The 102616-nt window shown below is 49.7% G+C and overlaps 1 protein-coding gene across 3 annotated transcripts; it reads left to right on the plus strand.

The window, feature by feature from the left end:
- Window positions 1-19103: 19103 nt before the first annotated feature.
- Window positions 19104-86925, plus strand: spred2 (sprouty related EVH1 domain containing 2). Of its 3 annotated transcripts, none has more exons than XR_004412955.1 (7): window positions 19104-19541; window positions 53710-53881; window positions 57230-57398; window positions 62146-62210; window positions 79644-79793; window positions 83157-84132; window positions 86911-86925. XR_004412955.1 is itself a non-coding variant. In XM_033026328.1 (7 exons), exons 2-7 carry the CDS (start codon window positions 19516-19518, stop codon window positions 83835-83837), a joined length of 1263 nt encoding a protein of 420 aa, XP_032882219.1. In that variant the 5' UTR covers window positions 19349-19403; window positions 19443-19515; the 3' UTR covers window positions 83838-84190. The 3 variants fall into 3 exon arrangements, 2 of the variants coding, with proteins under 2 accessions (XP_032882219.1, XP_032882220.1); XM_033026328.1 differs by lacking the exon at window positions 86911-86925 and having other exon boundaries at window positions 19349-19403; window positions 19443-19541; window positions 83157-84190; XM_033026329.1 differs by lacking the exon at window positions 86911-86925 and having other exon boundaries at window positions 19367-19377; window positions 19457-19541; window positions 83157-84190.
- Window positions 86926-102616: the final 15691 nt, after the last annotated feature.

Genomic DNA, 102616 nt, shown 5'->3' on the forward strand with positions numbered 1-102616 from the left:
CAGGTACGGGATACTGAGTTGGATGATCAGCCATGATCATATCGAATGGCGGTGCAGGCTCGAAGGGCCGAATGGCCTACTCCTGCACCTATTGTCTATGTAAGTATACAAACCTGGCAGGTAAGTGTGAATGTGGTGATTCAAATCAGTTTAGTGTAGGAAGGAATTGCAGCTGCTGGATCACACTGAAGATCGACACAAAATAGGATCCTATTCATAGAGTGATACAGCGTGAAAAAACAGACCCTTCCGCCCAACTTGCCCACACCGGCCAACAATGTCCCAGCTACACCAGTCCCACCTGCCAACGTTTGATCCATACCCCCCCAAACCTGTCCTATCCATGTACCTGTCTAACTGTTTCTTAAACGTTGGGATAGTCCCAGCCTCAGCTACCTCCTCTGGCAGCTCGTTCCATACACCCACCACCCTCTGTGTGAAAATGCTGGAGTTACTCCGCAGGTCAGGCAGCATCTGTAGTTAAGTTTAGTTTAGTTTAGCGACACAGCGTGGAAACAGGCCCTTCGGTCCACCGAGTCCGCGCCGACCAGCGATCCCCGGACACTAATGCCCCTGTCCCACTTAGGAAACCTGAATGGAAACCTCTGGAGACTTTGCGCCCCACCCAAGGTTTCCGTGCGGTTCCCGGAGGTTGCAGGTGGTTGCCGGAGGTTGCAGGTAGTGGAAGCGGGTAGGGAGACTGACAAAAACCTCCGGGAACCGCACGGAAACCTTGGGTGGGGCGCAAAGTCTCCAGAGGCTTCCGTTCAGGTTTCCTAAGTGGAACAGGGGCATTACTTTGAAGACCGAGACCTAAAGGCTGAAACAAAACTGGTGGTCCCCAGAGCCGTTGTCCTCTCCACCCTGTTGTATGGAGCCGAGTCATGGACCACCTACAGCAGGCGCCTGAGAGCCCTGGAACAATACCATCAAAGATGGTATTAGGTAGCAAGGAGAAAAGAATGGTGGCAAGATCGTGGCAAAAACAGGAAAGTAGACTATTATCTGAATGGTGGCCGATTAGGAAAAGGGGAGATGCAACGAGATCTGGGTGTCATGGTACACCAGTCATTGAAAGTAGGCATGCAGGTGCAGCAGGCAGTGAAGAAAGCAAATGGTATGTTAGCATTCATAGCAAAAGGATTTGAGTATAAGAGCAGGGAGGTTCTATTGCAGTTGTACAGGGTCTTGGTGAGACCACACCTGGAGTACTGCGTACAGTTTTGGTCTCCTAATCTGAGGAAGGACATTCTTGCCATAGAGGGAGTACAGAGAAGGTTCACCAGACTGATTCCTGGGATGGCAGGACTTTCATATGAAGAAAGACTGGATAGACTCGGCTTGTACTCGCTAGAATTTAGAAGATTGAGGGGGAATCTTATAGAAACTTACAACATTCTTAAGGGGTTGGACAGGGTAGACGCCGGAAGATTGTTCCCGATGTTGGGGAAGTCCAGAATAAGGGGTCACAGTTTAAGGATAAGGGGGAAGTCTTTTAGGACCAAGATGAGAAAAACATTTTTCACACAGAGAGTGGTGAATCTGTGGAATTCTCTGCCACAGAAGGTAGTTGAGGCCAGTTCATTGGCTATATTTAAGAGGGAGTTAGCAAGATGCGGCCCTTGTGGCTAAAGGGATCAGGGGGTATGGAGAGAAGGCAGGTACAGGATACTGAGTTGGATGATCAGCCATGATCATATTGAAGGGCCGAATGGCCTACTCCTGCACCTATTTTCTATGTTTAAGATCCTTACGAAAGATTCTGAGGATCAGCTGGGAGGACCAACGCACCATCATCAGCATTTTGGAGGAAGCCAACATGACCAGCATCACCACCACAATAATACAGCACCAACTTCGATGGACTGGCCATGTCATCCGCTTGTCCAACACACGTCTCCCCAAACAGATCCTGTACTCTCAATTGAAGGAAGGTCAGCAAGCCCCCAGCGGGCCAAAGAAACACTTCAAGGACAACATCAAGAACAGTCTGAAGAAATTCCACATCACATCGAGCAACTGGGAGCACATTGAACTGGACAGGAGCTCCTGGAGAAAATCTGTGCAGGAAGGAGCTGCACGTCACGAAACGGAACCACGCCGTGTCGCAGAGACAAAGCGACAGCACCGTAAGGAGAGAGAGAGAGAGAAGGGGGCTCGACGTCTACCAACCACCGCCAGTCTCCACTGCCCACGTTGCACCAAGGTGTGTGGATGGCGGATCGGCCTCTACAGACATCTGCAGACCCACAAGTAGACGACCCTACGGAGAGGAGAGGACAGTCGTACTCGTTTCCAGTGACCACCGATGATGATGAACGCTGTCCTACACGCACCAGGGACAATTTACAATTTCACCGAAGCCAATTAACCTACAAACCCGCACGTCTTTGGAGTGTGGGAGGAAACCGGAGCACCCGGAGAAAACCCACGCAGGTCACGGGGAGAACGTGCAAACTCCGTACAGACAGCGCCCATGGTCGGGATCGAACCCGGGTCTCTGGCGCTGTGAGGCAGCAACTCTACCGCTGCGCCGCCGTGATGCGTGCGAGCTGCGCAAGGGGGCTCCCTGATGGTGACAGGGGCAATTACAGGCCACCCATAGCCCAGCAGTCTGCACCACTGACTGGATCTGAAGAAGGGTCTCGACCCGAAACGTCACCCATTCCTTCTCTCCACAGATGCTGCCTGACCCGCTGAGTTATGGTGCAGCAGCATCTGTGGAGCTAAGGAAATAGGCAACGTTTCGGGCCGAAACCCTCCTGGAAATAGGCAACGTTTCGGGCCGAAACCCGGAAGGGTTTCAGCCCGAAACGTTGCCTATTTCCTTAGCTCCATAGATGCTGCTGCACCCGCTGAGTTACTCCAGCACTCTGTGAAACGTCACCTATCCATGTTCCCCACAGATGCTGCCTGACCCGCTGAGTTACTCCAGCACTTTTGCGTTTATCTTCGATTTAAACCAGCATCTGCAGTTCCTTGCTGCACACCCTGTTAGGCTGCTCTGTGCCCACACACACAACCATCTCCTCCAGGCCTTGGAGGAACAGCAGCTCATATTACAAGCCAGCTGTATGAATATTAATGTCTCAAGTAACTTCAAGTAACCCCAGTGTCTATGCCCCTCCCCCCCCCCTCAATAGACATTGTACAGGTTTCCTGCTGGCTTTGACTGTTTGTTATCACCCACCCCACAGCCCACAATGGACCATTGTGGGCTCCAACACATCTCGATCATCGTTACTGCCTTTGATTTGTCCTTCTACATATCTTTCATTCATTTGTTCTACGCACCATTTCTCATCTCGTGTCCCTCTCCCCCGACTCTCAGCCTGCAGAATGGCCTTGAAACGTCACCCAGCACAGAACGCCCCCAGGAGATCCATCATCCCTGTGGCTATCAGGGCTGAACAGCTCCTCCCCCTTCTGTGGTGGGGTAGACTGAGACTGAAGGGTGGAGTTCGGCTGTAGCCGGGACGATTGTGGGAGGGATGTGTGAAGCATCGCGCGCGGGGCACTGCTGCGGGACGTGATGCTCACCATCAAAGCTCTGCTCACCATCAACTCTTTCATCAACCTCACACCTGGGGGTATCAGGGCAACTACGGCCAGAACCCACCCGGGTTCAATCCTGACCTCGGGCTCCGTCTGTGTGGAGTTTGCACGTTCTAACTGTGACCTACGTGGGTTTTTCTCCGGGCGCTCCGGTTTCCTCCCACATCCCAAAGACGTGCGGGTTTGTAGGTTGATCGGCCCCTCTGTAAATCGCCCCCTAGTGTGTGTGTAGGGAGTGGATGGGAGAGTGGGATAACACAAGACTAGTGTGTGAACGGGTGATCGATGGCCAGCACGGACTCGGTGGGCCGAAGGGCCTGTATCCGTGCTGTATCCCTAAACTAAACTAAACTCACTGACCCTGTTAGCTGGTGCTACAGAGATATGTCTGACTGTGGCTATGGGGATGTTTGTATTCAAACTAAATAACAGCTGCAAAGATCAAGCTCAAATAACACCGCCTAATGTCACAAGGCGGGCACGGCAGACAGATTATTAGAGTCACCGAGCGATACAGCGTGGAAACAGGCCCAACTTGCCCACACCGCCCAACATGTCCCAGCTACACTAATCCCACCTGCCTGCACTTGGTCCATATCTCTCCAAACCTGTCCTATCCATGTACCTGTCTAACTGTTTCTTAAACATATAACCATATAACAATTACAGCACGGAAACAGGGCATCTCAGCCCTTCTAGTGCCGAACACTTATTCTCCCCTTGTCCCATCTACCTGCGCTCAGACCATAACCCTCCATTCCTTTCCCGTCCATATACCTATCCAATTTATTTTTAAATGATAAAATCGAACCTGCCTCCACCACTTCCACTGGAAGCTCATTCCACACAGCTACCACTCTCTGAGTAAAGAAGTTCCCCCTCATGTTTCCCCTAAACTTCTGTCCCTTAATTCTCAAATCATGTCCTCTTGTTTGAATCTTCCCTACTCTCAATGGAAAAAGCTTATCCACGTCAACTCTGTCTATCCCTCTCATCATTTTAAAGACCTCTATCAAGTCCCCCCTTAACCTTCTGCGCTCCAAAGAATAAAGACCTAACTTGTTCAACCTTTCTCTGTAACTTAGTTGCTGAAACCCAGGCAACATTGGGATAGTCCCAGCCTCAACTATCTCCTCTGGCAGCTTGTTCCATACACCCACCACCCTCTGTGTGGAAAAGTTACCCCTCAGATTCCTATTAAATCTTTTCCCCTTCACCTTAAACCTATGTCCTCTGGTCCTCGATTCCCCCACTCTGGGCAAGAGACTCTGTGCGTCTACCCAATCTATTCCTCTCGTGATGTTATGCACGTCAATGTGTATCATGGTTTTATACAGGTTAATGATTTGGACGAGGGAATTGAATGCAACATCTCCAAGTTTGCGGATGACACGAAGCTGGGGGGCAGTGTTAGCTGTGAGGAGGATGCTAGGAGGCTACAAGGTGACTTGGATAGGTTGGGCGAGTGGGCAAATGCATGGCAGATGCAGTATAATGTGGATAAATGTGAGGTTATCCTCTTTGGTGGCAAAAACAGGAAAGTAGACTTTTATTTGAATGGTGGCCGATTAGGAAAAGGGGAGATGCAACGAGACCTGGATGTCATGGTACACCAGTCATTGAAAGTAGGCATGCAGGTGCAGCAGGCAGTGAAGAAAGCGAATGGTATGTTAGCATTCATAGCAAAAGGATTTGAGTATAGGAGCAGGGAGGTTCTACTGCAGTTGTACAGGGTCTTGGTGAGACCACACCTGGAGTATTGCGTACAGTTTTGGTCTCCTAATCTGAGGAAGGACATTCTTGCCATAGAGGGAGTACAGAGAAGGTTCACCAGACTGATTCCTGGGATGTCAGGACTTTCATATGAAGTAGACTGGATAGACTCGGCTTGTACTCGCTAGAATTTAGAAGATTGAGGGGGGATCTTATAGAAACTTACAAAATTATTAAGGGGTTGGACAGGCTAGATGCAGGAAGATTGTTCCCGATGTTGGGGAAGTCCAGAACAAGGGGTCACAGTTTAAGGATAAAGGGGAAATCTTTTAGGACTGAGATGAGAAAAACATTTTTCACACAGAGAGTGGTGAATCTGTGGAATTCTCTGCCACAGAAGGTAGTTGAGGCCACAGTTCATTGGCTATATTTAAGAGGGAGTTAGATGTGGCCCTTGTGGCTAAAGGGATCAGGGGGTATGGAGAGAAGGCAGGTACAGGATACTGAGTTGGATGATCAGCCATGATCACATTGAATGGTGGTGTAGGCTCAAAGGGCCGAATGGCCTACTCCTGCACCTATTGTCTATGTTTCTATGTTAATTTTTCTACAGTATACGGTAAAACTGAATGTCAGAGTTAGTGCCCTCTCCTGGTATTAGCTGGGAACTGCGTGTGAAAGTGTAACCACTGGAAAAATCTTAGAGCGGAACTTTGCAACCAACCTTGTCCTGAGAATCCTTGTGGAAGATTTATTTTGTCTATGCCACTAAAACAATTATGAGAGTCAAATTGAAGGCCAGCTTGATTATAGTTTACTCAAAGATGGAAAGTTTGATTTTTGCCAGTGAGCTGCGGAGACGTAACTTATTGTTTAAGAAGGAACTGCAGATGCTGGAAAATCGAAGGTAGATGCTGAAGAAACTCAGCGGGTGCAGCAGCATCTATGGAGCGAAGGAAATAGGCAACAAAGGGTTTCGGCCCGAGACACAACTTATTATGAATATTATGTCAACTCTGCATTTATTGGGTGAAACCTCACACGAATGAATGAATGGATTTGGTTTATTTTGGTTTAAGGGCCTGTCCCACTTACGCAATATTTTTCGGCGACTGCCGGCACCCGTCATAGTCGCAGCAGGTCGGCAAAAATTTTCAGCATGTTGAAAATCCAGCGGTGACCAGAACAAGGTACGACTCTTTGGGCGACCAGTCACGACCAGACAGGCTTCACGGGTCGACATGTCGCGGGGTGAAGCCTGTACGGTCGTGAGTAGTCGCCCAAAGAGTCGTACCTTGTTCTGGTCGCCGCTGGATTCTCAACATGTTGAACATTTTTGGCCGCCTGCTGCGACTATGATGGGTGACTTCAGTCGCCGAAAAAGTTGCGTAAGTGGGACAGGCCTTTTAAAGACACAGCGCGGAAACAGCGGTAGAGTTGCTGCCTCACAGCACAAGAGACCCGGGTTCCACCCTGACTACGGGTGCTGTCTGTACGGAGTTTGCACGTTCTCCCCATCGGTTTTCTCCGGGTGCTCCGGTTTCCTCCCCCACTCCAAAGGCGTACAGATTGGTAGGTTTAATTGGCTTCTGTAAATGGTAAATTGTCCCCTCGCCGGAAGTGTCCCGATGTCGGAGTTTGGATCATCCCGACGAGAGGGCCTGTACATCGGGGACTACGGAGGGTTTATGGCCCCGACCACGGGTGAACAAAGGAGGAGGACTGACTGAACTTTGTTGCCTTCCACCACAGTGAAGAATGCTGTGGTGGATGTTTGTGTTAGATTCTCTTGTGTATTGTGTGTTCTTCTTAAGTGTATCGCTGCTGGCAAATTCATTTCACTGCATGTGATGTGTATGTGACGAATAAAACTGACTTTGATTAGTGTGTAGGATAGTGCCAGCGTGATCGCTGGTCGGCGCGGACTGAGTGGGTCGAAGGGCCAGTTTGCACCGTGTCTCTAAAGTCTAAAGATTGTATCTCTAAAGGCTAAAGTGCTCAAAATGAACAGGTAACATGATAAACACCAACACAAGGGGAATCAAAATATGGGCTGGCGATCCCTGGGATGGCGGGACTGTCATATGAGGAAAGATTGAAAAGACTAGGCTTGTATTCACTGGAGTTTAGAAGGATGAGGGGGTATCTTATAGAAACATATAAAATTATAAAAGGACTGGACAAGCTAGATGCAGGAGAAATGTTCCCAATGTTGGGCGAGTCCAGAACCAGGGGCCACAGTCTTAGAATAAAGGGGAGGTCATTTAAGACTGAGGTGAGAAAAAAACTTTTTCACCCAGAGAGTTGTGAATTTGTGGAATTCCCTGCCACAGAGGGCAGTGGAGGCAAAATCACTGGATGGATTTAAGAGAGAGTTAGATAGAGCTCTAGGGGCTAGTGGAGTCAAGGGATATGGGGAGAAGGCAGGCACGGGTTATTGATAGGGGACGATCAGCCATGATCACAATGAATGGCGGTGCTGGCTCGAAGGGCCGAATGGCCTCCTCCTGCACCTATTTTCTATGTTTCTAAGTTTCTATGTTTCTATGGGCAATAAAGAAATCATTGCCCATTCAAATGACAAAGTCACAAGTGCAACCAGGATTGTTGATAGTTGGCACTTCAGTTAGTGGGATGGGATACATTATTGCCACATGTGACAAGTCAGAGTGAAATTCTTTGTTTGTATCCCCAAGGTATGCAAAGAGTCGCTATATAAAGGGCGGTGACAAAGTTACGCAGCCCCCTTTGTTCTTTGAGTTGACGGTGAATGAGAGACACACACAAACCACAACTGTGGGCCTCTGGAATGTATACTAATTATGTCAGGTGAATGATTGGGAAAGGAGAGTGTAATTGTCGGTGTTGCGGTTACACTGGTGATCAGATTGTACATGCTGAGCAAGTCATGCTTTCCTTGCTGTTTTATGACACAACCTTTCACTTCACAAGCATCGTTTAGTTACAGTTTAGAGATACAACGCGGAAACAGGCCCTTCGGCCCACCAAGTCTGTGCCGACCAGCGATCCCCGCACACTAACACCATCCTATACACACCAGGGACAATTTACATTTATACCAAATTAGCTGAACGTCAGTAAAAGTTCTTCTATGGCTTTAATCTCCTTAAACAAAATTATTTATATATATATTATATATATATATATATATATACAAAACTCAAGGGGGCTTAAAAAAGGAAAACAAAGTGATTACTGATTTTGCCACAAATCAATATAATTCACCTGACGTGCAGAAAGAAAATAAATTTCTGCCAACAATTCTTAAAGAGGCTGTGCATTACTGTCTTAATGTTGCTGCTCTATCTGCCCGACAAACCTGCACATCTTTGGAGTGTGGGAGGAAACTGAAGATCTCGGAGAAAAACGTCGCAGGTCACGGGGAGAACGTGCAAACTCCGTACAGACAGCACCCGTAGTCAGGATGGAACCCGGGTCTCTGGCGCTGTGAGGCAGCAACTCTACTGCTGCGCCACCGTGCAGCCAAGTTCATGATTAACTTTCCAAGGGCTACAGGTGAGTAACTGCACATCTTATTGTTGTACAAAGTGAAAACGTTACAACACTGTAACGTGCTGGAGGAATGGGTGCATTGTTGAACCTGAGAGATTAGATTGTGTAGTTACAATAGCCCAGTGGAACTGCAGCTGCTGGTTTAACCAGAAAAAAGGCAAAGTGCTGGAGTAACTCAGCGGGTCATTCAGCATCTGTGGAGAACATGGATAGGTGACGTTTCACAGAGTGCTGGAGTAACTCAGCGGGTCAGGCAGCATCTGTGGAGAACATGGATAGGTGACGTTTCACAGAGTGCTGGAGTAACTCAGCGGGTCAGGCAGCATCTGTGGAGAACATGGATAGGTGATGTTTCACAGAGCGCTGGTGTAACTCAGCGGGTCAGGCAGCATCTGTGGAGAACATGGATAGGTGACGCTTCACAGAAGACATGAGATTAAAAGATAAAAACTCTGAGGTGAGAACAGAATAACTAGATTAGTTCAGTTATTCTCACATGTACCACATTGAGTTCCTCCATAGTTTTGTGTTTTGTTGAGAATTTATTATATATTTGTCAGTTTAGTTTATTGTCACGTGTACCGAGGTACAGTGAAAAGCTTTTGTTGCGTGCTAACCAGTCATCAGAAAGACAATACATGATTACAATCGAGCCGTTCACAGTGTAACAGATACAGGATAACGGGAATAACGTTTAATGCAAGGTAAAGTTTTGATTAAAGATAGTCCGAGGGTCTCCAATGAGGTAGATGGGAGCTCAGGACTGGGCAGCCTGGTGGCGCAGCGGTAGAGTTACTGCCTCTCAGCTCCAGAGACCAGGTTTCGATCTGGACTACGGGTGCTGTCTGTATGGAGTTTGTACGTTCTCCTCGTGACCTGCGTGGGTTTTCTCCCAGATCTTCGGTTTCCTCCCACACTCCAAAGACGTGCAGGTTTGTAGGTTAATTGGCTTGGTGTAAATGTAAATTGTCCCTAGTGTGTGTAGGATAGTGTTTGTGTGCAGGGATAGCTGGTCGGTAGGCCGAAAGGGCCTGTTTTCACGCTATATCTCTAAACTAATCTAAAACAAACTAACTGTTCTTTAGTTAGTGGTTAAGAAAGAACTGCAGATGCTGGAAAAATCGAAGGTAGACAAAAAATACTGCAGAAACTCAGCAGGTGAGGCAACATCTATGGAGAGAAGGAATTGGCGACGTTTTGGGTCGAGACCCTTCATAACAAAAGGATTTCAGTATAGGTTCTTCTGCAGTTGTATAGGGCTCTGGTGAGACCACATCTGGAGTATTGTGTACAGTTTTGGTCTCCTAATTTGAGGAAGGACATCCTTGTGATTGAGGCAGTGCAGCGTAGGTTCACGAGATTGATCCCTGGGATGGCGGGACTGTCATATGAGGATAGATTGAAAAGACTAGGCTTGTATTCACTGGAGTTTAGTAGGATAAGGGGATATCTTATAGAAACATATAAAATTATAAAAGGACTGGACAAGCTAGATGCAGGAAAAATGTTCCCAATGTTGGGCGAGTCCAGAACCAGCGGCCACAGTCTTAGAATAAATGGGACATCATTTAAGACTGAGGTGAGAAAAAAACTATTTCACCCAGAGAGTTGTGAATGTGTGGAATTCCCTGCCACAGAGGGCAGTGGGGATCAAGTCTGGATGGATTTAAGAGAGAGTTAGATAGAGCTCTAGGGGCTAGTGGAGTCAAGGGGTATGGGGAGAAGGCAGGCACGGGTTATTGATTGGGGATGATCAGCCATGATCACAATGAATGGCGGTGCTGGCTCGAAGGGCCGAATGGCCTCCTCCTGCACCTATTTTCTATGTTTCTGTTTCAGAAACGTCGCAAATTCCTGCTCTCCATAGATGCTGCCTCACTGGCTGAGTTTCTCCAGCATTTTTTGTCTGCTCTCTAGTTGGTGGTGGGGTGGCTCAGTTGTAATAGTGACATGTGAATCCAGAGGAAGGAATGTAAGTGGAAGGGTAGGGGGCAGAGGGAAGAATAATAAATGAGTGGGGAGAAAGGGAGGCTGTTTATGTAAAATTAGAGAATGCAATATTCCTACTGTTGGGCTGCGTTCACTGAAGCAAGGTAGCTTGAGAGGTGAGCATGTAATTGATGAGAGGTATCGATAAAAAGTACAGGTACATCTATACAATGAAAAGTCTCATCTTGACCACTTCCTGTCTGTGCTGTATATTGATTTTAGAAAAAACGCTGCCATATATCGCTATGAATTTTGGCCATCTTACTCACAGTACTCCTCCGCTGAGCAGGCCACGAGGATTTTTCCCATCGTTGAAAAATAAAAAAGTTATGAGTGTTTAAAAAACCATGAGATCCTCTCGCCTGTCAATCACCGCGATGAAGGTAACGCCACTTTCAGGGGGGGGGGGGGTGGGGATGGGCAGGACTATAAAACCCGGATGCCTGGACGTCTCAGTCTCTCTGCAAGATCGCGAGGGAGAGGCCACGATTCTCATTCTGCTGCGAGTCTACAGAACTGTGAGTCTACCGAACTGTGAGTCTGCCCTTTAAGTGCTTTATGTGTTTTATGTGGTTATGTGCTTTATGTGGTTAACCCATTATGTGCTTGCAATAAATGATTTGTTAGCCAGCAATGTGCTTGCAATGAATGATGCTTTGTTAACCCTTTATGTACTTGCAATAAATGATTTGTTAACCCTTAATGACAAAGCCATGAGTTGTTTGGCCTGCTGCCCTGCCTGTGGTTGAAACTGCAATGCTTTATTCGGTCCGACTGTGTTTGGAAGGAATACATGCTTTATTATGTCCGACTGTGTTTGGTTCAAAAGTCCCGCTCATTTCGTGACTTCCACTTCGTGGACAGGTCGCGCTGATTGCGTAATTTCCGGTAAGTGCAGAGGTCACGCTGATTGCGGAAGTGCTGCTGACTGCGGAAGCCCCAAAGTGGAGAGGCCGCGCTCAGCCGTGTTAGTATTCAAGAATGTTTACTGTCATGTGTGTGAGTGTATGTGTGAATGTGTGTGTGAGTGTGTGTGTGAGTGTGTGTGTATGTGTGAGTGTGTGTGTGAGTGTGTATGTGAGTGTGTGTGTTTCTGTGTGTGTGAGTGTGTATGTGAGTTTATATGTGTGAGTTTATATGTGTGTGTATGTGTGTGTGTGTGTGTTTCTGTGTGTGAGTGTGTATGTGTGTGTGAGTTTATATGTGTGTGTATGTGTGTGTGTGTATGTATGTGTGTATGAGTGTGTATGGGTGTGTGTATGTGTGAGTGTATATGTGTGTGTATATGAGTGTGTGTGTGTCTTTGTGTGTGTGTGAGTGTATGTGTGTGTGTGAGTGTTTGTGTGTGTGTGTGTGTATGTGTGTGTGTCTGTGTGAGTGTATGTGCGTCTGTGTGAGTGTATGTGTGTGAGTGTGTGAGTGTATGTGTGTGTGAGTGTGTGTGTATGTGATGTGGAGGGTGTGTGTGTGAATTTGCTGGCCTGCACTCTGCTTGAAATGCTGTGAAATTGGATCTGCTGGCCTGCACTCCGCTTGAAGTGCTGTGAGATTGGATTTGCTGGCCTGCACACCGCTTGAAGTGCTGTGAGATTGGATTTGCTGCCTGCACTCTGCTTGGAGCGCTGTTGGATTTGCTGACCGGCACTGAATGATGACTTTTGAGGTAAATTCTCAGATTTTCTTTGTTAAAATTTGACCGCTCAATCTCTCTATATTAAAATTGTCTTTTTTTTTATCAACAGCAAAGAGACATCAAGAGGCAGTGAGCAGCAGAACAAGAGACACAACACGAAGAACTGAACTTAATAAATCTCATCTTTAACATTTAAATTAATTTTAATTCATTCACATTTTAAACTTTAGTAAATCGTTTTTCTACTTGCCATGCCTGTGTGTTCTTCATCACAATAGGCAGGAATGGCTCTGCTGTCGGAGAGCCACTAAGAGTGCATGGGGGGGGGGGGAAGGTTGAGGGGAAATGGACTGAATGCATGGGGGGAGGGGAATGGCAAGGAGCAGAGTGGTGGGGGGGGGGGGGGTCTGAAGGGAGGAGGAGTGAATGAGTGAACTGCCACTACACCTGCCGTGAATGACAGGACTGCCAGCCCACCAGCCATGAGTAAGTGAACTGCCAGCCCACCAACTGTAAGTGACTGAAGTACCAGTCCACCAGCCATGACTCACTGAAATGCAAGTCCAAGAATCCATTCAGTCCACAATGCCCATACTAGCCCTCTGGAAACCAGTTTCTTCAGCCCACAATACCCATACTAGCGCTCCAGAGATCCACGCAAGGATAGACTTTCCTCCTTCATTGCTGTGAGCTGTAAAAAAAGATGAAAATGTCTAAAATTGATTGGCCACCCTCTCCCCCTCTCTCACAGAGTCTCTCACCTGTTTTCGGCAGAATCTCTGGCAGTTTCTGAGCTGCCAGCCCGCCAGGCCTGAGTGACTGAGCTGCCAGGCCTGAGTGAATGAGCTGCCAGTCCAAGAATCCATTCGGCCCCCAATGTCCATACTAGCACTCCAGAAAGCCCCCCCTTGGCCAGCAATATTGGAATTGGTGGAGAGGTGGAATATTGCGTTGGGGGGCCAGCCCTCCCGTGTGAACATGGGACCCAACGGGTCCCACTTAGTCTTAGTTCATTAAAAGTGGCATCACAGGTAGATAGGATGGTCAAGAAGGCTTTGGCACACTAGTCTTCATCAGTCAGGGTATTGCGTATAGAAGTTATATAAGATGTTGGTGAAGCCACATTTAGAGCATTGTGTTCTGGGCACCATTTTATAGGAGCGATGTTGTCAAGCTGGAAAGGGTACAGCAAAGATTTACAAGGACCACTTGGTACATGTGACATCGATAAATTAAACTAAAGGTGCAGGAGAACCAGAGGACATAGGATCAAGGCGAGAGGGGAAAGATTTAATGGGAGTCTATTTAGGAGCTATATTGAGTTAGATCTAGCTCCTAGGGCTAAGGGAATCAAGGGATATGGGAGGAAAGCGGGAATGGGGTACTGATTTTGGATGATCAGCCATGATCATATTGAATGGCGGTGCTGGCTCGAAAGGCCAAATGGCAATAGACAATAGGTGTAGGCCATTCAGCCCTTTGAGCCAGCACCGCCATTCAATGTGATCATGGCTGATCATCCCCAATCAGTACCCCGTTCCTGCTTTCTCCCCATATCCCCTGACTCTGCTATTTTTAAGAGCCCTATCTGGCTCTCTCTTGAAAGTATCCAGAGAACCGGCCTCCACCACCCTCTGAGGCAGAGAATTCCACAGACTCACAACTCTCTGTGTGAAAAAGTGTTTCCTTGTCTCCGTTCTAAATGGCCGACCCCTTATTCTTAAACTGTGGTCCCTGGTTCTGGACTCCCCCAACATCGGGAACATGTTTCCTGCCTCTAGCATGTCCAAACCCTTAATAATCTTATATGTTTCAATAAGATCACCTCTCATCCTTCTAAATTCCATTCTCTCAGCATATGACTTGTGGATGGGACTAGAGGAGAATACGTGTTCGGCACGGACTAGAAGGGTCGAAATGGCCTGTTTCCGTGCTGTAATTGTTATATGGTTATATGGTTATATGATAGTCCTGCCATCCCGGGAATTAACCTTGTAAACCTTTCACCCAGAGAGTTGTGAGTCTGTGGAATTCTCTGCCTCAGCCCGAGGGATGAGAAGGGGAGGGCACAGCAAAGGCTACCGGAAATTGGAGAAGTCAATGTTTATGCCGCTAGGGTGCAGACTGCCCAAGCGAAATATGAGGTGTTGCTCCTCTAATTTCCGGTGGTGCTCACTCTGGCCATGGAGGAGGCCCAGGACAGAAAGGTCGGATTCGGAATGGGAGTGAGAGTTGAAGTGCTGAGCCACCGGGAGATCAGGTTGGTTAATGTGGACCGAGCGGAGGTGTTTGGCGAAACGATCGCCAAGACTGCGCTTGGTCTCACAGATGTAGATCTGCTGACATCTAGAGCAGCGGATGCAATAGATGAGGTTGGAGGAGATGCAGGTGAACCTCTGTCACACCTGAAACGACTCCTTGGGTCCTTGAATGGAGTCGAGGGGGGAGGTAAAGCGACAAGTGTAGCACCTCTTACGGTTGCAAGGGAAAGTGTCCGGGGAGGGGGTGGTGTGAGAGGGAAGGGAAGAATTGACCAGGGAGTTACGGAGGGAGCGGTCTTTGCGGAAAGCAGACATGGGGGGAGATGGGAAGGTGTGGCGAGTGGTGGGGTCACGTTGGAGGTGGCCATGGGAGTCATTAGGTTTATAGTGGATGTCGGTCAGTAGTCTATCACCTGCGATGGAGATAGTGAGGTCAAGAAATGGTAGGGAAATGGTCCAGGTGTATTTGAGTGCCGGATGGAAGTTAGTGGTGAAGTGGATGAAGTCAGTGAGTTGTGTATGGGTGCAGGAGGTGGCACCAATGCAGTCGTCGATGTAACGGAGGTAGAGGTCGGGGATGGAGCCCTGGTACGTCGCGAACAAGGATTGTTCGACGTACCCGACAAAGAGGCAGGCGTAGCTGGGGCCCATGTGTGTGCCCATAGCTACGCCTTCTATTTGGAGAAAACGTGAAGTTATTGAGGGTAAGGACCAGCTCTGCTAGGCGGAGGAGAGTGTCAGTGGCCGGGTATAGGTTGCTTCTCTGGTCGAGGAAGAAACGAGGGCTTTGCGACCATCCTGGTGGGGGATGGAGGTGTAGAGTGACTGGATGTCCATGGTGAAGATGAGGGGGTGAGGGCCTAGAGAATGGAATGCGCGGAGATGACGGAGAGTGTCTGAGGTGTCTTGAACATAGGTAGGGAGGGATGGGACGTGTGTAGATGGGACGTGTTGGCCAGCATGGACAGGTTGGGCCGAAGGGCCTGTGTGATTCTGTGGCATCGCTGAGGAGAACAAGGGGTTATCACAAACTGGCTCCATCAACGCTGTCGGCTTCAAGGAGTAACGTGTGGATTTAGCGTCTCCGTGTCGGTGACAGGCGGGCTGAGGTCGGTGTGAAAGGCAGCAGCTTTCTTTGCGGGGCTGCCGCGGTTCACATACCTGCCGGCAGGTGGCAGCCGCCGCCCGCTCTCCGGACCCGGGCCCTCGCCAGCTTGCAAACACTCCGTGTAACACACACTCACACACACACACTCACTAACTTACACACTCACACACACACACTCACTAACTCACTCACACACTAACTTACACACTCACACTCACACACTCACTAACTTACACACCCACACACACACACTCACTAACTCACTCACACACTAACTTACACACTCACACGCACTCACACGCATGCACACACACACACACTAACTCACTCACACGCATGCACACACACACTAACACACACTCACTCACTAACTTACACACACACTCACTCACTAACTTACACACACTCACTAACTTACACACACTCACTTACACACACACATACTCACACACATGCACACACACACTCACTAACTTACACTCACTCACTAACTTACACACACACACACACTCACTCACTTACACACACACTCACTAACTTACACACACACTCACTCACTAACTTACACACCACACACTAACACGCATGCACACACACACATGCACACACTAACTCACACACACTCACACGCATACACTCACGCGCATACACACACACTCACACGCATACACACACACTCACACACTTACAGACACAAACACACTTACAGACACACACACACCGACACTCACACCCACACGAGGGGCCGGCGCTGCTCCGTGTGTGTGTGTGTGTTTCTCCTGCTCGTGAGTCAAGGGGCAGAGACTGCGGGCGGGCGGGCGAGGAGCTGCTGTGATCACAGGAGCGGAGACCGTGTCCACGGGGGCCCGGTGGCGGCAGCGCTGCGCTGCGGGGCCCGGCTCTAGACGGGGAGCGGAGTGAGGGAGGGAGCGGGCCGGGTGTGTGTGTGTGTGTGGCCCGGGTGGGGGGGGATCTGTGCGCTGCCGCTGCCTCAACCTGACTGCAATCACATCCGATGTGGCGGCGCCGTATCACTGCGCCCCGCTCGCTTGCAAAGCCCAGTGAAACAAAAATAAATAAATATCAAGCTGGGATGGGGGAGGGGGGAGGAGTGCAAAGCATCCAATGCAGTCGCCGGCCTCTGTGCATGTGTTGCAAAAAGCAACAGCAAAGAAACATTGTTGCCCTGGAATTGGAACTGGAACTGCAACCAACTCAAGTCAAACTGGAGTGTCCCGGTGCGGGCCCAGTGCTACATTGTTGCGGGCCAGTGTAACATTGTTGCGGGCCAGTGTAACATTGCTGCGGGCCAGTGTAACATTGTTGCGGCCAGCGCTACATTGTTGCGGCCAGCGCTACATTGTTGCGGCCAGCGCTACATTGTTGCGAGCCAGTGTAACATTGTTGCGGGCCAGTGTAACATTGTTGCGGGCCAGTGTAACATTGTTGCGGGCCAGTGTAACATTGCTGCGGGCCAGTGTAACATTGTTGCGGCCAGCGCTACATTGTTGCGGCCAGCGCTACATTGTTGCGAGCCAGTGTAACATTGTTGCGGGCCAGTGTAACATTGTTGCGGGCCAGTGTAACATTGTTGCGGGCCAGTGTAACATTGTTGCGGCCGGCGCTACATTGTTGCGGCCGGCGCTACATTGTTGCGGCCAGCGCTACATTGTTGCGAGCCAGTGTAACATTGTTGCGGGCCAGTGTAACATTGTTGCGGGCCAGTGTAACAATGTTGCGGGCCAGTGTAACATTGTTGCGGGCCCGTGTAACATTGTTGCGGGCCAGTGTAACATTGTTGCGGGCCAGTGTAACATTGTTGCGGGCCCGTGTAACATTGTTGCGGGCCAGTGTAACATTGTTGCGGGCCAGTGTAACATTGTTGCGGGCCAGTGTAACATTGTTGCGGGCCAGTGCTACATTGTTGCGGGCCAGTGCTACATTGTTGCGGGCCAGTGCTGCATTGTTGCGGGCCAGTGTAACATTGTTGCGGGCCAGTGTGACATTGTTGCGGGCCAGTGCTACATTGTTGCGGGCCAGTGCTACATTGTTGCGGGCCAGTGCTACATTGTTGCGGGCCAGTGCTACATTGTTGCGGGCCAGTGTAACATTGTTGCGGGCCAGTGTTATTATGTTGTTGCATTAGTGCCCCAGTGTGGGCCACATTGTTACACACACCAGGGGCAATTTACATTTACATCAAGCCGATCACCCTACAAACTGGGCTGTAAATGGATGAGAGGACACCTTATAGAAACATAAAAAATTATTGAGGGATGGGACACGCTAGATGCAGGAAAAATGTTCCCCATGGTGGGGGTGTCCAGAACCAGGGGTCACACACAGTTTAAGAATAAGGGGCCGGTCATTTAGGACTGAGATGAGGAAAAACGTTTTCACCCAGAGAGTTGTGAATCTGTGGAATACTCTGCCACAGAAGGCAGTGGAGGCCGATTGACTGGATGTTTTCAAGAGAGAGTTAGAGTTAGCTCTTAGGGCTAACGGAGTCAGGGGATGTGGGGAGAAGGCATGAATGGGGTATTGATTGTGGATGATCAGCCATGATCGTATTGAATGGCGGTGCTGGCTCGAAGGGTCGAATGGCCTACTGCACCAAATTTTCTATGTTTAAACCCGCACATATTTGGAGTGTGGGAGGAAACCGGAGCTCCCGGAGAAAGCCCACGCGGTCACAGGGAGAACCCGTGGACGGGATCGAACCCGGGACTCCGGCCAGTGCAACAATGTAACCGGCCAGTGCAACAGTGTAACCAGCCAGTGCAACAATGTAACCGGCCAGTGCAACAATGTAACCGGCCAGTGCAACAGTGTAACCGGCCAGTGCAACAATGTAACCGGCCAGTGCAACAATGTAACCGGCCAGTGCAACAATGTAACCGGCCAGTGCAACAGTGTAACCGGCCAGTGCAACAATGTAACCGGCCAGTGCAACAGTGTAACCGGCCAGTGCAACAGTGTAACCGGCCAGTGCAACAATGTAACCGGCCAGTGCAACAGTGTAACCGGCCAGTGCAACAGTGTAACCGGCCAGTGCAACAATGTAACCGGCCAGTGCAACAGTGTAACCGGCCAGTGCAACAGTGTAACCGGCCAGTGCAACAGTGTAACCGGCCAGTGCAACAATGTAACCGGCCAGTGCTACAATGTAACCGGCCAGTGCTACAATGTAACCAGCCAGTGCTGCACCGTGGCAGGCAGGCGGTGGCGGTTTTTTGTGAATGGGAGCGGGCCGCACTCTTTGCCGCGGCGTAGTTAGCGGCTCCGGGCCGCATCGCCGCCGCTGATGTCATTGCTTCCGCCCTGCTTCCTTTTTGGAGAATCCAAAATGGAGTGAGAGAGGGGTTTGTGAAGACAGACAGACTGGGCTGCTGCAAGCTGCAAGGGTGTCCCCGGCCCCGCACGGCTGCTGTTGCACGGTTGCATTGGCAGCTGGGCTGCAGCGGGCAGGATGTGAGCGGCCAGCGGGAGCAGCAGAGCGGCCAGGAGGGGAGAGCAGGGACGGGGAGAGGAGGGAGGGAGGGAGGGAGGGCAGTGGGAGAGGAGGCTGCACTCACTCACTCACTCCCCCCTCCCGCTCCCCGGGCCCGCAGCCCGGCGCCACACTCACACTCACACTCACACTCACACTCACACTCACACTCGCACTCACACTCACACTCAGCAGTGAAGTTTGCAACCATGTCCGCCGCCGCTCCACCAAAATGACCGAGCAATCGCACCCAGACCAGTGAGTAGTGGCCGCGGCCCGCGCCTCCTCTTTCCCCCCCCCCCCCCCCCACTCTCCCTCCTCCCCCCCTTCCCTCCTCTCCCCCCTCTTCCCTCCCCTTCCCTCTTCCCTCTCCCCCCCCTTCCCCTCTCCCCCCCTCTCCCCTCTCCCCTCTCCCCCCCCTCTTCCCCTCTCCCCCCCTCTTCCTCCCCTCTTCCCCTCCCCCCCATCCCCTCTCCCCCCTTCCCCTCTCCCCCCCCTTCCCCTCTCCCCCCCCTCCCCTCCCTCTCCACTCTCCCCCCCCTCTTCCCTCTCTCCTTCCCCTCCCCCTCTTCCTCTTGCTCTTCCCTCTCCCCCCCCCCTCTTTCCCCCTCCCCCCCTCTTCCCTCTCCCCCCCCTCTTCCCTCTCTCTCCCTCTTCCCCGCTTCCTCTTGCTCTTCCCCCTCCCCCCCTCTTCCCCCCCCCCTCTTCCCCCTCCCCCCCTCTTTCCCCCTCCCCCCCTCTTTCCCCCTCCCCCCTCTTCCCTCTCCCCCGCCTCTTCCCTCTCCTTCCCCTCCCCCTCTTCCCCTCCCCCTCTTCCCCTCCCCCTCTTCCCCTCCCCCTCTTCCCCTCTTCCTCTTCCCCTTCCCCCTCCCCCTCTTCCCCCTCCCCTCCCCCCTCTTTCCCCCTCCCCCCCCTCTTCCCTCCCTCTCCCCCTCCATTTCCCCCTCTCCTCCTCCCCCTTCCCCTCCCCCTCCCCCTCCCCTCCGCTTTGAATGACAATGTGTGGGGGAGGGGAGTGGGTTGGTGGTGGGTAAAGGGGTGGGGGAAAGAGTGAGGGCGTGGTTTGTAGGATGAGACAGGAGGGGGTGGGGGGGGGTAATGTGTGGTGGATTTTGTGCTGGGGGGGAGATGGGGGAGTGGGTGTAGGGAGGGAGAGGGAGGAATTTGCGGACAGATGTTGAGAGGAGGAAGGGGAGACGGGTTGAGGACGGGGATGGGGGGGGGGGTAAGTAGTTGGGTGTAATGGGTAGGGGAGGGGGGCTGGTGGAGGGAGAGGTAGAGGAGGTGAGAAGGTTGGGGTAGGGATGGAGAGTGCGGGGAGAGAAGGCGGGAGGGAGGGGGAGAGAGAGCGGGGGAGTGGGCTGGTGATGGGGGAGGGGTAATTGGGGGGTCGGTGAGGGGAGGTTGTCAGATGGGGAGAGGGTCCGAGCGAGGGCTTCATTAGGATGGGGGAAGTTGTGGAGAGGGTTTCTGGGGGTGGGGAGGTGAGTCAGGAAAGGGATAGAGCAGGATTTATTATTGGGGGGTGGGTGGGAGAGGGGATGAGGAGGGGGCATTAGGGCTGGGCTGGATCAGTGGCGGGGAGGGGGCTGTGGATTGAGATGGCGGGGGTGGGGAGAAAGCTGGGGTGCAAGTACAAGCATATGGGGGGGTGGGGGGGGTGAGACATGAAAGGACATGTCAGGAGTGTTTAGTCTGTTTATTATTGTCACGTGTACCAGGGTGATTTTTTTGTTGGGTGCCAACCAGTCAGTGGAGAGACTGTGGGGGGTGGGGTGGGGGGCATCAGGGGGTGGGGGTTAGTGGCTGGGAGCTCGTGGGAAGGGCAGGTGTGTGCAGTTGTGTGTGTCTGTGGGGGTGAGGTTATCTGTGTCTGGTCCTTGTGTAATCGGGTCTGTGTGGGTGCCTATGAGAAGAGTGTGTGTGAGTGTGTGTGTGTAGGGGGGGGGGGTGGTGGTGAGTATGTGGGGTGGGTGTGAGAGTGTGTGTGTGTGTGGGGGCGGGTGGTGGGTGGTGAGTATGTGGGGTGGGTGTGAGAGTGTGTGTGTGGGGGGGGTGGTGGTTAGTGTGGGGGTAGGGTGTGCCGCGTGGGGTGCGAGTGTGTGTGTGTGCGTGCGTGTGTGTGTGGGGGGGGGGGGGCGTTGGTGGGTGGTGAGTGTGAGGTGTGCGTGGGGGGGTGTGAATGTGTGGGTGGGGGTGGTGAGTGAGGTGTGGGTGGTGAGTGTGAGGTGGGGGTGTGCGTGTGTGTGTGTGTGTGGGGGGGGGTTGGTGGGTGGTGAGTGAGGTGTGGATGGGGGGGTGTGAGTGTGTGGGGGGGCGGTTGGTGGGTGGTGAGTGTGAGGTGGGTGGGGGGGGGTGTGAGTGTGTGTGGGGTGGGGGTGGTGAGTGTGTGTGTGTGTCTATGAGGAGGGTGTGTGAATGAGTGTGTGAGTGAGTGTGTGTTTGTGTGAGTCGGGCCCTTGTCCGGTGCTGGTCACATGAGCAGCCATTCATAAATGCTGCGATGTCCAGCCCATTCATGACTACCTGCGGGTGTAACCAATGGCGATGCCATCACTGAGAACAACAGTACACATTCGCTCGTTCACAAGTAACCAGCCTTCTGGCTGTTGTTTTCCAGCTGTGAGCTTTGCTTTCATTGCCGCTGTCAACCAAGATAATACTTGTCTTTATGTTTACCACAGTTTGATAATCTGACCAGAGGATGATATTACACTTGCATTGCCATGTTTTCAATGTTTAATTCTTGCAGAGTAAGATTGCAACTGAAGGGAATGTGGGGGGACTTGTAGCCTTTAATGTTTTTGTCCGAGTCTGGGTGTGGAAATGCTGCTCAGTATTTGGACTTCGGTTCAGTTTGAGTTCAGTTTATTGTCACGTGTACCGAGGTACAATGAAAAGCTTTTGTTGCGCTCTAACCAGTCAGCGGAAAGACAAGACATCGAGCGGTCCTGCGGTGTACAGATATTTTTGTCACACAGTGTTTGATGTTTGTTGGAGCCGAGGTTGTGAGAGTTGATTGATTTACAGTGTAAACGGAGCAAAACTCTGTTGCCAACGCATGTTCTTCAAAGTGATCTCTCATTATTTTTAACACTAAGATCCATGGGTGTGTGTTCAGATTTACTATTGTCACCTGTGCTGAGGTACAGTGAAAAGCTTTGCTCTGCACGCTATCCATTGGGGTCAAACAACACTACACACATTGCAATCGTCAAACTCCACTCCAATAGTTAGAGCACAGGGGAAGATACAGAGTGCATTCACTTCAGTTTTATTTGTCATATGTAGGTTACCACAGGGTTAAAGGTACAATGAAATGTTTTTGACAAGACAACGGGTCACCTCAGCAATGATAAAATAGAGGTAAAAAAAAAATATAGTCAGTAAGTAAGTTTATTGGCCAAGTATTCACATACAAGGAATTTGCCTTGGTGCTCCGCCCACAAGTAACAACATGACATACAGTGACAGTTACGAATGACTCAGAAAACACTAAACATTAATAATAATAAAACATTAATGATAAAACACCATTGATCAAGCATGTGAACCAACAAAATACCAGATCAACGGGAGGCTACAGATTTTTGGCTGTTGAGTAGAGCAACTACTCGTGGATAAAAACTGTTTTTATGTCTGGCTGTGGCAGCTTTGACAGTCCGGAGTCGCCTTCCAGAGGGAAGTGATTCAAAGAGTTTGTGGCCAGGGTGAGAGGGGTCAGAGATGATCTTGCCCGCTCGCTTCCTGGCCCTTGCAGTGTACAGTTCATCAATGGAGGGAAGGTTGCAGCCAATAGTCTTCTCTGCTGATCGGACGATTCGCTGCAGCCTCCAGGTGTCGTGCTTGGTGGCTGAGCCAAACCAGACCATGATGGAGAAGGTGAGAACAGACTCTACGATGGCCGTGTAGAATTGGACCATCATTGCCTGTGACAGATTGTGCTTCCTCAGCTGCCGCAGGAAGTACATCCTCTGTTGTGCCTTTTTGACTCTGGAGTCGATGGTGACCCCCCACTTAAGGTCCTTGGAGATGATGGTTCCCAGAAAGTTCTCGGCATTGTAGCGCATCAGTTCCAGAGACAAAGTCCAATGTCCGCAATGGGGTAGAGGTGAATTGGACAGTACCCTAGCTCATGGAAGGACCGTTCAGAAGCCTGATTACAGAGGGGAAGTTACAGAGTGCAGAATATAGTTCTCAGCATTGTAACCTTACTGCATTGTAATTACTGCATTGAAACATATTGGGATTACAGTGGTTGTCTGACAGTGGGGTGAAGGCAGGAGAATGGGGTTAGGAGGGAGAGATCGATCAGCCATGATTGAATGGCGGTGTAGACTTGATGGGCCGAATGGCCTAATTCTGCTCCTGAAACATGAAATTATAATGAAACTTTTTTTTAAACTTTGACAAATCAGTCTGAGGATGTTAGAAGCTTGTCCCTGAAATTTAGTTTTAAAATTTAATTTTAAGGTACATCGAAGAAACAGGCCCTTCGGCCCACCTAGTTGGTGCCGATCAGCGATCATCCCTATACTATCCTACACACTAGGGGGCAATTTACAGTGAACCGATTAACCTACAAACCCGCACGTCTTTGGAGTGTGGGGAGGAAACCGGAGCACCCGGAGAAAACCCACGCAGGTCACGGGGAGAACGTGCAAACTCCGCACAGACAGCACTCGGGTTCAAATCCGGGTACCTGGTGCTGTGAGGCAGCAACTCAACCGCTGTGTCATCGTGACGCCCTTCTTCAAATAAAAAATAATGTTTTTGTAATTGTACAGGGCCCTAGTGAGACCACACCTGGAGTATTGTGCGCAGGTTTGGTCCCCCTAATTTGAGGAAGGACATTCTTGCTATTGAGGGAGTGCAGCGTAGGTTTACAAGGTTAATTCCCGGGATGGCGGGACTAACATATGCTGAGGGAATGGAGCAGCTGGGCTTGTACACTCTGGAGTTGAGAAGGATGAGAAGGATAATATTGTCTATTATCTAAAATATTTGGACTTTTCAGAATAATCAAAAAAATTGATCAGCGATGAATTTCCGCCCTTAGATTTAGATTTTCATTGGAGAATTGAGAAAATTTAGATTTGCACCTCCAGCTGAAACAAAACCAACTCGGGCAGCATCTCTGGAGAGAAGGATGGGTGACGTTTCGGGTCGAGACCCTTCTTCAGACCATCAAGATCCTTAACTATGTATCTCCTTCTACCCTAACACTCGGTCTGAAGAAGAGTCTCGACCCGAAACATCACCCGTTCCTTCTCTCCAGAGATGTTGCCCGTCCCACTGAGAAAATTCTTAAGGGGTTGGACAGGCTAGATGCAGGATGATTGTTCCCGATGTTGGGGAAGTCCAGAACAAGGGGTCACAGTTTAAGGATAAAGGGGAAATCCTTTGGGACCGAGATGAGAAATGCATTTTTCACACAGAGAGTGGTGAATCTCTGGAATTCTCTGCCACAGAAGGTAGTTGAGGCCAGTTCATTGGCTATATTTAAGAGGGAGTTAGATGTGTCCCTTGTGGCTAAAGGGATCAGGGGGTATGGAGAGAAGGCAGGTACAGGATACTGAGTTGGATGATCAGCCATGATCATATTGAATGGCGGTGCAGGCTCGAAGGGCCGAATGGCCTATTCCTGCACCTATTTTCTATGATTCTATGATTACTCCAGCTTTTAGTGTCTATCTTCGCTTTGAACCAGCATCTGCAGTTCCTTCTTACACAAAGTATAAATGGGAACAGGCCTAAAGGCCCCTAGAGCCCAAGCCAGCGTTTAGTGCAGATCATTGCTGGACTTGCTCTTCATCCTCTTCGAGGGGCAGTGATATAGGTCGCTGGCAACATCTCCATGAGGAACCAGCTCGCAGCATGTCAAATAAAAGTTGTCCTGTCCAATTGGCAGCCTGCTTCTCTATCACCTCTCCTTGACACAATACGACTTTGACCTCAATCAAAATGTTTCATTTCCAAATAAAAATAAAACAAAATTTATCACAATTATGGATGGCGCAGTGGGTAGAGCTGCTGCCTCACAGCGCCAGGGACCCGGGTTCCATCCCGACTACGGGTGCTGTCTGTACGGAGTTTGTACGTTCTCCCCGTGACCTGCGTGGGTTTTCTCCAGGTGCTCCGGTTTCCTCCCACACTCCAAAGACGTACAGGTTTGTAGGTTGATTGGCTTGGTGAATGTAAATTGTCCCCAGTGTGTGTGGGATAGTGTTAAACCCCTGTCTCATGGTACGAGTTGACCCACGAGTGACCCCGAGCTTAAAACAAATTAAACTCGTGGTAATCACGCACAATTAACGTAGCGGGAACATCGGAACTCATGGACGCAACTTAGCGACTCGTGGCGCTAACAGCAGGTACCCGTGAAACTTGTTAACTCTTGGAAAACGTTAAACATGATTAAAGATCTCCACGAGTCAAATTTACTCTTGAAGTTAAAATTTGAAACATTTAAACTCGCTGTAAGAACGTAAGTTTACCGTAGTGATTCGTGAGCCTACCGTGGGCACTCTTTAACTCAGCGGGACAGGCAGCATCTCTGGAGAGAAGGAATGGGTGACGGGATGACGTTTCCAAATTTCTGCTGCATCTTTGTGTTACTCCAGCACTGTGTGTTCACTTTTTGTCAACCAGCATCTGCCCTTTCTTGTGTATGAACTTATTTGTATCCGTGGCAGTTGATTGCCGCTCCCTTCAGTTTCCGCGCGGATCGCTGGTTGGTACGGACTCGGTGCAACAATGTAGCGCTGGACCGCAACAATGTAGCGCGGGGCCTCAACAATGTAGCCCTGGGTCGCAACAATGTAGCCCTGGGTCGCAACACTGTAGCGCTGGGTCGCAACAATGTAGCACTGGGTCGCAACAATGCAGCGCTGGTCCCGCACCCACTGGTTTTGGTCTCCTAATTTGAGGAAGGACGTTCTTGCTATTGAGGGAGTGCAGCGTAAGTTTACAAGGTTAATTCCTGGCATGGCGGGACTGTCATATGCTGAGAGAATGGAGCGGCTGGGCTTGTATACTCTGGAGTTTAGAAGGATGAGTGGGCATCTTTAGGGACAGAAGTTTAAGGGTAACATGAGGGGGAACTTCTTTACTCAGAGTGGTAGCGGTGTGGAATGAGCTTCCAGTGTAAGTGGTAGCGGCAGGTTCGTTGGTATCATTTAAAAATAAATTGGATAGGCACATGGATGAGAAGGGAATGGAGGGTTATGGTATGAGTGCAGGCAGGTGGGACTAAGGGAAAAAAGTTGTTCGGCACGGACTTGTAGGGCCGAGATGGCCTGTTTCCGTGCTGTAATTGTTATATGGTTATATCTTATTGGAACATATACAATTATTAAGGGATTGGACACGCTAGAGGCAGGAAACGTGTTCCCGATGTTGGGGGAGTCCAGAACCAGTGGCCACAGTTTAAGAATAAAGGGTGGGCCATTTGGAACGGAGACGAGGAAAATGTTTTCACACAGATTTGTGATTTTGTGGAATTCTCTGCCTCTGAAGGCAGTGGAGGCCGATTCACTGGATGCTTTGAAAAGAGAGTCAGATAGAGTTCTTAGGGTTAGTGGAGTCAGGGGATATGGGGAGAAGGCAGGAACGGGGTACGGATTGTGGATGATCAGCCATGATCACAGTTAATGGCGGTGCTGGCTTGAAGGGCCGAATGGCCTACTCCTGCACCTATTTTCTATGCATCTAGAACTTTCAAGGGAGCAGTTTAGTTTTAGATTGTGGGAAAAACAGTGGGCAATGTGCAGTTTGTCACAATTGGAGAAACTAGGTTTGGTTTGAGGGTTGACACAAAGTACTGGAGAAACTCAGCGGGTCAGGCAGCATCTTTGGTGAAAGGGGGTGGCGCAGCGGTAGAGTTGCTGCCTCACAGCGCCAGAGACCCGGGTTCCATCCTGACCACGGGCGCTGTCTGTACGGAGTTTGTACGTTCTCCCCGTGGTCGCGTTGGTTTTCTCCGGGTGCTCCGGTTTCCTCCCACAGGTTAATTGGCTTCAGTAAAATTGTAAATTGTCCTTGGTGTGTGTAGGAGAGTGCTGGGCGGCGCAGTCTCGGTCGGCAAAAAGGGGCTGTTTCTGCACTGTATCTCTAAACTAAACTAAACTATAGATAAACTTGTTCCGTTGTTCAAGGTGTGGACTCTTATACATCGGCGAGACCAAACGCAGACAGGGCGATCGTTTCACGGAACACCTTCGCTTATCCCGCCTGAACCAACCTGATCTCCCGGTTGCTGGACACTTTAATTCTCCTTCCCATTCCCACACTGACCTTTCTGTCCTCGGTCTCCTCCATTGTCAGAGTGAGGCTAAACGCAAATTGGAGGAACAGCATCTCATATTTCGCTTGGGCAGCTTACAGCCCAGTGGTATGAATATTGATTTATCTCACTTCAGGCAGCCCCGGCATTCCCTCTCTCTCTATCCCTCCCCCACCCAAGTCGCACCAGCTTCTCGTTTTCACCCAACAAACAGCTAACAATGGCCTGTTTCCTTCATTATCGTTACTGTTTTGCATATCTTTCATTCATTGTTCTTTATCTCTCCACATCAGCGTCTAGATCTCTCGTTTCCCTTCTCCCTATCCAGTCTTAAGCAAAGATCTTTGGTATGAAGAAGGGTCTCGACTCGAAACGTCACCCGTTCCTTCTCTCCAGAGATGCTGCCTGTCCCAATGTGGTGGGGGGGGGGGGGGGGGGGGGGGGGGTGGAGGGACAGATAGATGGACAAAGGCCAGAGATGAAAAGTTTGGTTCTAACTTGGATTGAAGAGTTGCAAATAGTGAGGCTGGAGGAGGGAATGTAGGTAGGTGGGTGGTAAAGGAATAGGTGTGTGTCCAGGTGAGGTGCAGGGTAGAAGAGGGGAGGAGGGCTGAAGGGCCTGTTCCTGTGCTACACTTGTATGTACTCATTACCACTTATTCAGCCAACTATACTGGAATATAGTGAAAGAGTCTGAAGAAGGGTCTCGACCCGAAACGTTGCCCATTCCCTTCGCTCCATAGATGCTGCCGCACCCGCTGAGTTTCTCCAGCATTTTTGTCTACCTTCTATAATGGAATAATCATTGAGTCTAAAGATGGTATTGGAATTGTGAATGGCTACTCAGTAATTAGACAAGTGTACTGCACAGAATCTATTAGAGTAGGGGCAATCAACAACCAGGGGGTATAATTCTTAAAGGATTGGACAGGCTAGGTGCAGGAAAAATGTTCCCCATGTTGGGGGAGTCCAGAACCAGGGGCCACACAGTTTAAGAATAAGGGGTCGGCCATTTAGGACTGAGATGAGGAAAAACGTTTCCACCCAGAGAGTTGTGAATTTATGGAATTCTCTGCCACAGAAGGCAGTGGAGGCCGATTCACTGGATGTTTTCAAGAGAGAGTTAGATTTAGCTCTTAGAGCTAACAGAATTAAGGGATATGGGGAGAAGGCAGGAACAGGGTACTGATTGGGGATGATCAGCCATGATCACATTACATGGCGGTGCTGGCTCGAAGGGTCGAATGGCCTACTCCTGCACCTATGTTTCTATAAGTTTAAGGTGAGAGGGGATAGAATTAATATGAAGCAGAGGTCGTAGTTAAGGCAGGTACAACAACAACATTTATAGACAATAGGTGCAGGAGTAGGCCATTCGGCCCTTCGAGCCAGCACCGCCATTCAATGTGATCATGGCTGATCATCCACAATCAGCACCCCATTCCTGCCTTCTCCCCATATCCCCTGACTCCGCTATCTTTAAGAGCCCTATCTAGCTCTCTCTTGAAAGCATCCAGAGAACCGGCCTCCACCACCCTCTGAGGCAGAGAATTCCACAGACTCACCACCCTCTGTGAGAAAAAGTGTTTCCTCGTCTCCGTTCTAAATGGCTTACCCCTTATTCTTAAACTGTGTGGCCCCTGGTTCTGGACTCCCCCAACATCAGGAACATGTTTCCTGCCTCTAGCATGTCCAAGCCCTTAACAATCTTATATGTTTCAATGAGATCTCCTCTCATCCTTCTAAACTCCAGAGTGTACAACTCCAGATAGGGCACCTTGGTCAGCATGGAAGAGTGGGGCCGAAGGGCCTGTCTCCGTGTTACACGCCTTTATGCCAGATATGAATATCTTTACCAGAGTTAAGGATGGAGGTCATTTGGCACATTACGTGTACGCCCATGCAGTGAATTCAGGATATGGACTAATATTTACCTATGCTGTAAAGTCTACTGCTTTACACTTCATCCCCCAGCTATTTTTCTAAAAGGCCCGTGGAGCTGTACTTTCTTTGGCACGGAGAGGTTACTTTGGCGAACAAGCCACGTTAACACCTTGTCATCCAAGCTTAGTTTAGAGATACAGCGCGGAAACAGGCCTTTCGACCCACCAGGTCCGCGCCAACCAGCGATCCCCGCACATCAACACACTAGGGGACAATTTACATTTACACCAAGCTAATTAACCTACAAACCTGCACGTCTTTGGAGCGTGGGAGGAAACTGAAGATCTCAAAGAAAACCCACGCATGTCACGGGGAGAACGTGCAAACTCCGTACAGACAGCACCCGTGGTCGGGATCGAACCTGGGTGTAGAAACATAGAAACATAGAAAATAGGTGCATGAGGAGGCCATTCGGCCCTTTGAACCAGCACCGCCATTCATTGTGATCATGGCTGATTGTCCCCAATCAATAACCCGTGCCTGCCTTCATCCCATATCCCTTGACTCCACTAGCCCCTAGAGCTCTATCTAACTCTCTCTTAAATCCATCCAGTGACTTGGCCTCCACTGCCCTCTGTGGCAGGGAATTCCATAAATTCACAACTCTCTGGGTGAAAAAGTTTTTTCTCACCTCAGTCTTAAATGACCTCCCCTTTATTCTAAGACTGTGGCCCCTGGTTCTGGACTCACCCAACATTGGGAACATTTTTCCTGCATCTAGCTTGTCCAGTCCTTTTATAATTGTATATGTTTCTATAAGATCCCCCCCCTCATCCTTCTAAACTCCAGTGAATACAAGCCTAGTCTTTTCAATCTTTCCTCATATGACAGTCCCGCCATCCCAGGGATCAATCTCGTGAACCTACGCTGCACTGCCTCAATCACAAGGATGTCCTTCCTCAAATTAGGAGACCAAAACTGTACACAATACTCCAGATGTGGTCTCACCAGAGCCCTATACAACTGCAGAAGAACCTCTTTACTCCTATAGTGAAATCCTCTTGTTATGAAGGCCAACATTCCATTAGCTTTCTTCACTGCCTGCTGTACCTGCACGCCAACTTTCAGTGACCGGTGTACAAGGACACCCTAACCTAACCCCATTGAGATAATAATCTGCCCCCTTGTTTTTGCCACCAAAGTGGATAACCTCACATTTATCTATATTATACTGCATCTGCCACGCATCTGCCCACTCACTCAACCTGTCCAGGTCACCCTGCAACCTCCTAACATCCTCTTCACAGTTCACGCTGCCACCCAGCTTTGTGTCATCTGCAAACTTGCTAGTGTTGCTCCTAATTCCCTCTTCCAAATCATTAATATATATGGTAAACAGTTGCGGCCCCAACACAGAGCCTTGCGGCACTCCACTCGCCACTGCCTGCCATTCTGAAAAGGACCCGTTCACTCCTACTCTTTGCTTCCGGTCTGCCAACCAATTTTCTAACCATGTCAACACCCTACCCCCAATACCATGTGCTCTAATTTTAGTCACCAGTCTCCCGTGCGGGACCTTATCAAAGGCTTTCTGAAAGTCTAGATACACTACATCCACTGCTCCCCTTCATCCATTTTACTTGTCACATCCTCGAAAAATTCCAGAAGATTAGTCGAGCATGATTTCCCTTTCATAAATCCATGTTGACTTGGACTAATCCTTTTACTGCTATCCAAATGCCCCATTATTACCTCTTTAATAATTGACTCCAGCATCTTTCCCACCACCGAAGTCAGGCTAACTGGTCTGTAATTCCCCGTTTTCTCTCTCGCTCCTTTCTTGAAAAGTGGGATAATGTTAGCTATCCTCCAATCCACAGGAACTGATCCTGAATCGATCGAACATTGGAAAATTATCACCAATGCGCCCACTATTTCTAGAGCCACCTCCCTGAGGACCCTGGGATGCAGACCATCATGCCCCGGTGTCTGGTGCTGTAAACCAAATCTAGGAATTTATTTAGTCAGAGGGTGGTGAATCTGTGGAATTCTTTGCCACAGACGGCTGTGGAGGCCACGAGTCAGTGGATATATTTAAGGCAGAGATAGATTCTTGATTAGTACGGGTGTCTGGGGTGATGAGGAGAAGGCAGGAGAATGGGATTAGGAGGGAGAGATAGATCAGCCATGATTGAATGGTGGAGTAGACTTGATGGGCCGAATGGTCTAATTCTGCTCCTATCACTTATTGACTTGTGAACATAATAAAAATTGCTTTCATTCGAGAGGCAGGAAATGGTTGCCCTGGTTTTAATGATCAATATAGAAGCATTGAACAAATTGTAGACGGAATAACAGAAGAGTCATGAAATGTCCGCTGGTCTGAATGGGAATGCAAAGCTAATTCTTATACAATCCCAGATATAGTGCTGGCTTCAACCCTTTAGACAATCGCCCCACGCCCCTTTACAGCAAGTCATTTACAGCTTGTACACTCTGGAGTTTAGAAGGATGAGAGGGATCTTATTGAAACGTATAAGATTATTAAGGGTTTGGACACGCTAGAGGCAGGAAACATGTTCCTGATGTTGGGGGAGTCCAGAACCAGGGGTCACAGTTTAAGAATAATGGGTAAGCCATTTAGAATGGAGATGAGGAAACACTTTTTCACACAGAGAGTTGTGAGTCTGTGGAATTCTCTGCCTCAGAGGGCGGTGGAGGCAGGTTCTCTGGATACTTTCAAGAGAGAGTTAGATAGGGCTCTTAAAGATAGCGGAGTCAGGGGATATGGGGAGAAGGCAGGAACGGGGTACTGATTGTGGATGATCAGCCATGATCACATTGAATGGTGGTGCTGGCTCGAAGGGCCGAATGGCCTACTCCTGCACCTATTGTCACAGCGACAGCACTTCCTCCAAGATGACCATCAACACAGGAGCACCTCAGGGCTGTCGTATGCTCAACAGTGTGTTATTGTCATGTGTCCCAGACAGAACAATACCAATCTTACTGGCAGTTCCCCCGCTCCACACTCTCTCTGCAGCCATGATCATGTACCCAGATACCGTACGTGTGTGTGTGTGTGTGTGTGTAAGGAAAAAAAGTGGGTCAGGCAGCATCTGTGGAGAACATGGATAGGTGACGTTTCACAGAGTGCTGGAGTAACTCAGCGGGTCAGGCAGCATCTGTGGAGAACATGGATAGGTGACGTTTCACAGAGTGCTGGAGTAACTCAGCAGGTCAGGCAGCATCTGTGGAGAACATGGATAGGTGACGTTTCACAGAGTGCTGGAGTAACTCAGCGGGTGCAGCAGCATCTATGGAGCTAAGGAAATAGGCAACGTTTCGGGCTGAAACCCTTCCGGGTTTCGGCCCGAAACGTTGCCTATTTCCAGAAGGGTTTCGGCCCGAAACGTTGCCTATTTCCTTAGCTCCACAGATGCTGCTGCACCATAACTCAGCGGGTCAGGCAGCATCTGTGGAGAACATGGATAGGTGACGTTTCACAGAGTGCTGGAGTAACTCAGCGGGTCAGGCAGCATCTGTGGAGAACATGGATAGGTGACGTTTCACAGAGTGCTGGAGTAACTCAGCGGGTCAGGCAGCATCTGTGGAGAACATGGATAGGTGACGTTTCACAGAGTGCTGGAGTAACTCAGCGGGTCAGGCAGCATCTGTGGAGAACATGTAGATGTGACATTTTGGGTCGAGACCCTTCTTCAGACAGGCTTAAGGGCTTGTTACTGTATCGTAGAGATCTTTAACCCGATGAAACTGTGGCAGCACTTTGTGGTTAAGGTTTGAACGATGTGGCTTTTCAGTTTGTCGTCTGGTTCCTGTGGGGCGAGAGTGTTGCATCCAGCAGTTTAGTTTAGAGATACAGCGCGGAAACAGGCCCTTCGGCCCACCGAGTCCGTGCCGACCAGCGATCCCCGCACACTAACACTATCCTACACACACCAGGGACAATTTACATTCATACCGAAGCCAATTAACCTACAAACCTGCACGTCTTTGGAGTGTGGGTGGAAACCGGAGCACCCGGAGAAAACCCACGCTGGCCACGGGGAGAACGTGCAAACTCCGTACAGGCAGCACCCGTAGTCAGGATGGAACCCGGGTCTCTGGCGCTGTGAGGCAGCAACTCTACCGCTGCGCCACCGTGACGCCTATAATCTTTATCATAGATATTGTGTTGCAGGAGGTGAATGTATGCAAAATGATCGTTGCGTTTCATCAACAGCGTGCACTTTTGTCTTATCTTTGTGACAGAGAGACATAATGCCATACAGTGTGGATGCAGCCCCTTCGGCCCTACTCCTCCATGCTAACCAAGGTGCCCCATCTATGCTAAGCTTGGCCTCTCCATGTTCCTGATCTATGCTATAGTGAGGTCACGCACAAACTAGAGTCGTACAGTGGCCCAACTTGCCCACGCCAGCCAGCAATGTCCCAGCTACATTAGTCCCACCTGCCTGCGCTTGGCCCATATCCCTCCAAACCTCTCCTATCCATGTACCTGTCTAAATGTTTCTTAAACGTTGGGATAGTCCCAGCCTCAACTACCTCCTTTGGCAGTACTCGCTGGAGTTAAGAAGGGGGGGACCTCATTGAAACTTCCCGAATAGTGAAATGCTTGGATAGAGTGGATGTGGAGAGGATGTCTTCGAAAGGAGGTGAGGAGAAAAATTCTTTAGTCACAAGGTAGTTTATCTGTGGAACTCATTGCCACAGACGGCTGTGGAGGCCACAAGTCAGTGGATATATTTAAGGCAGAGATAGATAGATTCTTGATTAGTACGGGTGTCGGGGGTTATGGGGAGAAGGCAGGAGAATGGGGTTAGGAGGAAGAGAGAGATCAGCCATGATTGAATGGCGGAGTAGAGTCGATGGGCCGAATGGCCTAATTCTACTCCTAGAACTTGTGAACCCAGTGGTATGAACATTAAATTGCCCATTCGATACCCAGCCCAATGAGCTGACATTCCCCACCTCCCCCCCCCCCTCACCCTGTTCCTTTCCCCTCCTCCATACATCATCTCCCTTCCTCCCTCACCTGTCTCCACCCACCCACCCACACCCCTCCCCCCCAGCTTCACATTTCACTTCACCTCTTCTGTCCGTATCTAACAATGTTTTGTCTCCAGCCTTTGTCACTGACTCCACCTGTCTGCCAGTCCCCCCCCCCCCTTCCCCTGTACCCACCTATCACTCTCCTGGCTTTGTCCCACCCCCACCTCACTCTTCCAGCTTTCTGCCCTCCACTCCATCAGTCTGAAACATATAAACATAGAAATTAGGTGCAGGAGTAGAGGCCATTCGGCCCTTCGAGCCTGCACCGCCATTCAATATGATCATGGCTGATCATCCAACTCAGTATCCCATCCCTGCCTTCTCTCCATACCCCCTGATCCCTTTAGCCACAAGGGCCACATCCAACTCCCTCTTAAATATAGCCAATGAACTGTGTGGCCTCAACTACCTTCTGTGGCAGAGAATTCCACAGAAAGGTCTTGTCTTCTATTCCCTCCACAGATGCTGCCTGACCCGCTGAGTCCCTCCAGCACTTTGTGTTTTGTTTAGTTTTCCAGCACCTGCAGTTCCTTGTCTCCATTGAATTGCAGGCTGTTTGAGGCCCACATGGACAACTAATTAACATGCAGAATGCAAAGTTAATTAACTAATTGACATGCAGTATGCAAATTTAATTAACTAATTGACATGCAGTATGCAAAGTTTTCTAGTGATGTTACTGCACCGGTCCAGCACTGTGTTCATAACCAGTATTTTCAGTTTTATGGTGAAGTACATGTGTGATTGTTAACTTTCATAATGAGTGTTTAGTTATGCATGTGCGTGTCCCACAGTGCGGGGCTTCTGTGCATTGCGGTCCCAGCTTGGACATGTTGCGTTTGCTCTCCCTACAAGAAGTGGCGGAAACCTTATTTTCTGCACTGTTCCTCTTTGTAGAAACGAAACAGGAAACCTGTAGGATTCTCTGCATGCAACTCAAGCATGTTCCCTTACCCACAGCAAACTTTTTACATCCTGAATTATTTGCAATTCAAAATCTTATTCATTGGCCTCTGTCTTTGTCCTCTTTACTACTGATTCGACTTGCAGGTTCACTTATTGGGGAATCCTGCACCAGCACTCCGAAGATAGAAACATAGAAACATAGAAAATGGGTGCAGGAGTAGGCCATTCGGCCCTTCGAGCCTGCACCGCCATTCAATATGATCATGGCTGATCATCCACAATCAGTACCCCGTTCCTGCTTTCTCCCCCATATCCTTTGACCCTTTAAATCTAACTCTCTTGAAAACGGCCAGTGAATTGGCCTTACACACACTAGGGACAATTTACATTTACACCAAGCCAATTAACCTACAACCCAGCACGTCTTTGGAGTGTGGGAGGAAACCAGAGCGCCCGGAGAAAACCCACGCAGGTCACGGGGAGAACGTACAAACTCGGTACAGACGGCACCCGTAGTCGGGATGGAACCTGGGTCTCCGGCGCCGTGAGGCAGCAACTCTACCCGCTGCGCCACCGTGACGACCGAAGAGCTTCATGATGCTACTCCGCGAGCTATCGGTGAGAACACACTCGGACCCATTCTCGCTCAGGAAGACATTTAGGAAGACATCCCATGTCTGCGCCCCAACAATAGGAGCGGGGTGCCACATCTCCCACACCATTCCCAGCCCCGTTTAACCTACAGGAAGTCTCTGACGCTGGGGTGGAGGTGCTGGCCTCTCCAGCAAGGAGCGCCTGGATATTACAAATTGGAGGAACAGCATCTCATATTTCGCTTGGGCAGCTTACAGCCCAGTGGTATGAATATTGATTTCTCTCACTTCAGGTAGCCCCGGCATTCCCTCTCTCTCTATCCCTCCCCCACCCAAGTCGCACCAGCTTCTCGTTCTCACCCAACAAACAGCTAACAATGGCCTGTTTCCTTCATCATCGTTACTTTTTGCATATCTTTCATTCATTGTTCTTTATCTCTCCACATCATCGTCTACATCTCTCGTTTCCCTTATCCCTAACCAGTCTGAAGCAAAGATCCTATAGCGAGCAAGATCATCCACTCGACAAAAAAGACGTAGTACGGTCATGGGCAGATTCACGGGTAATTTTCGGCCCCATTTCCGTAACCGGCTTCCGTCTCCACACCAAAGATCCCGTAGGATACTAGTGCGGAGACGGAAGCCGGTTACGGAAACATCCTCGTAAAAATAAAAGTTATTTGGTAAAAATCTTCCCCTCATTTACAGAATTTTAATTTATTAACACAAACTGTTCCCCCGCAACGTTGATTACACTGCGAATCGGGTTGGGTCGGGTTACTGAAATATATGAAAAAAAGGCCCACGTCAGCCCATTGCATTTAGCAGGAGTGGTCTATCTTGCTCCGCTATAGGATCTTTGGTCTGAAGAAGGGTCTCGACCTGAAACGTCACCCATTCCTTCTCTCCAGAGATGCTGCCTGTCCCGCTGAGTTACTCCAGCATTTTGTGTCTGTCTTCGGTATAAACCAGCATCTGCAGTTCCTTCTTGCACAAGATGCAACAGTTACTCTGTACACAATCTTGACTTGACCTTGAAGGTCCATGAAACAGGGTCCTAGCCACTGATGCAAGGTGCGAATGTATGCAGTGCCCCGATCCAATGTAAGGTGGTTGCTGAGAAACCGTGGGAGGGTTGAGTGTAGAGCAGGCTTCTGGTGAGGGGGTGGATCAGTTGGATGTGATGCATGGTAACAGACGGCTGTGAGTGAAGGTGTGGGGCAGGATCAGACACTCCATCCTGCACAAGGCGTTTCAGCCGCAAGCTTTTATTAGTCGTAGAATGAAGTGAAGTTGGGGTCCATTACAGACCAGGGTGAGTGAGGCCCGCAGCTGCGGGAGAGTCCGAGTCTGAAGAAGGGTCTCGACCCGAAACGTCATCTATCCCTTCGCTCCAGAGATGCTGCCTGACCCGCTGAGTTACTCCAGCATTTTGTGAAACGTCACCTATCCATGTTCTCCGCAGATGCTGCCTGACCCGCTGACATTTGGACAAATATATGGACGGGAAGGGTTTAGAGTGATATGGGCCAGAGAGTTGTGAATCTGTGGAATTCTCTGCCACAGACGGCAGTGGAGGCCAATTCGATGTTTTCAAGAGAGACCTAGATTTAGCTCTTGGGGCTAACGGAATCAAGGGATATGGGGAAAAATCAGGAACGGGTGTACTGATTGTGGATGATCAGCTATGATCATATTGAATGGTGGTGCTGGCTTGAAGGGCCGAATGGCCTACTCCTGCACCTATTTTCTATGTTTCTATAAATGCAGGCAAATGGGACCATCCCAGTGTGCGAACAGTTGGCGTGGACAAGATGGGCCGAAGGGCCCCGTTTCTATAGTATCTTAGCTCTGTGACTGTGTTTGCTCAAGTTTCGACAGAGTACGTGATAATGGGTGTGGGTAAGAGGTTATCAATGAATAATGTATTTGTGTGGTGATTGAAGTGGACTTTGAGTTGAAAGTTAAGATTCTTTGTGGATGGGAAGTGCTGGCTGGGGGCAAGGACATCGCTGCTTGGGTTTACGGAGCAGGACGGGATCACCGCTCAACGTGACTGCATGCGGTTTCTCAGACACCATGTGTTTGCATTGAATCATTTGCCGCAGATTGTGGCGGTGTTCTGAATGCCGCGTGAGTTGGGTAATGCCGTGGTTACAGCTTCTTGAACAAGACGACTATTTTTACTGGGCGATCTTTGCCTGGATGTGAACATGATGTGGTGCGGGGAGTGAGGGGTGGATCGGGACTATCTCGCGCACACACCCATTGTGTGGAAACTCAATCAAACCAACTGCAAGTGCTTTGCACGACACCTGGAGGCTGCAGCGAATCGTCCGATCAGCAGAGAAGGTTATTGGCTGCAACCTTCCCTCCATTGATGAACTGTACACTGCAAGGGCCAGGAAGCGAGCGGGCAAGATCATCTCTGACCCCTCTCACCCTGACCACAAACTCTTTGAATCACTTCCCTCTGGAAGGCAACTCCGGACTGTCAAAGCTGCCACAGCCAGACATAAAAACAGTTTTTATCCACGAGTAGTTGCTCTACTCAACAGCCAAAAATCTGTAGCCTCCCTTTGATCTGGTATTTTGTTGGTTCACATGCTTGATCAATGGTGTTTTATCATTAATGTTTTATTATTATTAATGTTTAGTGTTTTCTGAGTCATTCGTAACTGTCACTGTTTGTCATGTTGTTACTTGTGGGCGGAGCACCAAGGCAAATTCCTTGTATGTGAATACTTGGCCATAAACGTACTTACTTGACTCACGTACCTAGTGTGGAGCAATAGTTTACTTTAGAGATACAGCGCGGTAACAGGCCCTTCAGCCCACCGAGTCCGTGCCGACCAGTGATCCCCGCACAGTAACACTACCCTACACACACTAGCGACAATTTACACTTATACCAAGTAGCCAATTAACCTACAAACCTGTACGTCTTTTTTTGTAAACCAGCATGTGCAGTTCCTTGCCTCTTCGGATATTCCAGGCATAGATACAATCAGTTGTGCTGGCCAAACAGATCAGATAACAATACACATAAATACAGTCAAGTCAAACTCCAGTCCAATAGGTAGAGCAGAGGGGATGTTTCTGGGTCGAGACCCTTCTTCAGTCTGTCTTTGGTTTAAACCAACATCTGCAGTTCCTTCCTACACATTTATCTAAGCCCAGTCAGGAGTGGGTGGACATGACTTCTCTCCACATCTGCGTCAGCGCGAGGGAACTGGGGCCCATCCTGTTTTCTTTCTGTTATCAGATTTATAAGTGCATTTGAACTCTGGCTGAGTTAAGGGCCTGTCCCACTTACGCGACTTTTTCGGCGACTGCCGGCACCCGTCATAGGTCGCCGAAAATTTTCACCATGTTGAAAATCCAGCGGCGACCAGAAAGACGCTACGACTCTTTGGGCGACTGAGGAGACGACTCACGACCATACAGGCGACATGTCGCGGGGTGAAGCCTGTACGGTCGTGAGTAGTCGCCCAAAGAGTCGTACCTTGTTCTGGTCGCCGCTGGATTCTCAACATGTTGAACATTTTCGGAGACCTGCTACGACTATGACGGGTGCCGGCAGTTGCCGAAAAAGTTGCGTAAGTGGGACAGGCCCTTAAGGCAGTGATTCCCACAAAAAGCTGCCCATTTTCACTGCAAAGTCGCAACCTGCAAAACGGTGCCCTCCAGCAGAGGAAAGAAATCCTGGTGGCGCAGCGGTAGAGTTGCTGCCTCACAGCGCCAGGGACCCGGGTTCCATCCCGACTACGGGTGCTGTCTGTACGGAGTTTGTACCTTCTCCCCGTTACCTGCGAGGGTTTTCTCCGGGTGCTCCGGTTTCCTCCCACACTCCAAAGACGTACAGGTTTGTAGGTTAATTGGCTTGGTGTAAATGTAAATTGTCCCATGTGTGTGTGTGTGTGTGTGTGTGTGTGTAGTACTGGAGTACGGAGATCGCTGGTCGGTGCGGACTCGATGGGCCGAAGGGCCTGTTTCCTGCACTGTATCTCTAAAGTGTAAACCAGGGTGCTTTGAGGGAACAGGTAGAATTACTCGTGAGGAGCTGGTCTGCGTATTCATCTGTTGTAGTTTTTGCAAAGATGTTATCATTTTGTAGAAGCAAGGAACTGCAGCTGTTCATCGTGGATGGGTGACAATTTGTGTTGTGTTCGAGCCTGCACCGCCATTCAATATGATCATGGCTGATCATCCAACTCAGTATCCTGTACCTGCCTTCTCTCCATACCCCCTGATCCCTTTAGCCACAAGGGCCACATCTAACTCCCTCTTAAATATAGCTTAAGACCCTTCTTCAGACTGATTCATCTTATTTTCTCCCCCCTTGACCCTGCTTTCCCCCTCACAACAGGAATTGAAATGTCCAGTGTAGAGCGTTTCTGAAAAAGGGATCGACCTGATTATCCTTGGTCACCTATCCATGTTCTCCACAGATGCTGCCTGACCCGCTGAGTTACTCCAGCACTCTGTGAAACGTCACCTATCCATGTTCCCCACAGATGCTGCCTGACCCGCTGAGTTACTCCAGCACTCTGTGAAACGTCACCTATCCATGTTCCCCACAGATGCTGCCTGACCCGCTGAGTTACTCCAGCACTCTGTGAAACGTCACCTATCCATGTTCTCCACAGATGCTGCCTGACCCGCTGAGTTACTCCAGCACTCTGTGTCTAGCTTTAGTATAAACTAGCATCTGCAGTTTTTTTTGTACCTACTGTTTCCATGTGATCTTTGTTCCTTCACTCCACCAGCAGGAAATGTTGGAAGCATCTGATCTTTCTGGCATTGAGCTCCTTTCCTCTGCCTTCAGTCCTGTCACAGATTGAGAACACGTTTCTGTGCGTGACTCAGTCAATGTTGTAGTTTGTTCTATTTGAGCTCATCCTCTTGCTCCCCATCCCCCACCGTGTATCCCAGCCCACACAGACAGTCAGTCATGTGCAATCTGCATGCCCAGGGCCTTGCAAGCAAAGCATTTCACACACTTCAAAGGCCGTCATTTATTTCTGTGCGAGGTGATTGAAAATACTTTGAAAAAGCGGCAAGTTTATTTTCATGCTAGCATGTCAGAGGGTCGACGACTTGAAGTGGGGGGGGGGGGGGGGTTAGTTAGGGCCGGTGGAAACAGACGCACCAACCTCCCTGTGCACCGTGTCTTAGTGTGGTGAGGTACAGTTAAGGGCCTGTCCCACTGTGTACGAGTTAAGTAAGTAAGTATGTTTATTGGCCAAGTATTCACATACAAGGAATTTGTAAATTGTCCCTGGTGTGTGTAGGGTAGTGTTACTGTGCGGGGATCACTGGTCGGCACGGACCCGGTGGGCTGAAGGGCCTGTTTCCGCGCTGTATCTCTAAAGTAAACTAATGCTCCACACTAGGTACGTGAGCTAAGTAAGTACGTTTATTGGCCAAGTATTCACATACAAGGAATTTGCCTTGGTGCTCCGCCCACAAGTAACAACATGACATACAGTGACAGTTACAAATGACTCAGAAAACACTGAACATTGATAATAATAAAACATTAATGATAAAACACCATTGATCAAGCATGTGAACCAACAAAATACCAGATCAAAGGGAGGCTACAGATTTTTGGCTGTTGAGTAGAGCAACTACTCGTGGATAAAAACTGTTTTTATGTCTGGCTGTGGCAGCTTTGACAGTCCGGAGTCGCCTTCCAGAGGGAAGTGATTCAAAGAGTTTGTGGCCAGGGTGTGAGGGGGGTCAGAGATGATCTTGCCCGCTCGCTTCCTGGCCCTTGCAGTGTACAATTCATCAATGGAGGGAAGGTTGCAGCCAATAATCTTCTCTGCTGATCGGACAATTCGCTGCAGCCTCCAGGTGTAGTAATTCAAGAGTTCTCCCGAGTTTCCCCTGACTCGAACTCGGAGAATTACGGTAATAGCCGCTCAGATGTACTCAGGGCTCTCGTGGACGTTTTTCAAACATGCTGAAAAAACGTCACGAGTCTTCACGAGCTTACCGCGTTTCCCGAGTAATTGCCGTTAGCGTTACGAGATGCTAAGAGACGTCCCCGAGCTCCGACGTACCCGCTACGTACATTCTACGTACTTACCACGAGTTTGATTTTTTTTTAAACTCGGGAGAGCTCTTGGATTAGCTCGTACAGTGGGACAGATCCTTTATTGCAAATCTGAAGGATTCATTGCCTGTATCCTCACCAGTCACCAACTGATCAGAGTGATACAGCATAGAAACGGGCCCTTAGGCCCAACTTGCCCACGCCGCCCAACGTGCCCCATCCACGCCTGGTCCCACCTGCCCACGTTTGGCCCATATCCCTCTAAACCTCTGTGTAGGAAGGAACTGCAGGTGCTGCTTTACACCAAAGACGGACACAAACAGCTGGAGTAACTCGGTGGAGCCGGCAGCATCTCTGTTACCATATCTCCAGCTTCCCAATAGACAATAGAAACATAGAAAATAGGTGCAGGAGGAGGCCATTCGGCCCTTCGAGCCTGCACCGCCATTCAATATGATCATGGCTGATCATCCAACTCAGTATCCTGTACCTGCCTTCTCTCCAGACCCCCTGATCCATTTAGCCACAAGGGCCACTTCTAACTCCCTCTTAAATATAGCCAATGAACTCAAAGGTTAACCCACTCATTCCTGGGATCATTCTCGTAAACCTCCTCTGGACCCTCTCCAGAGCCAGCACATCCTTCCTCAGATATGGGGCCCACAATTGCTCACAATATTCCAAATGCGGCCTGACCTGCACCCTATAGAGCCTCAGCACTACATCCCTGTGTTTGTATTCCAGTCTTCCTGAAATAAATGCTAGCGTTGCGTTTGCCTTCATCACTCTATGACCGTTGTACAATTCCAGACAAATGAATACATATTCTTCTGTCTGGGGTTTAAAATAAGTACACCAAGGCCTTGCGGCAAGCAGGGCTTGGTGTCAAGTTGTGTCTGAAGCTTGTCGCTTGTGAATGAGTTGAGCACAGAGTCTCTGACAGGCATGGAAATCATTCCCTGTCGGTTACTATTTTTAAGTGTTGGTTTTGAGCCAAGGCAAGGCTGGGCTTTGACAGTTTAACATGTTTGGGTCAACCACAGGTAGCGACGATGTCTCCCTCAGAGTGCACAGTGGCCCGATGTTAGGATTTCAACTCCCCCTCCCATTCCCACGCTGACCTTCCTGTCCTGGGCCTCCTCCATTGTGAGAGTGAGGCCCAGCGCAAATTGGAGGAACAGCACCTCATATATCGTTTGGGCAGCTTACACCCCAGCGGTATGAACATTGACTTCTCTAACTTCAAGTAGCTCTGGGAGATGGGGCCAAAGTGGAGACTACTGTCTCAGTGACTCCTACTGTACTGTATTTGTACAGTTTCCGAGATACTTCTCTGAGACGTTGTAGTGAGACCAGGCAGGTTGAGCTGTACTGAACTGTGTACAGACATGTACCTCGGTACACATAATGTACCACACCATCAACTCAGTGAGTTCCTCCCTCATCCTTCTGAACTCCAGCGAGTACAGGCCCAGAGCCATCAAACACTTCTCCTATGTCAACCCACTAATGCTTGGCACCTTTCTCGTACACCTCCTCTGAGCGCTCCAAGCAGCGGCAACACATCCTTCCCTCTGGGAATGCTGCCCCTCCCTGCTCACACTGCCCGAGGATCGCTGCTACAAGGATGCGGCTGTTCAAGGTGGTGGCTCGCCCGTAACAAGAGCAATTAGAAATTGGCAGGATATTGCCGATTACACCCACGTCTCATAAACTAATCAAACGATTACATGAGGTAGACGCATAAAGCAACTAAAGGTGGGAAGGTCTGAAGAAGGGTCCTGACCTGAATGCATGTTGTCCACAGATGCTGTCTGACCCGCTGAGTTACTCCAGCACTCTGTGAAACGTCACCTATCCATGTTGTCCACAGATGCTGTCTGACCCGCTGAGTTACTCCAGCACTCTGTGAAACGTCACCTATCCATGTTCTCCACAGATGCTGCCTGACCCGCTGAGTTATGGTGCAGCAGCATCTGTGGAGCTAAGGGAATAGGCAACGTTTCGGGCCGAAACCCTTCTGGAAATAGGCAACGTTTCGGCCCGAAACGTTGCCTATTTCCTTAGCTCCATAGATGCTGCCTGACCCGCTGAGTTACTCCAGCACTCTGTGAAACGTCACCTATCCATGTTTTCCACAGATGCTGCCTGACCCGCTGAGTTACTCCAGCACTCTGTGTATCAGGGTCATAAGTCATCCAGCATGTAAACAGGCCCTTCGGCCCAACTTGCCCACACCGGCCAACACGTCCCATCTACACTAGTCCTATCTGCCTGCATTTGGCCCATATCCCAACAGACCAGTCCAATCCATGTCTAACTGTTCCTTGAACGTTGGGGTAGTCCCAGCTTCAACTACCTCCTCTGGCAGCTTGTTCAAAACGCCCTTGTGTAAAAAAAAGTTGCCCTTCAGGTTCCTATTAAATCTTTCCCCCTTCACCTTAAACCTACGTTCTCTGGTTCTCGATGTAGGTTCCCCGCAACCCTTGCCACCCTGCATTGTGTACCATAGTTGTTAGTGAGGCTAAAAGGTTTCATGCCTCTTGATAGGGAAACTGTGAAAATAATTTGTTGATGTAGAAGGTAGACAAAAATGCTGGAGAAACTCAGCGGGTGAGGCAGCATCTATGGAGCGAAGGAATGGGTGACGTTTCGGGTCGAGACCCTTCTTCAGGCTGATGTGGGGGTGGGGGGGCGGGAAGAAGAAAGGAAGAGGCAGAGACAGTGGGCTGTGGGAGAGCTGGGAAGGGGAGGGGAAGGAGGGAGAAAGCAGGGACTACCTGAAATTGGAGAAGTCAATGTTCATACCGCTGGGGTGTAAACTGCCCAAGCGAAATATGAGGAGCTGCTCCTCCAATTTACGGTGGGACTCACTCTGGCCATGGAGGAGGCCCAGGACAGAAAGGTCGGATTGGGAATGGGAGGGGGTGTTGAGGTGCTGAGCCACCGGGAGATCGGGTTGGTTATTGCGGACTGTGCGGAGGTGTTGGGCGAAGCGATCGCCGAGCCTGTGCTTGGTCTCACCGATGTAGAGCAGCTGACACCTAGAGCAGCGGATGCAATCGAAGGCTTGCTGTGTTTACTTACATGACTTGGGATGTGAGTCATGTAGGTTTGTGCAGCCCATGTACTGAGTATCAACATCTTTGAAATGAGATAGAGCTCTTCAATCATGTGAATGACAGCAGGTCCTAAAGGTTCTATGTTCAGTTGAGTTTACTGTCACGTGTACCGAGGTACAGTGAAAAGCTTTTGTTGCGTGCTAACCAGTCAGCGGAAAGACAATACATGATTATAATCGAGCCGTCTACAGTGTACAGATACATGATAAGGGAATAACGATTAGTGCAAGATAGAGTTGATTCAAAGATAGTCTGAGGATCTCCAGTGAGGTAGATAGTAGTCCAGCACTGCTCTCTAGTTGGGGAGAAGATGATTCAGTTGCCTGATAACAGCTGGGAAGATACTGTCCTTGAATCTGGAGGTGTGTGTTTTCACACTGCTATAGAAACATAGAAACATAGAAATTAGGTGCAGGAGTAGGCCATTCGGCCCTTCGAGCCTGCACCGCCATTCAATATGATCATGGCTGATCATCCAACTCAGTATCCCGTACCTGCCTTCTCTCCATACCCTCTGATCCCCTTAGCCACAAGGGCCACATCTAACTCCCTCTTAAATATACCTTTTGCCTGATGGGAGAAGAGGGGGGGGGGGGGGGAGGGGGAGGGGGAGGAAACTGGAGCCCCCGTAGAAAACCCACGCAGGTCATGGGGAGAACATGCAAACTCCGTACAGACAGCACCCACAGCCAGGATCGAATTCGTGATGGCGTGGGTTTTCTCCGGGTGCTCCGGTTTCCTCCCACACTCCCAAAACATCAGGTTTGTAGGTTAATTGGCTTCGGTAAAATTGTAAATTGTCCCTGGCGTGTTTGGGATAGTACTAGTGTGTGGGGATTGCTGGTCGGCACGGACTCGCTGGGCCGAAGGGCCTGTTTCTGCACTGTATCTCTAACCTAACGTATAACTGCTGTGTTAATGTGTCTTTAAACCGTGCTATTTTTTTAAATAAGTTGTTATTTTTGAAATTCTCAGTAATGTCATCTGCAAGGCTGACGAACCCAATAGTCTGATCGCCTCCTCTACAATTCTGCAACACAAACTTTCCCTTTGGGGTTCCTGGCCCGTTACTAGGAACTGGATTGTAACATGAAATGTATGAACTTGGATTCACAACTACACAGGAAATGCTTCAAGTATTTCAGTTCTTGCCTCAGTTCCAAGTTTAAACATTCAATCCCCGATGAGCAGAACAAGAGGCCTGCTCAATAGAAAAAGGAATGCAACTCTCTGGTCACCTGCTCTGTCCCATAGTTTGTTTAGACAGCTACTGATTCAAAAATGTACGATCAGGTATTTGTTTAAGAAAGCTGGCTTATTCAACGTCTGCTTGTGTTTATCTTACACTAAACGTTATCCCCTTATGTGTAGGAAGGAACTACAGGTGCTGGTTTAAATCCAAGATGGACACAAAAAGCTGGAGTAACTCAGCGGGTCAGGCAGCATCTGTGGAGAACATGGATAGGTGACGTTTTGGGTCGGGACGCTTCTTCAGACGGTCTTTTCATGGTTGCTCACATCTTGTACTGTGAGGAACATCTCAGTCTTTGTTTGGTCACTCATCGGGATACCCTGTTTAAGATGCAACAAAATAAACGGATACAATCCATGGTTGCCTCAACTATCTCCTCTGGCAGCTCCATTCCTACACCCTCCATCTGAGTGAAAACTGAGCGAAATGCATTTCGTTGTCTCTGTACTGTACACTGACAATGACAATTAAAATTGAATCTGAATCTGAATCTGAAAACATTGCCCTTTGGGTTCCTATTAAATCTTTCCCCCTTCACCTTAAACCTCTGCACCCGTGTTTTCAACATAGAAACATAGACAATAGGTGCACGATTAGGCCATTTGGCCCTTTGAGCCAGCATGATCATGGCTGATCATCCAGAATCAGTACCACGTTCCTGCCTTCTCCCCATATCCCTTGATTCTGTTAGCCTGTCCCGCTGAGTTACTCCAGCATTTTGTGTCGATCTACCATTCAGATAATAACCTGCCCTCCTGTTCTTGCCAACAAAGTGGATAACCTCACATTTATCCACATTATGCTACATCTGCCATGCATCTGCCCACTCACCCAATCTGTCCAAGTCATCCTGCAGCCTCATAGCATCCTCCTCACAGCTCACACTGCCACCCAGCTTTGTGTCATCCGCAAACTTGGAGATGTCACATTTAATTCCCTCGTCTAAATCGTTAGTATATAGTGTAAATAACTGGGATCCCAGCACTGAGCCTTGCGGCACCCCACTAGTCACTGACTGCCATTCTGAAAATGACCCATTAATCCCTACTCTTTGCTTCCTGTATGCCAACCAGTTCTCTATCCATGTCAATGCCCTACCCCCAATACCATGTGCTCTAATTCTGCCCACTCATTCTTGATTGTCCACCTTGGTAACAAGACTCTGTGTACTCACTCTAACTATCTCCTTGATGAGTTTATCCATCTCTGTAAAAATCACCCCTCATCCTCCTGCGCTCCAAGGAATATTCCAAATCTTAGAATAAAGGGGAGGTCATTTAAGACTGACGTGAGAAAAAACTTTTTCACCCAGAGAGTTGTGACTTTATGGAATTCCCTGCCACAGAGGGCAGTGGAGGCCAAATCACTGGATGGATTTAAGAGAGAGTTAGATAGAGCTTTAGGGGCTAGTGGAGTCAAGGGATATGGGGAGAAGGCAGGCACGGGTTATTGATAGGGGACGATCAGCCATGATCACAATGAATGGCGGTGCTGGCTCGAAGGGCCGAATGGCCTCTTCCTGCACCTATTTTCTATGTTTCTATGAATAAAGTCCTGGCCTGCTCAACCTCTCCCTGTAGCTCGGGCCCTCAAGTCCCAGAACATCACCAAATTAGGTTTTTATTTTAGAACCAATGTTTTTATCCAAAGTGCGGATGACATGTATGTCGACTAATTCATTGGAGCATCATAACGCTCTCATGCAAGCGGAGCCAACACCATTTCCAAGAACTTCAAAACAAATCTGGGAACTCCACATTGTCAGGGGAAGAAAAATCAGCTTTTATTTTTTTGCATCTTTCGCAGAGAATTGGATGAAGCCCAACTACAAATTAAAACCCCCAGGATCTTTAAAGTTTCAATCTAATGATCCAACATCCCAAGCATATACACTGGAAAATGAAGCAGTCCGCCATCCAAATTGTTCACATTAATCCAGCTCTCCTCTCCATCTTCAACTCCAAGGACACCTGTAGCTGTTATCAGAAATGTGGATCATCCGACCACAACTAGGGAGCTGTACTGAACTACTATCTACCTCATTGGAGAGAGACCCTCAGACTATTCTTGATCTGACTTTGCTGGCTTTACCGTGCACTGAGTTACTCCAGCACTCTGTGAAACGTCACCTATCCACGTTCTCCACAGATGCTGCCTGACCCGCTGAGTTACTCCAGCACTCTGTGAAACGTCACCTATCCATGTTCTCCACAGATGCTGCCTGACCCGCTGAGTTATGGTGCAGCAGCATCTGTGGAGCTAAGGAAATAGGCAACGTTTCGGGCCGAAACCCTTCTGGAAATAGGCAACGTTTCGGGCCAAAACCCGGAAGGGTTTCGGCCCGAAACGTTGCCCATTTCCTTAGCTCCATAGATGCTGCTGCACCCGCTGAGTTACTCCAGCACTCTGTGAAACGTCACCTATCCATGTTCTCCACAGATGCTGCCTGACCCGCTGAGTTACTCCAGCACTCTGTGAAACGTCACCTACCCATGTTCTCCAGGTTCCATGAACAATCCCTGTATGTGCTCACGATAGGCAGAGTGCTGGAGTAACTCAGCGGGACAGGCAGCATCTCTGGAGAGAAGGAATGGGCGACGTTTCAGGTCGAGACCCTTCAGACTGAGAGTCAGGGGAAAGGGAAACGAGAGATATAGACGGTGATATAAAACAAATGAATGAAAGATATGCAAAAAGCAAAGGAAACAGACTATTGTTAGCTGTAAGCTGGGTGAGAAGGAGTATGTGCTTCTTGGGTGAACTTTATAGACAAGACAATAGGTGCAGGAGCAGACCATTCGGCTTATATATATATTTATATATATAATATATAATATGCACACACACTGAATAGTTTTTGTTGTTTATTCTGGGTTTTACAAAGAACTATGTTGACGTATGTGTTGTGCTGCTGTATGTAAGAATCTTTGAAGAAGGGTCTCGACCCGAAATGTCACCCATTCATTCTCTCCAGAGATGCTGCCCCTCCCGCTGAGTTACTCCAGCATTTTGTGTCTGTCTTCAGTAAGAATCTGATTGTTCTGTTTTGGGACCTGTGGCAATTTAACACTCTTGACTCTTGCCCTGCTTCTAAGGACTACATGTAGAATCATACAGTGTGGAAACAGGTCCATCGGCCCAACTTGCCCACACCGGCCAACATGTCCCAGCTACAATAGTCCCACCTGCCTGCGCTTGGCCCATATCCCTCCAAACCTGCCCTATCCATGTACCTGTCTAATTGTTGCGATAGTACTTACCAGAAGTACCCCCTCTGGCAGCTTGTTCCATACGCCCACCACCCTTTGTGTCAAAACATTACCCCTCAGGTTCCTATTAAATCTTTTCCCCTTCAAGGATGAGGAGGTAGAAGGATGAGGGGGCATCTTATAGAAACATATAACATTATAAAAGGACTGGACAAGCTAGATGCAGGAAAAATGTTCCCAATGTTGGGCGAGTCCAGAACCAGGGGCCACACAGTCTTAGAATAAAGGGGAGGTCATTTAAGACTGAGGTGAGAAAAAACTTTTTCACCCAGAGAGTTGTGAATTTCTGGAATTCCCTGCCACAGAGGGCAGTGGAGGCCAAGTCACTGGATGGATTTAAGAGAGAGTTAGATAGAGGTCTAGGGGCTAGTGGAGTCAAGGGATATGGGGAGAAGGCAGGCACGGGTTATTGATTGGCGACGATCAGCCATGATCACATAGAATGGCGGTGCTGGCTCGAAGGGCCGAATGGCCTCCTCCTGCACCTATTTTCTATGTTTCACCTTGAACCTATGTCCTTTGGCACTCGATTCCCCTACTCTCTACTCTATATCTCTGAGGCACGGTTGCCACGGCAACCACGCTGCACTCTTCCCCACGATTGCAACAACCAGAAACGATGCTTCCCCTTTCTGTTGCGGTCGCAGGCACGGTGGCGCAGCGGGTAGAGTTGCTGCCTCACGGCGCCAGAGACCCGGGTTCGATCCCGACTACGGGCGCTGTCTGTACGGAGTTTGCACGTTCTCCCCGTGACCTGCGTGGGTTTTCTCCGAGATCTTCGGTTTCCTCCCACACTCCAAAGACGTGCAGGGTTTGTAGGTTCATTGGCTACTTGGTGTAAATGTAAATTGTCCCCTAGTGTGTGTAGGATAGTGTTAGTGTGCGGGGATCGCTGGTCGGTGCGGACTCGATGGGCCGAAGGGCCTGTATCCACGCTGTATCTCTAAAGCCTAAAACTAAAGTTGCAGCAGCAGAGATGAGGTCAGCGTTCCATTAGCCTTTCATTACTGTATGTTGTTTGCACTGGCCTCTATAGATGTATACACAGTGACATCAAATCCCTTGGCATCTCCTCAGCTCCTGCTCCCTCATCATTAGCAGCTTTATTTCCAAACGCTCTTATTGATCAAAGTAGTCACCTCTGCAAACAGTTATTAATTTGTTTAACACACAGCACTGGAGTAACTCAGCGGGTCAATAGACAATAGGTGCAGGAGTAGGCCATTCGGCCCTTCGAGCCAGCACCCCCATTTAATGTGATCATGGCTGATCATCCCCAATCAGTACCCCGTTCCTGCCTTCTCCCCATATCTCCTGACTCCGCTATCTTTAAGAGCCCTATCTAATTCTCTCTAGAAAGCATCCAGAGAACCTGCCTCCACCGCACTCTGAGGCAGAGAATTCCACAGACTCACCACTCTCTGTGTGAAAAAGTGTTTCCTCATCTCCATTCTAAATGGCTTACTCCTTATTCTTAAACTGTGGCCCCTGGTTCTGGACTCCCCTAACATCGGGAACATGTTTCCTGCCTCTAGCGTGTCCAAACCCTTAACAATCTTATATGTTTCAATAAGATTCCCTCTCATCCTTCTAAACTCCAGAGTATACAAGCCCAGCCGCTCCATTCTCTCAGCATATGACAGTCCTGCCTTCCCGGGAATTCATCTAGTAAACCTACGCTGCACTCCCTCAATAGCAAGAATGTCCTTCCTCAATTTAGGGGACCATAACTGCACTATTGTGGGCAGTTTTGAGCCCCACCTCTGAGGAAAGATGTGCTGAGAGGGGGGACCTCATTGAAACATACAGAATAGTGAAAGGCCTGGATGGAGTGGATGCGGAGAGGATATTTCCACTAGTGGGAGAGTCTAGGACCAGAGGTCCAAGCCTCAGAATTAAAGGACGTTCTTTTAGGAAGGAGATGAGGAGGGATTTTTTTCATCAGAGGGTGGTGAATCTGTGGAATTCTTTGCCACAGACGGCTGTGGAGGTCAAGTCAGTGGATATATTTAAGGCAGAGATAGATAGATTCTTGATTAGTACGGGTGTCGGGGGTTATGGGGAGAAGGCAGGAGAATGGGGTTAGGAGGGAGAGACAGATCAGCCATGATTGAATGGCGGAGTAGACTTGATGGGCCGAATGGCCTAATTCTGCTCCTATCACTGATGAGCATATGAAAGCAAGTTAGAAGTGAGCATCTGTCACTCTGTGTGGCCTTTATCTTATCTCCTTCCTCATTCACCGTGGCTGGTGGCTTCTGTGCCGGTGAAGAGATGTGTGAATCTTTGCTCAGGGTGGAGATGGCCAACTTTGTACCTGCCTCCGATGCGATAACTGTGTTTGTGTAATTAACCTTTGGTATTGTGAATTGGGCAGACCTTCCGGATGATTCCGCTGGGTGCAGCCCCCGTGTGACTGTCACTCGCTGGACGCCAGCCAAGATTTACACTACTCACTCACTTTACCAGTCCTTGTCTCTCAGTCCTGCTGACACAACCTGGCCCTTTCACAAAGAATGCTCCCTGATGGTTTGAACTTGCAACAACTTCTCTCACAACATAATAGACAATAGGTGCAGGAGTAGAGGCCATTTGGCCCTTCGAGCCAGCACCGCCATTCATTGTGATCATGGCTGATCATCCCCAATCAGTACCTCGTTCCTGCCTTCTCCCCATATCCCCTGACTCCACTATTTTTAAAAGCCCTATCTAGCTCTCTCTTGAAAGCATCCAGAGAACCGGCCTCCACCGCCCTCTGAGGCAGAGAATTCCACAGACTCACCACTCTCTGTGAGAAAAAGTGTTTCCTCGTCTCCGTTCTAAATGGCTTACCCCTTATTCTTAAACTGTGGCCCCTGGTTCTGGACTCCCCCAACATCGGGAACATGTTTCCTGCCTCTAGCGTGTCCAAGCCCTTAACAATCTTATATGTTTCGATCGAGACCCTCGTTCAGACTGAGATTCAGTGGGGGAGGGAAACTAGACGAACAAATCAGAGCCGGCACCGATGGCCCAGGAGCCCACAATGGTGTACAATTCCATGTTCTATGTTGGGTTTGGACATGGTGGGCCGAATGGCCTGTTGCCGTGCTGTACTGTCTTATATTGAGTACAGACATGGTGGGCCGAATGGCCTGTTCCATTCTGTACCATCCAATGTTGGGCACGGGCATGGTGGGATGAATGGCCTGTCGCCCTGCTGTACTATTCCATGTTCTATATTGGGCCCAGGCATGGTGGGCCGAATGGCCTGTTGCCCTGTTGTACTATTCCATGTTCTATATTGGGTATGGACATGGTGGGATGAATGGCCTGTCCCCGTGCTGTACTATTCCATGTTCTATATTGGCCACAAACATTGTGGGCCGAATGGCCTGTTGCCGTGCTGTACTCTTATATAGAGTACAGACATGGTGGGCCGAATGGCCTGTCCCCGTGCTGTACTATTCCATGTTCTATATTGGCCACAAACATTGTGGGCCGAATGGCCTGTCCCCGTGCTGTACTATTCCATGTTCTATATTGGCCACAAACATTGTGGGCGGAATGGCCTGTTGCCCATGCTGTACTATTCCATGTTCTATATTGGGCCCGGGCATGGTGGGATGAATGGCCAGTCCCCGTGCTGTACTATTCCATGTTCTATATTGGGCCCGGGCATGGTGGGCCGAATGGCCTGTCCCCGTGCTGTACTATTCCATGTTCTATATTGGGTATGGACATGATGGGATGAATGGCCTGTCCCCGTGCTGTACTATTCCATGTTCTATATTGGGTATGGACATGATGGGATGAATGGCCTGTTGCCCTGCTGAACTATTCTATGTTCTATATTGGCCACAAACATTGTGGGCCGAATGGCCAGTCCCCGTGCTGTACTATTCCATGTTCTATATTGGCCACAGACATGGTGGGCCGAATGGCCTGTCCCCGTGCTATCCCGCTGCATGTACTGACCGCCCTGTACTTTGCCTTGCAGTGACACCTACATTGTGAGAGTCAATGCTGTGGTGATGAGCAGAGATGACTCGGGCTGGCTCCCTCAGGAAGGAGGTGGGCTCAGTCGGGTCGGTGTCTGCAAGGCCATTCAGCCCGACTCCACGGGCAGAAGTGACTTCCTCATCCTCGGGGAGCGACTTAAAGACAAACTGGTAGGTGCTGTAGTCCTTGCAAGAAAAGCCAACCTCTGGGTTAGTTCAGTCTCTGTTGCACCAGCTACATAGTGTTATACGGGCAGTGTTCATACGTTCATGTATGATAGGGCCAGTATTAGGCCATTCATCACTCTCTGACTAAAGAAATTCCTCCTCATTTCCTTTCTAAAAGAGCGCCCTTTAATTCTGAGGCTGTGGCCTCTAGTCCTAGACTCTCCCACTAGTGGAAACATCCTCCCCACATCCACTCTATCCAAGCCTTTCACTATTCCCGATTCCCGATGTTGGGGAAGTCCAGGACAAGAGGTCACAGTTTAAGGATAAGGGGGAAGTCTTTTAGGACCGAGATGAGAAAATCATTTTTTACACAGAGAGTGGTGAATCTGTGGAATTCTCTGCTACAGAAGGTAGTTGAGGCCAGTTCATTGGCTATATTTAAGAGGGAGTTAGATGTGGCCCTTGTGGCTAAAGGGATCAGGGGGTATGGAGAGAAGGCAGGTACAGGATACTGAGTTGGATGATCATCCATGATCATATTGAATGGCGGTGCAGGCTCGAAGGGCCGAATGGCCTACTCCTGCACCTATTTTCTATGTTTCTATTCTGTTCGTTTCAATGAGGTTCCCCCTCATTCTTCTAAACTCCAGTGAGTACAGGCCCAGTGCCGACAAACACTCATCATATGTTAACCCACTCATTCCTGGGATCATTCTTGTGAACCTCCTCTGGACCCTCTCCAGAGCCAGCACATCCTTCCTCAGATACGGGGCCCAGATTTGTTCACAAGACTCCAAGTGTGGCCTGACCAGCGCCTTATAGAGCCTCAGCGTTACATCCGTGTTCTATTGTGTGGCAGCCACGCTAGGGGGGAAATGGACCAAGACGCAAGATGATGTCTCTGGTACAGCCCAACTAAAACTAATGGGACGACGTTGTATCATTGGCTTCAAGACTTTACCTTGCACTGAACCTCATTCCCATATTATGGGTGACGTTTTGGGTCGAGACCCCTCTTCAGACTGTTCAGACATTTCTTGACACGAAACGTCACCTATCCATGTTCTCCACAGATGCTGCCTGACCCGCTGAGTTATGGTGCAGCAGCATCTGTGGAGCTAAGGAAATAGGCAACGTTTCGGGCCGAAACCCTTCTGGAAATAGGCAACGTTTCGGGCCGAAACCCGGAAGTTTCGGCCCAAAACGTTGCCTATTTCCTTAGCTCCATAGATACCGCTGCACCCGCTGAGTTTACTCCAGCACTCTGTGAAACGTCACCTATCCATGTTCTCCACAGATGCTGCCTGACCCGCTGAGTTACTCCAGCACTCTGTGAAACGTCACCTATCCATGTTCTCCACAGATGCTGCCTGACCCGCTGAGTTACTCCAGCACTCTGTGAAACGTCACCTATCCATGTTCTCCACAGATGCTGCCTGACCCGCTGAGTTACTCCAGCACTCTGTGAAACGTCTGTGACTGATGTACAAGCACACTCGGGTCTCGTTGCACCTCCCCTTTTCTTAATCTGACACCATTCAGATAATAATCTGCCTTCTTGTTCTTGCCACCAAAGTGGACAGCCTCGCATTTATCCACATTAAACTGCATCTGCCCACTCACCCAACCTATCCAACTCCAGATCTGAAAGTCCAGATACACCACATCCACTGGCTCTCCCTTATCCATTCTACTTGTTACATCCTCAACATATTCATGATTTCTCCTTCATAAATCCATGCTGACTTTAACCGATCCTGTCACTGCTATCCAAATGTGCGGCTATCTCATTTTTATAATTGACTCCAGCACCTTCCCCACCACCGTTGTCAGGCTAACTGGTCTATAATTCCCCGTTTTCTCTCTCCCTCCTTTTTAAAAAAGTGGAGTTATACCGGCTACCCTCCAGTCCACAGGAACTGATCCAGAGTCGAGGGAATATTGGAGAACGTTCACCAATGCATCCACGATTTCTAGGGCCACCTCCTTGAGTACTCTGGGATGCAGACTATCAGTCCCTGGGGATTTATCTTCCTTCAGTCATCTTGACTGTGAGCTGCTGACTTCACCCTGGTTGGCACGGTGGCGCAGCGGTAGAGTTGCTGCCTCACAGCGCCAGAGACCCCGGGTTCAATCCCGACCTCGGGTGCTGTCTGTACGGAGTTTGCACGTTCTCCCCGTGACCTGCGTGGGTTTTCCCCGGGTGCTCTGGTTTCCTCCCACAGTCCAAAGACGTGCAGGTTTGTAGGTTAATTGGCTTGGTGTAAATGTAAATGGTCTCAAGCCTGTGGCGTAGTGTTAGTGTGCACGGATTGCTGGTTGGTTTTTCACCCAGAGAGTTGTGAATCTGTGGAATTCTCTGCCACAGAAGGCAGTGGAGGCCGATTCACTGGATGTTTTCAAGAGCGAGTTAGATTTAGCTCTTAGGGCTAACGGAATCACGGGATATGGGGAGAAAGCAGGAACGGGGTACTGATTGGGGACGATCAGCCATGATCATATTAAATGGCAGTGCTGGCTTGAAGGGCCGAATGGCCTACTCGTACATGTCATTTCTCTGTTTGTAACTTATCTAAACACATGGTACATTGCCCCGATATCAGCCTTGTATAAAGGGATGCATTGAACAGCCAGAATGTTGCAGCAGAAGGAACATATATGAGCCAGCACTGCCATTCAATGTGATCATGGCTGATCATCCACAATCAGTACCCCGTTCCTGCCTTCTCCCCATATCCCCTGATTCCGTTTGCCCTAAGAGCTAAATCTAACTCTCTCTTGAGTTCAGTTCAGGAGCGTTCAGTTTGGCAGTGAAATTGGAACATGATCTTTGTTTTGTCTTTGGCCTTTTGGCACCGTGGCTTGTATGGTATTATGAATGTAATTCTCCACTCTTCCCACCCCCCTCTCTCCCTCTCTGTCTCCCCACCCATCTCTCTCTCCCCACCCCCCTCTCCCTCTCTTCACCCCTCTCCCTCTCTCCACCCCTCTCCCCACCGCTCTCTCCCTCCTCACCCCTCTTTCTCTCCCCACCCCTCTCTCTCTCTCTCCCCCCTCTCTCTCTCTCTCTCTCTCCCCCCTCCCTCTCTCTCCCTCTCTCTCTCTCTCTCCCCCACTCTCCCTCTCTCTCTCTCTCCCTCTCTCCCCTCTCTCCCCTCTCTCCCCTCTCTCTCTCTCTCTCTCTCTCTCTCTCTCTCTCTCTCTCTCTCTCTCTCTCTCTCTCTCTCTCTCTCTCTCTTTCCCCCTCTCCCCTATCTCTCCTCCTCTCTCTCTCTCTCCCTCTCTCCCTCTCTCTCTCCCCTCTCTCTCTCTCTCTCTCTCTCCCCCCCTCTCTCTCTCATTTCCCAGATTGTGTTGGAATGTTTTTTGAAGAAGGACCTGGTCTACACTAAAGCAACTCCCACCTTTCACCACTGGATGGTGGGCAACAGGAAGTTTGGGCTGACGTTTCACAGCCCTGCCGATGCTCGTGCCTTCGACAGGGGAGTGAGGAAGGCCATCGAGGATCTGCTGGAAGGTAGGATGGGACCTTCCTCCAATGCTGTGGGCCCAGACAATAGACAATAGGTGCAGGAGTAGGCAATTCGGCCCTTCGAGCCAGCACCGCCATTCAATGTGATCATGGCTGATCATCCCCAATCAGTACCTCGTTCCTGCCTTCTCCCCATATCCCTTGACTCTGCTATCTTTAAGAGCCCTATCTAGCTCTTTCTTGAAAGTATCCGGAGAACCAGAGGCCTCCACCGCCCTCTGAGGCAGAGAATTCCACAGACTCACAACTCTGTGTGTGTGAAAAAGTGTTTCCTCGTCTCCGTTCTAAATGGCCAATCCCTTATTCTTAAGAGCCAAGAGAGTCTTATTGTCCATAAAGAAGATAGGCACAAAATGCTGGAGTAACTCAGCGGGTCAGGCAGCCTCTCTGGAGAGAAGGAATGGGTGATGTTTCGGGTCAAGACCCTTCTTCAGACCCGATCCGAAACGTCACCCATTCTTTTGTGTACAGTTTTGGTCTCCTCATCTGAGGAAAGATATTCTTGCCATAGAGGGAGTACAGAGAAGGTTCACCAGACTGATTCCTGGGATGTCAGGACTTTCATATGAAGAAAGACTGGATAGACTCGGCTTGTACTCGCTAGAATTTAGAAGATTGAGGGGGGATCTTAAAGAAACGTACAAAATTCTTAAGGGGTTGGACAGGCTAGATGCAGGAAGATTATTCCCGGTGTTGGGGAAGTCCAGAACTAGGGGTCACAGTTTAAGGATAAGGGGGAAGTCTTTTAGGACTGAGATGAGAAGATCATTTTTCACACAGAGAGTGGTGAATCTGTGGAATTCTCTGCCACAGAAGGTAGTTGAGGCCAGTTCATTGGCTATATTTAAGAGGGAGTTAGATGTGGCCCTTGTGGCTAAAGGGATCAGGGGGTATGGAGAGAAGGCAGGTACAGGATACTGAGTTGGATGATCAGCCATAATCATATTGGATGGCGGTGCAGGGCCGAATGGCCTACTCCTGCACCTATTTTCTATATTTCCTTCTCTCCAGTGATGCTGCCTGTCCCGCTGAGTTACTCCAGCATTTTGTGTCTGTCTTTGATTTAAACCAGCATCTGTAGTTCCTTCCTACAAGAGTTACATTGTCCAATGTCGCAGATAGAACAAGAACATTCCTACTTGACAAGGGTGGTGAATCTGTGGAATTCTTTGCCACACACTGTAGAGGCCAGGTCAGTGGATATATTTAAGACAGATAGATAATTTTTAAGGCGGAGATTTACAAATTCGTGATTAGTTCGGGTGTCAGGGGCTATGGGGAGAAGGCAGGAGAATGGGGTTTGGAGGGAGAGATAGATCAGCCAAGATTGAACGGTGCAGTATTGATGGGCCAAATGGCCTAATACAGCTCCTATCAATTATCACCTTATGAATACCAGGTCTAGCCGACTGTGGCAATAACTGATTAGACACAAAATGCTGGAGTAACTCAGCGGGGCTGACAGCATCTCTGGTGCAAAGAAGGGTCTCGATCCGAAACGTCACCCATTCAGAAGATGACAAGTGATAGGAGCAGAATTAGGCCGTTCGGCCCATCAAGTCTACTCCGCCATTCAATCATGGCTGATCTATCTCTCCCTCCTAACCCCATTCTCCTGCCTTCTCACCGTAACCCCTGACACCCGTACTAATGAAGAATCTATCTATCTCTGCCTTAAACATATCCACTGACTTGTGGCCTCCACAGCCGTCTGTGGCAAAGAATCCCACGGATTCACCACCCTCTGACTGAAGACATTCCTTCTCGTCTCCTTCCTAAAGGAACATCCTTTAATTCTGAGGCTGTGACCTCTGGTCCTAGACTCTCCCACTAGTGTGGGAATGGGAGGGGGGGTTAAAGCGTTTAGCAACCAAGAGCATTTAGAGCATTTACTTGTCTGGACTGGAGTTCAGTTATTATATTTGCATCTCTGACCCCTCTCACCCTGGCCACAAACTCTTTGAATCACTTCCCTCTGGAAGGCGACTCCGGACTGTCAAAGCTGCCACAGCCAGACATAAAAACAGTTTTTATCCACGAGTAGTTGCTCTACTCAACAGCCAAAAATCTGTAGCCTCCCTTTGATCTGGTATTTTGTTGGTTCACATGCTTGATCAATGGTGTTTTATCATTAATGTTTTACTATTATTAATGTTCAGTGTTTTCTGAGTCATTTGTAACTGTCACCGTATGTCATGTAGTTACTTGTGGGCGGAGCACCAAGGCAAATTCCTTGTATGTGAATACTTGGGCCAATAAACTTACTTACTTATATTACATGTTGTGGTGTCTCCAATGTTGGGCATGCTGATGAAAAATAAAAGATTATAAAGATAGTTTAATTTTTAATTGATATCCGTGCCAACACTTTTTATCTACCAGAAAAAGCAGTGACTAGAGTTACTCACCATCAGCTGTCAGTTATCTAACACGCCATGTCTAGTGCTCTCTCTCCACTGTTTGATTGTCACCTTCTGAATAATTTGCTTTATTCCTGCGTGGGTTTTCTCCGGGTGCTCCGCTTTCCTCCCACACTCCAAAGACGTGCGGGTTTGTAGGTTAATTGGCTTTGGTATGAATGTAAATTGTCCCTAGTGTGTGTAGGATAGTGTTAGTGTGCGGGGATCGCTGGTCAGCGCGGACTCGGTGGGCCGAAGGGCCTGTAGTTTCCGCGCTGTGTCTCTAAACTAAACTAAAAACTAAGGCCCAGCGGTAGAGTTGCTGCCTCACAGCCCCAGAGATCCGGGTTCGATCCCGACTGCGGGCGCTGTCTGTACGGAGTTTGCACGTTCTCCCCGTGACCTGCGTGGGTTTTTCTCCAAGATCGTTGGTTTCCTCCCACACTCCAAATATGTGCAGGTATATTTGGTATAAATGTAAATTGTCCCTAGTGTGTGTGTGTGTGTGTGTGTGTGGGACAGTGTTGGTGTGTGTGTGTGTGTGTGTGTGTGTGGGAGAGTGTTGGTGTGTGTGTGTGTGTGGGACAGTGTTGGTGTGTGTGTGTGTGTGGGACAGTGTTGGTGTGTGTGTGTGTGTGTGTGGGATAGTGTTGGTGTGTGTGTGTGTGTGGGACAGTGTTGGTGTGTGTGTGTGTGTGTGTGTGTGTGGGAGAGTGTTGGTGTGTGTGTGTGTGTGTGTGGGATAGTGTTGGTGTGTGTGTGGGACAGTGTTGGTGTGTGTGTGTGTGTGGGACAGTGTTGGTGTGTGTGTGTGTGTGGGACAGTGTTGGTGTGTGTGTGTGTGTGGGACAGTGTTGGTGTGTGTGTGTGTGTGTGTGGGATAGTGTTGGTGTGTGTGTGGGACAGTGTTGGTGTGTGTGTGTGTGTGGGACAGTGTTGGTGTGTGTGTGTGTGTGTGTGTGTGTGGGAGAGTGTTGGTGTGTGTGTGTGTGTGGGACAGTGTTGGTGTGTGTGTGTGTGTGGGACAGTGTTGGTGTGTGTGTGTGTGTGTGTGGGATAGTGTTGGTGTGTGTGTGTGTGTGTGGGACAGTGTTGGTGTGTGTGTGTGTGTGTGTGTGTGTGTGGGAGAGTGTTGGTGTGTGTGTGTGTGTGTGGGATAGTGTTTGTGTGTGTGTGGGACAGTGTTGGTGTGTGTGTGTGTGTGGGACAGTGTTGGTGTGTGTGTGTGTGTGGGATAGTGTTGGTGTGTGTGTGTGTGTGGGACAGTGTTGGTGTGTGTGTGTGTGTGTGTGTGTGTGTGGGACAGTGTTGGTGTGTGTGTGTGTGTGGGACAGTGTTGGTGTGTGTGTGTGTGTGTGGGACAGTGTTGGTGTGTGTGTGTGTGTGTGGGACAGTGTTGGTGTGTGTGTGTGTGTGTGGGATAGTGTTGGTGTGTGTGTGTGTGTGGGACAGTGTTGGTGTGTGTGTGTGTGTGTGGGACAGTGTTGGTGTGTGTGTGTGTGTGTGTGTGGGACAGTGTTGGTGTGTGTGTGTGTGTGTGTGTGGGACAGTGTTGGTGTGTGTGTGTGTGTGTGTGTGGGACAGTGTTGGTGTGTGTGTGTGTGTGTGGGACAGTGTTGGTGTGTGTGTGTATGTGTGGGATAGTGTTGGTGTGTGTGTGTGTGTGTGTGTGGGACAGTTGGTGTGTGTGTGTGTTTTGTGGGACAGTGTTGTGTGTTTTTGTTGTGTTTGGGACAGTGTGGTGGTGTGTGTGTGTGGGACAGTGTTGGTGTGTGTGTTGTGTGTGTGTGGGACAGTGTTGGTTGTGTGTGTGTGGGGACGGTGTGGTGTGTGTGTGTGTGTGTGGGACAGTGTTGGTGTGTGTGTGTGTGGGATAGTGTTGGTGTGTGTGTGTGTGTGGGACAGTGTTGGTGTGTGTGTGTGTGTGTGGGATAGTGTTGGTGTGTGTGTGTGTGTGTGTGTGTGTGTGTGTGTGTGTGTGTGTGTGTGTGGGACAGTGTTGGTGTGTGTGTGTGTGTGTGTGGGACAGTGTTGGTGTGTGTGTGTGTGTGGGACAGTGTTGGTGTTGGTGTGTGTGTGTGTGTGTGGGACAGTGTTGGTGTGTGTGTGTGTGGGATAGTGTTGGTGTTGGTGTGTGTGTGTGTGTGGGACAGTGTTGGTGTGCGGGGATCGCTGGTCGATGCGGACTCGGTGGGCCGGTTTGCGCGCTGTATCTCTAAACCAGACTCCAGGTGGCGGGGGGAGGTGGGGGGACGACGGTGGGAGATACCACTCTGGGGTTTAATGATGCTTACTTTTCTTTCCTCCTTTCCCACCCGCCCCACCAATATCAGGCTCCACCACCTCGTCGTCAACAATACAGAACGAAGTGGAAGTTGGTGACGATGACGTCTTCACGGTAAGAGAACTATTTCCCTCGCCCACGGACTTGCTGGGTCCACTACAACTGTTTCTATCCATGGATCTGACTGCTTCTTGGAGAGGTTTGGGAAGCCTTGTGATAGCAGTCCCTTGTGGCACAGTCGGTGTTAGTTTGTTTGTAGACACCAGGAACTGCAAATGCAGAGTTTGCACGAAAAGACACACAGTGCTGAAGTCAGTCAGTTCCTGATCCAAAACGTCACCTATCCATGTTCCCCACAGATGCTGCCTGACCCGCTGAGTTACTCCAGCACTCTGTGAAACGTCACCTATCCATGTTCTCCACAGATGCTGCCTGACCCGCTGAGTTATGGTGCAGCAGCATCTGTGGAGCTAAGGAAATAGGCAATGTTTCGGGCCGAAACCCTTCTGGAAATAGGCAACGTTTCGGCCCGAAACCCGGAAGGGTTTCAGCCCGAAACTTTGCCTATTTCCTTAGCTCCATAGATGCTGCTGCACCCGCTGAGTTACTCCAGCATTCTATGAAACGTCACCTATCGATGTTCTCCACAGATGCTGCCTGACCCGCTGAGTTACTCCGGGCCGAAACCCTTCTGGAAATAGGCAACGTTTCGGGCCGAAACCCGGAAGGGTTTCAGCCCGAAACTTTGCCTATTTCCTTAGCTCCATAGATGCTGCTGCACCCGCTGAGTTACTCCAGCACTCTGTGAAACGTCACCTATCCATGTTCTCCATAGATGCTGCTGCACCCGCTGAGTTACTCCAGCACTCTGTGAAACGTCACCTATCCATGTTCTCCAGAGATGCTGCCTGACCTGCTGAGTTACTCCAGCACTCTGTGAAACGTCACCTATCCATGTTCTCCACAGATGCTGCCTGACCCGCTGAGTTACTCCAGCACTCTGTGTCTTTTGTTGAGTTTGTCCGGGATTGGGAATTGTGAAAAGGTATTGTCATGTTTTGGCTGCGGCCACCTCTTGCGAAGAATTGACAAGAGACCGATCCGTTGACTTTGTATGACGTTGGATAACGTCCCAACTCTGAGAAGTTGCTGTTTATTGTTGAACTCACTGGAACTCTTCAGCCTAATGTTGTTGATGAGAGGGAAGCACAAGGCAGCTTCTGTCAGTGTGGAGGAAGGTGTTTGGTTAAAGTCATAGAGTGATACAGTGTGGAAACAGGCCCTTCGGCCCAACTTGCCCACACCGGCCAACCTACCCCAGCTACACTAGTCACAGAGTGATACAGTGTGGAGACAGGCCCTTCAGCCCAACTTGCCCACGCCGGCCAACCTACCCCAGCTACACTAATCCCACCTTTTCCACAAAAAGGGTGGTGGGTGTATGGAACGAGCTGCTGGAGGAGGTAGTCGAGGCAGGTATGATCGCAATGTTTAAGAAATATATTTAGACAGGTACATGGATAGGACGGGTTTAGAGGGAAGATAGACACAAAAAGCTGGAGTAACTCAGCGAGACAGGCAGCATCTCTGAGGAGAAGGAATGGGTGACGTTTCGGGTCGAGGCCCTTCTTCAGAGCGACATGGACCAAAGGTGGGCAGGTGGGACTAGTGTGGATGGGACATGTTGGCCGGTGTGGGCGAGTTGGGCCGAAGGGCCTGTTTCCACGCTGTATCACTCTGACTTGGTTTGATTATTGCAATGTTTGATTGTTGAAGTGAGTTGCGGCTCGTTACTTTTTGAATTGCAACTTATTAGCAGCTGCAATATGTTGTGGCTGTTTGACCAGGTCTGCCGTTACTGTTTGTCTGGCCACCCTTGAAAATTATGGAGACTTTCGCAGTTAGTGAGTGGAAGTACAGATTGCTGTTCATTCATTATTGAGCTGAGGCACTGTACACTATGGCTCATAAACACTAATACTTAGGCACCACCTCCTGGAAGGTTGCCCCATGGCAGAATCTAACTCATTGCCTCCGACTCCGATTAATAGATTTGTAATAAGACAGACTGCTCAAAAATGTTGATGTACATAGTACATGTGCTTCATAGAGAACCATAATCACACAGAACCTTGCGGATGTGTTCCTGATGTTGGGGGAGTCCAGAACCAGGGGCCACGCACAGTTTAAGAATAAGGGGTCGGCCATTTAGAACGGAGACGAGGAAACACTTCTTCACACAGAGAGTGGTGAGTCTGTGGAATTCTCTGCCTCAGAGGGCGGTGGAGGCCAGTTCTCTGGATGCTTTCAAGAGAGAGCTAGATAGGGCTCTTAAAGATAGTGGAGTCAGGGGATATGGGGAGAAGGCAGGAACGGGGTACTGATTGGGTATGATCAGCCATGATCACATTGAATGGTGGTGCTGGCTCGAAGGGGCCGAATGGCCTACTCCTGCATCTATTGTCTATTACTGCTGCACTCTGTGAAACGTCACCTATCCATGTTCTCCACAGATGCTGCCTGACCCGCTGAGTTACTCCAGCACTCTGTGAAACGTCACCTATCCATGTTCTCCACAGATGCTGCCTGACCCGCTGAGTTAAGGTGCAGCAGCATCTGTGGAGCTAAGGAAATAGGCAACGTTTCGGGCCGAAACCCTTCTGGAAATAGGCAACGTTTCGGGCCGAAACCCTTCCGGGTTTCGGCCCGAAACGTTGCCTATTTCCTTAGCTCCATAGATGCTGCTGCACCCGCTGAGTTACTCCAACACTCTGTGAAACGTCACCTATCCATGTTCTCCACAGATGCTGCCTGACCCGCTGAGTTACTCCAGCACTCTGTGAAACGTCACCTATCCATGTTCTCCACAGATGCTGCCTGACCCGCTGAGTTACTCCAGCACTCTGTGGTGTACATCTTCTGTGCTGTACTGCATTGACTCTATGAAATGAATCAGTATAAATATCATTGTTTGCTTGTTGGATTATGGGCTAGAATATCTTGACTGCATGTTGAACGAGAGGAGAGTGGGTTGCCTGAACATGTATTTCATGTGAGAGCAAGAAAAGATAGCGTTAGTTCCCCGTCTGCAGAGACTTGCCCAGCGTGAGGTGGTGTGTAGAAGCCAGCACGCCCGGGCCTCTGCACACGCACGCACTCTCACACACACACACACACACACACACACACACACACACACACACACACACACACACACACACACACACACACACACACACACCCCAGGCAAGGCACGCCACGCTGGAGTAACTCATGGATTCGGGTTCATGCATTGAGTTTGCTTTCTTTACTCCCGATTCGACTTGCAGATTAACTTTTTGGGAATCCCCAATCAGAAAAAAAATCACACGTGGTGAAAGTGCACATTGTATAAAAATGTATAAACCAACAATGTATAAAAATGGCCTTTACTAAAATCTGACAATGTGCACTTTAACCACATGTGATTTTCTCTATTACAAATCTCAAATTGTAGATTCAGAGACAAATAAATAAATGATGGGTCTTTGTCCCAAACATTATGGAGGGCACTGTGAATGGCCTACCCCTTATTCTTACATTGTGACCCCTTGGTTCTGGACTCCTCCTGCATCAGGAACATTTTACCTGTATCTACCCTATCCAATCCACTCAGAATATTAATGTCTCTATAAGATCCCCTCTCTATCTTAATTCCAGCGAATACAAGCCCATTCTCTCAGCGTATGACAGTCCCACCATCCCGGGAATTAACCTGGTGAACCTACGCTGCACTCCCACAATAGCAAGAATGTCCTTCCTCAAATTAGGGGACCAAAATTGCACACAATGCTCCAGGTGCGGTCTCACCAGGGCCCTATCTACGCCTTTATTCCTACTACCAAAACGCACAACTCCACACTTCGCTACACTGTATTCCATCTGCCACTTCTCTGCCCACTCTCCCAACCTGTCCAAGTCCATCTGCAGAGACCCTGCTTTCTCTACACCACCTGCCCCCCCACCTATTTTCATGTCATCCGCAAACTTGTCCACAAAGCCTTCAATCCCCTCGTCCTGCTGCGACACTGTGCTGCCCCCTGATAACAGCCGGGAAGAAACTGTCCCTGAATCTGGAGATGTGCGTGCGTTCGTTTTGACACTTCTGTACCTCTTGGCCGATGGGAGAGGGGAGAAGAGGGAGTGGCCGGGGGTGCGACTGGTCCTTGATGATGCTGCCGGCCTTGCCGAGGCAGCGTGAGGTGTAGATGGAGTCAAGGGGAGGGAGGTTGGTTTGTGCGATGTGGTCTGGGCTGTGTCCACAATTCTCCGCAAACAGCACCTGTTCACCGGTGTGTGTGAGGTTGAATGTAGACAAAAATGCTGGAGAAACTCAGCGGGTGAGGCAGCATCTATGGAGCGAAGGAAATAGGCAACGTTTCGGGCCGAAATGTTGCCTATTTCCTTCCGGGTTTCGGGCTGAAACGTTGCCTATTTCCATCGCTCCATAGATGCTGCCTCACCCGCTGAGTTTCTCCAGCATTTTTGTCTACCTTTAGCAAAAGGATTTGAGTATAGGCTCAGGGAGGTTCTACTGCAGTTGTACAGGGTCTTGGTGAGACCACACCTGGAGTATTGCGTACAGTTTTGGTCTCCTAATCTGAGGAAAGACATTCTTGCCATAGAGGGAGTACAGAGAAGGTTCACCAGACTGATTCCTGGGATGGCAGGACTTTCATATGAAGAAAGACTGGATAGACTCGGTTTGTACTCGCTAGAATTTAGAAGATTGAGGGGGGATCTTATAGAAACTTACAAAATTCTTAAGGGGTTGGACAGGCTAGATGCAGGAAGATTGTTCCCGATGTTGGGGAAGTCCAGAGCAGTGGTCACAGTTTAAGGATAAAGGGGAAATCTTTTAGGACCGAGATGAGAAAAACATTTTTCACACAGAGAGTGGTGAATCTGTGGAATTCTCTGCCACAGAAGGTAGTTGAGGCCAGTTCATTGGCTATATTTAAGAGGGAGTTAGATGTGGCCCTTGTGGCTAAAGGGATCAGGGGGTATGGAGAGAAGGCAGGTACAGGATACTGAGTTGGATGATCAGCCATGATCATATTGAATGGCGGTGCAGGCTGGAAGGGCCGAATGGCCTACTCCTGCACCTATTGTCTATGTTAGCTCCGATTTTCCAGCATCTGCAGTTCCTTCTTAAACATGCGTGGTTGAATGTGTGTTGGAACCGGAGTGGCGGCTGCAGGATATTGTCACTGGGCTGATGTGGTGGGTCGTCAGCTTTGTTTAGCTGTGTTGCAGTCACTGACATTATTCTGCTGGCCTCAGGCACACGGCTGGCAAATGGACAATAAGATGAGTGACAACTTCCTTGTAGGCCGGAGAGGTCTGCGGAATCCGCGCACAGCCTGGGAAACTGCGCTGGAAGGGAAGTTGTGTCTGAAATGATTGCGGCAGGCTTTGTCCCAGAGCGGCCAATAGTTTATAAACAGACAGAGGACCGCCACCATCTGTCATGGCGGTGACAGGAAGAGTGGTGACACAGAGCTGACGAGGATCGCAGCATTCCCGGACACATTCCCGGAAACAAAACACAGCTTGTATATTTAGTGTAGTTTTAGAGATACAGCGCGGAAACAGGCCCTTCGGCCCACCGAGTCCGTGCAGACCAGCGATCCCCGCACATTAACACTATCCTACACACACACACACACACACTAGGGACAATTTACACTTACACAGAAGCCACTTAACCTACAAACCTGTACGTCTTTGGAGTGTGGGCGGAAACCGGAGCATAGAAACATAGAAACATAGACAATAGGTGCAGGAGTAGGCCATTCGGCCCCTCGAGGAGGATGAAGAGCAAGTCCAGCAATGATCTGCACTAAACGCTGGATTGGGCTCTAGGGGCCTTTAGGCCTGTTCCCATTTATACTTTGTGTAAGAAGGAACTGCAGCTGCTGGTTCAAAGCGAAGATAGACACAAAAAGCTGGAGTAATCATAGAATCATAGAAAATAGGTGCAGGAGTAGGCCATTCGACCCTTCGAGCCTGCACCGCCATTCAATATGATCATGGCTGATCATCCAACTCAGTATCCTGTACATGCCTTCTCTCCATACCCCCTGATCCCTTTAGCCACAAGGGCCACATCTAACTCCCTCTCAAATATAGCCAACGAACTGTGGCCTCAACTACCTTCTGTGGCAGAGAATTCCAGAGATTCACCACTCTCTGTGTGAACACTCGGAGAAAACCCACGCAGGTCACGGGGAGAACGTACAAACACCGTACAGACAGCGCCCATAGTCGGGATGGAACCCGGGTCTGTGGCGCTGTGAGGCAGCAACTCTACCGCTGCACCAGTTCTATTTACGGCTTCAGTAATGTATTTTCAGTTGAGGAAATCTCCCATTCTTTCCACGTTAAACATTAAACATCCTGAATCTGTTTCCTTTGATGCAGGCAGCATTAATCAAGAAGCAAGCAGCGGAAATCAAGGTTGTTTAGTTGTCAGATGTGCCGAGAACACAACAATAACATTCTCTACTTGCTGCAGTTTAAATGCTGGTAAACACAGTGCTCGTAGACAACATCTACTAAACAAAATGCAATCAATAAGGCCAGGACTAGACCAAAAACAATTGCATTTTAAATGTAAAACCAGTAACATTTACAGGATATATTTATTCAGAGTTAAGGTGAAGCATTCGTCCAAAGCCCAAAGTGGCATAAAATGACACTGCCCTTTGTGTGTACAGCCTCCCTGCACTAGTTGAGAGATACAGCGCAGAAACAGGCCCTTCAGCCCATCGCGTCCACGCTGCCCAGCGATCCCCGCATAATAATGCCCCTGTCCCACTTAGGAAACCTGAACGGAAACCTCTGGAGACTTTGCGTCCCACCCAAGGTTTCCGTGCGGTTCCCGGAGGTTGCAGGTGGTTGCCGGAGGTTGCAGGTAGTGGAAGCAGGTAGGGAGACGGACAAAAACCTCCGGGAACCGCACGGAAACCTTGGGTGGGGCGCAAAGTCTCCAGAGGTTTCCGTTCAGGTTTTCTAAGTGGGACGGGGGCATTACGCTACCCTACACACACACTAGGGACAATGTACATTTACACCAAGCCAATTAACCTACAAACCTGCATTTTTTTGGAGTGTGGGAGGAAACCGGAGCACCCGGAGAAAACCCACGCAGGTCACGGGGAGAACGTGCAAACTCCGTACAGACAGCACCCGTAGTCGGGATGGAACCCGGGTCTCTGGCGCTGTGAGGCAGCAACTCTACCGCTGCGCCACCGTGCCGACCCAATGGTCTATTGTCCCAGCATGCGATGAATGAATGCCAGGGATAGAGGTCTGTAGGGCATGTGGTGGACTGGACATTTCAGCCTGTTTGTCACAAGTGACCGGATGGGACAGGTTTAAAGGGGTATGGGTCAAATGAAGGCAACGTGTCACGGTGGAGCAGTGTGTAGAGTTGCTGCCTCACAGCGCCAGAGACCCGGGTTCCATCCCGACTACTGACGCTGTCTGTACGGAGTTTGCACGTTCTCCCCGTGACCCGCGTGGGTTTTCACCAAGATCTTTAGCTTCCTCCCACACTCCAAAGACGTACAGGTTTGTAGGTTAATTGATGTGGTAAATATGTAATATTGTCCCTAGTGTGTGTGTGTAGGATAGTATTAGAATATAGAATAGAATAGAATGCCTTTTATTGTCATTCAAACAAACAAATGTTTAAACGAAATTTCATTCCCTGCAGTCATAACAGCAAAACAAACCCCCAAAAACCACGCAATTAACAGTTTCACACAAACATCCATCACAGTGAATCTCCAAACACCTCCTCACTGTGATGGAAGGCAAAGGTCTTATCTCTTCCCTGTTCTTCTCCTGCGGTCAGGCTGGCAAACTGCTGCATCGAGGTGATCTGGGATCACTGGTCGGCGTGGACTCGGTGGGCCGAAGGGCCTGTTTCCGTGCTGCATCTCGAAACTAAACTAAACTAGTACAGATGAGACATGTTGGCAAGTTGGACCAAAGGGCCTGTTTCCACACTGTAAGACTATGACTCTATGAGTGACATAACTACAACAGATATCATCTTTGTGCAGCCAGCCCTCAGTAGTGTATCGTGTGTTTAGCCTCTTACACTGCCATAGAGCGATACAGTGTGCAAACAGGCCCTTCGGCCCAACTTGCCCACACCGGCCAACATCCCAGCTACACTAGTCCCACCTGCCCGCGTTTGGTCCATATCCCTCCAAACCTGTCCTGTCCACGTACCTGTCTAACTGATTCTTAAATGATGAAATAGTCCCAGCCTCAACTACCTCCTCTGTGGCAGCTCGTTCCATACACCCAGCAAAAAGTTACCCCTCGGATCCCTATTAAAGTTTTTCCTCTTCAGTTTGAACCAAAATATGTCCTCTGGTCCTCGATTCCCCTACTCTGGGCAGGAGACTCTGTGCATCTACCCAAACTATTCCTCTCATGATCTTATACACTTCTGTAAGATCAGTACTCATCCTCCTGCTGCCAAGGAATAGAGTCCCAGTCTAAGTGGCCACAGTTTTAAGAATAAGGGGTAAGCCATTTAGAACGGAGACGAGGAAACACTTTTTCTCACACAGAGAGTTGTGAGTATGTGGAATTCTCTGCCTCAGAGGGCGGTGGAGGCCGGTTCTCTGGATACTTTCAAGAGAGAGCTGGATAGGGCTCTTAAAGATAGCGGAGTCAGGGGATATGGGGAGAAGGCAGGAACGGGGTACTGAATGGGGATGATCAGCCATGATCACATTGAATGGTGGTGCTGGTTCGAAGGGCCGAATGGCCTACTATTGTCTACTCAACCTCTCCTGCCATGATGCTCATTTAGCCTCCAGCACCATGTATCCTGTCTACTGGGGATGGTGAATTGCACTTCCGACTGAATGCCTGAAGGGATTTCAAAGCTTTGAATAATTGGTCATTTAATTATCTGCAGCCATTCAGCTTTCTCGAGATCTCTCTTTGAAAGTCTCTCCGGCTGTTCCCCATTCACGGTCGATGTAGAATGTTGATTGTGGCCCGTTCTGATCTTAGCCAGGCGTTGTGAGAGCTGGGGGAAGGTTGTAGCCATGCGTTCATGGATGTAGTGCAACCTCCACCCACCAATGTCAGTAAGACTTTGCAATGAAAGTTAAAATAATGAAAATTTAGTTTAGATTGGAGATACAGTGTGAAAACAGGCCCTTCGGCTCTGTCCATCAATCAACCCGAACCCTAGTTCTATCCCACACACACAAGGGATAACTTACCAAAACCAATTAACCTACAAACCTGTACGTCTTTGGAGTGTGGGAGGAAACTGAAGATCTCGGAGAAAACCCACGCCGGTCACGGGGAGAACGTGCAAACTCCGTTCAGACAGCGCCCGTAGTCAGGATCGAACCCGGGTCTCTGGCGCTGTGAGGCAGCAACGTTACCGCTGACCTTTCTGTCCTCGGTCTCCTCCATTGTCAGAGTGAGGCTAAACGCAAATTGGAGGAACAGCATCTCATATTTCACTTGGGCAGCTTACAGCCCAGTGGTATGAATATTGATTTCTCTCACTTCAGGTAGCCCCGGCATTCCCTCTATATCTGTCCCTCCCCCACCCAAGTCGCACCAGCTTCTCGTTTTCACCCAACAAACAGCTAACAATGGCCTGATTCCTTCATCATCGTTACTGTTTTGCATATCTTTCATTCATTGTTCTTTATCTCTCCACATCGCTGTCTATATCTCTCGTTTCCCTTATCCCAAACCGGTCTGAAGAAGGGTCTCGACCCGAAACGTCACCCATTCCTTCTCTCCAGAGATGCTGCCTGTCCCGCTGAGTTACTCCAGCTTTTTGTGTCTATTTTCGGTTTAAACCAGCATCTGCAGTTCCTTCCTACACTCCAATATACGTAGCACTGACCCAGGGCCACTGGGAGGGGCGTAGGGGGGAGGGGAGGGGAGGGGAGGGGAGAGTGAGGAGAGAGGGAGGTGAGGGAGGAGGGAGGGGGGGAGAAGAGGGGAGATGGGTGGGGAGGGGAGAGGGAGGAGGAGAGGGGCAGATGGAGAGGGAGAGAAGAAGGGTGAGGGGAGAGTGGAGGGAGGAGAGAGGGAGAAGGGGAGAGGAGGGGAGTGGGGGGGAGGGGAGGGGGGGGAGGGGAGTAGGGGGAGGGAAGGGGGGGAGGTGAGAGAGGGGTAGGGGAGGGAAGGAGAGGAGGGGGAGGGAGGAAGTGGGAGAAGGGGGATGGGGGGAGGAGTGGTAAGGAGAGGGGGAGGGGGGGGGAGAGGGAGGGGGAGAGGGGTGGGGGAGGGGCAGGAGAGTGAGGGGGAGAGGGGGAGGGGAGAAGGAGAGTAGGGGGAGGGGAGGGAAGTAGGGGAGGAGGGGAGGAGAGGAGTGGAGGTGAATATATATGCGGGGCGGGGCAACAAGCTTTCTGTGGGTGTTGACATGATTCACCTAATTACAGACGGATATAAATAGTTGAAAATGGAAAGTTTAAATTTAGACACATGCCTTATTCACGGCCCAGCCACACACGCATTTGTTCCCTTGAAGATTACGGGGAGAGTTTTGGGAGGAGTGAAGGCCTTTTCTCCCTGTGTGCTGTTGATGAGGAATGCAGCGACACGTCAGGAATGTTCTCCACATGTTAACCATCACCAGCTGCTTCATGAACTGCCATAGTGTTTCAGACCGGCCTGTTCCTTGGCCTCGACTCTTCCGTGTCGGAAGGAACTGCAGATGCTGGTTTAGACGGAAGATAGACACAGAATGCTGAATTTATAATGGGAAACAAAGAAATGGCAGAACAGTTAAAGGAGTACTTTGGTTCTGTCTTCACTAAGTAAGACTCAAACAATCTCCCAGAAATACTAGGGGACCGAGGATCTAGTGGGAGGGAGGAACTGAAGGGAATCCACATTAGTCAGGGAATGGTGTTCAAGTAGGAACTGCAGATGCTGGAAAATCGAAGGTACACAAAAAAGCTGGAGAAACTCAGCGGGTGCAGCAGCATCTACGGAGCGAAGGAAATAGGCAACGTTTCAGGCTGAAACCCTTCTTCAGACTGAAACTTCAGTCAGGAAATGGTGTTGGGACTGAAGGCCGATAAATCCCCAGGGCCTGATGGTCTGCATCCCAGAGTACTCAGGGAGGTGGCCCTAGAATTCGGGGATGCATTGGTGATCATTTTCCAATGTTCTATCGACTCTGGATCAGTTCCTGTGGACTGGAGTGGAGCCAATGTAACTTCACTTTTTAAGAAATGAGGGAGAGAGAAAATGGGGAATGATAGACCAGTTAGCCTTACATCGGTAGTGGGGAAGATGCTTGAGTCAATTATTAAAGATGTAATAGCAGCACATTTGGAAAGCAGTGACAGGATCGGTCAAAGTCAGCATGGATTTATGAAGGGGAAATCATGCTTGACTAGTCTTTTGGAATTATTTTAGGATGTAACAAGTAGAATGGATAAGGGAGAGCCAGTGGATGTGGTGTATCTGGACTTTCAAAAAGCCTTTGACAAGGTCCCACACAAGGGATTAGTGTGCAAAATAGAGCACATGGTATTGGGGATTGGGTATTGACATGGATGGAGAACTGGTTGGCAGACAGGAAGTAGGGATTAACATGCCCTTTTCAGAATGGCAGGCTAGTGGGTACCGCAAGGCTCGGTGCTGGGACACCAGTTGTTCACAATATATATTAACGATTTAGCCGAGGGAATTAAATGTGACATCTCCAAGTTTGCGGATGACACAAAGCTGGGTGGCAGTGTGAGCTGCGATGAGGATGCTATGAGAATGCAGGGTGACTTGGATAGGTTGGGTGAGTGGACAGATGCATGGCAGATGCAGTTTAATGTGGATAAATGTGAGGTTATCCATTTTGGTGTCAAGAACAGGAAGGCAGATGATTATCTGAATGGTGTCAGATTAGGAAAAGGGGAGGTGCAACAAGACCTGGGTGTCCTTGTTCATCAGTCACTGAAAGTAAACATGCAGGTACAGCAGGCAGTGAAGAAAGCTAATGGTATGTTGGCCTTCATTGTGAGAGGATTTGAGTTCAGGAGCAAGGAGGTCCTACTGCAGTTGTACAGGGCCCTGGTGAGACCACACCTGGAGTATTGTGGCAATTTTGGTCTCCTAATTTGAGGAAGGACATTCTTGCTATTGAGGGAGTGCAGCGTAGGTTCACCAGGTTAATTCCCGGGATGGCGGGACTGTCATATGATGAAAGAATGGGTCGACTGGGCTTGTATTCACTGGAATTTAGAAGGATGAGAGGGAATCTTATAGAAACATATAAAATTCTTATAGGATTGGACAGGCTAGATGTTCCCCATGTTGGGGGAGTCCAGAACCATGGGTCACAGTCCAAGAATAAGGGGTAGGCCATTTACAACTGAGAAGAGGAAAAACATTTTTACCCAGAGAGTTGTGAATCTGGAATTCTCTGCCACAGAAGGCAGTGGAGGCCAATTCGCTGGATGTATTCAAGAGGGTGTTAGATTTAGCTCTTCGGACTAACTGAATCATGAGATATGGGGAGAAAGCAGGAATGGGGTACTGATTGGGGATGATCAGCCATGATCACATCGAAGGGCTAAATGGCCGGCTCCTGCACCTATTTTTCTATGTTTTGTTTCGGGACAGGCAGCATCTCTGGAGAGAAGGAATGGGTGATGTTTAATATCCAGCCTTCTTCAGGCTCAATCAGTCTGAAGAAGGGTCTCGACACGAAACGTCACCCATTCCTTCTCTCCAGAAATGCTGCCTGTCCCGCTGAGCTACTCTGACATTTGTGTCAGCCTCATAATCACAACCCTAATTCATTAGCCAAGTATGTTTAAACCGGCATCTGCAGTTCCATCCCACACATTTCCAAATGCATATATATCTGATCCCTCCGAATCGCTCCCGGGAGCTTTCTCACCACAGATGCCAGGCACAGTGGTCTACAGATGTCAGTGGGAACGGTAGTTGGAATCTTGTTCCATCCATGCAGCCGGGGATATCCTGTCACCTGCTTCCTTTGTGTACTTTACTTCCTATGTTAATGAATTTTAAATCCTGGCCCATTAATACGTTGATAACTTTGTCCCTACTCGGTTAAGCCCCTGTCCCACTTAGGTGATTTTTGTTAGGCTGTCTCCACATGGTCGCCTGTACGGTCGTGAGTCGTCTCCGCAGTCGCCCAAAGAGGCGTAGCGTCTTTCTGGTCGCCGCTGGATTTTGAACATTTCGGCGGCAGTGGGTTCGGCGCCAATGAGCGTAGCTTGACTTCTCCTGACGTAGGCTCTGTCGTATGTTGTCGCCAGGGTGACGCAGGTTGTCACTGGTGCTGACCGGTGAATTCCATTGGCGACTACCTACGCCAACTGGCGACAGGTACCGGCGACTGAATTGTCTTCAGTTGTCGCCGACACGGTAGTAGCCTGTCGTGGCTTGTCGTGGGTGGACGTAGGTTGTCGTAGGTGTGGTCGTAGGTGGACGTCATAATGAGTCGCCGGTTGCCGGTAGTTTGCTGTAGCTTAACGTCGACTAGGTGGTAGGTTGTCGTAGACATTGTCGTGGGGGGGGTGGGGGGGGGTCCAGTCACCGATTTTTGGTGACCTGCTATGACTGTGACAGTCGCTGGCAGTCGCCAAAAACATCACCTGCGTGGGACAGGCCCTAGTGTTTTTTGAATGATTACATTATTGGCTGCAGTGTTGGTGAAGTTTAAGACGTCTGTTGTACACACCATACCTCAGTATAATGTAGCATCTAACGACAGCTCATATTTCTATAGCTCCTTTATTGTAATCAAATAGTGCGGCACGGTGGAGCAGCGGTAGAGTTGCTGCCTCACAGCGCCAGAGATCCGGGTTCTATCCTGACTACGGGTGCTGTCTGTGCGGAGTTTGTACGTTCTCCCCGTGACCTGCGTGGGTTTTCTCCGGGTGCTCCGGTTTCCCCCAGCACTCCAAACTTGCCAGTTTTGTAGGTTAATTGGCTTGGTGTAAATTGCCCCCCAATGTGTTCGATGCAGAAGTGGTGCGTGACAGAACCAGTGTACGGAGGGGGTCGCTGGTCGGAGTGGAATAGGTGGCCCAAAGGGGCCTGTTGACGCGCTGTGTCTCTAAACTGAACCAAACTAAATGTGGGGGCTTTGGATAGGGGGCGGAGGAAGTTTACAAGAACGATGCCTGGATTATAGGGGATTAGCTACAGGGGTCAGGATGGGTCCGAGTCAGCATGGATTTACGAAGGGGAAATCATGCTTGACTAATCTTCTGGAATGTTTTGAGGATGTAACTAGGAAAATGGACAAGGGAGAGCCAGTGGATGTAGTGTACCTGGCCTTTCAGAAAGCCTTTGATAAGGTCCCACATAGGAGATTAGTGGGCAAAATTAGAGCACATGGTATTGGGGGTAGAGTGCTGACATGGATAGAAAATTGGTTGGCAGACAGGAAACAAAGAGTAGGGATTAACGGGTCCCTTTCAGAATGGCAGGCAGTGACTAGTGAGGTACCGCAAGGCTCGGTGCTGGGACCGCAGCTATTTACAATATTTAGATGAAGGGATTTAAAATAACATTAGCAAATTTGCAGATGACACAAAGCTGGGTGGCAGTGTGAACTGTGAGGAGGATCTATGAGAATGCAGGATGACTTGGACAGGTTGAGTGAGTGGGCAGATGCATGGCAGATGCAGTTTAATGTGGATAAATGTGAGGTTATCCACTTTGGTAGCAAAAACAGGAAGGCAGATTATTATCTAAATTGTGTCAAGTTGGGAAAAGGGGAAGTACAACGGGATCTGGGGGTCCTTGTTCATCAGTCACTGAAAGTAAGCATGCAGGTACAGCAGGCAGTGAAGAAAGCGAATGGCATGTTGGCCTTCATAACAAGAGGAGTTGAGTATAGGAGCAAAGAGGTCCTTCTGCTGTTGTTTAGGGCCCTAGTGAGACCACACCTGGAGTATTGTGTGCAGTTTTGGTCCCCTAATTTGAGGAAGGACATTCTTGCTATTGAGGGAGTGCTGCGTAGGTTTACAAGATGAATTCCTGGAATGGCGGGATTGTCATATGCTGAGAGAATGGAGCGGCTGGGCTTGTACACTCTGGAGTTTAGAAGAATGAGAGGGGATCTTATTGAAACATATAAGATTAGAGCATCCGCTGCTCTAGATGTCAGCAGATCTATATTGGTGAGACCAAGCGTAGGCGTGGTGATCGTTTCGCCGAACACCTCGCTCCGTCCACATTAACGAACCTGACCTCCCGGTGGCTCAGCACTTCAACTCCCCCTCCCATTCTGTATCCGACCGCTCTGTCCTGGGCCTCCTCCACGGCCAGAGTGAGCAACACCGGAAATTGGAGGAACAGCACCTCATATTCCGCTTGGGGAGTCTGCATCCTGGTGGCATGAACATTGAATTCTCACAATTCTGTTAGCCCTTGCTGTCTCCTCCCCTTCCTCAGCCCTCGGGCTCCTCCTCCTTTTTCCTTTCTTCTCCCCGCCTCCTGCCACCCCCTATCAGTCTGAGGGCAGTGGAGGCAAAATCACTGGATGGATTTAAGAGAGAGTTAGATAGAGCTCTAGGGGCTAGTTGAGTCAAGGGATATGGGGAGAAGGCAGGCATGGGTTATTGATTCGGGACGATCAGCCATGATCACAATGAATGCGGTGTTGACTCGAAGGGCCGAATGGCCTCCTCCTGCACCTATTTTCTATGTTTCTAGTACCCCGTTCCTGCTTTATCCCTTGATTCTGTTAGCCCTAAGAGCTAAATCTAATTCTCTCTTGAAAACATCCAGTGAATTGGCCTCCACTGTGGCAGAGAATTCCACAGATTCACACAACTCTCTGGGTGAAGAGGTTTTTCCTCATCTCTGTCTAAAATGGTCTACCCTTATTCTTAAACTGTGGCTCCTGGTTCTGGACTCCCCCAACATCGGGAACATTTTTCCTGCATCTAGCGTGTCCAATCCCTTAAGAATTTTATATGCTTCTATAAGATCCCCTCTCATCGTTCTAAATTCCAGCGAATACAAGCCCAGTCGACCCATTCTTTTATTATATGTCTGTCCCGCCATCCCAGGAATTAACCTTATAAACCTACGCTGCACTCCCTCAATAGCAAGAATGTCCTTCCTCAAACTAGGAGACCAAAACTGCACACAATACTCCAGGTGTGGTCTCACCAGGGCCCTGTACAACTGCAGTAGGACCTCCTTGCTCCGAAACTCAAATCCTCTTGCAATGAAGGCCAACATGCCATTAGCTTTCTTCACTGCCTGCTGTATCTGCATGCTTACTTACAATGACTGATGTACAAGGACACCCAGGTCTCGTTGCACCTCCCCTTCTCCTAATCTGACACCATTTATCCGACCAGTTTACTTGTCACATGTACTGGAAATGGGACAATGGCAATAGCGGGCTTTACAGGTCCATTAACACAATAACACACACAGCTAATTTGGAGATACAACAAGGAAACAGGCCCTTCGGCCCATTAACACTATCCTACACAGGGCCAATGTTTAAACTTATACTGAGCCAATTAATCTACAAGCCCTGCACGTCTTTGGAGTGTGGGAGGTAACCGAAGTTCTTGGAGAAAACCCACGCAGGTCATGGGGAGAACGTACAAACTCAGTACAGACAGCACCCGTAGTCGGGATGGAACCCGGGTCTCTGGCGCTGTGAGGCAGCAACTCTACCGCTGCTCCACCGTGCCGCCCTGCCACATAAATGAACATCGATGAGACTAGGTAAAGGGACCATAATAATGCAGAAATGAAATTATTTTAAGTCGCCGGACATAATCACAATAGGGAAGTAAAACTTGCACAAGGCAGCACAGTGAACTCGTGTTAGCAACCTCTCTATCATGGACTTTGGTTATGGCAGACGTACCTACAGACTGCAGCCTGGGCCACCCCCTGGCTAACTCCCTCCCCTCTCCTCCCTGTACCTCACCGGGATATACCCTTTTCCCAGCCTCTTCCAGCTGTATCCCCTCCTCCAGGGTGATAGGGGTCAGAGATGATCTTGCCCTCAGATGGTCACGATTGAATGGCGGAGTAGACATGATGGGCCGAATGGTCTAATTCTGCTCCTATCACTTCGCCTATCGCCAGGAAGCGAGCGGGTAAGATCATCTCTGACCCCTCTCACCCTGGCCACAAACTCTTTGAATCACTTCCCTCTGGAAGGCGACTCCGGACTGTCAAAGCTGCCACAGCCAGACATAAAAACAGTTTTTATCCACGTAAAAACTCTACTCAACAGCCAAAAATCTGTAGCCTCCCTTTGATCTGGTATTTTGTTGGTTCACATGCTTGATCAATGGTGTTTTATCATTAATGTTTTATTATTATTAATGTTTAGTGTTTTCTGAGTCATTCGTAACTGTCACTGTATGTCATGTTGTTACTTGTGGGCGGAGCACCAAGGCAAATTCCTTGTATGTGAATACTTGGCCAATAAACTTACTGACTTACTTACTTATGACCTGATGTTTGTTTTCTCCAAAGGCCACGACAGACAGTTCGTCAAACTCGTCGAGCAGGAAGGAGCCGCCGGTGAGGGTGTTGACCCCCACTGTGACCGAGACCCACCGGCCCCTATGTCCCCTGAGACACGCACTTGACCATTACAGCCCTGACAACTACCTCCTAGAGCAGGTGAGGCACAAACACACGCACACACACACACACACGCACATACACACACACACACACGCACATACACACACACACACACGCACACGCGTACACACACACACGCGTACACACACTCACGCGTACACACACACACGCGTACACACACACACGCGTACACACACTCACGCGTACACACTCACACGCGTACACACACGCGTACACACACACACGCGTACACATACACACACACACGTACACACACACACGCGTACACACACACACGCGTACACACACACACGCGTACACACACACACGCGTACACACACACATAGACACGCGTACACACTCACGCGTACACACTCACACGCGTACACACACACACGCGTACACACACACACCCGTACACACACGCGTACACGCGTACACACACACACACACACACGCGTACACACACACATGCGTACACACACACACACACATACACACACACACACACACACACATACACACCACACACACACACACCCACACACACACACACACCCACACACACACACACACACACTCTCACACATACACACACACACACATGCGTACACACACACACACACACACACATACACACACCCACACACACACACACACACACACACACACACATACACACATACACACATACCCACACACACACATACACACACACTCACACATACACACACACACACACACACACACACACACACACACACACACACACACACGGAACCCGGAAGGGTTTCGGCCCGAAACGTTGCCTATTTCCTTCGCTCCATAGATGCTGCCGCACCCGCTGAGTTTCTCCAGCAATTTTGTCTACCTTCGATTCTCCAGCATCAAGTCAAGTTTATGCGTCACATACACATACGAGATGTGCAGTGAAATAAAAAGTGGCAATGCTCGCGGACTTTGTGCAAACAAACAAACAAACAAACTGCAAACAGAATGGAACAGAATCGCATATTCTTTTACATATTAAATATTGTGGGCGGAAGGAAAAAGGGGAAAAAAAACCCAGCACTTTTTTAAAACCCAGTAGAGTGGTCCAGTAAATGTTAGCCCCTGGTGAGGTAAGAGTTTACAGTCCTAATGGCCTCTGGGAAGAAACTCCTTCTCAACCTCTCCGTTCTCACAGCATGGCAATGGAGGCGTTTGCCTGACCGTAGCAGCTGGAACAGTCCATTGCAGGGGTGGAAGGGGTCTCCCATGATCTTGTTGGCTCTGGAGTTGCACCTCCTGATGTATAGTTCCTGCAGAGGGGCGATTGTAGTTCCCATAGTGCGTTCGGCCGAACACACTACTCTCTGCAGAGCCTTCTTGTCCTGGGCAGAGCAGTCTAGGACCAGAGGACACAGCCTCAGAATTAAAGGACAAGTCTACTCCACCATTCATATATGGTTATATGATCGATCTCTCCCTTCTAACCCCATTCTCCTGTCTTCTCCCCATAACCTCTGACACCCGTACTAAGCAAGAATCTATCTCCGCCTTAAAAATATCCACTGACGGCCTCCACAGCCGTCTGTGGCAAAGAATCCCACAGATTCACCACCCTCTGACTAAAGAAATTCCTCCTCATCTCCTACCTAAAAGGACATCCTTTAATTCTGAGGCTGTGACCTCTGGTCCTAGACTCTCCCACTAGTGGAAACATCCTCTCCACATCCACTCTATCCAGGCCTTTCACTATTCGGTAAGTTTCAATGAGGTCCCCCCTCATTCTTCTAAACTCCAGCGAGTGCAGGCCCAGTGCCGACAAACGCTCATCGTAGGTTAATCCACTCATTCCTGGGATCATTCTTTGGTTAGGCAGCATCTCTGGAGAAAAGTAATGAAAATTGTTTGTCCACCACCGGTAATTGTGAAGAAAGTTACAGTTTTAAATAAAAGTTAAGAGGGAAACAGATGTTAGCAAGATGTTGCGTTGGTTTGTTGACTGCACGCCGGCTTATTGCAACATCTGGATTAGTTATTAACGTCTTGGATGTTGAGGGAATAATGGGCCATATTTGGAATGTTTCCCTTCAATCTAGGGATTCAGCGCCATGATGCATTATCATGGGATTGGTTTACTTTTTAGTTTAGAGATACAGCACGGAAACAGGCCCTTCGGCCCACCGAGTCCGTGCTGACCAGCGATCCCCGCACACGAGGAACAATTTTACATTTACACCAAGGCAATTAACTTACAAACCTGCACGTCTTTGGAGTGTGGGAGGCAATCGAAGATCTCGGAGAAAACCCACGGGGAGAACGTGCAAACACCGTACAGACAGCGCCTGTAGTCGGGACGGAGCCCGGGTGTCTGGCGCAGCAAGGCAGTAGCTCTACCACTGCATCACCATGACGCCCTGAATTCTGCGCAAAATATTCATGGGGTTGGGACATGCGATCTACAGCAGACCAGGGGCATTGCAATGTCAGCAGCATGTTACTGCAAGCAGGCTATCTGCCAAACTTCAGTTGGTAACAAAGTGTGCGGTGCTATTTGTGAAGAGCGCAGTAAACCTGAATTGGAGGCACATATCGGGCACCTTTCCCCATGCAGTACACCAACGTTCTGGTCCTGTGGTCTGCTGAACAGTTACGTCAGGGGCTGGTCCAAGTGAGGAGTTCGTTAGTCAATAAGATACGATAGAACTTTATTCATCCCAGGAGGGAAATCAGGCAATAGACAACAGGTGCAGGAGGAGGCCATTTGGCCCTTCGAGCCAGCACCGCCATTCAATGTGATCATGGCTGATCATCCCCAATCAGTGCCCCGTTCCTGCCTTCTCCCCATATCCCCTGGCTCCGCTATTTTTAAGAGCCCTATCTAGCTCTCTCTTGAAAGCATCCAGAGAACTGGCCTCCACCGCCCTCTGAGGCAGAGAATTCCACAGACTCGCCACTCTCTGTGAGAAAAAGTGTTTCCTCGTCTCCGTTCTAAATGACTTACTCCTTATTCTTAAACTGTGGCCCCTGGTTCTGGACTCCCCCAACATCGGGAACATGTTTCCTGCCTCTAACGTGTCCAAACCCTTAATAATCTTATATGTTTCAATGAGATATCCTCTCATCCTTCTAAACTCCAGAGTGTACAAGCCCAGCTGCTCCATTCTCTCAGCATATGACAGTCCTGCCATCCCGGGAATTAACCTTGTAAACCTAGACTGCACTCCCTCAATAGCAAGAATGTCCTCCCTCAAATTAGGGGACCAAAACTGCACGTAATACTCCAGGTCTGGTCTCACTAGGTGACGGGTGATGGCCGGTGGGCACGGACTGGGTGGGCCGAAAGGCCTGTTTCCGCGGTGTATCGTTGAATCAGAGCGTGTGTGCGTTAACGTCTTTCCCTTTGAACCCTAGTCCGTGCCCAAGCAACGACACGTGAGTTTCCGAGACGATGAAGAGGAGATCGTGCGGATCAACCCGCGGGAGAAGGCGTGGTTGCGGGAACGATACGAGGACTACCGCTACGCGGCGGTCAGGCCCAAGTACGGCGAGCAGGGAGACGGCGACTCGTACGTCCACTTCGACAAGAGCGACGCGCCCAAGCACGACTACAACTACCCCTACGTGGAGAGCTCGGACTTTGGCTTTGGCAAGGAGCTGAAGGGCGGGGTGGGGGTGGGGGTGGTGGCGGTGGTGAAGACCCAGCCCGCCCCGTCCAAGTCCAAGCTGCGGCGACGCATCGACGACGGCGAGCGGTCCCGGTGCGTCTACTGCCGTGACATGTTCAACCACGAGGAGAACCGGCGGGGGCAGTGCCAGGACGCTCCCGACCCCATCCGGACATGCATCCGCCGTACCAGCTGTATGTGGTGCGCTGACAGCATGCTCTACCACTGCATGTCCGATCCCGAGGGAGACTACTCGGACCCCTGCTCCTGCGACACGGCCGACGAGAAGTTCTGCCTGCGCTGGCTGGCGTTGATCGCACTCTCCTTCATTGCCCCGTGTATCTGCTGTTACCTCCCGCTGCGGGCTTGCTACAAGTGCGGCGTGATGTGCCGCTGCTGCGGGGGCAAGCACAAGGCGGTGGGCTGAGCGGCCATGTGGTGTACAGGACATCGGACACTGCTCTGGAGATGGAACATCCTGATCACATTGTGGTGCGGAAACCGCAACGCTGGTCTCTGTGTGCGTGCGTGCGTGCGTGCACGTGTAGACACTACCTGACTGGACACCATCAGCGCCACACACAACTAACCTTAACAACTAGACTTGTCTATCATGGATATATATATAAGAATGTCTCACAATTGTTTATAATTTTTCTAAGAATCTAATGCGGGTGAGAGTTGAGCTATGCGTGTGTGCGTGTGTGTGTGTGTGTGTGCGTGTGTGGAAACAAGGAACTGCAGATGCTGGATTACCAAAACAGACACAGAGTGCTGGAGTAACTCAGAGGGTCAGGCAGCATCTCTGGAGAAGTTTGAAGAAGGGTCCCGACCTGAAACGTCACCTATCCATGTTCTCCACAGATGCTGCCTGACCCGCTGAGTTACTCCAGCACTCTGTGAAACGTCACCTATCCATGTTCTCCACAGATGCTGCCTGACCCGCTGAGTTACTCCAGCACTCTGTGAAACGTCACCTATCCATGTTCTCCACAGATGCTGCCTGACCTGCTGAGTTACTCCAGCACTCTGTGTCTTCTTTAGGCTGGCTTGAAGCTGGCTACACACAGATGCCAAGGTGGCCTGTCCTCATTTGGCAGTCGGATGTCGAGTTATCGGAGGAAGATGGGGTGAACGGTTCGTGCTGGATTAACCGAGATTGTGCCCTGAAGTCGGGTATCGTGTGTGACTGTCTCGGGGGGGACAACAGCGTGGTAGAAACACGCTCACAACACAGTATTGTCTTCGCTGTACCAAGCCAAAACTACTCTGCTTCCTAATCAAAATGCTCTGACATTTACTAAAATCTAACCCTCTTCAGAGTCGTTCTTCAAGTAGTAACGAACAAGCTTTTGCCTAACCTCTGAACTCTAAAGCAATGATCGACCCTCAAGGAATAATACTTAGCCCACATATTTTTATTGGGTTTCTGTCAAAATGTTTGATTTTTGAGAAGAAGCGTAGGAACTGCTTTTCTACTTAAAGTGTTCCTTGAATCGAGTTCTCACTTTAATTGTGAATACACTAAAGATGATGTGATAATAATACTATATCAGCAGGCTCCTTGACTGTTGCTTCCACAGCCTCGCAGCTCGTACAATCACAAGGGGGTGATATTTGTCCACTACATTCAGCAGGGTGCCTCTGCCTTCGTCTAGCTGTTAAGATTCTGCTCGTCTGATTTTGCTCACTTATGTTTGCTGGCTGTTGCCTGTCTTTGGTGAACTACGGCGCGGTTACCATGGTCTCTGGTGAGTTGTGGTGCGGTTGCCACGGTCTCTGGTGCGTTGTGGTGCGGTTGCCACAGACTCTGGTGAGTTATGGACCGGTTGCCGCAGTCTCTGGTGAACTACGGCACAGTTGCCACAGACTCTGGTGAGTTATGGTGCAGTTGCCACAGACAGCTCCGCCCTGGCTCCGACCTCTGCCGCTGGTTTGGGGCGTAGAGACGGAATTAAACACACGTGCGTGGGCTGGTACACGTGTGTGGGCTGGTACGCGCACCCCACCACACACCCCACACCGCCGATGGAACCGCGGGTCGATCCGCGCGGGACCTAACGTTGATCGTTTTTTTTGAAAAGCACAAAGTGTCCTCGAAGGAAGAAAAAAAATCGGGATTGTCAAAGCCTTAGCAACCCGTGTAGTTGTAAACTTCACCAGATGGACAGGGTGGGGGGGGGAGAGAGATCACTCTTCCTTCAAAATCTTACTTGCTCAGGTCACTCAGGGTTAGTCCACAGACCCTCGCGTCGAAAGCTTACGCTTTGAAAGAATATTTTTGTAACACTGGGACTAGCCATTTTGTAAAATATTTATTTGAAGATCAGCTGGGTACAACCTGGTGGGTTTTAGTTGGAGGCGGCTGGTGAAGCTGACCATTGCCGTCCCGTGGCTCAACATGTCTCCCCGTCTCTCACCCTGGACAGGAAGCTTCCCAATGCCACGGACTGAGAGCTGCATTTGGGCCACTCCTGAGCAAATGCATCCATGCATCTGCATCGTTGATGATCAAACACTTCTGATAACCGCGCGGCACTAGACTCAATAGACAATAGGTGCAGGCGTAGAGGCCATTCGGCCCCTTCGAGCCAGCACCACCGCCATGCAATGTGATCATGGCTGATCATCCACAATCGGTACCCCGTTCCTGCCTCCTCCCCATATCCCCCTGATCCTGGTGGGTAGGGGCGGCCCTGAGCAACTTCAGCGAGTGGAGTTGACCAGAGGGAGAGGGGGGCTTTAACTGGTGTGAGTAACATCACTCCGGTGGCCTGGGACCACAATCTCACGCCAGGCAGTCGCTGACCTGCCCGCCCCTTGTCCACACACCAAGTTTGCAATAAGAGCTGTTTGAGAAGGAACTGCAGATGCTGGAAAATCGAAGGTAGACAAAAATGCTGGAGAAACTCAGCGGGTGAGGCAGCATCTATGGAGCGAAGGAAATAGGCGACGTTTCGGGCCCGAAACGTCGCCTATTTCCTTCCGGCTTTCGGCCCGAAACCTTGCCCATTTCCTTCGCTCCATAGATGCTGCCGCACCCGCTGAGTTTCTCCAGCATTTTTGTCTACCTTGCAATAGAGCTGATTAAAAATCACCGTGGGGGTCTTAACTACATTGGAACACGACCACAACCATGGGCCTCACGTCTACACTAACTTTTCCCCCCGGAGGTTTAGCAGTAATCTCACAGTAAGCTCGCTGGCATAACACAGACACACAGCGAGTGCCATCCCATCAGGACGTGTCCGTTCCTACGACAAGTCTGGTGTGACAATTTATTTTAAATTATCGGCCGTTCTTCCCACGCTTACACACACCCTGTAGATGTGTAAATCGAGGCGTGGGCTGGGAGGGGAGGGGAGGGGGTTGGGTTTTTTTTTTGTGTTTGAGTCTAGATCTCGTCTTGCACCCACCCAGTGGCAGGTTGGTCCTGATCAGCTGACTCAATACCAAGGACAACAAAACAGTCTGTGTGAGGGGTGAGGACACACAGAGAGGCGTGTGTGTATGTGTGGGGGGGGGGGGTGGGTGGGAGGGGGGGGGGAAGGGGGAAACAAATCAGATTTATTTTTGTATCTGTGGTCAGGAAGTGAACCATTGTAGGTCGGGCAATCTACAGCCAATGTACATCTATCAAGGATGAGATGAAAGTGCCTCCACTAATTGTATACTAAAACCCTGTTGTAGTGATATTTAGTTTTTTTTTTACAATAAGCATTTTTACCTCTGTGTAAAAAAACTGATATCGTGTATGGTGTACATTTTGAGTTTTTTTTTAATTTGTTTCCTAATGTATCACCATGTTGTGGACTTTGCTTCCCCCCCCCCCCCCCCCCCCCCCCAATCTACTGTGTAAATATCAATACATCATATCAAAAACTACAAAATATTGACCTGACCAGTACATAATTCTTCTGCGTTCATGTCATATCTTCAATATGTACCCTGGCAGATCAGATGGCAATAAAATGAAAGGAACATCCATGTTCAAACAGTTTGTGCAGGGTGAGTTTGGAAACGTTATTCAAGGGGGGGAGGGGGGGGGAAGCTTCAAACAGAGGTGGTCTTCAGCAGAGGCCTGGTTACCTTGGTCGTTAGCGACCAGCGGTGTGTTTACAGTGGGACACCTCACCGCGGTAGAATGTGTGGCTTACTCTGGGAATCCCCGTGACAACGTGGTCTAAGCAAATTCACACTTATATGGGAACATTCTCCAGCTACCAGCTTAGTTTAGTTGAGAGATACAGTGCGGAAACAGGGGCCACACAGTTTAAGGATAAGGAGTGAGCCATTTAGAACGGAGGCGAGGAAACACTTTTTCTCACAGAGGGTTGTGAGTGTGGAATTCTCTGCCTCAGAGGGTGGTGGAGGCAGGTTCTCTGGATGCTTGCTAGATAGAGCTCTTAAAGATAGCGGAGTCAGGGGATATGGGGAGAAGGCAGGAACGGGGTACTGATTGGGGATGATCAGCCATGATCACATTGAATGGCGGTGCTGGCTCGAAGGGCCAAATGGCCTACTCCTGCGTCTATTGTCTATTGAGACTGGCCCTTTGGCCCACCGAGACCGCACACTAATCCTACACGCACAAGAGACTATTTAGTTAACATTTATACCAAGCCAGTTAATCTACAAACCTGCACGTTTTTGGAGTGTGGGAGGAAACCGGAGCGCCCGGTGAAAACCCACGCAGGTCACGGGGAGAACGTACAAACTCCGTACAGACAGCGCCCGTAGTCAGGATGGAACCCGGGTCTCTGGCGCTGTGAGGCAGCAACTCTACCCAGAATCTTGCTATGTTACATCCCTCATTCTCGAAACACTCAGCACCACCCAATAACTATAGGGAACTAACTCCACCCCTGCACTCTGTATCTTCCCCTTTGCTCCACCTGTTGGACTGGAGTTTGACCTGATTGTATTTATGTGTAGTGTTATCTGGTCTGTTTGGACACCACGCAGAACAAAGCTATTCACTGTACCTCGCTACAGGTGACTATAATAAACCTGAACAACTGTACAAAAATACACTCGGCGAGCCATGGTCACACATCAAGGACACAGGCCCTTCAGCCCAGCCTGTCCATACTAACATTGTTGCCTCATTTGCCTCATCCCAATTGCCTGCATTTGCCCCACCTTTCATCTACCTGTCCAAATGTCTCTTAAACGTTGGGATAGTCCCAACCTCAACTACCTCCTCTGGCAGCTTGTTCCATACACCCACCACCCGTTGTGTGAAATAGTTACCCCTCAGATTCCTATTAAATCTTTTCCCCTTCACCTTGAACCTATGTCCTCTGGTCCTCGATTCCCCTACTCTGGACCAGAGACTGTGCGTCTACCCGATCTATTCCTCTCGTGATCTTGTACACCTCGATAAGATCACCCCTCATCCTCCTGCGCTCCATGGAATAGAGACCCAGCCTACTCAACCTCTCCCTATAGCTCACACCCTCTAGTCCTGGCAACATCCTCGTAAATCTTCTCTGAACCCTTTCAAGCTTGACAATATCTTTCCTATAACACAGTTCCCAGAACTGAACACAATATTCTAAATGCGGTCTCACCAACATCTTATACAACTGCAACATGACTGCAACATGACCTCCCAACTTCTATACTCAAATATTTTTGTTAATGATGTTGCACATGTAGTTTATTCTCATTCTATTTCTAAACTCTGTGATCCATTAGCACAGATGAATAATTTAGACTAATTCAGCGATTTTCCAGAAGACGGAACAGATCGATAACTTTGTGGAGGGAATGTGTTTGCAAGTGTCTCTGGAAAGCCCTTTCTCCACAGCGCTGGGCTATTTCCAAATGTTTGCCATGTTTTTCAGATTAGACTATCCTCGACCTGAGTGTGTCTTTGTACGGGAAATTCAGTCCAGTCATTGGGAACGTTGACTAAATTGAAAATGTAATAGACAATAGGTGCAGGAGTGGGCCATTCGGCCCTTCGAGCCAGCACTGCCATTCAATGTGATCATGGCTGATCATCAACAGTGATGTCTGTTTGGGTCCAGAGCTGTCCAGCACAGGGTCAGGCCCTTCGGCCCACCTTGTCCGTGCTGACCCAGTTGGCATTCTGGGCTAGACCCATTCACCTGGGAATTTGGCACACATCCCTGCTAGCCCTTCCCATCCATATATCTGCCCAAATGTCTTTCAAAAGTTGCACTTGTATCCGCTTCTCCAGCTTCCACTGGCAGCTCGATCCAGAAACGGACAACCCTCTGATGAAAACACAGCACTGAGAGTGGTGAATCTCTGGAATTCTCTGCCACAAAAGGTAGTTGAGGCCACAGTTCATTGGCTATATTTAAGAGGGAGTTAGATGTGGCCCTTGTGGCTAAAGGGATCAGGGGGTATGGAGAGAAGGCAGGTACAGGATACTGAGTTGGATGATCAGCCATGATCATATTGAATGGCGGTGCAGGCTCGAAGGGCCAAATGGCCTACTCCTGCACCTATTTTCTATGTTTCTAAAAGGTTGCCCCTGAGGTCCCTCTTAAATCTCTCCCCCTCTCACCTTCAGCCTGTGCCCTCTAGTTTTACAATCCTCTAGCGAAGGAAATAGGCAACATTTCGGGCCGAATCGATCTGAAGAAGGGTTTCGGCCCGAAACGTTGCCTATTTCCCCTTGTGTTTCGGCCCGAAACGTTGCCTATTTCCTTCGCTCCTAGATGCTGCTGCACCCGCTGAGTTTCTCCAGCACTTTTGTCTACCTTCACATTCATACTTTATTAGCCAAGTATATTTTGCAACATACGAGGAATTTGATTTGTCGTACAGTCATACCAATAAAAAAGCAACAAGACACACACAACACAATTTTAACATAAACATCCACCACAGTGACTCCTCCACATTCCTCACTGTCCAATCTCTTCCCTTCTTTGTTCTCCCGCGGTCGGGGGTCTCGAGCCCTCCGTTGACGGGACGATCATGGCTCCCGTAGCCGGCGGCGTTTGGGCCCTCCGCGATCAGCTCCCCCGTGCCGGGCGATCGAACCCTGCATCGGGGCTGGTCGAACCATTCCGCAACGTTGGAGTTTCCGACATCCACGGCCTCTCCCATGAGACTGTGAGCTCCCGATGTAAAGTCCACAGTCTGCGGTTGGAGCGACCACAGGCAAGGGATCGACTCCGATGTTAAGTCCACGCCCCGTGGTGGGGTCAAGGGTCAGTCCGAGGAGGCCACCAACTCCATCGATGGTCGGCCGCAGAGCAACCGGAGAATGCGATCCGAAAATGAATCTCATCCCTGGCAAGGTAAGAAACATCCCCTGCCCCTCCCCCTCCCCCTCCCCCTCCCCCCACATGAAACAAACCGGAGAACATTTACACAAACTTTTAACACAAACTAAAAAATTTTAAAAAGACAAAAAAACAGACTGTTGGCGAGGCTGCCAATCGTGTGGCGCCCCCTGGTGGCCAAGACGTCACCTGTTCCTTTTCTCCAGAGACGCTGCCTGACCCGCTCTGGACTAAACTGAACTGTACACAATTCTGGGAACTATTCTCCATGTAATTGTCGGATAAACTGTCCAGTTATGGCAAAACTGTTGGCAAAACTGCAGAGATGTCATCAGAATGTAAAGACAATTATTCTGCTGTCTACTCCAGTGAGCTTGCCTTGAATAGTGGGGGTGTGGGGTGTGACAGGTTGGGCTGAGGGAGACGCAGTGTGTATTGGTGTAGTTCCCACTTGTAGCCACTGTCACCGTGTAGGTGTTGGCAGGTGGAGGCAGTAATAATATTCAAATGTTTGTGTGGATCACCAGTCGATAGCGGCTGCCCAGATCAGCAGCTTCAGGGAGCGCTGATCTCCAACTGGCCGTGCTGAGCTACTGATTGTGGATGATCACCCATGATCATATTGAATGGCGGTGCTGGCTCGAATGGCCTACTCCTGCAACTAATTTTTTTCTATGAGTCTGCACCGACCAGCGACCCCTGCACATTAACACAAGCCCACGCACACACGCGCACGCACACGCACACAAACACACGCACCGCACGCACGCACGCACGCACACGCACACAAACACACGCACATGCACGCACACACACGCACGCACACACGCGCGCACACACACACACGCACACACACGCGCACACGCACATACACGCACACACACGCACACGCACATGCACACACACGCACGCACACACACGCGCACACACACACACGCACACACGCACACACGCACGCACACACACCTCACACATGTCACACACCTCTCACACACACACACACACCACCTCACACACACACACGCACTCACACACACACACGCACACACACACGCACTCACACACGCACTCACACACACGCACTCACACACACACACGCACACACACACACTCACACACACGCACTCACACACACGCACTCACACACACACACACGCACACACACACACACACGCACACACACGCACACACACGCACTCACACACACGCACGCACACACACACGCATACACACACACACACGCACACACACACACACACGCATGCACACGCACACACACGCGCACACACACGCATGCACGCACACACACACGCACACGCACACGCACACACACATACTGGGGACAATTTAGGAGGAGATCTCGGCCCCCTCTCCCGCCCACACTCAAACATATTCTCTGATCAAAAGAGATTGGAAGCCAACAGCTTACACACAGATAGTTCTGACATTTATCTCAAAGCAAGTCATCATGTTTATTATTGTCACGTGTACCGAGGTTCAGGATCAAGTTTTGTTCTGCACCCTATCGTCAGGTCATAATTAGGCCATTCGGCCCATCAAGTCTACTCCACCATTCAATCATGGCTGATCTATCTCTCCCTCCTAACCCCATTCTCCTGCCTTCCCCCCATAACCCCTGACACCCGTACTAAACAAGAATCTATCTATCTCTGCCTTAAATATCCACTGACTTGTGGCCTCCACAGTCGTCTGTGGCAAAGAATTCCACAGGTTCCCCACCCTTATCCAATAAGGATATGATCTATCTAATCAGATCAGATCGTACCAGTCAGGAAATAAACTCCAGTCCAATAGGTGGAGCAATGGGGAAGATACAGAGTGCAGAATATAGTTCTCAGCATTGTAGCGCATCAGTTCCACAGACAAAGTCCAATGTCCACAATGGGGGAAACACAAATCAATGGGTCAAGCAGCATCTCTGGAGGAAAGGATTAGGTGATGTCTTGGGTCGAGAACCACCATCAAACAGGCTTCCTTATCTATATAGGGTAAGCAAGATGTTTCTGGCAGCTTTGTTCCACAAAGTGATTCTTGTTCACAGACTCAAAGTGCAATGTCCACGAAGGGGTCCAGCTTGGATGGTGTCGTGGAGGGAGTGAGGCTTCATACATCACTGGAGCAGAATTAGGCCATTCGGCCCATTGAATCTGCTCTGCTAGTCCATCCTGGCTGATCTCTCTCTCCCCCTCTCAAGATTATAAAGGAATATGATGGAGAATACATCGAGGTGTTTGACTATGATACGATACGATGAAACGTTATTCATCCCCGGAGGGAGATTGTTCTGCCGACAGTCACGACACACAACAAGGTTACACGGAAACGTGAAACTACAATTAAATTAAAAGTGAAAACAAAAATAAAAAGCCAAGCGGCTGTTGTCTGGTGGCCGTGTGTACGGAGCCTTCACCGGATCGAACAAACACACACAGACTTATATCCTGGACAGAGGATTCTAAACTAGAGCCCCCCCAACACACAAAGGGTCTCCCTTTGTTCTCCCATCGTCCCTCACAGCAGTCCCCCCAACACACCCGCCCCCCCTACACACCCGCCCCCCCCACTACACACCCGCCCCCCAACACACCCGCCCCCCCTACACACCCGCCCCCCAACACACCCGCCCCCCCCTACACACCCGCCCCCCACTACACACCCGCCCCCCACTACACACCCGCCCCCCACTACACACCCGCCCCCCACTACACACCCGCCCCCCACTACACACCCGCCCCCCACTACACACCCTCCCCCTCACTACAACACACCTCCCCCCATCTACGCACCCTCCCCCCCCACTACACACCCGACCCCCACTACAACACCCTCCCACCAAACACACCCATCCCCCCACTACACGACCCTCCCCCGCGCCCATGACCTACACACCCTCGCCCCCACTACCCCACCCCGCCCCCCCTCCCCCCCCTCCCCCCACTACACCCCCCCTCCCCCCACCCACCCTCCCCCCCCCTCCCCATCCCACCCGCCCCCCACCTCCACACCTCGCCCCCACTCCCACCCTCCCCCCCCCCCCCCCCCCCACCCTCCCCCCCTCCCGCCTCCCTCCTCCCCCCGCTACCCCCCCCTCCACGACCCCGCCCCCCCCCCCCCCACCCTCCCCCCCCTCCCCCCCTCCCCCCCCTCCCCCCCCCCCTCCATCACCCCCTCCCCACCCATCCCCCCTGCCCTCCCCCCCGCCCCCCCTCCTCCCCCCCTCCCCCACCTCCCTCAACCCCCCCCCCCCCCCCCCCTCCCCCCCCCCCCCCCGCACCCCCCCCCCCCCCCCCCCCCCCCCCCCCCACCCCCCCCCCCCCCCCCCTCCCCCCACTCCCTCCCCTCCCCTCCTACCCCCCCACCCCCCACTACACACGACCCCCCCCCACACACCCCCGCACCCCCCCCCCACACACCCGCCCCCCCCACACACCCGCCCCCCCCACACACCCGCCATCCCCCCAATCCCCAACACACCCCGCCCCCCCCTCCCACACACCCGCCCTCCTCCTACACACCACCCCCCCACTACACACACCCCCCCCACACACCACCCCCCCACTACACACCCGCCCCCCTATTTGAGACATTAACGTTGACATTAATGGACATGTTTGATACACATATTGAGGTAGTACAGAATGGAAGGTCTCTGAAGAAGGGTCTCGGCCCGAAATAGCGCCTGTCCATTCCTTCTACAGAAGCTGCCTGAGCCGCTGAGTTCCTCCAGCACTCTGTGCTTTGCTGAGGATTGCAGCATCTGCAGTTCCTTGTGCGTGCAGGCAATGGATGGACGTGTCGTTGGGAAGTGATCAGGAGATGAGTGAGATGAGGTTTGTGTGGGACGGCAATTATTTCCTGGGTCGTTAGTGATTTAGAGGGAGTTGCGTGGAGCTCTAACCTGTCCTGATCTTTGGCCAAGGGTTACGGGGGCAGGGAACGCTGGTGTGAGTGGGAGAGGAAGGATGTGCCGGCTCTGGAGAGGGTCCAGAGGAGGTTTACAAGAACGATCCCAGGAATGAGTGGGTTAACGTACGATGAGCGTTTGTCGGCACTGGGCCTGTACTCGCTGGGGTTTAGAAGAACGAGGGGCGCCCTCATTGAAACTTACAGAATAGTGAAAGGCCTGGATAGAGTGGATGTGGAGAGGATGTTTCCACTAGTGGGAGAGTCTAGGACCAGAGGTCACAGCCTCAGAATTAAAGGATGTTCCTTTAGGAAGGAGATGAGGAGGAATTTCTTTAGTCAGATGGTGGTGAATCTGTGGAATTCTTTGCCACAGACGGCTGTGGAGGCCAAGTCAGTGGATATATTTAAGGCAGAGATAGATAGATTGTTGATTAGTACGGGTGTCAGAGGTTATAGGGAGAAGGCAGGAGAATGGTGTTGGGAGGGAGAGATAGATCAGCCATGATTGGATGGTGGAGTAGACTCGATGGGCTGAATGGCCTGATTCTGCTGCTATCACCTGTGACGTGATGAAGCTGGTGTGCTCCCCCTGGTGGTGAGCCTGGGCTCTGGCCGCTGGGGCCAGCGTCCACTCTGTGGAGATGACTCGTAGCTGGTGTTTCAAACGAAACCAAGTGGAGAACATGATCGGCAGTGGACGGCTTCAAGGAAAATAAGCCGAGCATTTTTTGGTTTCTTAACCCTTTGAGGAAGGGTGTGAATGGGCGGCTTGTGCTGGAGTCACAGTGGAAGCTTTTCAAGGGCCAGTGCCCAGTGGTGAACAAACCATTTGCTTCCTCCAGACTTTCCTGTAAAGCAGACACTGGGGAATGAATCGGCCTTCCTCAGCAAACATTCCTGTTAACAGCGACCCACTTTATTTGTCAATTACACCATTTCTCTTCTGGAATGTTCCTTGTTCCGTCCGTCTCCATTGGAAGCTCTTTACCCAAGGCCACCTCCTCCCAACTCTCCACATCTGCGGCACGGTGGCGCAGCGGGTAGTGTTGCTGCCTCACAGCGCCAGAGACCCGGGTTCCATCCCGACTACGGGCGCTGTCTGTGCGGAGTTTGCACGTTCTCCCCGTGACCCGCGTGGGTTTTCTCCGGGTGCTCCGGTTTCCTCCCACACTCCAAAGACGTGCAGGGTTGTAGGTTAATTGGCTTGGTGTAAATGTACATTGTCCCTAGTGTGTGTGTAGGGTAGTGTTAGTGTGCGGGGATCGCTGGTCGGCACGGACTCAGTGGGCCGAAGGGCCTGTATCCGCGCTGTATCTCTAAACTAAACTAAACTACAGATGTCTACTGACTGGGTTGCTCCACCTGGACAATAGAACACCTGTTTACCTGAACACATGGATACATGAACACCTGGACAATAGAACACCTGGATATATGAACACATGGACAGTAGAACACAAGGACTCCTGGACGAAAGAACAACTAAACAGCTGGACACCTAGTAACCTGTACACCTGGCAACTGGACACATGAACACCTGTGAAATGGCTGGCAACCTGACATGGAAACAGGTCTCTCAGCCTCCAAGGTGCATCGGCCACAGAACATAGAACAGTACAGCACAGGAACAGGCCCTTCGGCCCACAATGTCTGTGCTGAACATGATGCCGAGACCAACTCTTACCCGCCTGCAGGTGATCCATATCCCTCATCTAAACCATCATGAACCTATTATTCTTCACTCTGGCCAACCCTGCACTGCTCTCCCACACACCGGGGGGTCAATGTACTCCATATCCTCATTTCCTGTAGTCTGGGAGGAAACCGGGACACCCGACGAAACCCACACCATCACTGTGAGAACGTGCAAACTCCACACAGACAGCACGGGTGGTCAGGATTTCATTGGCTCACCCGTTTATTGGATGTTTTTCCTCTATCATCGAGTATCGTCAAAGATGCACAAAGACCCCCCGACCCACAAACAGACAAAAGACAACAGGTGCAGGAGTGGCACATCGAATGGCGGTGCTGGCTCGAAGGGCCGAATTCAATGTGATCATGGCTGATCATCCCCAATCAGTACCCCGTTCCTGCCTTCTCCCCATATCCCCTGACTCCGCTATCTTCAAGAGCCCTATCTCGCTCTCTCTTGAAAGCATCCAGAGAACCGGCCTCCACCGCCCTCTGAGGCAGAGAATTCCACAGACTCACCACTCTCTGTGAGAAAAAGTGTTTCCTCGTCTCCGTTCTAAATGGCTTACCCCTTATTCTTAAACTGTGTGTGGCCCCTGGTTCTGGACTCCCCCAACATCGGGGACATCGGAGGAGCGGCAGGAAGTCCAGATGTGGAGTTCCAACATCTGTCTGCTAAATCCCATCCTCTGCCGTTAGTTCTGCCGCAACCCCGCCACATAACATCAGGATGTTGTTTTACTGATAACATCAGCAGCTTCCCGCTCTCACAGTGATGGCTGGGTCAGTCCCCACAACACAACACAACACAACACGCAGGAATACACGTCTGGCTATCATCCTTCGATAATAATCCTCCGACATTTTCGCCACCTCCAACGTGACCCCACCACTCGACACATCTTCCCATCTCCTCTCCTCTCTGCTTTCTGCAGAGACCGCTCCCTCCGTAACTCCCTGGTCAATTCGTCCCTTCCCACCCGCACCATCCCCTCCCCGGGCACCTTCCCTTGCAACCACTGTAAATGCTACACTTGTCGCTTTACCTCCCCCCTTGACTCCATTCAAGGACCCAAGCAGTCATTCCAGGTGCAGCAGAGGTTCACCTGCATCTCCTCCAACCTCATCTATTGCATCCGCTGCTCTAGGTGTCAGCTGTTCTACATCGATGAGACCAAGCGTAGGCTTGGCGATCGCTTCGCCCAACACCTCTGCTCGGTTCGATCGAACCAACCTGTTCTCCCGTGGGCTCAGCACTTCAACTCCCCCTCCCATTCCGAATCCGACCTTTCTGTCCTGGGCCTCCTCCATGGCCACATTCCGAATCCGACCTTTCTGTCCTGGGCCTCCTCCATGGCCAGAGTGAGTCCCACCGCATATTGGAGGAGCAGCACCTCTTGGGTAGTTTACACCCCAGCGGTATGAACATTGACTTCTCCAATTTCAGGTAGTCCCTGCTTCCTCCCTCCTTCCCCTCCCCTTCCCAGCTCCCCCACAGCCCACTGTCTCCGCCTCTTCCTTTCTTCTTCCCGCCCCCCCACCCTCACCTCAATCTGAAGAAGGGTCTCGACCCGAAATGTCACCTATTTCCTTCGCTCCACAGATGCTGCCTCACTCGCTGAGTTCCTCCAGCATTTTTTGTCTACTTTCGATTTTTTTCCAGCATCTGCAGTTCCTTCTTGTACATTCCCCATCTACACCAGTCCCATCTATCCACCTTTGTCCCATATCTCTATAACCCTTTCCATGATCTTTAACCTCTCTCTGTTAACGTGCACTGTCCCTAAATGCTTTAAGACTGCTACCATCGTGCCTGTACCCAAAACAACATTCATTAAGAGCTTGAATGACTATAGACCTGTTGCTCTCACTTCGACCGTGATGAAATGTTTTGAACGGCTGGTCCTGGCCCACATTAAGTCCTCACTCCCACCCACCCTGGATCAGCATCAGTTTGCGTATAGAGCAAATAGGTCAACGGAAGATGCCATCAACACAGCTCTACATTCTGCACTGACACATCTGGAGCGTCCTGGCTCATATGTGAGGATGTTATTTGTAGACTTTAGTTCTGCATTTAATACGATCATCCCCAGCAGAATGGTGGACAAACTGTCTGATCTGGGTATTAATGCAATAACATGCGGATGGATTAAGGACTTTCTAACAGATCGCCCACAGACTGTCAGGATGGGGTCCAGTTACTCCCCGGTCCTGACGCTCAGCACAGGAGCGCCACAAGGTTGTGTGCTGAGTCCCATTTTGTACACAATATACACTTATGATTGTATACCAACACACAGTACAAATAGGATCATTAAGTTTGCGGACGACACGACTGTGGTGGGACTGATAGGCAACAACGACGAGTCTGCCTACAGGGATGAAGTCCAAAAACTGACTGTCTGGTGTACCAAAAACAACCTGGTACTCAATCCATCGAAGACGAAAGAGCTGGTCGTTGACTTCAGGAGGAAGAGGAGAGAGGAACCTGCTCCTTTATACATCAAAGGAGACATGGTGGAGAGAGTCACTGGCTTTAAGTTCCTGGGAATAAACATCTCCCAGGACCTTAAATGGCAAATGAACACCGTCACTCTCGTGAAGAAGTCACATCAGCGGCTGTATTTCCTGAGGTCTCTGCGGAGAGCAAACGTCTCACAGCCGCTGCTGCTGTCCTTCTACCGATGCGCCGTGGAGAGTATCCTCTCCTATGGAATCCTGGTGTGGTTTGCTAGCTGTACTGTGGCTGAGAGGAGGGCGCTGCAGGGAATTATAAAAACTGCGCAGAACATTACAAACGCCCAACTGCCCTCCTTGGATGACATATATAGGGCCCGATGCTTGCGCCGGGCCACAAATATCAAGCAGGACACATCCCACCCTGCCAACCACCTTTTTACTCTGCTACCCTCTGGGAGGCGATTCAGGACTCTGAAGGCTCGCACCGGTAGACTAAAGAATAGTTTCTACCCATGTGCGATAAAAGAGCTAAATTCCAACAGAGAATGCTGGGGAAGCAAAATGTAATTACAAGAAATGCCGCCAAATTCTTTTAAATTCTTTTAAATTCTTTTAAAACACCTATTTATTTTTACTAATAAGTGTACATATGTGTCAATGGTTGTCGTGTTTGTATTGTTTTTAACCGGAGGAGATGTAATGGAATTTCGTTGCACAGTATTGTGCAATGACAATAAACGTATTCATTCATTCATTCATTCATTCATGAGCCCGTCTTTCAAATATAAGATTGACACAACATGCTGGAGTTTGTGTCTATCTTTGTGCCAGCATTCTGTGTCTATCTTCAATCTAAACCAACATCTGCAGTTCCTTCCTGCATATTTTGTCCATTACATATGATAGTCCCAGCGTCAACTACCTCCTCTGGCAGCCCGTTCCATACACCCACCACCCTCTGTGTGAAAGAAATTACCCCACAGGTTCCTATTAAACCTTTCCCCTCTCACCTTAAACTTACGGGTATGTCCTCTGCTCCTCTGAACCCTGAGACACAGGTTTGAGGTGAGGGGGGGGGGGGGGGGGAAAGATTTAATCGGAACCTGAGGGGCAACTTTTTCACACAAAGGTGGAGGGTGTATGGAACGAGCTGCCAGAGGAGGTAGTTGATGCTGGGACTGTAACAGATTTAAAAGACCCATTTGGACAGGTACATGGATAGGATAAGTTCTGGGGGATATGAACCAAACATATCAACATATGAACCAAACATATCAACAAACCAAACAACGCTGGAGTAACTCAGCGGGACAGGCAGCATCTCTGGAGAGAAGGAATGGGTGACGTTTTGGATCGAAACCCTTCTTCAGAGAGTGGGATTAGCTCAGTTGGAGTTTGGACGGGTGTCAGGGGTTACGGGGAGAATGGGGTTAGGAGGGAGAGATAGATCAGCCGTGATTGGATGGCGGAGCAGACTCGATGGGCCGAATGGCCTGATTCTGCTCCTATCACTAACAAACCTGATACAGGTCATTTAAAGTATCTGCGGAAGGCAATGAGGTTGGCGAAATGTACAATCCGGAGCTCTGGCCAGAAGGGGCATTTGTCCGGCGTTATTACGAGCCGCGCAGGATTGGAGTCATCGGATCAAGCACCGCGCCTGCCGCGGGGGGAATGAGTGTACCTGCTGGTGCTAGGGGCATTCACTAGTCTCGCTAAATGAACATTCGAGTACTATCGTACAACTGTCGTGGCCTGCGTTTGGGCCAGAGCGCAGGGGATAAAGCTCGCCGCTCAGTTGTTGACAACCTCCTGGAGAACTGTGACATACTATGTATGCAAGAGACATTCTTAGCGAAGCAAGACTTGGACAAACTCAATTCTCTCAATGATAACTTTCATGGGGCTGGGGAGTCTACAACTGACCTTGGCATGGGAATAGTCACAGTAAATGTGATTCGGCTTGATGTTGACTGGTGCATTGCCATTCACTTTACTCACAACGACACGGAATTTGTATTCCTGAATGTATATACACCCTATGAATGCCATCAGAATGAGGATGAATATTTAAATAGACTTGCTTTCATCTATTCTTTCATTCAAAACAATAATTATAGTAGTGTATATGTCATTGGGGATATGAATGCAGATATCTCAGATAGGAACTCATTATTTGCCAATCATATGGCTCAGTTCTGTCAAGATAATAATTTAATATTGTCAAGCAAAGTGCTTTTACCTACAGATAGCTATATTTATATTAGTGAGGCCTGGCACACCACATCATGGCTGGACCACTGTATTAGTACAGCCGATGCACATGCCTCATTGGGGTGTGTGAGCATTCTGTACGGGGCAGCAATGACTGATCATATACCTGTTGCTATGACAATAAATGTTGAACACATACCTGTGGTATCCAGAGATAGAAATAGCTTTAATACAGAAAAACTGGACTGGTCAACGCTTACAAAGGAAGACATCCTAATCTATTATGCCCGTACAGATAAATCCTTAAGCAATATTCATCTACCTAAAGATGCAATAATATGTAGTAATGTTAATTGTAAAGATATGAAGCATAGGAGAGATATCTGCTCCATGTATAATGATATAGTAAGCGTTCTATATGTAGGCAGTAAGCCCTACTACAAGCATAAAAATAAGACACATAACATCAGGCCTGGCTGGAATAAGTATGTAGCTGAGTATCATACTGAAGCCCGTGAAGCCACCAAATCATGGGCTCTGGCAGGTAGACCCAGACAGGGGCCTGTGTTTCAGCACAAGAAGCTCACTAATGCAAGGTATAAGTGTGCTGTTCGCTTCATCTGTAAAAATGAGCAAGCTGTGAGGGCTGATTCCATGGCTAAGAAGCTCCTAAGTAACAATGCTACAGATATTTGGAAGGAAGTGAGAGCTCTTAGCAGTTGCAAAACATCTCTACCATGTACTGTAGATGGGATCTCCGGAACAGCTAATATCCCGGAGTTATGGCCACAACATGAGAGCACTTTATTCAACTGTGTCCAAGGTGACTTGTATAGGGTGGACAATACTGAGAGTAATCACTCGATGGTGATTATGTCACATGAGGTGTATCATGCTATGAACAAGCTGTCCAACAACAAAGCAAGTGGCTTTGATCATATTTCTGCTGAACATCTTAAGTATGCGAGTATGAGGATAGCTCCTCTCCTAGCTATTTGTTTTACTGGCTTTATGATTCATGGCTTGTTACCAGACTCAATGTTGTCTGTCCTGTTAGTGCCGGTCATTAAGGACAAAGCTGGTAAAGTAGACAGCCTACATAATGACAGGCCCATAGCTTTAGCCAGCATATTGTCAAAAGTTTTAGAAAGAGTTCTGCTGGATAGAATGAATGAGTTTGTTAACCCCACAGATAACCAGTTTGGCTTTAAAGCTAAACATGGCACTGACTTATGCATATATGCCCTAAAGGCGATTGTAAACAAATATAGAGGCAAAAACTCTTCAATCCTTATGTGCTTTATTGATGCTTCCAAACCCTTTGACCGTGTTAATCACAGAGAGCTGTTTGGTAAAATGTGGAGTCAAAGAGGGGGGTACCTGAATACATTGTTAGAATTCTGGCCTACTGGTATGCCCACCAGACTATGCAAATAAAATGGGGCAATAGGGTCTCAGCCCCATTTGTCGAAAGCCTTCTGAAAGTCCAGATATAACACATCCACTGGTTCTCCCTTATCCACTCTACTAGTTACATCCTCGAAAAATTCTATAAGATTCGTCAGACATGATTTACCCTTCATAAATCCATGCTGACTTTGTCCAATGATTTCACCACTTTCCAAATGTGCTGCTATCC

This window comes from Amblyraja radiata, chromosome 8, assembly GCF_010909765.2.
Source record: "Amblyraja radiata isolate CabotCenter1 chromosome 8, sAmbRad1.1.pri, whole genome shotgun sequence".
Classification (NCBI taxonomy): Eukaryota; Metazoa; Chordata; class Chondrichthyes; order Rajiformes; family Rajidae; genus Amblyraja; species Amblyraja radiata.

Excerpts from the sequence above, each read along its gene's own strand:
- spred2 (XM_033026328.1), top strand. The coding sequence starts at position 19,516 with ATGACCGAGCAATCGCACCCAGACCA. Across the intron at positions 19,542-53,709 it reads GAGCAATCGCACCCAGACCA|TGACACCTACATTGTGAGAG; the intron begins GTGAGTAGTGGC and ends TTTGCCTTGCAG. Across the intron at positions 53,882-57,229 it reads AGCGACTTAAAGACAAACTG|ATTGTGTTGGAATGTTTTTT; the intron begins GTAGGTGCTGTA and ends CTCATTTCCCAG.